Source organism: Hemicordylus capensis, chromosome 3 (assembly GCF_027244095.1).
Source record: "Hemicordylus capensis ecotype Gifberg chromosome 3, rHemCap1.1.pri, whole genome shotgun sequence".
Lineage (NCBI taxonomy): Eukaryota > Metazoa > Chordata > Lepidosauria > Squamata > Cordylidae > Hemicordylus > Hemicordylus capensis.
The window spans coordinates 175,789,125-175,933,303 of record NC_069659.1 but is presented as its reverse complement, the minus strand read 5'-3'; the positions used below and the strand labels follow the sequence as shown (position 1 = coordinate 175,933,303).

Sequence of the window (144,179 nt, the reverse complement as noted above, 5' to 3'; positions counted from 1 at the left end):
CTAGGACTTGTGACCAGTCAGAACATTTGGCCTCCAGGCAGACTTGAATACAGGCACCTACCTTTCCAGAAAACAGCCACTTGCCCTCCGACAAGGATGAACGAGAAACTGATGTTTCTCTTCTTATTCCCAATAAGTGCATGAACTTGATTTCTCTGACATAAGAGATCATTTGTTGCTGGCTTCTAACATGGTGAAATTGTCTCAGTAAGAATGTTTGTTGCTGGCTGTCCTTCAGATCTTGAAAGTCCAGAGCTGTGGAGGGCACCAATGAGTGCACACAAGGGCATGCAGACTTGTTACAAAAGGCGACACACCAAGAAATTGGTATCAAAAACATGACAGTCCTTGAGGACAGTCAAGGGATCATAATAACAAAAATAGCACTGTTCTTGACAATATTTCTTTTCCTGTGCCTTGGGCTGAATAATTTTGTAGCTGATGTGCACTGCAAAAGATACAATAAGATTTCCAAGAGTTTTCGCTTGGTGCCAGCTCATTCCTGCCAGAGATATTCAGATACTGTACATAGAGTATTCTTTTGCCCTTTAATACAGTCCAAAATTAATGTTGGTCTATCTCCCCCTTTCCTAAGAATTGATATTTAACATATCTCTCATAATAACTTTTCATGCCTCTGCAAGACACTCTGCTATCCAAGGTAAGAGTGAGTTTGGACAAGACAGCCTCTGGTACACACAGTCAGGAAAGGGATATGCTGAGAGTGCATCCATCAGGATGTCCATATTTGGAGCAAGTGCACAGGGGCCATTCAGATAAATCGGGCCCCTTTGTGATAAAGGAATGTGCTGGGAGGGCAATGGAATGTCCATGGAAGACCTCCTGATGGAGTGTGCCAGCCTTGTCCAAATGGACTCATGGCCAAAAATACCCAAAGACTGTTGACATCCCTTATGGTGTTTATGTGGAGAAGGAAACACATCAATGTATTTGCTCCCTAACTTTAAGTAAAGCAATTTTAAGGTTTGTTGAAAGGTAACATTGCCTGATGTGATGCCCAAGTCTAATGGGGATGGAAGACAATGGTGCTGCTGCTGTGGACATGGAAGCAGTGGTGGTGCTGTTTCCCACCGACAGTTGCACAAGCAGCATCCCCACAATTTCTCCCATTGTGGCACATGGGAGAAACCTCAGGGATGTTGCTTGTGCAACTATAGGTTGGAAACAGGGACACTGCTGCTTCTGTGTCCACAGCAGTGGTGGCACCAATGTCTTCCATTAGATGTGTATGCATCATATTAGTTGTAGCCAATTCATTTATTATTTTATTTATACTGGAAGGGTGAGCTATTTGTTTTTTTTCACCATAGGCACTAAAATGTCCTGGGATCATCCCTGTCTGTCCCTAGAGCTTACACACATATAAATACCCTTCCCCATCTCCTCATCCCATCTCCCCATCTCTTACGATTTTTAAAAGGTCAGTCAAGACGCATTTGTTCACTCAGGCTTTTAATTAGATACTGTTTTAATTGTGTTTTAATAGTTTTAACTTTTTAATTTTAATTGTTGAAATGTTGTTGAAATGTTTTAATCTTTTATTGGCTGTTTTTATTGTCCTGTAAACCGCCCAGAGAACTTGCATTTTGGGCAGTATATAAATGTATTAAATAAAAATAAATAATAAATACATGTCATCTCTATCACCCTTATATTCCACAGAGATTCCAGTGATATTCTAGTTGGAAAGAGCTCTATTCAAGTAGGCATGTCTGTCTTCCACCCAGTTCAATGGATTCAAACAGTTATTTGGCTTTTGAGCAATGTTGAAATATAGATAATATATCTTCCTAAATTAACTAGGGCCATAATCTAATACAATTTAGCTCAGAGTTAGATGTGGCAAAGCCCACTGAAATCAATTGGATTAAGCACACCTAACTCTCTGTTGGATTGTGGCCTAGATTTGGGAAGATTTTAAACTGATACAGTATATGGAGTGACAAAGTATATCAACAGCTTAATGACTGAACACAAGATATTAGGTCATTGATTCCATTCCACTAGATGGGAAGTGGAATATGATCTCTGCCATTAAATTAGCACCTCTGGGATAATAGTTTACCTTATGCCATATTAATGAAGTGGTGTATATATATTTTATTGTATTTTATATACACCATGACAGCATCTTTACAAAGTGAATTTATTGATTTGGATAAATAATGGAAGTCAGCAAGCATCCAGCTTACCTTTCATAAAGTTTCATGCAGTTAGAATACTTTTTTTCATAATGAAGAAAAGGTTAAGGAAAAAACTAAACTTTTAATAGAGTTAGGAAATTGTGCCAAATAGATGTATGGGGAAGATGTTGAGAGTATAATGCAAGCTATGTAGCAATTAATATACTTATAGGGTTGAATCTCCCTTAAGGATGCCTACAGGGATAATTAATTTCATGTAAGAAGACTACTGACGAACCCGATTATATAAGATTTTAATATACTAAACAGACAGATTCAAAAATGACCAGTGGGGAAGATCTTCAGCAGTTTATCTCTCTCCAGTGATCATGGAAATGTCAATTTGCTATCCAATGGGTATGCTAATTTCTAATGCTTCCCACACATAGAGTGATTAAGTAGCTTGTGAAGTTTTCACTCACTCAGGGTTTCTCTCAATACCTCTCTTAACCACCACATATATTTGCTTTCTATGCATTAACTTTTGGAAAATACATCTGATCAAACGTTAGTGACAGAACACAGTTGATTTTGATTACAACCAGTAGCTTAGTTGGGCAGCGCTACAGTGGTAAAGGAGGAGGAGGAGGAGGAGGAGGTGGTGGTTCCAGACTATAGAGTCGACCAATACTGGGGCAGGGAGAGTGGGCAGGGGGAAGGCAGGGTTCAACCTACCTTCCCCGGATGATCAATCTTCATTTATTTGGTGCATGAGCTACACGCCCACAGAACATGGAGCAGCATGGATCAACAGAGGCACATTTTCCTGGCCTCCAGATATCCCACAAGGCACTGTGTGATGAGCACAGTACTTTGGTGGATTCCCCCATCGGATGGGCATGCAGCTCAAGAAGACACATGATCCTGGCAGCCAGGTTAAGGGCATGCTCACACCTTTAACCTTGGCTAAGAGCCAGGCTAAGGATGGCATTAGGCTGGGTGGGAGGCTGCCCTAGCCTAGGATTGACACCTTGTGAGAACAGCCCCTTTGGCCACATTTGGATGTAACGTGAAATCGGAGTTAAATGGGGCAGAGGTTGGAACTCCATTATGTCCTAATGTGGGCAACCACGTTTCTGCATATAAAGTGACCTGCAATTTGCCTCAACAAACTCCAATTTGATCCTTCAGTTTGTGATGACATCCCCCTTCTTCCACGGACCACTCTCTCACGAGAGTATCAGGCTATGAGGGCCAGATGGCAGATGCTGCCCAGACAGGTATCCCACAAACTGCTCTCCATGTCTTGGTGATTGCCACTCAGAAGCTGTCAAAGCATGCCCTCTGCCAGCCCATTCACCCATTTGGACATGTCCACCCTTGCTTGTGACCCTAAATGGCAACCCCACTCTCCTAGGGTCAGTGGAAACTAGGGCACTCCCTCCCACTATTCCCCACGGCAGCAGATCTGCATATGGCACAATGCCAGTCAGAACCTGGGAATTTTGAAAGGGAATAAAGATCCATCCTCTTACCTGGTGTTTACCCTGTCTGCACATGGGGCAAGGCTTTGACACATTGGCATCAAAATGTCCTTTGGGTCTGTTCAAAGTTTCTGTGGGGAGGAGGGGGTTGCTGTTGTTATTCTCATTAACCAGAGAGAAGGCGGGGGGGGGGGCTCAGACAGGCAAGGCTCTCTTTGTTGTGTTCGCTCAACTCATGAGTGCGCAGTCTACCAGAAGACTGTTTTACCTAAAGTCATCACCAGCCATCTCATGAGAGTGCAAATCTGCTGGCAGCAAGCCATCAGGGGAAGTGTGGTTTGGTCTGCATAGACTGCTTTGCCAGGGTGAGCTCTCACAGGAGCATCCAAGGTCACAGCGGGCCAGACCTCAGAACCCTTTGCCCTTCCTCGGATACATATTCCCTCCTAGGAAGTCATATTGCACCCTTCCCTTTCCTGAGTAACAGGGAAATAGTACTCTCCCAAGATCCCCCCCCTCCAAAAACAGTTCATGCTTGTGCCGCACAGTTTTATTTTGGGGTTCTTAAGAAGGCGGTGGTGATATCTCTGTCAAAAGCAGCGCTGTCATGGCATGGCATTTAAAGGGATTTGAATACCCCTTCCATCCTGACCACTCTGAAAAGGCACAATCACACAACACACCCCACAAGAACATGAGAACATAAGAACAGCCCAGCTGGATCAGACCCAAGGCCTGTCTTGTACAGCATCCTGTTTCACACAGCGGCCCGTCAGATGCCTCTGAGAAGCCCACAGGCAAGTAGCAAGGGCATGCCTTCTCTCTTGCCGTTTCCCCCCTGCAACTGGTATTCAGAGGCATCTTGCCTCTGAGGCTGGAGGTGGCCCATAGACACCAGACAAGTAGCCATTGACAGACCTGTCCTCCATGAATTTGTCTAAGCCCCTTTTAAATCCGTCCAGTCTGGTGGCTGTCACCACATCTTGTGGCAGAGAATTCCATAGGTTAACTATGTGCCGTAAGAAAAAGTACTTCCTTGTGTCAGTCCTACATTTCCTGAACTTCAGTTTCATGAGATGAGCCGTGGTTCTAGTGTTGTGAGAGAGGGGGGAAATTCCTCTCTGTCCACTCTTTACTCCATGCATAATTTTATACACCTCTATCATGTCTCTCCGTAGTCGCCTCTTTTTCCAAACTAAATAGCCCCAGATGCTGTAGCTTTGCTTCAGGTGCTCCATGCCCCTGATCATCTTGGTTTCCCTCTTCTGCCCCCTTTCCAGTTCTACAATGTATTCCTTAAGATACATTGACCAGAACTGCACACAGTACTCCAGATGTGGCCACACCATAGATTAGTGTAAGGGCATAATGATATTAGCATTTTTATTTACTTCCTAATGATCCCTAGCATGGAATCGGCCTTCTTCACAGTGGCTGCACAGGGGTAGCTTTTCCTCCTACCTTGCTTCCACACAATCATTTCTACCCAGGTTTTCCTCTTACTTTGCTTCCACACATTCAAACACTGGGAGCACACACAGCTCTCAAACAGTTTTTGATTGTGTGAATGACCTCATAAGCTCATAAGAACAGGAAACACAGGGCCAGATTGACCAATGATGAGGCAGTTTCACAAGAAAAGCAGTGCTCTTGAATAAACTGCTATGTCATTTCGCATTTTTAGGAGGTTGGTGTTTCTGAAAGTTTTGTGGGAAGCAGATTACAAGTGATTGCAAGTGTCCTTTCCCCTTCTTTTAAAAAATGTGTTATTCTGCTCCTGTGTATCTTCTTTAAAGGTTTATGCTTTGCATTTGCAGGCAGCACTAGAAGCAGCACTGGAAGTGCTAGACAACTTACAGGCAGTTGTCTTCATCCAGCAGTATGTGTTTGTCCCCCCACCCCCCCGGCCCCCTGAAGTCTCCTTGGGACATAGCCAGCCAGCATGTTTTTACTGGATTGTTTTTACTGTTTACATCTGCAGGCACCCACATCAGAAATGCATGTGAAAATAAAGCCTTGTGATGAATCCCCAATCACAACATTATACGATGGTTTCCTAACCATTACTAGGCAAGGTACAGTAAGTTATGGGGCTGTAGATCAATGGTTTTGCATGGAGAAGGCCCTAGGTGCAGTCCCTGGAATCTCCAGGTAGGGTTGGGAAAGACCTCCCCTGCCCCGCATCTGAAACCCTGCAGACCCACAGCCACTCAGTGTACTGTAGACAGTACTGATCTAGATTAAGCAATTGTCTGACTCAGTATAAAACAGCTTCATGTGGCATGTTCAAATTTCTCTCTGCTGCCCTAAAGGCTAGATACTTATTCTAAGAGTATTATATTTATTATTATTATTATTTTATTATTTCTTGTTTACACAGTCAGACAGGTGTTATCTACTGGTTTGTTTTATCCAGACATCGAGTCCTTCCCAAGGACCTGGGATGGCTGAAGTTGATGATGTTGATGATGATGATGATGATGATGATGATGATGATGATGATTTTATTCGATTTCTATACCGCCCTTCCAAAAATGGCTCAGGGCGGTTTACACAGAGAAATAAAAAATAAATAAGATGGCTCCCTGTCCCTAAAGGGCTCATAATCTAAAAAGAAGCATAAGATAGACACCAGCAACAGTCACTGGAGGTACTGTTCTGGGGGTGGACAGGGCCAGTTACTCTCCCCCTGCTAAATAAAGAGAATCCCCACCTTAAAAGGTGCCTCTTTGCCAAGTTAGCAGGGGTTCTTTAAAAAAATATTGAGGGAGTCACATATTGAACTAAATTCTATACTATAAGCTAAAGCTACACATAAAAGATACAAAATATAAACAGTGTTGCCAACAGAACAGAACTGATCTTCTTTTACGCAGTTATTCCTAACATGCTTTCTCAGCTCAAGAGAAGAAAACAATATTTTGCTGCCTGTTCCATCTGCCATAGCAAAACACCCTCTCTCAATCTCATTTTCATCACTGTGGTACCCCTCTTGCTCCTGGACAAGTCACTGTGCATGACAGGTCATTAACACACCCAACTTAATCTACACATGACCGGCTGGCCTTATCTACACGGCCAAATTGATTAGTTGCAGATGATGGCTGATGGCAATCAGTCAAACTAAATTAGTGCTGGAAAACAGCTTAACACCTGCTGGGGATGTGATGGCGAAAAGATGAGATGGCGGAAAGCTGAGTCCAGCATCCATGCAGCAGAAAGTGTTTCTCAAAGAAGTCCTTGCTCTTTGTGTATCCTTGGGAAATTACCTTTACTGAAAATAGCTCTGAGAAAAAGAACCCCTTGAACAGGTGCTGGAAAAGGACAAAAGCCCCTATGAGAAACTTTAATGAAAGTTCTCTTGAAATAGGATCCCATCCGATTCCAAAGATGCTTTCAGCCCTTTAGTGTGGACAATATGTTTAAAATCTATAAGGTTTGCTCTCTGTGATGAATTCCAGTGCACATCAGAGATGCCTTCAGATTACAGCCTCTTTTAGTCTTTAAAAATAGTAGTTTGGTCTTTATAAAAATGCCTAAACTTCTGTTAACCCTGTTCAACCTTGGCAACTAGAGTTGTGCACTAGATTTCCCTCTTCAGCTTGTGACCCACCAAGCTGAACAATGTCTTGCAGGCTGCCATGGGTTGAATAAACCTCCAGGTGTTTCTGCCTGTCTCTGAAAAAGAGGGAGTGGCCAAACATATGGCAGGCCACAATACATGCCTGACAGACTGGATTTTGCTTAGTCAATCATAAGTCACTCAGGAGAAATTTGCAGTGCATTTGGAGTAAAGATGTTGCAATTTTTCAAAAGGGAAGGCTCAAAAATACATGCAGACTTGCCCAGTCAGGAAAAAGTTGGTGATCCATTTCAAGTTGACCCAGACCCATGTGCATGTAAGTGAGCAAAATGGAAATAAAATATTCTGTCAGTTTCCTATAAGAACAGGAGGCCCAAAGCCCATCTAGTCCAGCATCCTGTTTCACACAGTGGCCCACCAGATGCCATTGGAAGCCTACAGGCAGCCGTTGAGGGCATGCCCTCTCTCCTGCTGTTACTCTCCTGCAACTGGTAACTGATAGCTGTTACTATCCTGCTTCTGAGGCTGGAGGTGGCCTATAGCCCTCCGACTAGTAGCTGTTGATAGACTTTGCCTCCATGAAACTATCCAAACCCCTCTTAAAGCCATCCAGGTTGTTGGCTGTCACTACATCTTGTGGCAGAGAATTCCACAAGTTGATTAAGCATTGTGTGAAAAAGTATTTCCATTTGTTGGTCCTAAATTTCCTGGCAATCAGTTTCATGGGATGACCTTATGATCTTATGACCCCTGGTTCTAGTCTTATGTGAGAGGGAGAAAAACTTCTCTCTATCCACTTTCTCCACACCATGCATGATTTTATAAACCTCTACCATGTTTCCCACAGTCAGCTTTTTTCTAATCTAAAAAGCCCCAGGTGTTGGTTACCATAGTGAGGAAGGAAAGAGGAGCAGAAAATAAACCATCTTAAAAGCCAAGCAAGTATTTTATACTCCCACCTCCTCCTGTCTGGCTGCTAATGTAGAAATGACATGATTTGGAGACTTTTGGAGACTTCAGCACCAAAGTTCAAAAGCGTCAATGCTTTTTATGTCCTGCTTCTTCAAAGTCCAGCTTTCGCATCCATAGAGTGTCATGGGGAAAACTATTGTACAAACTATTCTAATCTTTGTAGGTATAGACACGTAAGGGCATCTAAATATCCTTTCCAAGGCTTTCATTGCTACCCTACCAAGTGCTAGTCTGCAGTGTATTTCTTGACTGCTGGATCCTTTACTGTTGACAGTCGATCCTAAAAGGCAGAAGCTACCCACCACTTCAATGTCTTCATTGTCAATCCTGAGGCTGGTTACTGTGCCCGTTGTCATTAGTTTACTCTACTTTACATTTAGTCGTAGTCCTTTTTTTTCACTGTGCTGCTTGACTTTCATTACTAGAGCTTGCAGATCATTCGCATTCTCATCTATCAGAGTGGTGTCATCAGCATAGCGCAGGTTATTGATGTTTCTCCCTCCAACTTTAAAACCACGCTCATCTTCTTCCAATCCAGCACAGTTCACTATCTAAAAACACACCAATTAAAACATTAACACAATTAACAATTCATGTCCCTCTTCAGACATTATAAGCAGAGATGCTGTACAGTGCTTCAAAGTAGGTCAAAGTAGGTCCAGAAGTCCCACCTGTCAATCCATCCAGGTAGCATGCTGGTTACAGTAGTGTTTGTCTGCAGAAAGGCATGCTGCAGCCGCAAGGGCTGCTGTTTTCGTGATCAAAATTGATTGACTAAGAATGCGGTTAACTGAGCTGAGAATGCGGTGAGACTGAGTTGAGGCTGAGCTGAGAATTGACTGAGCTGAGAATGTGGATGATCTGCAAGCTCTAGTAACAAAAGTCAAGGAGCACAGTGAAAAAATGGGACTACAACTAAATGTAAAGAAGACTAAATGAATGACAATGGATACAGCAACAAGCCTCAGAATTGATAATGAATACATTGAAGTGGTCAACCAGCCTCAGAATTTATAATGAAGACCTTGAAGTGGTGGATTGCTTCTGCCTTTTAGGATTGATCGTCAACAGTAAAGGATCCAGCAGTCAAGAAATACACTGCAGACTAGCACTTGGTAGGTTGTAGTGAAGACCTTGGAAAGGATATTAGATGCCGTGACGTGTCTACACCTACAAAGATTAGAACCGTTCAGACAATGGTTTTGCCCATGACACTCTATGGATGTGAAAGCTGGACTTTGAAGAAGCAGGACAGAAAAAGTATTGACGCTTTTGAACTTTGGTGCTGGAAAAGACTTTTGAGGATACCATGGACAGCCAGGAAAACAAACAAATGGATCATAGAACAAATCACTCCAGAATTTTCACTCAAGGCACAAATGACCAAGCTCAAACTATCATACTTCAGACAGATTATACAAAGATCCATCTCCCTTGAGAAGTCTATAAAGCTGGGGAAAGCTAAGAAGAAGAGGATGACCAGCAGCAAGGTGGATGGACTCAATTACGACAGGAATGAATGCACCACTGAGAGCACCTTAAAGGCCAAGTTGAAGACAGATCGTCCTGGAGAGAATCTATCTATGTGGTTGCCAAGAGTTGACACCGACTTGATGGCACTTAATCAAACAATCAATTGATTGACAGATGGGCAGGACTTCTGGACCTTTGTGAAACATTGTACTTGAGTTTCCTGCTAACTGAACAAAAGATGCACCTTTTTAAAGTGGTGATTCTCTTTATTTAGCAGAGGGAGAGCAACTAGCCCTAACCATCCCCAGCACAGCATCCCTCCAGATGCTCTTACTGATGTTTGTCTTATGTTTCTTTTTTTAGATTGTGAGCCCTTTGGGGTCTGGGAGCCATTTTATTTATTTATTTATTTATTTATTTATTTATTTATTTATTTATATCTAAGTAAGCTGCTTTAGGAACTTTTGTTGAAAAGCGGTATATAAATATTCATTGTATTCATATTCGTACATCATCTCTGCTAATGATGACTGAAGAGGGCTATTGCCAAATCTGGCCACTTAGCACTGTGACTAGATGGTCCCTGTTCGTCTGGAGAGCATCCATGTGATTATTTGCTAAAAGAAGACTCCTCTAAAATGACACTGAAATACCAAAGTGAATGGGCAGCAAACAAATTAACATTTGGAGCCTGTGCTTCATGCTGCATAACATATATGGAGAATTTGGGGATTTTAATCCCTATATATGTATGTTAGGCTTACACTGGGGAGATCCAAGGTTAACCATTTATTATATACCCTGGTGGAGCCCCTGGTGGCGCAGTGGTAAAACTGCCGCCCTGTAACCAGAAGGTTACAAGTTCGATCCTGACCAGGGGCTCAAGGTTGACTCAGCCTTCCATCCTTCCGAGGTCGGTAAAATGAGTACCCAGAATGTTGGGGGCAATATGCTGAAATCATTGTAAACCGCTTAGAGAGCTCCGGCTATAGAGCGGTATATAAATGTAAGTGCTATTGCTATTGCTATATACCCCTTTGGGGGTTAATTGAGCTTCCCAAGGTCTTAATACATTGGATCAGCTTATTATATCTGATTTTGTTTTTAAATCTTTTGATAGTTTGAAGATTGAATTTGAATTACCACAGGCAGCTAATTTGTAGTTGGTTCAGCTTAAGCATTTGTTAAGCGAGCTTTTTGGACCACATACAATTGCTCCCCTCAAACTCCATCCTTATTACCAGATTTGGAACATTCAGAACTTTTGTTTCATATTTAATGTGGTGTCTCTGTTTAGGGAAGAGGAATTCCCCAATTAACCTTCACGCCCTCTTACACTAAATTACAGGCACGGGCATTGCCTCAGAGTTGGGGAGGGGGGAAGTATATTCACACCACTCCTTCACCTATCAGTGGGAATAAAGATTCGTGCTCCTCCCAGGGAACCAACCGGACCAACAACCTCCATCCCTGCTGATCATCTCATCTTTGGCAGCCCCTGCCTTAAATGAAGCCCTACATTTAGGACACCCCTTCCCCCGTACCAGCTTGCTCCTTCTCCCTTGGCCAGACAGGTGGATTGGTCACCCAATCTCTGGCCTCCCAAGGGGCCTTTTCCTCCAACTCCATCCTCCCTAGCTAGCATTTCCACACAGGGCTGCAGCTGTGGGGCAGACTTCATCATTATTCCATCTCCACCACTCTGCTGCCTCTTGGGCTGCACCAGCCCATCCCCCAGCAGCCATCGCCCATGTCTCCAAGCCCTTCCTATCTTCTGGGAGGGAATTGCTGGGGTTGTCTCAGCAACCGGAGCCTCCTGCCTCTCTCTGCACATCACCGTTTGACCAGGTAAACAAGCCTGTTTCATGGAGGAGGATGGGGAAGCCCGACAAATGGACACTACAAATGACATTCATGAAAGATTGGTTGCAAACTCATAAATGCTGGTGATTAGCCTGGTTTGGGTGGTCCAAGTTCAAACCAGACTAGCCCCCAGTTCTAAGAACCAGTTCGCAGACTGGTTTGGGTATATTTGTAAAGGGGAATCCAGTGAGGATTCCCCTTCAGAAGTAAAGGGGGATCCCCGAACATAAGATGGGGTGGCAAGCAAAAGTACCTTTAATTTAAAGCCCATGGCAGCAAATCTCTAGAGGTGGGGGGGCTCCTCCAAGTCCCCCACTGGCCTCCTGAATGACAGCTTGAGCCAGATGTGGCCTGGATTGGGCATCTGTGCACATGCAGAGTCCATTTTCATGACCTCCATGCATGCGCAGAGGCCATTTGAATCACCACAACTTTCCGCCACCATTGCAGGCATTAAATTAAAGGTACTTTTGCTCTTTCCCCCTCACCTTATGTTAGAGAATCCACCTTTACTTGTGAAGGAGAATCCTTGCCAGATTCCCCTTTACAAGTATACCCCTGAACTGGCCTGTGAACCAGTTCAGCCCAGGTTAATAGCCGAACCAGACCACACCTGGTTCATCTGAGCCCAAAGCCAGATTGGACTGGGTCTGTTCGAACCTGGTCTGGATTCGAACCAAACCAGACAAACCGGTTCTGTGCACATCCCTACTGATGATGCAATTTAGAGAAGAGCACACTCAAACATATGGTTTGGGTTTGTCCTGTTACTGTATTGTTTTGGTTGGAAATTAATACAATTGTTAACATGATTGTACAGTGATGTTTGGTAGTTAAAGACGTTCATGTTTTGGGAGGGTATATCCCCAAAGTATAGAACTTAACTATGTATCAAGAACAATGGATTCTTCGAGCATGGGGAATTGCTAAAAGGATTGTTATACAACATTGGAAGGACAAATTTACTCCTGATATACAGCTGTGGATTATGGACATGTGCTCCTTAGCACAGTTTGAAGAAAGTTTTTTTTTTCCAACATCCCCCCCCCAAAAAAAATTTGGTCTTACTTTAATGAATTATATGGATTTTGAAGATTATATTTTTAAAAGAATCGTGTTTTTTTAACCTTTCCCCGCTTTGCTCCCCTCATTATCCCTATACTGAGATAGTCTATTTTAAATCTGGATTAGGAAGGAAGGGTTGTCTCTGTGTGTGCTTTCTGTTTTTATTTTTCTTTCTTTTTTTGAAAGAAAATTGATTATATATATGAAATTTTGTTTTATTACTGTATTATTTATTTGAAATAAAGGAAAAGTTAAAAACGTTTGGAGCCTAAGAAGCAGTTTCAGCAAATATTGCATGGCCCCCGTTAGAAAGCAAATCTTTGGGCCCTTTGCCATGACCCTTTGTCATCATGTGATGGGAGGGGGAGGAAAACAAAACATTTTTTCCCCAAGCCCTCTTCTTGCTCCATTCTTCTTATGACCTTCCTCACTGCCACAACTTGGAAGACACCCTCCCTCCCCCACAGCGTGTGTGTGTGTGTGTGTGTGTGTGTGTGTATCTATATCTATATCTATATCTATATCTATATCTATATCTATATCTATATCTATATAACTCACTTGCTGTCTCCACCAAACATCCTTCTATCACTTCAGTCTCTGAGAATTATTTTATAACTCCGCCAATTTACTTGTAAAAAGTAGAGCAAGATGGCAGCAAGACATGGGATGGCAAAGTTTCAGATACCAAGTTAAAGAAATAATGTTACGTTCTTACAAAAGGCTATGAAAAACATTAGTAAAGAGATGTGCACAATGAGAAAATCCTAAAGCATCTTGTACAGTGTCTCTAAGAGCAGTCGGAGTAAAATGATAATGGAGAAACACATCCAACTAAGCCTATCTATAGCCTACTTCAGCCAGGTTCTAAATGCAAATAATTTTTTCCCCAAATCATGAGTGTTCCTTTTCAGCCTGGCTGCTTGACTTTATTAAGCAGCTTTTTCTTCAGCACTCTACACTGGCTCTTTTTCTTCTGTCTTTTTTTCTTACTCACTCAGGATTAAAAAGTCTGACTCAGAGCCCTCCCCCCTCCCCCGCCCAGCACCTTCCAAGACTTTGACCAATCCAGGGAGCAGTAGCTTAAGTTTATGTTTCCCCAGTATCTTAACCTTTTGTACCCCAGGTTGACATTTTGAATCTCTTAAGGGAAATTACCTTTTGAACCTCCTGGAGGATGAAAACTTCTGAAGCTCCTGCAGGAACTGTCCTTTTCTGAACTTCCTAGTGATGAACTGCAAATGACCCTTTGGGGTTAAAATGGACTAACTCCATTAACTAGACAAGGTAACTCAGAGTCCCCCCACCCCAGATTACCATTTCACATCACTGTACCATGCTGAATATAACAAAACAATTACAAAATGGTGGTAACAGCTCAGTTCCTTCGCACCCTCAAAATGAAATAAGCAGTTATTTGGTGCAGCCCTTGTTTTTCCAGTGCTTAAGGAATTAAATGAACCAAGGTTGTCTGACAGACTACTGGTAAACTAGTCTTCTACAGCTTGTCCATTACACACTGAACTCCAGGAAAGAAGATAGCTCTATTTGAGTCACACCACAGCAAAAGTCAATATGCACAAAGGAAACACTTAATCTTTCCTGCAGCTGCGTGGTCATCATTAGCTTTTCCAAGGAGCCACTTTGAAGATGGAGTGGGGAGGCAAGGCCCACAACATTTTCTTTCATCCCTTGTTGGCATGTTCTATTACCACAACTTTCTCTCCTCCATAGCCCTATTCAGATATTAATGTAAAGATGCATCTCAAACAGGGTTGGAAGTCACGCCCCGACGGCATCATTCACCTCCTCAGCCTGTTGCTCATGATTACAGCGGCATTCATCTGAAGAGGTGAACACCACTTCCATGATGGCAGGCACTTCCATAAGCAGGAAGCTGCAGCATCGCAGCCTTCTGATCGTGAAAGCACCTGCCATCACACAAGTGGCATTTGCCTCTTCAGACAAAGAGGCCTCTGTAATCATGAGCAGTGGACCTGAGCAGGAACATGGCAGGAACAGAACAGGACTTCTGGCCCCATTTGATACTCCTGAGCATCTTTAAATTAGTGTCTGAATAGGGCTCATGTTTTTCTATTGCCCCATTAGCAGACCCCTGCTAACTGGGCAAAGAGTCACCTTCTTAAACGTGGTGATTCTCTTTATTAAGCAGGGGGGGAGTAACTGGCCCTCTCCACTACCAGCACAGTACTTCCAGTGACTGTTGCTGGTGTCTATCTTACATTTCTTTTAGACTGTGAGCCCTTTGGGGACAGGGAGCCATCTTATTTATTTATTCTTTCTCTGTGTAAACTTTTGTTGAAAAGTGGTATATAAATTGTTGTTGTTGTTGTTGTTGTTTTATCTGTGGGTTGGTAAGTGTGGGTGAAACAGCACCTTTAGGTGGGCATATTTAGTCCAGGACACAGCAACTGCTGATAATTACTACAATTCCTTTCAATTTTTGCTGCAAAAGTCAATTAGAACCTCATTTCAAAGCAGTAATTACTAAAGCAGGCTTGTAGAAGTTGTGACCAGCCATGAATTGTGGCTGCCAGCTGCCTGGCAACTAGGGATGTGCAAGCTTTTGTTCTGATTTATTACTCCAGTCAATTTTTTAAATTACAAACATGGTTTGTTTAGTTATTGTTTATTATTGCCATCGTTAGTTTCATAACATATGGCAGCCATTTCTGTTACCCAGTTCATTTTCATAAGGGAAGGGGGGGTATTTATAGTGTGGTAGAACAAGAGACCTCTGTTCTTTCTCCCTTGGGTAGCCACCTCTGATTGTAGCCATTCCCCCCTACGGTATCCTGGGCATTGTATTGTTCTAAGGGGGGAAAGACCTGTTATAAAAACATGGCAGTTCCCATCAGTAGTAGCCATTTGTCTCCATCATTACCTGTCCTGGAATAATGCAAAATTTGGGACATTGTAGAGGTGAAATGACCAGCACTTAAGGCAGTCACCCAAAGAGGTTCCACTGCACCTTTTCAACTTCAAATAGTTAAAAAGCAGGGGAAGCCTGCTACACTACAAGGTGAGCCATTTCCCATTACGAAAGCAAATGAGTTCCTGAATGAACCAAATAGTATCTACAGCATGCCATTCAATTCATTCAAGAATGTTCCCCATTCATTTCATAATGCATAGGGGGAAAATCTGAATGGACCTCATTCTGACACATTTTTCATTTGTCCTGAAACAAATGCACACCCATATCTACAAGCCTGCTGTGTTTGCAATGCCAAACGGACAACACAAACCAGGGAGTTTACTGAACCCCTTGTGCATCTCCAAACATGCATTATGCACCTGGCTTGACTTGGTTTCATAGGTCACATCTTGTGCAGTACAGAACCAGCCAGGAAGTGGGGGGCAGTATCGAAAAATGTAGAGCAAAAATGGAGTAACATTTTTGTACCAGATCTTGTGCAGGCCAGATCTACAAACTATATTCAGAGGCTATTCACACAGGCAGCAGAAACCAGGCTAAGGGAGCCGAACCTGGTTACTGCGGTGTGTGAGAACCACCGGCAGCCACGTGGCTCCCACCGGCAGCACAGCAGTGCACCCTCTTAAATAGCCCACCGCTTAATTGAAGCTTTGGGTGTGAGCTCGCCTAATAACTGGGCTCCATGATTGTGTGTTTGCTGTGGCTGCAAGCAGCCACAGCAGACACAATCGGGCAGAGGGGTACTCCCAGTAATGCATCGCAACCGACCTCCGAAGCACCCAAGTGAGGTGCGGGCAGCCCACAGGAGAGATGCTGCTTGTCTGGGCAGCCATCCATCTGCCCAGAGACAGGTGAGTGCTTATCTCTGGAGCAAGTCGGGCAAGCCCGCTCTCCACGCAGACCACCGAGAAGCTCTTCTCACCAATTGTGAGGAGAGCTTCTCAATGTTTTCTCTTATTTTTTCCACAATTCTTGGATACATACAGGGGAAAATAAGTTTAATATTTAACATTTACATGAGCAGTATTTCATGGTAGTGATGGGTATTCTCTATTCTGCCTTTCAACACTTTTCACCTTTTTCCCCAACAAGGGGAAAAAAATATTGTGCTGTTTTTTCTTTTATGTCCATTTTTAAAATGGAATTATTTTTCTTGTTTTAGGATTCTCTTTGCTCACCCATTAAATATTTGATTTCCTTTTCTTTTCTACTGACTGACAAAGCAAAGACATGATAGTGAGTGTAAAAAGAAAATAGAGAAATCCAGCAAAAGTAGCATGTCATAGAATACAAGTTAGTTTCTTGTACTGCAGGATTAGCTTGCCTTAGCCACAGTGAAAATCCTTCACATTTCCTTTGTTTATATTCAAAATAAATCACTACATTTTAGCTTGCAGTAAAAATAGTGACAAGAATGTGCACACACATACACAAGCACACACACTTTTTTGTTAACAGAAATGTTTTTGAGCTTTTTTCATCTTTAAAATAGTTGCATATATATTTAGTTAAACAATATATTAATATCTACTTCTATTCCACTCTGGGCCTTCTTATCACTTTCTCAGAAATCCCGCCCCCATTTCCATCCTCAATGGGCCTATCTAGTTATAGATATGGGCCTATCTAGTCAGATAGGCCCATAGCATGATTACAGAGGCCTCTTTATCTGAAGACATGAATGCCACTTCTGTGATGGCAGGTGCTCTCATGATCAGAAGGCTGTGATGCTGCAGATTCCTGATCATGGGCCTATCTAGTTGTTTGTTTGTTGTTTGGTGGTGGACTAAACTAAACTTTAACTAAAGGGCCACAAATTAGAGATGTTTCAGAAAGCAGCCAAGTGTAAAAGTGAAATATTCATCTTTCCATAAATCTATGGTGTGGCCATATGTGTACAGTTCTGTGTACAGTTCTAGTTGCCAAACTGGAAAAGGACATTGCAGAGCTAGAAAAAAAATGAAGAGGGCAACCAAAATGATCAGAGGAATATACTATTTTCCTTACGAGGAAAGACTACAACATTTGGGGCTTTTTCGTTTAGTTTTAGAGCAAAGAGACCCCTCACAAAATGGATCTCTTTTATTTTTCTTGCATTATATCTCTCTCTATTTCTCTTAGGTGTATCTGTCGCTAATCCCATGCGTGGCAGCTCTCACAAGAGTTCAGGAGCAGCTGCCAGATAGCGATGGGGATGGGTGGGAGGGAAGAAAATGGTGGCGGCGGCGGCAGCAGCTGGGCCAGGGGATTGGCTGGGGGGAAAGACAGCGATAAATGACGGCAGCAGACGGGCAGCTGGCCGGCAGGTGGGGGGGGATGATGGTGATGGGCGGGGGAAGTTGTGGCAGGTGGGGGAAGACGTTGCAGGTGGGGGGTGGCTGCAAGTTTGGAGGTGGGGGAGCAATGGCAAACTAGAGGCACAGATGCTCTACGCCCGGCCCAGCTAGTTCTCTTATATTATTCTTGCAAAATGGTTCTCATATATTTAGCAGGGGGAGTGCTACTGACATATCCAGCTCCAGCAAAGCATCCCTCCAGTGGCTGCAGGTGGTGTCTACATCATCAGTCAATCAATCATCATCATCAGCCTATTTTCCAGTAGGCTTATGAGATCACCCAGCATTCTGTGTATGTGTCCGTGTATCCGTGCGTCCCCCCATCAACTTTGCAAAGCCTGGACCAATATGAACCAAAGCAGGTACAGTTGTAGGAACTTATAAAGATACCTCAGTGGCATAGTTTGTGATGACATCATCCACCCTGATTCAAGATGGTGGATGCATAAACCTTTGAGGTGCAATTGGGCTAACTTGTGAACCACCTAACCGATTTAAACCAAATTTGCTCCAGCTGTAGGGGCACATAGCAATGCCCAAATGGTGTGGTATGTGATGATGCCATCCACTCCAATTCAAGATGGTGGCTGCATGAACATCTGTGGTGCAAGTGGGCTAACTTGTGGACCTTCTAACCAATTTGAACCAAATTAGGTACAGTTGCAGTGAGTGACACCTGAGGGACACCTCAGTGGTGTAGCTTGTGGTGATGTCATCCACCCTGATCCAAGATGGTAGACATATGAATTTTTGAGGTGCAGATGCACTAACCTGAGGACTGCCTAACCGATTTGGACCAAATTTGGTACAGTTGTAGTGAGTGACACACAGGAACACTTCAATGGTGCAATTTGTAATAATGTCATCCACCCCGATCCAAGATGGTGGATGTGTGAACATTTGAGGTGCAAGAGATGATCTAATTTGTGGACCACAATTTGAACCAAATTTAGTCTACTTGTAGAGACAGAGAAAGGAAGTACGGTGATTAGTTCTTACTAGAAGAACTTATTATTATTAGATTGTGAGCCCTTTGAGGACAGGAGACCATATTATTTATGTATTTATTTTTATATATGGATCATTTTGAGAACTTGGTTGAAGAGCAGTATATAAATATTTGTAGTAGTAGTAGTAGTAGTAGTAGTAGTAGTAAAAAGTCAGCAAAGGGAAGGCATGACAATTATGCATCTTGTAGGAAATTGATAGGGAGAAGCTTCTTGCCCCTCTCACAACATTAGAACCAGGGGTGATCCAGTTAAACTGATTGGCAAGAAGTTCAAGATGGAAAAAAGCAAGTACTTCTTCACATAGCATATACTTGATTGATGAAATTCACTGCTGCTAGAGAGGGCAATGGCCACTAGCTTAAGTGCCTTTAAAAGGGGATTAGACAAATCCATGGAGGACAAGTCAGTCAAAGGCTACATAATACCTCCCAGTTCAGGTGATATGCCTCTGAATATCACTTGAAGGTGAGCAAAAATGGAAGGATGTTGGACTACACAAGCCTTTGGCCTTATCCAGCATGAGGGCACTTCTTGAGGCTCTACACACGATTGGTGTGTAGAGCCTTACCAAGCTCTGCGGGGAGAGCAGGCTTAGCCCACTCTCCCCACAGACAAGCAGGGAGCCATCCCAGGGTGGCCGGATTGGCCACCCACATGACTACTGCCTCCATCACAGAGCTGGTAGGGGCAGTGGGGTTCGGGGGCTGCCCGGCCCCCGGAAGTCCCAGGATGCCCTATGTGAGTGTGTGGGGCATCCTGGGGTGACCCCCGAGACTGGGAGTCTTGTTGTAGCCTCCTGGTTGGGGGTCTGTTCATGTGTTGCCACAGCGTGGAGCCATGCTGTGTTGGCACACAATCAGTAAAACGCAGTTAGCGGAGCATTTGCTCCGCTAACCCCGTTTTAGGGGAGGGTTCTTAGGTGGGCTATGTATGTATGTATGTATTTATTTATTGAATTTATATACCGCCTAATATAAAATCACTAGGCAGTGTACAGCCCAGCCACCGTTGAAACCGGTGGTTCTCACGATGGGAGGAAACCAGGCTAGGCTCCTTTAGCCCAGTTTCTCTCCATCGTGAAGATCGCCTCCTTGTGTGCTTATGTGCCTGTCAGTATTGTCATGTTCACCAGCCTCGTATGTATGTGTATGGATGTGCTTGCTAATGTGTCCAAAATTGTTCATTTGTTTCATATATTTGGCAATGGTGCCCTCATAAATCCAGTCACAACATTCTCTTTCTAGTGAAACAATATGAGCATGCTGAATTTATCAAAAGGATCTAATTGCTTTTTATTTTGTAACCAGGAGAAACATGTGCAAATTTTGTAGACAGTTTCATTACATTCTTTTTTAAAGAAAAGAACTGAGTGTAGAATACACCTGAGTAATGCTGTCCTTCAGATTAAAAAAACAGAGTCTATTTTCTATCGTATACACGTACAAGGGTATGTATAACATGGTCTACATGGCTGACGAGTACCCCAGAGGTTGTTAATTTTGATTCAGCAGCTACTGCTTCAGTGATACATCCATATTAATTTCAACATGCTGTTGTGGGGTTTAGAAATTAAGTGTAAATTGCCAAATAGAAAATGAGTGTTAGGTATTAGATTTATGGGAGACCCCGATGAATATGGGTTAGGAAATTAGTGGCAAAATATGTCCTCAAAAGCAGGATACATTTGCGTACTTTATTGTAGATGCTTGGTTACAAAGGTTGCCACCCAGGCAGAAATGTATTGACCCAGTCAGAATTATTTCCTCTTGACTAACTGTAGCATTGGAAGGTGCAGAGGTAGATAATATTCCAAGGAAGGAAGCAGGAATGGTGCAGTCGCAGTTTATTCAAGAGTAGATGCTGACGCATTTCAAGTAAAGACTCTTCTTCAGGAAAAGTGGTTTACAAAGCAGAATACTCAACTTGCACGCAGCTTAGCTTATTTTGCTTTATAACCACTTCCCCTGAAGAAGAGTTTTTGCTCAAAATGCATCAGGATCTACTCTTTAATAAACTGTGACTGCACATTCCTGCTTCCTTCCTTCCTACTTGTGAGTGTGGTGTTTCTCTGTCCTTTGTGTTTCTAGATGATATCCTAGACAACCCATTCTTTTTATAAGTGCCTGTGTGCGTGCCCGGTGTTCATGCACTAAGGCCTCACATGTTTGGAGCAGCTATATTTGCACAACCATGTGAAGGTTGTGCATTGTGCAATAACATAAGAAAAGCCTTGCTGGATCAGGCCCAAAGCCTATCTAGTCCAGCATCCTGTTTCACACAGTGGCCCACTAGATGCCTCTGAGAAGCCCACAGTTGCTCCCCTGCAACTGGTATTGAGAGGTATCTTGCCTCTGAGGCTGGAGGTAGTCTATAGCCACTAGACTAGACATTGATAGATCTGTCCTCCAAGCCCCTTTTAAAGCCATCCAAACTAGTGGCCATCACCACATCATGTATGTAATCATGCACAGAGTGCAGACATATGGAACTCCACCCCTAAGTGGATTGTGAAGGTGGCTGATTTGAATTTATGGTTGCTACTTACATTCACTATTCTAGGCAAGATTAAAAAAAACATTTAAAAATTCAAAAATATAATAATCCAAATACTTGGTTGCTATTGCAGATGTGGCAAAAGCTCAGACAGCTTTGGCTGCAATTCTGCATAAACTTACCTGACAGTAAATGCTTTTTGGTACGATGGGACGTACTTCCAAGTTAACACATATGAGGAGCTCTGATGCTCCTTCTACATGCTAAAAATAGATCAAGAAAAGGGGGAAATATTAGCAGAACTGATCAGAATAAAAGGGTCTTTGGTAAGAGCTTTCTTCATTATAGAAGCTCCAACTGAAATTGGAGGATACATTTTCCTTTCTATTGAAAAATTGCTGATTTTGATCAGTATTCTTTGGAAGGTATTGTAATATCTTAAGCCTTGTTTGATAGGCGTTATTACCCATTTACCTCCAGATTAATAGCATTACAGACCTCAATAACTAGGCTGAGTACAGAATTGATCTTCAAACTCACAGGATATCACCCCCACTTTAGTAGCACAAATCTCTATTTCTTTTTGACCACATATGGTTAAGGGATATTTTAAGTCTGCACACTTAACAACCCTCCACTCAGCCCAATAGAGCAATCAGGATCCAAACTGTAAAGTTTTCAAAGTTGTGTTTTGATTGAAGTTCTATAAATTACCTACCAAATAATATAATCATGTGAGCTCAAACCACAAGGTTGAACTTCCTGATGCTGAAGTTACCAAAAAATTTGTAACACCTTCAGCTAAGATAAATTTACTCTTCCCACTCCCAAAAAACACAATTAAATGAAATTAGTAGATTCAGTAATGGTGGCATGTTGGGAAATGAAGATTTTTTCAGAGGCTGTTGCAGTAGCTTTGGCTTGATTCTACCCCATCAAATCAGGCTGAAATGAATTTATCCCCTCCTCCGAACCAAAAAATTGAATTGGGGGCTTCTCTGAAGCACGGAGGCAGCTACCCAATCAAAGCAATGTGATTCACACTGCCATACAGGCGACTAACATGGCAGTCTCCTGAAAAGTATCTCTGCAGCTGTGTTACTACTGTTTCCTTTTCAATTGATGAGAGAATAGCTTAACCTCTGGGAAAGTGGTTCAATATTCTGCCTTATCTTTTCCAGGATTCCTTTATGCCAAGCTCAGTCACAGATTTTAATTGAAAGGAAATAAGCGTCCTCAGCCCTTGTGTCATATGGTGGGATTTTGTATGACTGAATCTCCATTCTGGTTTCATTGGGATCTGCCAGATATCCCTGAACTGCCAAGTGTCGTCTCCTCGTTACTCTTCTTTCCACGGGCAGCATTGTTTGCCTCCCTCTCCCCCCGCCGCCACTTTGGTCTCTTCTCTGATTAAATTGACATCATTTTCCTTTCTCTGATTCCCGTGTCATTTTCTGTTGACAGCATCAGGTGATGGTAACGAAACAGTGTCCTTGCGGAAGGGGGCAGCTGCCATTGATTGGCTGGCGGTATTAATGCAGGCCCTTTAAATGTCATGCAAGCATGGCTCTGTGCTAAGTGGCAGCTGAATGGGTGCCAGTTAGAGATGTTATAAATCACAGAAAACAGGCAGCACCCTTTGTGCACTGCCAATGTCACTTTGCTCCCTCTGAGGAGCACTGGGGGAGAAGAATCCATTGAAGCAATTAGTTTTTCCTGCCATTCCACAGAGGTTGTTTCAAGCACGGCAACTGAAGTCTCAAGCTCGGTGTGCTTACCTGATGCAGAGGTTCCACGCCGTTTCAAGGAAGCTGGAGCCCTTTTCTGTAATACCACACAATGTGACTGGAGTCTCTGTGGGACTATCGGAGAGATTTCCCAGTGACACGCATGGTTAGATTATATTTATCATCCACATGGGTTTTATATTTTCCTTCTCCCAAAGAAAACAGATGATTAAAAATGGCCATAACAGCGCTGGGATTTACAGCTCCAATATCTGTCACTAGCAGAAGAGGAGGCATATATTAAATCTACTACAGCAATGCAAACTGGAGTGGCAAATGCTGACACATCCCACAGGGAAAGCTTTAAGGTCACAGCACTGCCTGATGACAGACGTTACGATGAAGTTGTGAATTAAGCTTCGTAGGCCCCAGCAGCCATCACTTATTGATCAATGGAGGGGTCAATGTTTTTCCAACCAAAATAGACACACTGATGGTGATGTAAGACCCTAATTTAAGAACACCCAGCACAAAAGAGGGTAAAACAAAAAGCACACTTAAGAAATCAAATACTGTATAAAAGAATTAATTCAAGCAGTTATGTTTACAAAGCACAAGAATCAAGGACATAATGACATGATCGTACTAGCTTCTAAAATGGCATTTCTCAAAGCACGAGCCATGCGTCCTTCCACATGGTATTTATTTATTTATTTATTTATTAAAAATTGTATTCCACCCACTATCAAGCCTCCAGGCAGTTTACAGCACAAAACAAACCAAGGTTTTAAAAACAGATCAAATTAAAATACCCATTAAAACACACCAACAAACTAAAAAGCTTGACTGAAGAGATCTGTCTTTAGTTGTTTCCTAAAAGCCAACAGGGATGGAGCAGCTGTAATCTCAGCAGGAAGTGCATTCCACAGCCCTGGGGCAACTACTGGGAAGGCTCACCTTTGAGTTGTCACCAGACGAGCCGGAGACACCCTCAGATGAACATCCCCGAAGATCTTAATAGGCGGTGACCTATTGCTAGCCAGTGGAGATCTTTTAGAACTGGAGAAATATGGTCTTTAGCCACCTTAAGTGGTGCAGTGGGGAAATGTTTGATTAACAAGCAGAAGGTTGCCAGTTTGAATCCCGCTGATGCTATATCAGGCAGCAGTGATATAGGAAGATGCTGAAAGGCATTATCTCATACTGCATGGGAGGAGGCAATGGTAAACCCCTCCTGTATTATACCAAAGAGAACCACAGGGCTCTGTGTGCGCCACGAGTCGAAATCGACTTGACGGCACTCTTTACCTTTAATATGGTCTTTATGGGACATCCAGAAGACCAGTCTGGCAGCAGCACTCTGCATCAATTGCAGCTTCCAGATTACGTACAAAGGCGGTCCCACATCAAGTGCATTGTAGTAGGCAAGCCTGGAGGTTACCAACATGTTCACCACTGGCTAAAGGACGCTTACTTCCAGGAAAGGGGGAAATCACTGTCTGGGGAAATCATTGTCTGTAGCTTACAATCATATAGTTAAGCCCAGTGATGACAGTCTGAGAGAAAAACAATAAGAAAAAATAAGGTTTGTTGAAAAGCAGTAAAAATAATATTTATATGAATATATAAATATTCAGAAGGTGTAGTAGTAATAGTAGTAGTAGTAGTAGTAAGAATAAGAATAAGAATAAGAATACAATACTTCTTGATACCATCTACCCCAATTCAAGATGGCAGACACATAAACTTTTGAGGCACAAGTGGGCTAACTTGTGAACCACCTAACCGATTTAAACCAAATTTGCTCCAGCTGTAGGGGCACATAGCAATGCCCAAATGGTGTGGTGTGTGATGATGCCATCTACTCCAATTCAAGATGCTGGCTGCATGAACATCTGAGGTGCAAGTGGGCTAATTTGTGTACTGTCTAACCAATTTGAACCAAATTAGGTACAGCTGCAGTGAGTGACACACAGGGACACCTCAATGGCATAGCCTGTGATTATGTCATCCACCCTGATTCAAGATGACATAGACCGAAACTTTTGAGGCACAAGTGAGCTAACTTGTGAACTGCTTGACCAATTTAAACCAAATTTGCTGCAGCTGTATGAATACATAGGGATTCCCTAATGGTGTAGTTTGTGATGTGTCATCCACCCTGATCCAAGATGGCAGACACATGAACATTTGAGGAGCAAGTGCACTAATGTGAGGACTATCTAACTGATTTGAACCAAATTTGGTACAGTTGTAGTGAATGACACACAGGGTCACCTCAGTGATGTAGTTTGTAATGATGTCATCCGCCCTGATCCAAGATGGTGGATGCATGAACATTTGAAGTGCAAGAGATCTAACTTGTGGACCTCGATTTGAACCAAATTTAGACCAGTTGTAGACGTAGTGAAAGGAAAGCCAGCCGATTAGTTCTTACTAGAACAACTTGTTCTTTAAAAAAATTCTCCATGATTTTTTGCGAAAAAATGGAATAATTGGGCCTTTTGGGGAGTATCATTGGACATCAGGGGCCTGCAGAGCACAGTAAAGCACTTTGTGCTATTTTGACCATTTTTGGCATTATTTTGACCTTCCCCCCGTCCAGAAACCTAACCCCCTGAGCCGCATTGACTCAATGCCTTGGTATCTGTGGTTCCATTATATGTTGTTGTAGCAGAGAAAAGAACCCCCATGGATACTGAGGTTCTCCGGTATACTGTTTTCCTGCATAAATACTTAGTGTAGAATAAAACTAAATAAAAACATTAAAACACAATCAAAATACAATTGCTTACACACACCGCAGCACACCACCCGTCCTAGAGCAGAGCATGTGCAATAGTTCTGTGACTCCCTAAACCACATCAAACCTGCTAACAAGCTTGTAGACATTCCATCACTACAAATAATTGCATCATGACTGTAATGATGAGCCTCCCATTTGGAATGATGGGAGATGTCACCATTTATTTGTTTGTTTGTTTGTTTGTTTGAAATATTTATATCCCGCCCCTCCAGTACACTGCTGCTCAGGGTGGCTCACAACATCAACCAAACATTGTAACAAAACAGATACAATGTAAAGTAAAAGATTAATAGGGTTAAAGTTAAAAGACCAGGCTAAAACCACACTTAAAATTACAAATAACAAGTTTCAAATAAAAAGTTATTTGAAGCTAAAAAGTGAGTAGGGATGTGCCCGGACCGGTCCGGAAGCCGTTGTAAAGGCCTCCGAACCGGTCCGGTCTGGTCCGGTCCTGGGCGGTTCGGTTCGGGTGGGGGGGGTTGCTTTAAGAGCGGGGGAGGGTTTACTTACCCCTCCCGCCGCTTTCCCGCTCTGGCCCCCGTAATTGTAGTAGTAATCGGAGTGGCAGGATACCTCCCTGCTGCCCCTTCGCCCATCCACTCTTCAAAAGCAAGCAGGAGTCCTGTGCATGCGTGCGCACTTCACAGAGACCTCCCTGCCGCCCCTTCGCCCTTTCGCTATTCAAAGCTCCCTAGCTTTGAATAGAGGAAGGGGCGGCAGGGAGGTCTCTGTGAAGTGCGCACACACGCACAGGACTCCTGCTTGGTTTGAAGAGCGAAAGGGGCGAAGGGGCGGCAGGGAGGTATCCGGCCGCCCCGATTACTACTACAATTACGGAGGCTAGAGCGGGAAAGCAGCAGGAGGGGTAAGTAAACCCTCCCCCGGTCTTAAAGCAACTGGCACCCCAGTGCCGGACCGCAGTTAGGCGGTTCCGTGCACACCCCTAAAAGTGAGAGCTAACTCCCCCCCCCCCAAAAAAACCCTACCGGATATAAGCAGCAGATATTTAAAAGCCTCTTTAAAAAGATGTGTTTTTAATTGGTTTTTTAAAAAAAAAAAACTTGAAAGGAGGAAGCATGGCAAAGCTCTTCAGGAAGGGCATTCCAAAGCCACAAACGAAAAGGCTCTGTCTCTAGTTATGTATGTGCATGGAACCAGCGGTTTGGTCTGAATTTGGATTGGATTCAGACCAGACCACAGTCCATGAACTCATTTGGTCAAACTGACTGGGTCAAAGAGAACGTTCAAACCAAACAGGTTTAACTGGTTCAGTGGTTCGAGGGGCAATGCTTGTAAAGGGGAATCCAGTGAGTATGCCCCTATACAAGCAAAGGGTAGGTTCACAAAAGACTTCTAAAGGGAGGTAGTTGCACGGCAAGTGGAAACTAACAACAGTAGATATAGTTGAGAAGGTTCTTACTGGCACAGGGGCAGCCACAGTACCACAACTGCCCCCCACACTCACTGCTGCTCTGGAGCAGTAGCACATGCTCCCTCCCTCCAGCAGCCCGAAGCACATGGACTGCATGACCCAGCCTTCTATTATTGTTGTTGTTGTTGTTGTTGTTTTATTAGGAGGCACTCTTGCACAAGAGCCCCATTCTGGCAAAACTAGGATGGTGATCTTATGCAAGAGCAACATTCTAGTTTTGTCAGAACAGGGCTCTTGTGCAGGAGTCCCTCAAAATAAAACAAAAATAAAATTTAAAGGTGGGACACATCGGCCCATGCACTGCAGGCTGCTGGAACACACGTCGCTTCTCCACAGCGGCAGCGAGTATGAGGGACATCCAGCCAGCAGGGAGTGGTCCTGTGGCTGCAGGGAGTGGGACTGCAGTACTGTGGGAGTGGTACTGCACTGCTACGGACCTTCTCATCTACACCTACTGTGGTTAGTTGCCTCATGTCACTCCCGTCTCCCTTACAAGCCTTTTGTGAATGCTTCCCCTTTGCTTGTAAAGTGGAATCCTCACCAGATTCCCCTAAACAAGCATTGCCCCTCAAAATGCTGAATCAGTCCTCCACATACCGGGCTTGGTCTGGTACATTCATGAACCAGCCAGCCTTCTTGAAGGCCAGTCCAGTTCACAATTGAACTGTTTGAACTGGTCCAGTTCATGTTGAACCGGTTTCTGTCAAACCACTTCATGTACACCCCTATCTCTAGTCCCCACCAACTGGATCTCTGCCAGTGGGAGCGGGGGCATGAGCAGGGCCTGAGGTGCCAAGTGGAGGGCCCTGGCAGGTTCATATGGGTGAAAGCAGTCTGACATGTATCCCGGCCCCAAACCATGTAGAGCTTTAAAGGTCAAGACCAGCACCTTGAATCTAGCCCAGAAGAGATATCTAGCACTACAGTAATGATGCAATTGTTCATAGCAGCAGAGCCTCTGTGAGCTTGTTAGCAGTGTAGATGTGGTTCGGAGAAGCATGAAACAAGTGCATGTGTCCCACTCTTGGATCAGCAGCGTGCTGCACTGTGCATAAGCCAATATAAATATATCAAAGATAATGTATAACCAGCAGAACAGCAATCATCTGTTAACTAAAAATGAACTGATTTTTAGTTAAATGCCTGCTTGGGCCAAGGTTTAAAAGATGGCCAATGAAGGGGCCTCCGAGGCTTGCAGAGAGTTGGTGTTCCTCAGTCTGGGTGCCACCATTGAAAAGGCCTGGTCTTGGGTCACCACAAATCATATCTCTGATAGATGCAGGACCTGGAGCACAGAAACGCGCCCCCCCCACACACACACCACCACCACCACCAATGATCTTTGAATGGGTTCACTTCATATGGCAGGGAATGGCACTTTAGGTACTTGGTCCCAAACCATTAAGAGCTATATAAAACACATTCAAACAATGCCTGAACAAGAGAACTTGTGCACACCTTCTAATCAAGTATCCTAAAGCTGCATAGGGAAAGGGAAATGTATCATAACCAGTGACTATGAACATTCCCTATGAACATTCTACGCAACTTCTTAAACAGCTTATGTACATATTTGTACATGTGACTGGGGAGTCTGTAAAAAGCATCATCCTACATGCACAGAATCTCCATGCATAAGAACTTATTTATATGTAATGTTCAACTATGTATGATCTTTGTACCCTGTACGCATATACAAATTGTACAGCTACCACTTGTTAGGTTGAATGTACATACAGCAATCTACTTCTTATCTGTTTGAGATGGTCTGTACCAGGTTTACCTTTAAAATGAATGGATGTACAATCATTCACACTAACATGTGTACCCTCATTTGAATGCATGTACACTGTTATGGCTGACTATGTCTGACTATTTTCAAGGTGCGAGCAGGACCACAGACTGAATGGAGAAGCCCTCCTTGCAGCCAAACATACAGTCATCTGAGGGCATGGCCAGATAATTTGTTGGTATTCGGGATGGGAGCTTGAGTGCAGTTCTGCTTGCCCGCCTCCACCTTGTTTACTGAACGTATGGAGGATTTCTTATGAGAAGCTTGTTGGTCCTTTCAGAAGTTATGTTGAATGTGCCAAGGAAAGAAAGAGACCTCCCCCCGCCCCGCCACACATCCACATTCAGTATACACAGTCAGGATATATGCACAGTCCTACGAAATCTAAAATACATTCTGTAAGCATAGAGTACTTCAGTGTTAAGGTTGCCAGTTCTGACTGAAACAGAACTGTTTCTGGAGAGTGTTTCTCCCATTTTGTTCACAAGATCAAGCCATTAAAATCTCCAGGATTGTTCTTTAATCTTTCCTGGAGATTTATGCCAATTCCTGGAGTCTCCAGGTCAGTTCTGGAGGACTAGCCACCATATTCACCACTAAAAAAAAGAAAGAAATTGACTACCACAGATTTAAATGGAACAGGAACCTTATTTCATTATTTCTACTTTCCTAATAAATATTTTTCCACTTCTTGAGAGAACAATTATGTTTGTGAAGCTGTGTATGATGCATTTTGATGGTGTAATTAAACTTGCAAGCCATCTGTGCACTAGATTTCAGATTTTTTAAAAAGTGCAATATTTGTCTCATTCCATTTGGCATTTAAAGGGCTGAAGTTTTATGAAACTAGCAAGCCAAACATTATCCAGAAAATTGCCTGCCAGAACTAAAAGTATACATGTGGCTTTTAGTGAAGAACGTCCATCTTTCCTTTATCAGACCTGTGCTGTGACTCAACTGCTGCTTGTTAAACGAAAGCAAGAAGCTGATTTCATTCAAATGGCTTTTGTTATTAGGGTTGCTAGATGCCCATGGTTGGCCTGGACAGTACAAGAATTCACTGACGTATCCATGGCAACCATAATACAGGATGTATAAGTTTCTAACTTTCAGTTCTAAACAGCAGGAAGTGCTGCTTCTAGTCCACAGGGTTAAGAGAATACCCTGTCCCCCAGCCCTTCCCCACTGACTCTCTGTCTTTTCTTGTTCTCCCATGCTCTGTTGGATTCTTGGCTTTGGCATGAAAGGACTCTGCAGATAACATGTCTTCAGCATGTTTAGGTAGAAAAACAGGATCAATAATAGATCAGAGTCTTAGAGAGGCTTCGGATGTTACAAGCGCTGCACTGCCATCTTCCATGCCATCTCCTCCACAGAGAGCTAGCTGAGCTTGCTTGTAATGTCAAAAGACGATCTTGTATAGGAAAATTGTGCTCCCTGTATTGTTAGGCTGAAAGGTAATGAATGGTCCATAGTTACTGAACAGAGGGGCTATAGATCAGTGGTGGAGTACATGCTTTGCATGTAGAATAGTCCCAGGTTCTGTTTTCCCCATCTCCAATTAGAAGACTCTCAGGAAGCTGGGATGGAATTCCTGAATTCTTAGAGAGTTGACAACAGTCAGAGTAGGCAATACTGAATGTTAGGGGTGTGCAATTTGGGAATTCGGTGATTCGGTTTGGGACCCGAACCGAATCACCCCTGTTCTGTTTTGTTGCCCGAATATGAGCCACCCGAATCACCCTTGATTCGGTTCGGATTTGGATTTAATCTGAATCCGAATCTGAATCGATTTGGGGGGTAAAAAAGGGGCCCAGGGGCAAAATTTTGGGGTGGGGTGGTAGTGCCCAATGGGTGGAGTCTACCACCCCAATTTCAGGGGAATTGAGCAAAGGGCTGATTTTGGGGGAATTTTTGAAATTTTAGTGACTTTGGGGCAGTTTGGGGGCATAGCATGGGATCTGGGCAAAAGGAGTGGGGTGGGGTGGTAGTACCTAATAGGTGCAGGCTATCACCCCAATTTCAGGGGGATTGGGCAAAGGGCTGATTTTTGGAGAATTTCTGAAGTTTTCATGTCTTTGGGGCAGATTTGGGCAGAAAGTGGGGCCTGGGGCAGAATAGTGGGGTGGGGTGGTAGTGCCTAATGAGTGGAGGCTACCACCCCAATTTCAGGAGGATTGGACAAAGGGCTGATTTTTTGAGAATTTTTGAAGTTTTAGTGTCTTTGGGGTAGATTGGGGACAGAAAGTGGATCTGCCCCAAAAGAGTGGGGTGTGGTGGTAGTGCCTAATGGGTGGAGGCTACCACCCCAATTTCAGGGGGATTGGGCAGAGGCCTGATTTTTTGGGAATATTTGAAGTTTTGGTGTCTTTAGGGCAGATTGGGGACAGAAAGTGGATCTGCCCCAAAGGAGTGGGGTGGGCTGGTAGATAGTGCCTAATGGGTGGAGGCTACCACCTGTCCCCAATTTCAGAGTGATTGGGCAGAGGGGTGAATTTTGGTGAATTCTGAGGTTTGTTTTCATAAGGTGAAGTGTGCTAAATTGATTACTTCCTCATATTCATAGTAAGTGTGAAAAAGTGAAAGTGGGGTCATGAGAGTTGTCTAATTGAAAAAAATCTCATTTGCTATGATAGAATGAGAATTCACACCTCAGAATTCACACTCTGAAACTGCCCCAAAGTCACTAAAACTTCAAAAAAAATCCCCCCAAATCAACCATGAACCGAATCACCCAAATTTTTCGTGCCCGAAAATATCGGGGGACATCGGGGCACAGACATTGCTCATTTCGGGCACAGATCGTTCTGTGCCCGAAATTTTTTGCACATCCCTACTGAATGTGCTTACCTAATCGTCTGACTTGATAGGAGCAAACTCCATAGGTTCACCCAATGAACTCCATGGCTGAGCAGCAAGTAGATCCTTTAATCTCCTTTTCCCAACTCAAACGTAGGGATCTCCATGTCAAACACCCAATGCAATCCATTACACCACATTAAGTCTCTGTTGTGGATCTACATGCCAGGGATGCCATTTCATGAAGTGAGGCGAGGCAATCACCTCTGGCAGCATTTTATTGGGGTGACAGCAGGGCAGCCATCAGAGCAGTTCTTCAGAACCGCTTTGCAATGAGCGCCTCTCCTCAAAACTTTGCGAAGTTCAGAAGAAGCATAAGGAGAGGAGAGCTGGTCTTGTGGGAGCAAGCATGCATTGTCCCCTTAGCTAAGCATGGACCACCCTGGTTGCATATGAATCGGAGACTGTGTGAGCACTGTAAGATATTCTCCTCCTTAAGGGATGGAGCCACTCTGGGAAGAGCATCTAGGTTCCAAGTTCCCTCCCTGGCTTCTCCAAGATAGGGCTGAGAGAGATTCCTGCCTGCAACCTTGGGGAAGCCACTGCCAGTCTATGTAGACAATACTGAGCTAGATGGACCAATGGTCTGACTCAGTACATGGCAGCTTCCCAGTGGAGGCTCTTCACTTAGGGCAGGGTGGGCAACGCCCACCCACTCCAAAAGGCCAAAATGTCCAAAGAAACTAATGAAAATGGTCCAAAACAATAATAATTGTCAGCCATTCTGTCCTCTGCCACATTTTTAGGTCTGACTGACTCAGTCACTGCAGCCCTGCACTTCCTTGCCTGTAGCTTGCAAGCAGGCTGCAGTGTTGACATATAGTGGGCATTGGTAGTAAAATTCCTTAAACACCTATAAGAGCCCACGAAACAGTTTCACATAACAGTGTTCATAAGGCAGGAGCCAATCCAATGGCTTGCCTTTGTTGTCAAAAGATGGGCTGAATTCAAATAGCCCTATCAGGAAGACATCATACTGATTGACAGCTCCCTCTGCCTCTGACTAGCAATCAGTGTGGCCGGGGGCAGTCCTAGTCTTCTGAAGGAAGAGAGCGGCAATCGCCATTTTGTTCACTCTTGGACAGTGTGCTGACAGAAGAGCTTGCTGAGAGACCATTTATTTTGTTTATTTAGCCTCAGATTATGTGAGTTAAGTTTATGTAATTGTCAGATTATGTGCGTTTGGGCACCTTTGAGGAACAAATTGACACAAAACAAAATGTGCAGGTAGCCCCCTACCCCTCTCCTCAGGTCTGTACCTGAAGCAATCACTTTGCCCTACCACATGAAAGGGCCACCCCTGCTCAATGCATGCTTAATTTGCACTTTTATTATCATGAACTTGCAATAATTACTAATTTCCTGCCAGGTCTGCCATGATTAAAAAACCATCATTTCACAAATTGGGAATCTAATCTTCCCATAGTTGTAGTCTGCAGATATTTCCTATCATCATTTGGGCAGTTTTATTTATAAAACAGGAGGGGTAGATTAGAAGCTTTTTACACGCGCCTCCCTAGTTATGCACTCTGGGGCCCTGCCAAGCCACATCCTCCCCCCCACCCCGCCGCCTTCTCTGCATTCACTCAGCCCACCAATTTCTTCGCGCGGGACAGCGGAATAGGCATGGCCCCTCCCGCCCCTGGAAAGAGCAAGCTGCAAATGTGAGATATAATTATAAGCCCCTCGTGCTAGTACTATGTGGAAATAACAACTTGACAATTTGTGGAGGGTTTTGGTGGGTTGTTTGTTTGTTTGTTTGTTTTTAGCATTTTTAAATACACCAAAGATGGAGAGCCAGACAGATGGTTTTCTAGGCATTCAGGGTTACAAGTAAAAAGAGAGAGGGAAATGATCAATAAATATTTTAAAGCTCTCTGTTAGGCATTTCTGAAATAGTAAAAAGTGGCAGGTGGGCCAAGCGTCCAGAGAGGCCTATGCATAGGCCTTGCAGAAGCTCTCCAGGCAGGCCTTGGAGCAGACAGTCAAGAAAGGGTTAACTTTTCTCCCAGCCCGATTGGTTCTCCTGGAGTCTTGTGCTCTTCCCCTGCTTGGAATTTGTATGGAACTGCAGAGCCCAGGTAGCTGGCTGTTGGACTGAGGGTCTCCCTCCAACCAAGAAGGGAAGTAAAACATTTGCTGTTTGAAAGTAAACCCTTTGCTGTTTGTTGTGTGCGTGTGCGATTTGTTCGCCTTGGTCAAGCGACCATGCTGCTTGCTCTCGCCCTCCCCCCACTCCCATGAATCGTGTGTGTGTTGCACATGGGAGAGAGATCTCATCCTGCATGTGTGTGAGAGAGAGAATTCTTAAGCTTTCAAAAACAACCAACAAAACATTTCAAAGTATGTCAAAATGTGTACTCACGGCATGTTTTTATAACTGTCTGAAAATGGGTGTCCTTGAGTGCAGAGGCTATTACAGGCAGGAACATAGCAAGGTTGGAGTGGGCCCAGAGACAAGATTTTAAAATGCGCCCCCCTCACTGAAGCTCAGCTGATGAAGTAAAGAAATCTTAAATGAGACTGAATAGTGGTAACAAAAAACATAGTAAAATTTGTGTGTGTGTGTGTGTGTGTGTGTGTATATATAGATATATAAAATGTGAATTTGGTTCGTCCCTGGGTCTGCCTTTTAGCCAATCAAACAGACTCAGTGGAAATCATTTAGAGGCTTTTATTGCTACTGCAGTTAGCAAGGTATTCAACGGGCTGATTGCTCTACATTGAATATGAATTGGTTACAGCTGAGGTTCTCTTTTATACAATAAACAAAATGGATGCTGAGGCTCCCAGCCCAATACACATAACAAACTGGTGATCTAACCCTTTCAAATGCACATGCATAACTTGACTCTATTGTCCATCAGGTGATTCCCCCTTATTTGGTTAGATCCTGTTTTCTTAACTGTCAGCAAAGAACAGTGAGAACCTTGTGAAAACCAAGTTTCTTAGATACAATTTAGTGGAGAGAGATAACGACGTTGATCATGAGAGGCCGTGATGTCCCTGAGCTGGGCTGGGGTTACTTTGAGTTAGAATGTGGTATGCTGGGCAAACATGGATGCACATACACATATACATACACATATATACACACAATAGAACATCATCCTAAATTATTTTTTAAAAGGTTTTGTAAATTGTGGACGATGCAAGTCATTTAATGGGACTAGAGAAAGACATGCTGTTCTGGTAGCTCCAGGTCTTAACATTCACATCAGTTTCAGAGGATGAATACAACCGAAGGAAGCCCAGGCAGGTGCGCAGCTGGGGGAGTCAGTCATGTGACTTGCCTCTCCCCCCCCCAGGCAGTGGGCCCCCAGACAACTGTCTCACCTTGCCCTATTATAGTTACGCCCCTGTTTACAGGTATGTTCCTTGGAATGGCATAGCCACCTAATGGTGCAGTGGGGAAGTAACTTGCCTAGGGAGCAAGAGGTTGCTGGTTCAAATCCCCACTGCTATGTTTCTCAGACTCCTATTCGGGCAGCAGTGATATAGGAAGATGCTGAAAGGCATCATCTCATACTGCGTGGGAGGAGGCAATGGTAATCCCCTCCTGTATTCTATCAAAGAAAACCACAGGGCTCTGTGATCACCAGGAGTAGACACCAACTCGATGGCACAACTTTACCTTTTACTTCCTATATGCCCACAGGAGTTAGTGTTGTTTTGTTTTGTTTTGTTTTTGTGCTCCACCCCTGAGCCACCCCACTTTGGCTCTGCCCACCTGCCTGGCGCCCACCCAGTCCCAGGAGTCACCAGCTGCCACTGCAGCTTCCTATGTCCCTATGAGAGAAGAGAAAACTGCTGACAAGCTTCCCACTGCCCCAAGCCACTTTCCAAACTTCCATGGGACAATTTTGAAAGCAGAGTGCCCTCCACCAGGGGAATGGGGCAATGCAGCATTTAGCACTTTGCTTTGGGGCCACTCTGTCTACATAGCAGCAAGAATTGTGTTTGACTATAAAGGACCAATTACATTGAACTTCCTCATATGGACAAAAAATACAGAATGTTGCATGTGATGGTCAGAGATAAATTGCTGAGCAGAGCCAACTAATTCAGACAATTGCTAGTCCACCAAATAATTTATTCATTCTGTTTTACCTTTTTCTCCCCTTCCCCACAAGACTCACTAGTTTCATCATATTAGCTCTGACAAGATTTGCCTCATATTCAGGTCATGATTCATTCAGACAACATTTTCTTGTAATAAATAAATATGTTCACGGAGGAGATGAACTGGGAGGAAAGTTTAGCATAGCCAGCTTCTAATGGCTGCACTTTGGAATTCACTGGGTCACATCACAGTCTGAGGAGAGATAAGAGAGCAAGCTGAGAAATTACACTGAAGGCACAATAGAAGTGTTTAGCATAGAGTTAAGTGCCTACCTCCCCTAGACAGTTGGGAAACTGCATGCTGTATATTTATCAAGGGTCACCAAGTTGGATGCATGTTTCAGACATTCTGAGGGAAAATCAGTTAATGTATACAGAGTATGGGGATGCATGTGAAGGGCACACTTCCGGAAATTGCTACATGAAATATAGATGAGGAGAAGAGCATGATATATAGATGTTCAGGCGAGAGATGAGGCGAAGGTCCCAGGGTGATGCATTGCTGCCTCCAAATGTGGGTAGTGAGCCTGCATCACAGATGATAGGACTGAGAAGTTAAGAGTCAGGCAGGAAAAGATTATAGAATGGAAACCATGACTGTAGTGATAGACAATCCCTGTGAGCCAGTTCAGATATTGAAAAGCTGAGCAATAGCCTACATGAAGTAGGTCTCTTAGGATGCTCATGTGATCTGGACATACACATATTCAGTACAATTTCTGCAATTCTTCCTCCTCGGCAACATAATGAAAGGAGAGCGGATATCAGTCATATCCCACTGCATCTAGGCCATATTATTTGCTTCTTATGTGTGATGGCGGTGGTGATTATGCATTAGGGGTGTGCACGAAATGATTTTTTGTGATTCGATCTGTACCCAAATCAAAACACCCCCGTTTCGATTTGTGTCCGAATCTGACCCATCCGAATCAGCCCAGATTCGATTTGGATCCAAATTTATCCGAATCCGAATAGATTTGGATCGGAAAAATGAGTCGTGGGGTCAAAAGAGTGGGGTGGGGTAGTAGTGCCTAATGGGTGGAGGCTACCACCCCAAAAGAGCCCCTGGTGGCGCAGTGGTAAAACTGCCGCCCTGTAACCAGAAGGTTACAAGTTCGATCCTGACCAGGGGCTCAAGGTTGACTCAGCCTTCCATCCTTCCGAGGTCGGTAAAATGAGTACCCAGAATGTTGGAGGCAATATGTTAAAATCATTGTAAACTGCTTAGAGAGCTCCGGCTATAGAGCGGTAAATAAATGTAAGTGCTATTGCTATTGCTATTGCTAATTTTTAAAAAAAATGGGCAAAGGGTTGATTTAAATTTTTTTTGAAGTTTATGTGTCTTTAAGATTTTTTTTTTTTTTTTTTTTGCTAGTAGCAGTAGCAAATGAGAGTGGGTTCATGGTTTCTCATTGAAAATCTCATATGCAACCAGAGAATCTACACTCAGAACACTTCCAAAACAACAGAACCCAGTACACCATGGGTTATCAAGCCATGGGGGTGGTTGGCACACTATGTTCACTATGCCACCACTCTCTCTGGGCCATCCAAGTGCCCCACATGTGCAATTCTGGGGCTGCTGAAACCTCCATTCTTCACTATGGGGGAAAAGAGTAAACTTGGCTTCAAAAATCAAATAATATTGAGCCCTTTGCCCAATCACTCTGAAACCTAGGTGGTAGCAGGCACCCATTGGGGCACTACCACCCAACCCACTCTCCCCCCCCCAAAAAAAAATAACAGCAACATCACACATCTACAACACCCGCAGAGCTTTGCAAAGAACAAGTTTTGGTCACGCACATTCACATCCCCCCCAGAAATGCAATTTATCCACACACAAGAGTGTGAAACAACAACTAACAACAAACACCACACATAAATTTTTAAATTCAATTGCTCCAACCCCAAAGCCCATGCTCCACTGCTGCAACCCCAAAGCCCATGCTCCACTGCTGCAACCCCAAAGCCCATGCTCCACTGCTGCAACCCCAGACCCTGTGCTCCACTGCTGCAACCCCAAAGCCCTGCGCTCCCCTGCTGTCACCCCAGACCCCGCGCTGCGCTCCCCAACCCCAGACCCCGCGCTCCCCTGCTGGCCAATCTGCAGGCTGGAAGGGCCGGAAATTCAAACAGATGTCAAAACTCAAAATGGAGACTGAAGGAGAAAGATTTTTTGTGATTGCAAAATGGAGTTCCAAAACAGCCGAAACAACAAAACGTTTTGTATCTGAAACAGGGACGTTTTTTTTGGCTACAACATTTTCTGTTTTAAGCATTGGGTGTTTTGTTTTGGCCACAAAACAGCTGAAACGGCCTGTTTTGTGCACAAAACGTTTTGTATCTGAAACGAAACGCACATCCCTATTATGCATAGTTTCAAGACCCACATCTGGGCCCCACCATGTAGGCTTTATCAGGATGCTCACTGTTGGAACCAAGCCATGGAAGTACTAGGTCAGACTCTGTGTTGGCTCAGAGAATGCATAGCCAAATGACTGATAGTTATGATCCCAGATGTCACTGCAGCCTATGCTGTTGTTCAGCAGCCTGAACAGCAATAGAGAATGAGCCTTCTTTGTGCAGTAACAGACCTAAAGCAAGAATACTCCATTCCTCTAGGCCTACATCACACATCTGTTTTCTTTTAAAAATACACCTAGGACATTTTAACCAGACACCTAAAAATGTCAAGTGTATACGCAACAAGCACATGTTTGCAAACGTGTTTATTATGCACACTCCTCAGGGGCCTGTAATCAGCTGCTGCTTAGGGATGTGCAAACAGGTTCTATGTCGAACAGTTTTGACATCAAACTTGTTTGGTTTGGTGGTCCTATATCGAACCGAATCCACTCTGGTTCAGTATCAGACCAACACCAAGACCACCAACACCCCCAGCCATTGGGCGGCAGGCGGGGGGAGTCACAAGTTTGTTTGTTTTTTTAAAAAAAATTAGTTAACAAAAATAAATTTCTCTCAATGCCACCTGGTCCGGGGGCTTAGATTCGGCCAGTGGGTGGGTGGGGTGTCTCTAGAAGTCTCTCCCCCCCGCTGGCCTCCATTATGTGTCCAATTGCATGGTTCAGGAGGTCTTTGGCCCATTCCAGGCCTCAACCCATGTTGGTGGCCATTTTGGAGGCCGTCGCACATGCCCAATGGGCCTCTATGTGGAACATCTGGATACGCCCCCCACCCCAATGGCCGAATCTAAGCCTCCAGACTGGGTGGCAGTGAGATAAAATTATTTTTGTTAACTAAAAAACAATTTAAAACTAAGGTTTTTAAAACAAAAAACAAACAAACAAACAAACTCATGAAACACCCCCCCCCCAAAAAAAATACCTGAACTGAACATGGGGGGAGGTTTGGTGGGGTTGGCAAAACCAAACACGCCTGGTCCAGTTCGAGTCTGGTCTGCACTCGAACTGAACCAGGCTACCCGGTTTTGTGCACACCCCTACTGCAGCTACTTGTACAGAAACCTGGGTTTGCTCACATAATGTGTGAAAAGTAGATTAAAATTAGCATACATTTGTAGTGCTGCAGGGTTAGCATACAATGCATGAAGGAAGGAAGGAAGGAAGGAAGGAAGGAAGGAAGGAAGGGACGGCCTGTTCTGGATGAGGTTACACTCTCTCTGAAAGTTCAGGTATGTAGTTTGGGAGTCTTTTGGAACCAAAGCTCTCCCTGGCTTCTCAGGTTGAGGTGGTGGCCAGGAGTAGTGTTCCCTCCAAGGTGTCCGCACATGCCTTACAATTTTTTTTAGTCCGCTCAGTTAATTTTAGATCCCGCTCAGGATGAATCAGGAAGGGCCCATTCTGAATGCATATGTACACACACTTCCTTGATATTCCCACTCAGAACAAAACTCATCCCGCATACAGATAAAAAAAATTAGAGAGAACATTGGCCAGGAGTGCTTTTTAACAGCTTTGGCTGATATGTTAGCTATGTCCATTTCTAGTGGCAAATGACCTTAAAACAGTGGTACGTATGCTGGTAACCTCCAGGCTTGACTACTGTAATGTGTTCTACATCGGGCTGCCTGTGTACATAGTTCGGAAACTACAGTTGGTACAGAATGCGGCTGCCAGATTGGTCTTTGGGACTACATGAAGGGACCACATAACATTGGTTTTGAAAGAACTGCACTGGCTGCCAATATGCTACTGGGTGAAATACAAAGTGCTGGTTCTTACCTATAAAGCCCTTAATGGCTTAGGTCCAGGCTATTTAAGAGAGCACCTCCTTTGTCATAAACCTTGCTGCCTGTTACAATCTTCTGGAGAGGTCTGGTTATGAATGCCACTGGTGGCAACCCATGACCGGGTTTTCTCTGTGGCTGCCCCTTTCTGGGCTTTGGAATATGCTTCCTGCTTAAATAAGAGCATCTCCTTCTTTGTTTGTTTTCAGGAAGAACCTCAAGACTCTCCTGTTTTCTCAGGCTTTTAATTAGAATTAATTTTAAGAATTTAAAAAACTTGTTTTAATAACTATTTTATTCTGTTGTTTTTATTGTCATTTATTTTTATCTGTAACTTTTAAAATTTTAAATTTTGTACACCAGCTAGAGATGTACGTATCAGGCGGAATAGAAATATGATAGATAGACAGATAGATAGATAGGTGACTCCCTAGCAGGCATGTAGCTTTTACATGCTGGGAATTGCTGCAACATCACAGCTGGTACATCTGGGTGATTGCAGTGTCTCCAGAGTTAACTAGACTCTTGTTCTTCATAGGTGTGAAGAGAGAGAAATGTGCTCTATTGGCTCAGATGCCACTTGACTAGTACTTGAATTAGTGGGGGGCCAAAGGAGACCTGCATCTCTCAGCATTTTCCATTCCCCCCAACTACTGCTGCTTTTGGAAGGCTACAAACAGGGACATGCTTTGATAAATGGCGGTGGTGGTGGTTAGGAGCCAGGGCTTGTAGAGTCCATTAAGGGCCTCCGTGTGTCCCCCCCTAATCTGAGCATTGCATTTGGCTGGGATGTTCCTTCCTGCCCTCCCCGCAACCAGTGACCTCTGCATGTACTTGCTTCCTCCACCTCTTTTCACACTTGACTATCTCCATCTCCATTACCACTCCCAACTACATCCCTGGCCAAGGAATACCTGAAGTACCAACAGGCACATTGTAGGTAGGAGAAGGCCCACAGCTCAGTTGTAGAATTAATGTAGGCAGAAGTTTCCAGGTTTGATCCCTGACATGTTCAGTGGAGAAAGAAGAAAGAAAAATTAAATTTTAGAGTTGGAAGAGACCCTGGAGGTCTTCTTGTCCAACCCTCTGGTCAATGTCGGAATCTGCTGACACATCCTTGGCAGATGTTCAGCCTCTGTTCAGATGTCCAGCCTGTGTTTGAGAACCCCCAGCAAAGGAAAGCCCACCACTGCAGGAAGCACGCTATTCCACTGTTGAACAGCTCTTATACTTTGGAAATGCCTCCTACTATCTAGTCTGAATCTGCTTCCTTGTAATTTCAACCAATTGGTTCTAGTCCTGCCCTCAGGAATAACGCATCAGCTTGGCTAGGGAAGCCCTGTCCCTGAGACCATGGTTCTCTGCTGCCGACTGGAGTAAACAAAATGGGGCTTACTGGACCAATGGTTTGATTTGATATAATATAATATAGCTCCATATGATTTTTCTTCTTCCTTTTTCTTACCAGGCCAGGTCAGAAATCTTGCTTGGGTCAGAACAGACAGATTAACCAATTGTAAAGTTTTCTGGAAATTTGTACTATACAATATTTAGTAAAAGAGTTTACTCATAGGTGTCAATTTAATAATTCAGTAGAATCAGTGCTACAGTTTACAGAGAACAATTTGTTATGGGGCAGCCAACAAAGTTTATTATTCATTCATTCCTGAACTGGAACATTTCAAGCTGCAGGTGTGTGTGTGTGTGTGCACGTGTGTAAAAGTTCAAATGCTCTTCCATTAAGTAAAACTCCTTCTGCATAGAATACTAAAATCTCAGGAAGAAAGGTGTGGCCTAGCTTTTCCAGAAATGCTATTTTTGTATCGGCAGAAAGGGATTTTCTTATGGAAAGGCACTAAAGGTTCAAAACCCACCTGTGTGGCTGTCCTGGAAGACAACTCTATGCAGAATGCCATTGTTGACACCTGACAGATATTGGGATATGAGTACACACTCTGTACTGTGGTTCTGTGGCAACTGCACTGCACTGCCTGTTGGCTTTTGGATGTTGGTATTTACTTTAAGCCCATCAGCCTCAGACCTATGTCTCTTAGAGACCATCTCCCCTGAAACAAACCCACACACCGTCTGTGTTCTGTAGATTATGTCAGCTCTGAATTCCCTAAATATGTAAGTAATGGAATCAACACCGAGAGCAGCTCCTGCACCATAGCTTCCTGGATGGTGAAGGGTGAGTTATCCAAGGCTCAATTTGGAATGGGCTAAATTAAAATGAATTATTTTGCCCCAAAATAAAATGAAATTGTTATCAGGACCATTCTGATGTTCACAGTCCCAATGATGTCACTGAAAGTGTGATAAGCCTAGAAGCCTTTTTACCTATCTTCCTCTCACAAGTTCCCCCCATTTCCTTTCCCCAAAAAAATAATTTTCAGTGCATGAGCAGTACTATGCTTCCTATGTGCACATGCCTTTGAGGGAGCCTGTACCTTGGATCATTCATTCATTCATTCAATTTCTATACCGCCCTTCCAAAAAATGGCTCAGGGCAGTTTACATAGAGACATAATAAATAAATAAGATGGATCCCTGTCCCCAAAGGGCTTACAATCTAAAAAGAAACATAAGATAGACACCAGCAACAGTCACTGGAGGTACTGTGCTGGGGGTGGATAGGGCCAGTTACTCTCCCCCTGCTAAATAAAGAGAATCACCATGTTAAAAGGTGCCTCTTTGCCAAGTTAGTAGTTTTTAAATGAACACATGCAGAGTCATTTACACACAAACATGTACATCTGTACAGAGATCTACACATACAATGTGTACAATGGAGCTGTAGCCTCATAACAAGCCCATCATAGGAAAGCAGCTGTGCATTGGCAATCTGGCCACAAGTGACTTGTTTCAAGTAAGAAAATCAGTTTATTTCATAATAAACTAATTTATGATTAAAATCAGTATTTAAAAAGAATATAAGATAAATATGAATTAAAATGGGAATGACAGAAAATTAAATGAATGAAAATCAAAATGATTTTCAAAATGAAAGCAAGACCAATTAAAAAAAAAGAAAATAAAACGTTGGTTTTTTCCTTGCATGCCCTGTGGTGGCCAGTAGTGTGTGGGCACAGGCATGGCTTGTTTCCACTCTTCTCACCCTATGCCAGCTGCCTCTCTCTCTCTCTCTCTCTCTCTCTCTCTCTCTCTCTCTCTCTCTCTCACCTTGCCCTACTATGGCCTTAACCCCAGGTGTGCAGGCTGGTAATATGCTGGGTTCCCCAACCCAGTGAATGACCAGCCCATGCGCCTGGGATTAACACTGTGGCAGGGTAACACAGAGAGAGGCTATAGGGTAACTTGAGGGTATGAGAAGAACGTGACACACCTGCAGCTTATTCTCCACGTCTCCTGCCCTACCCCTACTGACTCTCACTGCGTATGCCTAGTCTATACTACAAATTTATACCAGATTAATTTTCATGGCTTCCACCAAACAAACATAGGAATTGTAATATAGTATAGCGAGGGTGCTGAGAATTCTCCTCTAGGGCAGCGATTCTCAATGTGTGGGTCCTCAGTTGTAATTGGACTTCAGATCCCATAATTCCTAACCAAAGGCCACTGGGGCTGAGGATTATGGGAGTTGAAGTCCAATAACTTCTGGGGACCCACACGTTGAGAAACCCTTGCTCTAGAGTCTATAGATCTCTAACAGAGAATTCATAGCATGCTCACTAGACTACCATCCCCAAGGCTGTTTGGTGAAAGCATACAAGTTAATCACAGACCTACAACTTACAGAACTACAATTTTCAGCTCAAGTGAGGGAATGACAATGAAACCCATTTAAATCTGTGGTGCATTTGTCCACTTATTGTAATGTTCGGGTGCCTAGTTACATCCTAGGTTCCAAACCAATTCTAACAGCATATTCATCCTACAAGTTTTTGTTTGTTTTCTACCAGTTTTATTGTTTGGCTTCCCACAAGGAATCCTGGGAATTGTAGCATGGTGTAGAAAGCTCTTGCTCCCCTCACAGGACTAAAACTCTCAGGGTTCCCTGAGGAGAGTGAGTGACCATTAAACTAGTTTAAGCCTGCAGTATAGGTATACCTTAACACTCTTAACTTTTCTGAACTACAGAAATGTCCTTGTCACAAAATAGTTTCTTTCTGCAAGAGTCCAAACCTCTCACTCATGTGTTTCTTTTTCTTTTTTTCTCTCTATTGCTCTCTCCTTATGGGATTCTCTACTCAGTCACCATATTTCCACTTTCCTTCACTCATAAATCCATATGATCACAGAGATCATCTGGGTGCGTCGGGAAGTCTGATAGTGCATAAATTGGTTTAGTCTGCTTTACCTAGGGTGTTATAAAATTGATGTGAAGCCTGCTGAAGTCTATCATGAGATAATTCCTGGCAGTTTCAATATCCTTAGCTTGCAATCAGTTAGCCAGTTTAAAGGCTGCCGTTAAAAACATTCGTAGGATTCAATATTTTTTTTTAAACCAATAGCTTCGTTCATATGTGTCTGGATTTCAGGCTTGTCAGGCGAGCCTAGTGAAATATGGTGGTTTGAAATGGGCTAGCCTGCAGCCAAGTATCAAATTATTACTCTCAAATCGAAAGCGCAAGATGGCATTTTCATAGATAAAGGAGGCTGGGCCAATATCCAGGCTACAGTTTGGTACCACATAATGATTAAAATGTGTGCTAAGAGGAACTGAGTGCTTCTCATCACATTGCCAGCTTCAGAGTTCATGCTGTTACATTAGGATAGAGGTTCTCAAATCTCACTACTAAACTGATCACTGCCAACCTTTATGTTTTGAATGGACAACCACCTGTTCCTTGCCAGCAGCATTCAGTGTCCCAGTTCGGAGGGAATCTAAGTCAACAAAGGCAATCTTCTCCTCTGATTGTTCTTCTATGAGTACCAAGGAAACTTCAGGGATGCATTCCCTCATGGATGTTTTGATAGCTTAGCTGTGCATGGAGTATCAGTGGCTCTGCATTCCTTCCTCCAAAGGAGGCACAGAAAGCAAACTCTGAGGTACAGGACGAAGGCTGCCTATAGAAGCTAGGTGAATGGGCTTATAAATGGGCTTATATATCTGTGTAAACTGCCCTGAGCCATTTTTGGAAGGGCGGTATAGAAATCGAATTATTAATAATAATAATGATGATGATGATGATGATGATGATGAAAGAAATAATAATAAAGAAAGAAAGCAGGCCTACAAGAAAGAACAAGTCAAGAACTGAGCAGAAAAATGGAAAAATAAGCCCCTGCATGGTCAATATTTGCACAATACAAGTGGAAAATCAGACATCACCAAGACCTGGCAATGGCTTAAGGATGACAACTTGAAGAAAGAAATAGAGGGTTTAATACTGGCTGCACAAGAACAAATGCAATTAGAGCCAAAGTAGAAAAATCCACAACAAACAGCAAGTGCCACCTTTGTAAAGAAGCAGATGAAACAGTGGAACAAAACAAAACAGGCCTCGGATACCAAACATCTAAAACATCCAGTAAAATCAACCATCTGCTGTACATGGACGATCTGAAGTTGTATGGAAAGTCCCAGTCAGAAATCGAATCACTGCTAAACACTGTCCGTATATTCAGTAGCGATATAGCAATGGAGTTTGGACTAGACAAGTGTGCTGCATTAATAATGAACAGAGGGAAAATATGAAAAACAGAATGAATAGAACTACCCAATGGAAGCAACATCAAGAACTTGGAAGAGAAAGAATATTACAAATACTTGGGTATTCTCCAGGCTGATAACATTGCACACACTGAAGTTAAAAGAAAAATTGGAAGTGAATACATCAGGAGAGTTAGAAAAATCCTCAAGTCCAAACTCAATGGCGGGAACACCATACAAGCCATAAACACCTGGGCTATACCTGTTATCAGATACACTGCAGGAATAATACACTGGACCCAGGCAGAGCTAGAGATGCTAGATCGTAAGACCAGGAAAATAATGACCATCAATCATTCTCTGCACCCCTGCTGTGATGTCGATAGGCTATACCTCCCTCACAGCTCAGGTGGAAGAGGAATGCTGCAAGTCTATCAAACAGTAGAGGAGGAGAAAAGAGGCCTTGAAGAATATATAAAGGACAGTGAAGAAGATGCACTTCAAATGGTCAATAATGCGAAACTATTCAACACCAATGAAACAAAGCAGGCCTACAAGAAAGAACAAGTCAAGAACCGAGCAGAAAAATGGAAAAATAAGCCCCTGCATGGTCAATATTTGCACAATATAAGTGGAAAATCAGACATCACCAAGACCTGGCAATGGCTTAAGGATGGCAACTTGAAGAAAGGAACAGAGGGTTTAATACTGGCTGCACAAGAACAGGCACTAAGAACGAATGCAATAAGAGCAAAAGTTGAAAAATCAACCACAAACAGCAAGTGCCGCCTTTGTAAAGAAGCAGATGAAACCACGGACCACCTAATCAGCTGTTGTAAAAAGATCGCACAGACTGACTACAAACAAAGGCATGACAAAGTAGCAGGGATGATACACTGGAACATCTGCAAAAAATACAAGCTACCTGTAGCCAAAAATTGGTGGGGCCGTACAATTGAAAAAGTTGTAGAAAATGAAGATGCAAAAATATTATGGGACTTCCGACTACAAACAGACAAACATCTGCCACACAATACACCAGATATAACTGTAGTCGAGAAGAAAGAAAAACAAGTCAAAATAATCGACATAGCAATACCAGGGGATAGCAGAATAGAAGAAAAAGAAATAGAAAAAAAAATCACCAAATACAAAGATCTACAAATTGAAATTGAAAGGCTGTGGCAGAAAAAGACCAAAATAATCCAAGTGGTAATTGGCGCCCGGCGTGCAGTTCCAAAAGACCTTGAAGAGCACCTCAACACCACAGGGGCCACAGAAATCACCATCAGCCAATTACAAAAAGCAGCTTTACTGGGAACAGCCTATATTCTGCGACGATATCTATAACAACAGCAACAACACTGACAATAAAATTCAGCCATCTCAGGTCCTTGGGAAGAACCTGATACCTGGATAAAACAAACCGGTCAATAACACCTGTCTGACTGTGTAAACAAGAAATAAAGGCTGCATTCACACATAATGCGGAACTTCGGGTCCATTCCACTCCCACGCCACTCTCCTGTCTGAATTTGGACATAACAGAGAGCAGGGATCCTACAGTCATTACAACTGCAGAGAGGAGGAGGATCTGGCTGTGCAGGTTTCCTTCTTTCATGAAGGACAGCCCATGCAGGCAATGACAGCTGGAGAGAGGGAGGGAGGAGCTTCCTCCCTCAACTCCTGTTTGAGGGAATTCAGCCTGTGCTTCTGAATTCAGATGTAACGCAGATTGCATTACATCTCAGGTTGGAGCGGCAAAACTCACTACAGCCCGAGGGTACAAATTGGAGTTTGGAGAGTGGAACCTTGGGTCTCTCTCCATGCAGAACGAGGGTTCCGAGGGGCTGTCTTACATTCAGATGTAACAGTCTGGCAGCTTCTGGCCCCTTCAACTCTGGTTCCGCATTACATGCAGATGTGGCCAGAGTATTCTTGACATGTTTGGCAGGAGTTGCATTCCACCCATTTTTCCCCGGTGGTAGGAGATCCTCAGACAGGGTTATGAAGTGCGCATGCCCGAGACAGAACTGGACCATCTGACTCTTTGTAGGCGTAGCAGCCCCAGTTCCAGTTCTGTCTCGCTCGGGACTAGACGGCTATTGAGAGAGCGCTTACATTTTGAGAGAATCTTCCTTCTGTCTCAATTTGGTTGAGTGTTTTCAAACTTTCGACAGACTTTCGATTTAATCGCGGTCGCGCTACGCACTCCGTTTTTCTCCTTCCCTATTCTAATTGTGTGAGGGGGGGAAGAGAGTCCATTCTGTTTTCGGCACCAAACTTGACTTGACTAAATTTACTATTTTTTATTTCGATTACTAACGATTTGGCATCCAAAATATTGAACATTTATATTATTTTGTGCGTTTTCAATCGACCTCATGGACATTTTCCATGCCAAGGAACTCCTACAGGGGTCCTTGTCGGAGGCTTCGCAGTTGCCGCAGTACCTGGGCAACGCGCGGGAAAACCTCTCCGCTCCCAATCTCTGTCGAAATGGCGGTGGATTGTCTGGCTCCCATTTCTGCTGCACCGGAGGTGCTGGCTGGGGAAGCACTGACTACAGGGCAGGCTCCGCCCAAAGCCCTGAAGAAAGTGAAACAACTAGGGGAGCAGGGAACCAAAAAGAAAAAGAAACGAAAAGAGTCCCTCACGAAGGCGGAGGGACACAAGCGCCTTAGCGAATGGCTGCTAATTCAAGCGGTTTGCCGGCGCTCAAAGACAAAATTGGCGGGAAATGGCGCTAAAACAAAGGAACTCCATAAAAAGCATTCTAAGAATGAAAAGAATGGCCGGTGCCCAGTGGGCAATGTACCGGCAGATACAGAAAAACAAGTTGTTATGCCACTTGGGGAAGCCTCAGCACAGCCTGGGTCCTCTATGCCTGCTGTTCCTGCCCATAGCCGGGTTCCTTCTCCAATGGCTCAAGGGTTAACTGTAAGTAAGGACCCCTTTTCTCCAGCAGCCACTCAGTGGCTTAAGGAGTTTTTCATGAGAGAATTTGGGTCTATGCAACCTAGGGCGCAGCTGCCTAATGAAACTGCAGGTCAGCCAGTATACCCACCTGTGACAGAACATGTGCCCCTACCTGCTCCTAGGTTAGGTCGCAGGCGGCAGCCCAACAGGCGCGGTTCAGAAAGACTGTCTTCCTCTTTGCCAGATTCCAGCCCTAGGTGTACAGCCATACCTCCTTCAGAGATTGGTTCCTTCCTCCCCAGATTTTTACCACAAAGACCTAGGAAAAGGCACAGACACTCTCCTTCCTCTTCTTCTGTCTCAAGTGGGACAAAGAAATTTAAGAAACATAGACAGCCTGTTCCAGTGATCCCTACATTACCATTACCTGCACAACCTGTTCCGGTAGTCCCAACTCTAACTCCACCTGTACAGCCCATGGCTCCTGTTAACCCCAATCCAATTACCCTACCCAGGCAGCCTACCTCTCCGTTAGGTTCTCGTTCCTCATCAGGGGAACTCTCACCACAGATGCCCATAGATCCTGAGTCTGATAAAGAAGAAGGGGAACTGTCGGAGGAGGAGGTCGCTCCCCCCATTCCCAATAATGCTAGACTCTTTGCCTCACCAGATTTTGAAATTCTACTTACAAAAGTGAAACGCATTATTAATGATGTCTCTCCTCCAGAACAGGAGGGCACTGCACCCACGTTGGATCAACAGGTTTTTCCGGCATCGGAGGCGGTGGGTCCGGTGGTCCCTTTCCCGCCATTGTTTAAAAGGGTGTTATGCGCCGAATGGCAATGCCCTACAGTGGCCAAGCCTATAGGCAATATACCAAAAAAGCATTACATGGTGTCTAATGATATAGCCAAGCTCCTTGCGACCCCCAAAGTCGACCCACCGGTGGCACGACTGGTGTCGGGGGCAATTGTTCAAGCGGAGGGGCAGGAACAATTACAACAAACATGTAAACAAAACAAAACTAGAGAGAGGGAGGGTTCCACAGAATGGAGAAGCCTGATAAAATTGTACAGGAAGCTACCTGTAGATCCACCCCTCAAGAGAGCAGCTGGCCATTTCCGGCACTCAATTAATAGAGAGGTTGTATCCCCACCCCACCCCCAGCAGCAGTGGACAGGATTCTGATGCTTTTTAAAATCTATCTATCTATCCTCTCTAATAAAACGCTTGGTGTCCGTCCATGGATGGACACCAAGCGTGTTTTCGTGCCTCGCCTGTTCTGGGCATGCGCAGAGCGCATGCCCAGAACAGAGCCAGGGAGGCACAAACACCAGGACCCGGCGACCATCTTGGGTGGCCAGAAACGGCCACCCCGAAGAAGCCGGGACTGCGGAGGAGGGGGAGATTGGCCGAGGCGGCGGCAGAGCCGCCGCCTCGGCCATTAGTGGCAGCAACAACCAAACGAGTGCCAGCACACGCCAAGCAGCTGGGGCAGCCAGAAACAGCCGCTCCAAAGAAAACGACAATGCGGGGGAGGGGGAGACTGGCTGAGACGGCGGCGGCCATTAGCGGCGGCCGGAGAAGACACGGCCGCCAGAGACAACCAGAGCCGGCCGCCCCGAAAGAGCCAGGGGCAATGGCGGCAGCCAACAAACAGGACAGAGGCCGGAGAACCCTCAAAGATGCAAGCTATCAACGTCCCCTCATTCCCCCCCAAAAAATAAAGAAAACACCCTTCCTCATTGCGCCGCCACCGCCTATCACCCTCCCACCCAACCTGCAAGCATCCAAGATCCCTCCAAAAAAAAAAAAAAAAAAAAACCACCCAAAAATGCAGAGCTTACCAAAACAGCTCCTCCCTGTGGTAAGCCTCTGCCTAGACTGCCAGCATGGACGTGAGGAACGCCTATTGCGTCACTTGCGTCCATTAAAGCAGTCTAGGAAGCAGCCTAGCATAGAGAGGAGCTGTTTTGGTAAGCTCTGCATTTTTGGATTTCGTGTTTTTTTTAGGGTTCTTGGATAAGGGTTCTTGGAGAGAGAGAGAGAGAGACAAGGGAAAAAATAAAAACAAAACCCCAAGGGACACAAAGAAACACACAAAAAACAAAACAAAAAAAAAAGGGAAAAGGGAAAGCTAGCGCCCGTTATTATAACGGGCTTTAAAATACTAGTCTATTATATTTCTATACTACTTTTACCAAAAAAAAAACCAAACAAAAAAATTCCAGCCTGAGTTAGACTGCTTGTGTGCAGCACCAGGATCTGTGCGGATCCTGGCACTTCCCGGCCACCTAATCCTGCTTTCAACCCTTGTCTTTAGCCAGGGTTAAGGGTGCAAGTGAACTCTTAACCCTGGTACTGGATTGGTGTGCAGCAGCCCGAAAGCTCGCAGAGTTGGTCTCCTAGAGTGTTTGATTCATGGGTGTATCCCCAAATGCACCGTGCTTATCATGCACTGCATTGTGGGATATCCGCATCCCAAGCTCTGGAGATCCATGCTGCCAGGAGCAGCAACATGCACCAAAGACTGGACCAGCTATTATCTGGGAGAAGGTAGGTTTGGCCCTGCCTTCACCCCACTCGTGTCGTCCTGCCCAATCATGTGCATAGGCTTAATGTGTCTAAAACCAGACAACAGAACATTATTGCCTACAAATCAGTGTTCGGCTCCCCATAGGCTTCCCCAAACTGCGGCCCTCCAGATGTTGCTGAACTACAACCCCCAGCATACCCAGCCACAATAAATTGTGGCTCAGGATGCTGGGAGTTGTAGTTCAGAAACATCTGGAGGGCCGCAGTTTGGGGAAGCCAGGGTAAGAACATCGTTGCTCATGAAGTGAAATATTTTGGAATACCACACAGTGCAGTCCCAACACATTTCAAATTTATGCCATTTCTTTTGAAGAACAAAAAAGAAGCAGATAAAAAATGTAAGCGCCACTGCCATTATATGATGCTATTTTTCAGGGTATTTTTTTGGTTTTGTTTTTGATCAAAAATGTACTTATGAAAGAATGATCAGACAATAGAGTTTGCTGAATTTTATATTCAAGGATACGTTTAGAACAATCGTACAAAACCTCGTTGGCTGCTGAATCACATAGGTGGGTTAAAAAAAAAATCTGTAAGGAGAAATGCAGGGGTATCTGGGCAAGGTTGATATAATCTAAGATTATTGTTATAGGCCCTGCAAAAAGAGACCAGAAGTAGCTTTGGGTCTTGTGCTTCAAAAGTCTGTTGTGTGTGCATGAAAGAAAAACCAGCATCCATTTTAGATTAGGCTTGCCACAGAATTATTTCAAAGATAAAAGTTTATGAGGTAGGTGAAGAATGTCTTCACACTGGGCAAAGTTGATAAGCTTGAGATGAGCATCACCACAAAATTTCACCCACAGTAATTTTTTTGAGGCATTTAAGGGAAGTCATAGGAGTTCAATAAGACAGTACCGGTGAGGGGTGGGAGGTGGAGAGAAAGGAAGGGAAATTGTGTTCATCTGGCCAGACCCTGAGAATTTGTTTCTGTCTCACCCTTTACTCAGGTACAAATCAGCTTGGTGTGAGCCAAAGGGTAAGAAGACAAGGGCTCTCACCATTTGGCTCTCAGCCTGTGGATCGGAAGCCTGTAAAACACATTGCACAGGGCTGGGTAAACTTGCCCCTCCAGATGTTTTTGAACTACAACTCCCATCATCTCCAGCCACAATAAACTGTCACTGGGGATGTTGGGAGTTGTCGTTCAAAAACATTTGGAGGGGCAAGTTCACCCAGCCCTGCATTAGAAGCTGAAGACATCATTTCGCTTTTCCATGTCAGTCTATTTTAAAATATTTTTGGTGATTGTTGCTTTGATATTTTAATTTCATGGACACACTTGTTTAATGGTCTAGAGGGCAGATTACCCCCCCCCCTTTACCTGTGTTATGGTGGGGACAAGGTCTCAGAAAGGCTGCTATAAAGAAAATGCAGTTCCAGAAATCGGTTTTAGAATTTCTGAGGCATTTAAGTTCTATAAGACAGTACAGGGCGGGGGTGGGGGGTGGCCTTAAACTAGAAATGAGTTTTAGAATTTTGCTGTCCTGTGGGGAACAAGGGTAAATGGGTAGGTTTTTTGTTGTTTTTTTTAAACCCACCCTCCTACAAGTACTGACTGCAGCTCTCCCCTAATAATCCCCTTCCCCACCATGTGGCAGATAAGAATGGTACTAGAAATCTGCACCTGGAAGATTTTGCTGATTATTTTTATTTTATTTTATTTATTTACATTTTATATCTCACTCTTCCTCCAAGGAGCCCAGAATGGTGTACTACATACTTAAGTTTCTCCTCACAACGACCCTGTGAAGTAGATTAGGCTGAGAGAGCAGTGACTGGCCCAGAGTCACCCAAAACAATGAGAAAACTGGTAAGTGGTCACTTGATCCTGAAATGTTAGGCAGTGTTCTGTTCTGTCCCCTGCTAACTGAGCAAAGAGGCACTTTTTTAAAGTAGTGGTTCTCTTTATTTAGCGGTGGGGGGAGTAACTGGCCATATCTGTCCCCAGCACAGCATCCCTCTGGTGGCTGTTGCTGGTGTCCGTCTTATGTTTCCTTTTTAGATTGTGAGCCCTTTAGGGACAGGGAGCCATTTTATTTATTTATTTATTTATTTATTTAAACCACTTTGGGAACTTTTGTTGAAAAGCGGTATATAAATATTTGTCATATTTGTATTTGCATTCTCTTATATGAACATTGCATTCCACAGCTCTCCTTACAGTGCAGTGAATCAGCCAACCAAGAGTAGACCTGGACTTCTCCACTCACCTGAATGAATGCCTGCTCTCTCATCTTAGGTCACTTCTCATAAACTTTCAAAGCATCTGGTTTTCTGGCCCACCCTTTCCTGTCTGGGATTTTCCTCTGGACTCCTTAGAAGGCTGTATTGTTCAGCCTTGTACACTCCCACCACTTCCTTCTCCTTCTACGATCCCATTGTATCCCAATAGCATCAGAACCTCCATCTTTGCTATTTTTAAATAACAGAGACATGTACACCATGTTGGAGCTAAAAAGACAAAGTAGCTTGCATCTGCTGCTGCAGGGGGTGGGGTGTGTGTGGGGGAATCCTGTAGGAAATCACCTTGCAGTACCTAAATGGCTGGGCTGGGCTGAATTGGCACCTGAGGCCTTCTCCTAACTGACTGCAAAATATATCAGTCCAGCCTGATCTGCTTCTATGCAAAGAATTCCCTCTTTTTAGAATATGTGCACCTGAGTTTATACTGCATTTTGCCTTCAAAAGCAAACAAGGAGGAAAAAAGGAGTCCAAATCAAGAGAAAATTAAAGAGGTGCAATTGGAAGCTGTTTCGAATGATTCAATATTAGATGCACAATTTCTGTTTGCAGATAATCATTTGTAATGAATGGAGGATGTCAGCTGCTTCTACAAATAAGCAGCTGTCACAGAGGGAAAAAGAGTTCTGGCAGCCGCATGAGCATATAACAAACACTGAAGGGAGATAGAGATGCTTTGGTATAAATGAGGACCCAGATAACCATAATCCCGAGGATCAAACAGACAAGATCAAATTCTCTGTCGTCAAATTCAGGCACAGACTAATAGGTGTCAGAAACAGATTGGAATTTTACATCCTTAATGGTTTTATTTGAAGAAAAATCACGTCAAGCCTACAGCTAAAGAAAATAGCATGAATTTTGGCAGTTTGCATGGCCATACAGCTTCATCCTGAGTCGAGCTCAATACTGTGCAGGCCACCCACCTTTTTGGCATTTGGTTAAGAGTGTAAGAATTGCCTTGCATTAAAAAAGAGTGCATCTAGTTCTTTTCCCAACAGCAGCTAAAGAGGTACTTCTAAATATTCTCAAGCAGCACAAGGAAAAAGGAATCTGTCCTGTTTGTCCCCAGCATTTGTTGTCCAAGGATATACTACTATAATAATATGTATATATAAGTTCTCAAAGCAGTTTACATAGAAAAATAAATAATACATCAAGAAGATGGCTCCCTGTCCCCAAAGGGCTCACAAGCTAAAAAGAAACATAAGGCAGATAACAGCAACAGCTACTGGAGGGATGCTGTGCTGGGGGTGGATAGGGCCAGTTGCTCTCCCCCTAAGAGAACCACCACTAGATGCCTCTTTGCTTAGCCTCTTTGCATGATTTCTCAGAAGTAACTCCTACTGAGTTCCATGAGGCTTACTTCCAAGTAAGTGTGTACAGCATGTTAGTCTTAATCACAGAGAGCTAAACATGTTGCTAGCTCAGAGCCACAGTTATCCCCAGGAGGGTGCAAGAAGGGCTGCTCCCCTCTCAAATATTACATTTAAATAAAACTGGTGTGTAGAAATGAAGGCACTCTAGTGCCCAAGGACAGCCCAATACATGTTTCTCCCTGAGGCAAAGCACTGTATGAACCCCCCAGACTGTGAGTGGATGAGGAGCATTCCCAGGCCTTGCGGCCGAAGGAGTGGTGGCAGCATGTGAGCCATCTCAGGCTGCATTTGGACATCACACAAAACCAGAGTTACACGTGGCTGGAGTTCATGTTACTGTGTGTCTGAATGCATGAAACCACAGTTTGTACCCTAACTCAATCTGAGGGTTCACTCACCAAACTCCAATTTGCACCCTTAGTTTGAAGTGAGGTTTGTTGCTCGGGCCTCCGGTTTGCAACTTACGTCTGAATGCAGAACTGGAGGCAGCCTTCCCTGGGGAAGTTGAGGGAAGGATGCTTCTCCCTCTCTCCATCCATCAAAGACAGGTAAGCACATGGAGGGGTGGAGTGGAAACGGGGGCCCCAGTTCTGTGTTATGTCTGAATTCAGCTTCAGACTGTGCACCAAGCCAGGCATTAGTGGTGGCAGCACTCCTAAATCACATTAGGTGTGGAGAGAGGACGAAGAAGAGATATGCCTCAGTGGGGCAAGGGGAAATAAGAAGGCCCAGTGGAGTGGGAAGGAAGGTGGCAGCAGTCAACGGAAGGCCCATGGGAACAAATTAAAGCTCTATATCTGTCTAGAGACCTTCTTTGAATTGCTGTGAAATAAGCAAACTGAAGCTATTTGTTACAGGTTGCTTCTGAAATGCAGATGAAATTAACTGAGGACAACTGGTGCAACCCTGAGCTATCTTTCTTTATACCAAGTTTTTGGGAGTGACTGGAACTCTCTGTGGTGCAAGCCACTGTTTTTGCAATAGCTGCAAAATAGCTGGGTACCTTTAAAATTAACAATTTCCAACCACAGAGGAGCAGCTTCGGAGGGAGGAAGTATTTGGAAATAAAGGTCTCCTAAAATAAAGGAGAAACTCCTCAAATGCTTCACGGGGGGGGGGGGGGTGGGAGCAGGAGAGATCTGCAACCCTGTACAACAATTTATCTCCAGAACTAGACAGCCAGTTATGCCAATGCTTTTATTTTACCTTTTCTTCAATAAAGTTGCTCTGGTCAGCATCCTTTTTGTACATCTCTCTTCAAAGGAATAGTCTTAAGAGAAGAGCTGCAATGGATCTTTGGAATCTGTCTGTAAGATTCTTTTCAGCATTTCTCTGATTAGTGTCTCACTAGCAAAATGCCCATGACAGCTGGTGTGTGTGTGTTTAAGTAGGGCTTGTATGTTGAAAATGGGAGGTGATGTAGTGTTGCCAACAGTCCCTTATTATACGGGAAGTCCTGTATCTGAAGCAAAAATCACTTGCCCCTTACGATGCTGTTTCCCCCATATTATTTGCAGAACCTGGGGTTCTCCCTCACCCCTCAAGGTATTTGCATTCAGCCCTTTGAGGTCTGGGTGAAATCCATATTATAATGTGAAAGAAACAACAAAGCTCACAAAAGAAGCCTCAATTGCTCTGCAAACTTACAGGAGCAATTTACTGAGTTTATGTCATGCTAATTGTTTTCTTGTCAAATGTAAATAGACCCACAGATTCCTGCTAACTGACTCACTACTTCTTGCAGATAAAGCAGCCTTTTAGTGAGGCTTTCAGTTATAGCCAGGGCAAGATGGAGTGGAGATATACGTGTGTGTGTGTGTGTGTGTAAATCTGGGGGATTCTCTTAATTTTTCACCTGGCACTTGCTTCATGTCTAACTGGGATGGTCTAACTGTGAAAAAGAAGCTCTGTGAAATCACGGGGCTTGTGCTGTTTTGTTTTTACAAATGCATTGCTGCTCAAGCTTCAGATTACTCAAGAGATGACCCCACTCCCAAGACACCACGCCCACACACACCCCCAACTTGTGTTCCTTATTCAGGCACTAGAATGTTGTTGTTGTTGTTGTTGTTTATTCGATTTCTATAATGCCTTTCCAAAAATGGCTCAGGGCAGTTTACATAGAGAAATAACAAATAAATAAATAAGATGGATGGATCCCTGTCTCCAAAGGGCTCACAATCGAAAAAGAAACCTAAGATAGACACCAGCAACAGTCACTGGAGGTACTGTGCTGGGGGTGGAGAGGGCCAGTTACTCTCCCCCTGCTAAATAAAGAGAATCACCACATTAAAATGTGCCTCTTTGCCAAGTTAGCAGGGGAGCATGTTGTCAACCCTAGAGGTGAGATACGAGTTGCGAAGCCCCTCAGTAAGGAATTGAGTCATTTAGTGTCCATAGTATAGAACAGGTTTTGTCCTCATTGCAACAGTGGCCCATTTACTGCTCTGTCCCAAGGGCAGTTTCTGCACTACCCATGCTGCTGCATGCAAGTAAAAAAAAGTTTGGCAAGAGCAGCTGCACAAATTGATGGAGTTGTGCAGTTCCACACCTGCCAAAAATTGTGCAAACAGTTGTACAACACTAGGGTCAGTATTTCAAATGGCTGACGTATTGTGCAATGTTATGCATGCAGTGGAACAACATCATTTGCATGATTGCTCAAGAGCGCTGTGGTGCAAGCACAAAGTTTGCACAGAGCCGCATGACAGTGCACCCATTATCTATAATGGCTGCACTCTCATGCAACTCTGTGCAATTTGGGGGCTTGTACCACAGTGGTCTTGTGCAGCTGTATAAGCAGTACGTTCCACCACGTTGATAATGTTGTGCAGTATATCAGTCAATGGCCATAATGTCATGCTATGACAACGAAACTGCTTGTGCAATTTTAGGCATTTGCCGAACTATGTTCTTGTGCAACTGCTGCTGCTTAAAAAAAAAAGCATGCAGCAGCATGCACAATGAAGAAACTGCCCATGGAACACTACAGCATATGTCAGCCATTCTTCCCAGCACAGTACAATGAGGTGCAACAGAGGGGAGGCTCAATCTTTTATTCCTATCCCTGGTCACTTCAGCCATTGATATCGACTATCTTAATAAACGTGTCCATTCATCTGTTTAGCTTCATCCTGGATCCTGTTTCTTGGACATGCAAGAGTGTAATGGAATGTTGGGAACTGGTTCTTTTTAATACAGAGAGGCTGAAAAATATCACCACAATTTCAGATGGCTTTTCACATAGCTCCTGCTTCTTGTTATGCAAGTGTGTCCCAATGAAAACACAGATTGGTTATTATAAGCAAAATTATCAACCCATTTTCTCTGGTGCCAAAAATTATATTGGGCCTGGCTCGTGGTATCTGAACCCCCCTGGGCTTGGCAGTATACTGGTTTCTAGCTTCCAGAATAAGAGAGTTTGTTCTGATTTCCTCTGTTTTGTCTAATCCAGTCTGTCCACCCATCTGCCCAGCCAGCTATCTGTCTGGAGTCATATGTTGTGTTCTTGGCTGTCTGTTTATTTAAATATGTAATGAGCAAACTAATCAAATCAGCCATGTAAATTCACCTGGACTGCAAGAATATTAGTCATATTTTCTCTTTCCCCCCTTCAGCTGTTTGTGATGTTATAATGGGAATTAAATGTCCATCATCCATGGAGAAAAGTATGTAGCACAAATGAAATGCAGCTTCTTTTCTACTTGGCTTAAAAATAGTCACAATTTACACCAAATCATGAAAACAGTGCTGCAAGGGATAATACACACAGAACAGTGCTGCCATAACTGGTACAACTCCGCTGAAATCCAGCACTTGAAATCCAAAGAGAAGTGTGAGATAGATAGATAGATAGATAGATAGATAGATAGATAGATTAAAGGGACAATGGAGTCCCTTTAGATAAGGCAAGTAGCAAATAAAAAATAAAAAGAAAGAAAAAGGTTCCACCATTATATGCCTCAAAATTCTACTGTTTATCAATATGGCAACTGTTGGGCTAATAACTTTAAACTTACATTGCCGGATTTACTTCACCAAGTCTACAAATGTGTCTAATTTCAAAGAGATCTGATAACCATTGCCACAACCACAACAAGTTAAAAAGTGCTGAAAACTGGCATATGGCTCTCTTTTGCCCAAATTTTATCCAGGTGTATCATACTGTATATGTAATGTTACAAATTATTTGCTCGTTTAGAACTTGCTCTCCATGCACTCACATGGACAACGTGGGGCATCTTTGCTAGTCAAGAAAAAAAGTGGGGATGGTGGGGTGGAAATGCCAAAGATGCCATGTAACTAATGGTCAGTTCTTTATTTATTCATAGAACCTCTGGCCTGATGCATTTCGAGCTTAGGAGAGCTCTTCATTGGAGGTAACTGTATAATATGATATCTTTCTTTGGCGATTATATCCCACACCAGCAGGAATATCTCAGAAGTGCTCTTCACATCAGGCAAGAGGTTTTATGATTGCACAAAAACTGATTATTAGTTACATGGCATCTTTGGTATTTCCCCCTTTTCTCTCTTGGTTTTTTGGTGCTGCATTGTTCCTCTCTACCATCCCCTCCCATTTTTACAGCAATTTTGCTGGTGCCAAGCACTCCATCCTCCCAGTCTTGAATTGGGCCTCAAAAACCAAGAAAAAAGTGTGAATGCAGGGAGGGCAAGTTCTAAGCAAGCACAATTTGTGACATTGCATAACATCATTACTGTCATTCAACGTCTGTTAAAGCATCAGCCCCAGGTTCCAGTTTCTCAGCTTTGTGGAACTTGAGCCAACAGGAGGCAACCTTAACTCTAGTCTTAAACCAGTAGGATTTTAAACCACTAAATAGACAGACAGACAGCTTAGCCCCTGCTGACCCAGCTTTGCTCATTCCATCCCTAGACATGCATTAATAGGCCTATTAGTGATGCCAGAGAGGCTAAGCACCCTCCCAGACAAGCAGCTAACTCTCTGCTGCTCCCCCTGTTACCAGACCTCTGTGATAACTTGAGGGAAAGGCATATTTTACATACCAGAGTGCTTCTTTTTATTATCATCAGTCAATGTGCCCCTTACATCTGTCTGTTGATACCAGTGAAGGAGTATTGAAAGCTGATGCTCAAAAGTCTGCTTCTACTCACATCAGGTAATTGAACAGGATCTTAGATCTGCACCAAGTATGGACTACTGCATTCTCAGAGGTTACTCCACAAACTTGACTTGCCCTCCCATGAGATGTTCAGAAAAGCTATAACCAGAGGTGCACCTAGACCATTTTGGAGCCTGGACCTAAAGGCTTTTGGACACCCTCCTGCTGCAAGTTAAGCATCATTTTTTAACACGTAGGTTCTTGAGGGCACAAACCACGCCCCCCAGAACAGACTAAAGAAGATTTGGGGGGGCCCAGGGTGTGTGGAGGCCCTGGACTTTGGCCCCAAAGTCCAGGGGTAAGAGCACCTCTGGCTATAACCACTTTGTTTATCTCTTCTTCCAGGATTTAAACTGAGGAATGCAGATGAGTAGATCTCCAAATGTTGCTTCATTCCCCGCCCCACACCGCTGCTTCTGCTGCTTTGATGGCTTTACGTCTTGTGTTTCCCTAATTTTATTGATTGTTTTAATTGTTTCCAATGTGTTCACCACCATGTGACATGGGCGGAGAAAGCTATAGCCATATCCATAATACAGCACAGCGCTGCAAGGCACCATGGCTGACATCCTAACAAACATTCATGCTTCGAGGGACTGTGGGGATGCAACTGAAGCACAGTTGCACAGAGGTTTTAGCCCTCAGAGCACTCCTCATGCTCTTGAAGGGTTCTGCAAAAGCAGTAACACACTGCTGAGGGCCAGTGACATCTTTCCACTGTCGCAGAGCCTTTCCAGAGTATGGGGAGTGCTCTGGAGCCTAAAGTATCCTGTGGAACTGCACTGGCATGGGGAGATAGAGGGAGTTGCACAAGGAGTCCCATTGAACCCGTGCATGAGTGCTTCATTAGTGCTTAGATGTCAGCCAGTGCCACTAACCCTGAAGCCGGAAGTGGCAACAATGAGCACAATGGTGGCAGCTGCTTGAGAGCTGGTGTAGCATAGAAGCTGAAGAACAGCTGTGAGTCAGGATTTCACCAGTGTAAGTGTTGCTTCTGCTATAAATTCACAAGGTGGCCTTAGGTAAGCCACTCCCTGAAAGGTGAGGATAATAATACTTTCTTTATAGGGCTTTGTAAGGATTATATCAATAATACACATGAAGTCCTTTGCACTCTCAAAAAGCACTATACAAATATTAAGTATTTTTATTAGCGGTTGAGCAGTTTAGCATACCTGATTGTAATATTACTTTAGAACCCCAGTATGAAAATGACCACAAAAAGTAGAGAGACCTGCTTCAGAGTATTACAGAGGGAGATCAGTCTTAAAACTATCTAAGGATGCAAGAAATTTCTGTTGCTCCTATCGCAATGAGAAAATAGCATAGTTGTTGATGAGTGTCACAAACAACAGAAGGTTTGTGGATATTATTCCAGAGTTACAAAACCAGAATAGGCCAATTCACACGTTATGCTATAGCCACCCTGAGCAGTAGTAGTGTACTGGAGGGGTGGGGTATAAATATTTTATGTCCAATATTAGTATTAAAAGTTTACAGTGTACCCAGGTACAGATCTGTAGACAGGTAAGTTATTTATATGTTATGTGGCACACAGGTACAGAAGTACGCTTCCTATCTGTACATTCACCTGAAGGGCCTGTATCCAGATTCACTTTTAAAATTAACGCAGTAAGTTATTCACACAAACACACGTACACACAGACATCTGTACACTTTTACAGCATAATGTCTGAATTGGGCTAATGTACTGGGTGCATAAAATTAAACCAATTAAGTTAATTAAGCACAGGTCATACAGAGTGATTTAGATCCGCATTGCAAAAACTGTTTGTCTGTTTTTGAGGATAACTGTCCCAATCGTCAAAAGTACCAGAGTGTGGGAAGGTGGATGTATCCACAGAAGTAAAGGGAAGGCGTTGTATATTCCTAGTTGTACCCTGTCCAAAGTGGAAGAATTGGCAAGCCCAAATCATGTACGAGGTGTCCATCATTTCACTCAAAAGAAAATATCTTTATATCTATTTCAGTACATCAAGAATAATATTGCCAATCTACTTTGACAGATGGCAGATTATTTTTCCAACAGACTTTTCACTCACGTCCTCGCCAGTGCAGATAGAAGTCTTCTACAGACAACTGGCCTGAGGGTATAAATTAAAACGTAAACCTGAAAAATATCAATAAAGCTGTCAAAAATTGTATATTTCTCCGAGGAGATATATATATATATATATATATATATATATATATATATATATATATATATATATTTGCTTTGGGGTATAGCTTTTGCCTAAAGGCTCACTGATACTATCACCATTCATTGTGATATTATTATAAATCTGTACCTGTTGAAAGGGGTTTTCTGAGACTTTGCAGGGGTTTGAACATGAGTTGTTGAGGTGGGTTCACATTTTAACTGTTGCAGCTGGTGCTTTACTCTTATGATCCCAAGCCAAAAGAATGATGGTATCTTTTTTGCTCCTTCTCACTTTGGCTACCATGAGTGTCAAATCAGCTGCTTCAACCAAGCCAAAGAGAATGCTAATTAAAAGGGCAGGATGTGTTCCAGTTGTTCTAATCAAAGGGAGCTTAATCCCTTCATAAGCTGTTTGGCTTTGTTGGAGAAAAGTCTGAACAACCTTGTTACTTTTGATAACTGTAAGCCACTGACTCATGGCCCCCTGACAGCTAGCTGAGCATGTAATAACATTCCTCTTATTTGGGGACTGGCTTAGCTGGCTTTATAACAGATTATTGAGGATGTTAAAGTGAAATGTTAGTCTTTCTTTAAAGCCCTGTATTTTCCCTAGTAATTAAGGTGTGTGTGTGTGTGTGTGTGTGTGTGTGTGTGTGTACACACACACACACACACACATACACACAGAGTAGCACCCAACACAGTACAACGTCAAGGTCATGCAACACAGATAGAAGTCTTCAGTTCAGAGGTATTTGCTGTAGTCTTGTTCTGTAGTGTTAATGAGAAGAAAGGGAGTTTTCTATTATGAGTACATCATGATTTCACTGAACATTAATTTTTAAAGAACAAACAAGTACTTTTCATGTTAGAATGGTTGTTTATAAAAATAAAAGTAGTATTTTTTAAAAAATGGAATAGGGAGGGATGAGAAAAGGAAGGCATGATGTAACAGGCCTAAATACAGGTGAAACTCGGAAAATTAGAATATCGTGCAAAAGTCCATTAATTTCAGTAATGCAAATTAAAAGGTGAAACTGATATATGAGACAGACGCATTACATGCAAAGCGAGATAAGTCAAGCCTTAATTTGTTATAATTGTGATGATCATGCTGTACAGCTCATGAAAACCCCAAATCCACAATCCCAGAAAATTAGAATATTACATGGAACCAAGAAGACAAGGATTGTAGAATAGAACAATATCGGACCTCTGAAAAGTATAAGCATGCATATGTATTCAGTACTTGGTTTGGGCCCCTTTTGCAGCAATTACTGCCTCAATGCGGCGTGGCATGGATGCTATCAGCCTGTGGCACTGATGAGGTGTTATGGAAGACCAGGATGCTGCATTAGCGGCCTTCAGCTCTTCTGCATTGTTTGGTCTCATGTCTCTCATCCTTCTCTTGGCAATGCCCCATAGATTCTCTATGGGGTCAGGTCAGGCGAGTTTGCTGGCCAATCAAGCACAGTACACTGTATACTTTTCGGAGATCTGATATTGTTCTATTCTACAATCCTTGTCTTCTTGGTTCCATGTAATATTCTAATTTTCTGGGATTGTGGATTTGGGGTTTTCATGAGCTGTACGCCATGATCATCACAATGATAACAAATTAAGGCTTGACTTATCTCGCTTTGCATGTAATGCGTCTGTCTCATATATCAGTTTCACCTTTTAATTTGCATTACTGAAATTAATGGACTTTTGCACGATATTCTAATTTTCCGAGTTTCACCTGTATATGTCCAGAAGCTTCCATTTAAATGTAGCCACCATTGGTTCTGATAGGTCCTGCAATGGAGAGCCTCACTCTAGCTCCTCTTTCAGAGCTGCCAGCACTTGCCTGCCTATTCACGCATCACCTTCCACAGTGTGAGGAATCTTTTCACAGCACCAAAGAGACAAAGGAGAGTCACCAGATACAGCAACTTTGGCATTCATCTCTGCTTCTGGAAGAAGAATCATGTACTTCTAGAGGTGGGCAGTGGTGGTAAAGAGAGGGGTCTGGGATTAGAGCTCTCTGGTTGACATCTACCTTTGCCAATATGGGTACAACTCCATAGCTATTCCTGTGCTGGTTTAGGAATATGTGTAGTAATTTACACAACTCCAGGCAGACACAGAGCTCTTAGCAAAGCATTTTCATTGAACAACACACATGCTAAGTAAAGCTAGCAGATACAACAACATGGCAGATTCAACATACTACAGTACAGAGTGAAACCTAACTGCAGCTTCACTAAACAATTCAAAGTATCTAACGATCTTTCCCCTCAAGAATGCCTATACTAGACAAAAGTATATACAAGGTAGTGATGAAGCACCAGGAGGGTGTCCAATCACAAGTCGAGTCTCACAGGTGATTTGCCTCTCTGTTCAGGATAGCACTGGCCCCTTTCCTTCACACAACTGTTGGAGACAGCAAGTTCAGCACAGCTGACCATCTGTGAGGCTTCAGAAACAACCATGTGTTCTCCATGATCAGTTTCTGGTGCAGCTGTAGTGGATCCAGCCTCCTCCTGCTGCGCTGCTGATAGAAACGGAAAAGGTTCTGAGCACATTGGTTAAGCAACCCATGTTGGTGTCACCGCAGAGTCACACAGCTCATCAATGTGGTGGTGCCAGATCACACCTGGAGATACTTGGACAGTATATGCCGAGGGACCTGTTTGGTTATGGATAACATTTGGTTACGGACACCATTTGTTAGGTCCCCTGTAGTCAGGTGCCATCACAGCCTGGCCCTCTCACAACTGATGAGGCACACCACACCACTTTTGCAGCTGCTTGACTCAGGCTGTTGATTCTTGACAGGTTTGTGCAAATCAGGTTTCAACATCTCTCATCAGGTCTATTGCTTGTGTGGTATGTAAAATGAGTGTCAGGATGAACCTTGTGGGCAGAAGTCCTTACCTATTTACATACTTAACTGGAGCTTAATGCTTCTCTGATAGCTTCATGCTTTGCTTTTGTTTGTTCTATGTGAATAGTTCCACCTAGAGGGCAATGTCCACAGCATTAACAGTTTTTGTTTTAATGAACTATAGAAGTACAGAAAATAAAAGGAAAATATTAATTTCAACAGGAAGTCTCCTTTTTGCACATTCAGAAACCCATGGCTCAGGACACTGAAGGAGCAGCCAGAGAAACTAAAAACTGTCACAGAAATGCTACATAAAGCAAAATGTTAAATAAATGTTGGGGGGGTGGTTTCATGTTACCTAACATATCTGAGGAAATTTGAATGAAGCCCAACAATTTATATATGATTAGCAATATTTCTCAAGAGGCTCCACACATCCCCTCTCACCAGTCATTAATTGTCACCAATTTTCACAAATTTGGGTTTTCTCCTCAGGCTGAGTAGAATTTCAAGAGAACATCTCAGGAACTTCAGGAGAAGCTAAAAGATTTCCAGAAAAAATAGCCAAATCCTCCTGATTCACCCAAGATGAAATAATTGATTGTTAATATCCACATGCAAGAAAATACAGGTGGCCCTAGTTATTGGCAGTTCCAGCAATCGTGGTTTTGTGTATCTGCAATGAAGTCCTAGAGACCTACTTTCCAGATCTGCGACTGCAAAAATAGACAATTCTCGCCTATCCACAAGAAACTATTCTGGTTTCAGGGCTACCCGAAATGACTTCTGGAGTCATTTCCATTCTGAAGGCAACGTGGAGACATTTTGTGATGCTTTAAAAAAAAAATCCCATGATGTTTTGCTAAAAAAAGGCAGAGTACTTTATTTCTCTTAAACCCCTCCCCCCTTAGCCTTTTTCTTGCGTGTAGGAACCTAACACCTAGATTTCCATAGGAGTAAGGTTTCATTATTCACAGTTCCCGTATTTGCACCTATCTGTGAGAATGGAACCTCCACAAATAACGAGGGCCACCTGTATGGTACTTGTGACCGCTACATGAACATCTCTATTTAAAAAGCTTTCAGAGAAAGGACCACTTCCTTAGCTGATACGCATCAGTACCTCTTCTCATAAATTATTAATCTAAAGTAGCTTTGGAAAATTATGCTAAAATCTGTTCATAATATATTCAAAATTTTCAGCTTTTTGATATTTCATTTGGAATAAAAGCATTAAATCAGATTTACTAATAAAACACATTTGTTGAGATAATGTAATGTTCACTCTAAGGAGTTAATGGAGAATTAAATGAACCACTTCTCAGCTAATAGTTATCTATGAAAATCCATATCTTATATTTATGACTGGAGTATTCTTATTAGCTGGTTAATAATGACTTTTTTTACTACAGAAATTTAACCAGAGAAGAAAGCATACAGGAAAATGGTACTGAAAAATTTAGGTGGGTTTTAATATTCCTGAAGGCTAAAATAGCAAGTTAAGTAAATTATAAATTAGCTCTGTCAATGATGTCTGCAGCCTACTTCTCTGGATAAATTTTAAAACCAAGAATGCACTCTCCAGACATATCTGAAAATATGCCCAAAGGCAATGTAGAAACAGCACCAGCTAGTTTGGAAGGACAACTTTGGAAAAGCACACAGATTTGCAGCATATGAAGCCCTGGATCATTGACAATTCAATGGCTCCTCTAAGAAAGTATTAGTCTTGTTACAAGCATTTGAAAAAGACTTGCATTGTCCCTGTGAATGTCGTTTTAGGTGGTTGACGTGCTCAGGAATGGGGCTTTGCTCTTCAACCAAAATGAGTAGGGGAGTGACGCAGGTCATTTCCTGCGCCTGATGTCCATGTTTTTTGCTGCTATTAAGTGGTTCCCCACCCCACTCCGCAGCCCAATTTTGATGTCAGAAGTGAGCCAGGCAGGGAGAAAATTGGTTACAGTTACAAACTTCATTGGGGTAAGCTGACAGAGGAGATCGGATTTCACTTCCCTCCCTTTCACACTCCTGTTTCTTTGAAAAGTAGACCTGCCACCAACACAGTTGCATAAGTGAATTGGGCAAACACATGCAAGGCCGACCCTAGGGCTTTTGGCACCCTAGGCTGACTTTGGCACCCCCCACAATTTGTTAAATTATATTCTATTCCATACAAAATATAATTTTAACTGTGGAGAAACATCAACGTTATACTTGGAGGCTAGCACTGGCTGGGGCAGGGAACATAGGAAGCTGCCATACACTGAGTCAGACCATTGGTCCATCTAGCTCAGTATTGTCTACACAGACTGGCAGTGGCTTCGCCAAGGTTGCAGGCAGGAATCTCTCTCAGCCCTACTTTGGAGAAGCTAGGGAGGGAACTTGGAACCTTCTGCTTGTCCCAGAGCGGCTCCCAGAGCAATGCAGAAACAGATTATACCTTTTAAAAGTTGCAAGATGTCCCCCTGCTGCTGTCCTGCACTGCAGACCAGCTCCACATTGAGTCCACCCCACTGTGTGCCTGCGGCTACTCAGCTGGCTAGAGCTCACTCACAGTGGCCATTTGAGGGGTCAGTCTGGCAAAGATTTATCCAATTTGCCCCTCAAATGGACACCATGCAAGCACATCAATCAGCTGGTGTGGGGGGACTCTGCGTGAAGAGTGTCAGTGTGGTGTTGGGTGGCAGGGATTGGACATTTTATACAGTTCTAAAGGTATAATCTGCTTCCTAACCTACCCCCTGCCCCAGCTGCCATTGGGAGGTGTTGCTATTCTTGGTGGGAGCATCTACACTCATACACCCTCCTCCCAAGATTTGGTTTGCTAGATGACTGCCTAGGTCCACCTAATGCATGGGTCAGCCCTGAACACATGCTTAACATACAATAATTGCTCTCCCCCTGCTAAATGGAAGAGATCCGCCACTTTGAAAGGTGTCTGTTTTCCCATTTAGCAAGGTTAACACCACTTTAGGAGGTGCTTTGCATTAAGGAATTGGGACAATTCATCCCCTCTCCCCCACTCTCAATGGCTGCTTTTAGAGAAAATAAAATATGCTGGCTGACAGCCAGACTAGCACTGCACTGACATCCAGATGAACATTGTGCTGTCAAGAGAATGAGTGGTTTTCTCTGATCTCCCTTTCCCTCTGTGACTCCCAAAAATATGTCCCAGGGGTGACCCAGCCCCTAAGGGAGGCCAGTGAAAAGCACTTCTCCCCACTCACATGGCAGCACAGTGCTAGTCTGGATTCATTCATTCATTCACTGTTGCGCCAGTGCAGTACTATATGGATGTCAGCTATCTGATCGTGGATCTGCAGCATCATGTGCAGTTTCAGTCCTGAAAAATAGTATAGTGGTAATGAGAGGAATTCTATTGTGTTGTGTCAGTTGAAGAACTGATTGGCACTTTGAATGTAACCAACAGAGAAAGAGGCTGTGCTGATCCAAAAGGTGTGTGAAGAAATATCAAAATATCCAACCAACTAGATCTGAGCCTCACAGACTTTGGGAAATGCTAAACCGTTTTTGTGGTGGTGGGGGGACCTGTTATTCTTCCAGTTCCAGCCTGCTGAATGCTGCTCAAGCCAGCAAAGGAATCCCTGCATGCACATTGTCCAGAATTTTACCTAGTAAAATTCAAGCAAATTTGGTGGCTTCAGTGTGAGCAAAATATTTGAAGGGTTTTGCTGGAAACTAAATAGTGCAACAAGACTAGCCACATTTCTTGAGGGAGTTTCACACAGCCCTAGGTGGCCATTGAAACTCAGCTTCAAATGAAATTTGAAGCATATTTGTAGCAAAATCCTCTGAAGAATTTCATGGAAAGCTAAAATAAGCTAAAATGTGATGGCGTGGGGCATGTGGGGGGCACTTATGCATATTTCTACCCACTATTTTTTACTTCAATATGTCATCACTGTCACTTGACTATGATGGTTCTTTAAAACAACCAAAAAGAAAAGGAAGGATTTCTATGTTAAAACTCATTTCTTTTCCAATAATATGATTGAAAAGAGTGTCATTATTAACATAAATTGGGAATGGAGCTCTTGAGCTGAGAGGGGCAATCAGTAACAAAGAGCAGTAATAAGATAACAATCATGTTATCATCAGATGATGACTCCTTGATTGTGATGGATTAAACAATTGCAACATTTTATTACTTCCCTCCACTTCCCTCCTGCAGAAATATCACAGCGGCAATCATGTCAATTTTTCCCCATATAAATTTGGCTCCCACTGACTGCAGATCATTTATACAGTGTTGTTAAACCAGCATCTTAATGCAGGTGCTCCATGGCCATTAACATACTTAATGACCACAAAAGGAATATAGAGCTGGATCAATTAAAAGAGGGAGTTAGCCCACCCACAGCTTGCCGTCGTATGTGGGCCACCACTAATGAAATGGAGTTCTCTTGGGTCCTTGTTCTGAAGATCAAATATGCCAGACAGTTAATCAATTGAGATAGATATCAATTGGAGCTTGCACTCAGCTGGTTTTCACTGCATCTCTCTTTCTTGGAAAGGCAAGGAAGAAGGGAGGGGGGTGTAATCCAAGGAATGAAGGATAAAAGGGACCAATCACCAGCAGTAATTAAGGCCATTTTTTATTATTAGCAACACTTTTTATTGGATACATTGATTACTGAACAAATGATAAGAATGGCTGAAGAGGGAGGGAGATTTCTCTTTGCTCCCAGGGGTCACACAAATCCATTACACACCGAGCAGCTTGCCTTCTTTCCAAAATATCCATTATCCCTTCCTGCCAACCAAGCCAAGCAACTTTCCTAAATCCAGCCTACAATGGCATGTTTTCTTTTCCCATTTTGGAGCCTACTGATACGGCAACATTAGAACAGGAGCACAAGATATGTAGAATTTGAATCATCTACAAGCTAACTCAGACCAACAAATAAAAGATCTGGAGCCTAAAACACAATAGTGTTTTAGTCTGCAATATATACAATCAATATAAAGTTTTAGTATAGCTTTGTCTGTTTCTGCACCCTTTGGTGTCATCCTGATACAGTTGGATTTAAGCATGCTTACAAGGAATGACATCCGGGTCACAGCATTCACAGCTCTAGCCCACTAAACAGTTCAGAACTGAGGTGGAAAGAAGACAAAATATCAGAAAGGAACTCAGAGAAGACAGGAGACAACCTGCATCATACCAAGGTCCAGGGAGCATAGAGTGGCTCCTCTTTTCCTTTCCTCTCACATCTCAGCAAACAGCCTGAGGGAACATCAGTATAGAGAATCCGCCTATTCACCTGTATTCCTGAAGTTAGCAGTACAGAATGGGGTAAGTTCTGTCAGTGATGAAGGAGCCAAATACTTCCTCAGGGGCTGATAACCCAAATAGTTGAATGTCCCATGAGGCATTCTTGAAAGTGGAGATACTTTCCAAATTTATTTCAGAATGCCTCCCAAGCACCATTTTCTGAAGAATTTTCTCAAGTGGTTCCTCCACATCCCTGCCTTGGGACCTTAATTCTGGTGATATCTCAGTGGGTATGACACTACAATCTACCAAAACTGAATGTTGACATTCCCTATGCATGTATTACATAGATTTCTGTCCTGTGAACCAGATTTGTTCTAGATTATTCTCCTTTGCTCAGTTAGATGTGCACTTGAATGACATATCTGAAGGGCCATCGATGCACATCTATTGCACAACAAGTTCTCACATTCCCCATGTTTGCATACTGTCTGTTCTACAAGTCCACATATGCAATTAATGGCCGGATTCAAATTAAGTTGGTTAGACACATTTATTTCAATTATGCTTACCCATTACTATCTTAGTCTAGATCCAAGACATGTATCAGCACAGCATGAGCTAAGAAACGAGCCACGAGCAATGTAGTATGTTTAAAGGAACATATAAAGGCTATGGATACGAGCAGCACTACCCAGGTCAGTGAAGTCCTACCTGAGTAGGGCTGCTCATGTGCAGTGCTGGGATCAAAGCCAATGCCGGTGCTCCCTTCCCTGCAAGCCCGATTTTTGTACATGGGTGCTTACCTGGGTTAAAGGGTGTGAGCATGCCCTTTACCCCAGGTACAGGGTCATGTGTATGCAGCCCGAGGATACACAGAATCAGGTGCCAAAAGCACCCGACTCCCGGGAGAATCCCCCAATGTACCACACTCATCATGTGGTGCATTGTGGGATTCCTGGAGGTCAGGACAATGAGTCCTGGTCTCTAGAGATCTGCATTGCATGGAGCAGCATGGATTGTCCAGGCATGCACTACAGAGGACTTCATCGGGGGGAAGGTAGGTTCCATCCTGCCTGCCCACCTGGTCATGAGAATAGGCTTATTCTATTTCTCTTGTTGGTAGCAAGACTTAGAAGGGTATCCACAGTCACAGCCTAACCCAAGCTAGTGCAGACCAGCTCGAGGTCACTCCCGGCTCTACCACCACACCAAGCCCCACTATTTATTCCAGTGTTTAGCCAAGGTTAAGCAAGCCTGTGGTTCTCTTAATCTTAGCTGGCAATAGTCTGGGCAATCGCTGCCAGGTTAAACAGCTTCCCCCTGGCCTGCCACCATTTCCAGCAGTGAGCTGGGCAGGGGGAGAAGTGGCCATGCCAAGCTTGACAGCTGCTCTAATGAGAGCAGCCACTGTGCTCATGCCCCAGGGCACTCTGGGATATGGGAGGTGGAAGACCTCCCACTCCCAGCATTTTCCTTCACCACACTATTGCTCCTGTGGGCACGTGGTGTGTCAGAGGGGAGGACGGCAGCCACACATCTTCTAGGGAAGCCACGCAACCCTCCCCAGTGAGGTCATTTGAAAGACTTCTAGATGCAGCACAGTAGCAGAAAAGTCAGGATTCCCCCATATTAGAGCATGTGTGGTCCTTAGCACTGATGCAAAAATTAACAAATGTGTGCCTGTAATACGCCAGATCATTCAGACCATTTTATGAATGCTCGTATCTATTCATCTCATTTATAAATAATGAACTATTAGTTAAATGTTTTTCTGAAAGACACATGTCATTTCGGTCAGACATAATTACAACATAGTATTCTTTGTTAGTGCTGTATGACAGAGTTTTAAGCCAAGTTCCATTATTGAAATACACGGAAGTCATCCACACGACCTTGCTGGGGAGGGCAGGTGGGCTGTGGGGACAGACAAGCAGCCACCTTCTTCCCCTAAGCCACACCGCATGCCCACATGGCTGAGATGCTGGAAGCAGGAGGACCTCCCCCCGCCCGCATCCCAGGGTGCTGCAGGGCATGCGTGTGGCAGCTCTTCTTGTTAGAGCAGCTGCCATGCTTGGCATAGCCACTCCTTCCCCCTGGCTTGCAGCCAGAAATGGCAGCAGGCTGGGGTGAAGCCATTTAACCCAGCAGTGGTTGCCCCAATGATCGGACCTCGGCTAAATGCCAGGTTTAAAATTCAGGCTTGGTGCAGGGGCATTGCCAGGATTGGGCTCAATCCCGGTGCTTCATGTGCACAGCCTGGGTGATGTTGCATGTGTGAATACCCTTACTAATTCAGTATATGAAAGTTCTAGTACATGAAAGTTGAGCTCAGTATCCCAAGGCAGGTAGGCAAGGATTAATTTATTAGTTCTGCACAGACAGTATATGCCAGAAGTGCCATTATAAGTCAGAAACTTTCTAATCTCCTTTGGAAATTGTCTCTGGAAGCCCAATCTCTTAGTAGTTGTCTATTCTGGCCAAAGTAACTAGGACAGAAAAGTAAGATGTACAGAATGGCAAGAAAAGTGTGAACTATACAGTATGTGGATGCTTAAACTATACAGTATGTGGATAGTACAGAACTATACACTGTATAGGATGTATAGATCCTATAACTGTACAGGATGTACAGAACTATACAGTATGTGGATGCTTAAACCCATTAAAGATCAAGAACTGTGTTTTACACACACATTCAGAACCAGTGTGGTACAGTGGATTGAGCACTGGACTATAAGGAGGGCTGGGTTCAGTTCTCTATTCAGCCTTGATCACTGGGTGACTTGGTTCAGTCATTCTATCCCAACCTAACATACTTCACAAGGTGGTTATGAGGATAAAATATGGAAAGAACATGCAGGAAAAAATGTAAAGTAAATATGCCTGGGACTTTCTCTCAAGTCCCATTCAGACATTAAATTAAAGATGCTGGACTCACCCACAGTGTCTGAAATGTTCCAGCTGAGGCTGGAAGTCCCACATCAGCCCCATCACTAACCCCATGGATACGCCAGGGTTTGTCTGAAGAGACAAACGTTATATAAGGGAGTGTGGGAGTTTCCATGATTGGGAGGATGGGGGCATCTTGGCCTCCCAATCATGGAAATAAGCATAATCATGCTTACATCATTTGTGTCTTCAGATGAATACTCCAGTAAGCATGAAGAGCAGTGTCAGGAGAATGCGTGCCAGACCAGGGGGAGGAATTTCAACTAGGGATGTGTGAACCGGCTAGAGGTGTGCACAAAACGATTTTTTGTGATTCGATTTGTACCCAAATCAAAACACTCCCGTTTCTATTTGTGTCTGAATCTGACCCATCCGAATCAGCCCAGATTCAATTTGGATCCAAATTTATCTGAATCTGAATCCAAATCGATTTGGATCGGAAAAATGGGTCGTGGGGTCAAAAGAGTGGGGTGGGATGGTAGTGCCTAATGGGTGGAGGCTACGACCCCAATTTAAAAAAAAAATGGGCAAAGGGTTGATTTAATTTTTTTTTGAAGTTTATGTGTCTTTAAGATTTTTTTTTTTTTTTTGCTAGTAGCAGTAGCAAATGAGAGTGGAGTCATGGTTTCTCAATGAAAATCTCATATGCAACTAGAGAATCTACACTCAGAACACCTCCAAAACAACAGAACCTAGTACACCATGGGTTATCAAGCCATGGGGGTGGTTGTCACACTATGTTCACTATGCCACCACTCTCTCTGGGCCATCCAAGTGCCACACATGTGCAATTCTGGGGCTGCTGAAACCTCCATTCTTCACTATGGGGGGAAAGAGTAAACTTCACTTCAAAAATCAAATAATATTGAGCCCTTTGCCCAATCACTCTGAAACCTAGGTGGTAGCAGGCACCCATTGGGGCATTACCACCCAACCCACTCTCCCCCCCCCAAATAACATCAACATCACACATCTACAACACCCACAGAGCTTTGCAAAGAACAAGTTTTGGTCACGCACATTCACATCCCCCCCAGAAATGCAATTTATCCACACACAAGAGTGTGAAACAACAACTAACAACAAATACTACACATAATTTTTTAAATTCAATTGCTGCAACTCCAAAGCCCATGCTCCACTGCTGCAACCCCAAAGCCTATCCTCCACTGCTGCAACCCTAAAGCCCATGCTCCACTGCTGCAACCCCAGACCCTGTGCTCCACTGCTGCAACCCCAAAGCCCCACGCTCCCCTGCTGCCACCCCAGACCACACGCTGCACTCCCCAACCCAAGAGCCCGTGCTGCGCTCCCCAACCCCAGACCCCGCGCTCCCCTGCTGGCCAATCTGCAGGCTGGAAGGGCCGGAAATTCAAACAGATGTCAAAACTCAAAATGGAGACTGAAGGAGAAAGATTTTTTGTGATTGCAAAATGGAGTTCCAAAACAGCCGAAACAACAAAACGTTTTGTATCCGAAACAGGGACATTTTGTTTTGGCTACAAAATTTTCTGTTTTAAGCATTGGGTGTTTTGTTTTGGCTACAAAACAGCCAAAACGGACTGTTTTGTGCACAAAACATTTTGTATCTGAAACGAAATGCACATCTCTAGAACCGGCTTGAAGTCGAGCTGGTTCGCCATTGAACAGGACCTGTTTAGTGGCTCCTTCTTGTGCCAAACTGGGCCCAGTTCAACCTCGAGCCGAATTCCCTGGGCTGGCTCATTACCTGGGCATGCAAATGGCCAGTGTGCATGTGTGGCGGCCTTCAAAATGGCTGCCTCGAGCAGGCAGAGGGCCAAAAAGACCCGTAAGCAGGCCAAACCAACCCTAAAATGTCCATGGCAGCAGCAGGGGGAGCAAGGACTGTTGGAGACCTCCCCGTGGCCATGGCAACAGCCCCTGTAGGCCACTGGACTAGGCGGTAAGATTTGTTTTTTTCAAAAATTGGGTTTTGTTTTGGATCACCCCCCGCCACCCTGCTTTAAGGCCCAAACCAGTTCGATCTCAAGCCAAAATTGGGACCAGCTTAACATGCTCAGCACTGAACTGAGCCTGGTTTGGATCGAGTCCAGTTCAATTTGAACTGAACTGGACTTCCCGGTTCTGTGCACATCCCTGCTTCCAACCCACTTCCAGCGCTGTAAGCATGTACAGTGGTGATCTACTGAATGCCTGAACAGGGCTTAAATAATCTTCCAATCTGTTCCATGTCATCTTACATGCAGAATGGAAATAGTGGATTTTCTTCTTCTGATGTTTTCTGGATTTTTCTGAAGATCCACAGTCATGGGTGTATGTTTTTGGCTGGGGTGGTAGTGATGGTTGAATTTAAAAGCAACTCTGGTGCTCCAAATGAAAGCTTTCAGAGGACAATACTGCTGTATTATTACATATTAATACTTACATTATTGTTGTTGTTATTATCATTATTATTCAGGATCCTTAATTCCCTTAAGGCAGCCCCAACACTGTGGAGAAGGGGTGGTTGCGCAAGAAGCACTGCTGTAGTTTCTCCCATTCACAGCAAGGAGAGAAACTGGAAGTGCTGCTTGCACAATCATCCATCCTCTACAGTGCCATGGCTGCTTTCTGAATCCACAGCAGCTCCAACACAGTGCATAGCAGCTCTGTACCATTATGCATCATGGCAGCCATACTTGTTGTCCTTTGCTCTTTGAACAACATGAGTTAGCCATTTCAGCTAAATGCTTATTGCCAATAGGGATTGATCTTTGGAGAGGCACCAAAACACTTTGGCTCACAGGCACCGAAACATTTCGGCGTGGGGCACGGGGTTCTCTTAAGAGAAGGTGGGCACAGCCTACCTGCCTGTCCGAGTCCCCGCCAGCCTGCCACAGAGCTATTGCTACTGAAAGACTTCTGTGCAAGCGGTTGTGCTGCTTGCCCCTCTAAAATGCTGTGCCGTGGTGATGGGGTGTTCCCCAGCATCTTTCATGTGGTGTCAGCACATAAATGGCGCCATTTATGTGCTGATGCCACACGATGCCGCACTAGGGTGCCATGGTGTGACATTTTGGAGGGGCAAGTGGCACAAGCTGCTGCAAAACCTATGTGCAAATAAGTTCAGTCCGACCTTGGACCAAACTCTCCCCTCCCCCAGCCATTCGAGTGGCTCACAGATTTTTTAATTAAAAAAGAAAAGAATTTACCCCCTCTGGAGGACTTGCTGTAGGTCGCAGTAGGTTCCGCAGGGGTTCCACCTCCCCCCGCTGGCCTCCTTGCCTCCCAAATCAACCTGTTCAGCTGGCTCTTTGGCCTATTTGGGCCTTCTCCTTCCGGCGCAGTGACTATTTTGGAGGCTGCCACACCTGCGCGATCGGCCTCTGTGTGGCCTGGGTCCTACCCAGGTCCTACCCCTCACTGCCTTAGGATGTGCACCAAAGCAATTCAGTGCACATCCCTAATTGCCAAAAAGATGACCTTTTGACAGCACAGCATTGATCAGATCTAAGACAAATTGCCCCATTATATTTTTTTGTTTCTAAAAACTGAGAACTTGTATGGAGGGTTTCCATCTCTGCTCAGCTTTTGAAACAGTTATGAAACCAAGTAGAACAGTAATTTATATCTGCGTTATCATGTTTCAATCTGAGTGTAAAACATGATGTGTTTTAAGTCTACTGTGTATATAAGGTGCCAAGATTATTCAGATTGTCATAATAATTAAGAATATTATAGTGGTGTCTGTACTTTTGGGTAGGAATATGATACAGAACTCAGCCTATTGTGAATAACACTAACAGGCATGCAAAGTGAAGCACTGTTTCAGATTCATTTCACAAAAATTGAATACCTGCTTTTGTGGATAAGTGTCCCAAAGAGGTGGTGCCAATGCAGAGGAAGATGGGAGGAAAAAATCCATGAACATCAAAGTTTTACTCATCGCTACCTGGTCTGAGGATTAATAATTGTTTACTTTGAAAGTTTTTCATTTGACTTTTCCTCAGAAAGTCATCCTCTTGTATTCGAATCACGTCCTCCCTTCACGCTTCTTCTTTGTATTGGCTTAACCTAATTAGCGTTCACAGTTAATGCAATAGCCATTGGTGGTGATGGGCTGTGAGCCCCCTGGAAAAATCTCCTGCCGTCTAATCTCATCAATGTCCGCTATCAATCCAGCTGTGTATGGCAATCATTGCCGAAAGGTCATAGAAACCCTTCACTGCAGTTTGCCCATTTTGCGAGGAACTTCTTTTCCAATTGCCTTCCCTGGCTAGCATCTTCTGGAATCTAAACCTGCATGCAGAGCATGAGAGGCTGAGATAGGAACCAGAGGCAGTTTATTTTTAAAACAGTATTATTGCATGACGATGGGAGTAAATCATCTGATAAGAGTTACAAACACTCTGCCAACACGATTTCTTTCCTGCTCTTCTAACCTGCAGTTGAAAAAGGGAGCCCAGCATATACAAACAGCCATTGTAGAAGCAGAAATAGTCTCTCACTCAGGGACATTTGAAGGTCACAGACAAGATAATGAAGAAGAGATGCCTAACAGGTGCCAACTGGAGAGCCATGATTAAGAAAGGACAAGGTCTCCAAATGACAGTCGTGCGGCAGAAAAGATTTCTCCCTCAAGCACTGAGAAGTGTTTAAAAAAAACCCCATTAAATATTTTAAATAAGCAGAAGTGACTTATTGATGAGATACTGTTCTGCACTGGAACCCAAAAGAAGTTTTGAACTCTCATTTATGCATTCGGCAGCCTAGTACACCATCCACTCTGACAAGTGATTAAGTGTGGCTGCTTGTGCCCCAAAGATATGCAATTAAGCACAAATGTATGCCACATTTTAAAGATATACATTTTAATGCCTTTCTATATATTGGACAGTAATGGTGTGTATGAGTTAATTCAAAATTTCTTGCAAACAGCATGGATAGCCATAGCACAACAGGTAAATGGAACATCCTCAGAAACAGATTAAAGATGTGTTTTCCAGATGCCAAGTTTCATTCCAATGCTGTTTATTCATTATGGGTGGTGTGTGCGTAAGTTCAGACTGGGTGGTCACACTGTGGAGGGCAGACTTTTATATTGCAAAGATACCTGGGAGAAAGCAGTGTATCACTGCATGATCTGTTCACAATGGCACACTGCAACTTTTATGGCACAGGTCCCCAGATGTTATTGGACTACAACTCCCATCACCCCTATGATGACAGGAGCTGTAGTCCAACAACACCTATGAACAGTAGCCGGGCAAAATTGGGATTTCTGTCAATGAGACCCAGGCCACTGTTTGTTTTATCTGCCTGTGTAGTGATCAGCCTCCCCTCCCTCCAAAGAATTAACCGGAAGTGAACCCTTGTCTTGAATGACAGGCTGGTGAACTCCAGGGCTCAGCCAATCAGCATACCAGGTGGGTGGGACCTGGAGAGCTGTTGCCAGGAAGAAGGGAGTTCTTTGTTAGAAGAAGCTAGGTTGGAAGTGCACAGGAGGACATGTGGCCATGGAGGTTGGCTGCAGGAGAATTGAGCATTGCAAAAGACTCTATAAACATTTAAGCGTGCATTAACCCTACTAAGCATTCTTAACAGTATCTCAAAGCTGAGAAAACCTCAGACGGAAGCAGTCTGTAGTAATTTATTTTTAAAAAATTAGTTCTTTTCTTTTTACAAGCTTCTCCAAGTTGGTTTTTAACTCAGGAAAAGGGGGAGGAGGGAGATTTCTATGATGAAAACATGACCTCAAACATTCAGCAACTATCCGTTTTCTCACCACATGTAGGATTGCACATGGAAGATTTTTAGACTTATAGCAAAATAAATAGAGTTTCCCTGGGATTCCACCCCAAGTCCAGGGAGGTTCAAGCTCTATCGATAAGATAGAGGTGGTGGCAGCATTTTGAACCTAATGATAATACAGAATAGTTTTAGGAGAAGCCTAGCCAGGCAGCTTGGCAGGGATGATTCTGCATTTCTTTTCCTCATGTGAGCTTGCTCTGAGACAAAGGCTGTAATCCACTACAGTCTGAAGGAAATGAAGCAGGGGCACACAAGGAGTCCAATACAGCTCTGCCAACCACCCAAAAATGAAACTGGGTAATATTCAGCACAGCCTGAATAAAAATTGTTGAAATGAGCATTGGAAATCTGCACACTTGTTAGGATGCCATGGCCTACCAATACTTTCCAAAACTGTGATGAAGATATGTAAGTCAGGAACATGATCATTTCCAGGGTGGGGAAGGTGGATGGGTGGGAGGAAGGCAGGGATGAACCAATCTTCCCCCCAGACAATTGACGATTTCCTCTTCAGTCTGCTGCAGTACACCTATACGATCCATGCTGCTAATTGCAGGATGAATCTCTTGAGGCCAGGACTCATTTTCCCAGCCTCCAGGAATCCTGCAATGTGCCATACAATGAGCACAGTGCATTGGGGGATTCCCCCAGGAGTCAGGAACTCTGGGCATATGACTCTGTGTATGCTCAGGCTATGTGCAGCCTAAGCATACACACGACCCTGTACCTGGGGTAAAGGGCAATCACACTCTTTAACCCAGGTAAAAGCCTAAGTTAAAAAACTTGGGCTACCAAGGGAGGCAGTGCCGGGACCTGCCTCAATCTCAATGCCGCACACGAGTAGCCCTACCCAGGTAGGGCTGCACTCACCTGGGTAGGGCTGCTTGTGTGCACAGCCTCATAATCTTGCAATATGACTGACTGACCAAACTGACTGATGCACACACCAGCATGCACAGATCTAAATCATGAGCTTGTTTGGATTCCAAGAGAATTTTCAGCTTTCTCACATAAAAGGAAGGGCCTGATCCAGCCAGTGTTAAAGGCTTCCATGTCGTACAAAATTCAGTGGAACATAGTTAAGTCTCCTTAACACTCTCATGGAAATCAATGGGGCTTAAATGTGCTTAACTTTAACTTGGCTCATACCATATCTATCTACTGAACAGCACATATTCAAATACTGCTGCACTGTACTGTAAATTACAATTATTCAGCCTGTCATATAAAATACTATTCAAGCCATCATATTACCGTTGTATGCTTGTGCACAACTATAATCAACCAAAATTAAAATGTGACAAAGCTGTAAAATGTCTAAAGTCATTTTGGGAACTCATGCCTCATTTCACAGTAATACTTGATGGATTGTACAGCAAAACAAGAGAAATTTCCATATAAAACTTGACAATAGAAGCAGATTTTACCTGAAGGGTTCTAAAATGCTCCAGCAAATCATATTTTTCAGCTGCCTGCACTGTAATTCTCTTCTGATGTTTGCTTCCACAAATTCTCCATCTGTGGGACCAACTTAGAAGACCAGACCACAATCAGACCTACTCAGTGAGATCATTCACACAGTCAAAAACTGTGTTCTACCCGGTTTGGGAACTGTGTGTGCTCCCAATTTTTGGCTGTGTGGAAGCAAGGTAAGGGGAAAACCTAGGGAGAAGTGACTGTATCAAAGCAAGGAAGGAGGAAAAGATATCCAGGTTTTTGGGAGCACAGACAGCTCCCAAACCCAGGTAGAACACAGTTTTTGACTGTGTGAATGACCTCACTGTTTTTGATTGTGTGAATGACCTCAATATGTGACCCACCAAGCCAAATACCAGCTACCACAAATATTATAGCCATGAGACTATTCCCACAATCCATGGAAAGCGGACTAAGCTCCCTTAGCCTGCTTTCCATGGATCGTGGGAACCACTGGGCTCGCGGGCAAGTCTGGTGCTCCCAAGGTGGCTAGCCCGCCGAAAGCACCCTCCTCTTAAATGAGGTTAACGGAGAGAGGTCTCCGTTAACCTCATTTCATTGCTTGTTTGTTGCCGTGGCACACAGTGACACAAGAATAGACCCCTACAAGCAGCCTCCTGGGCTCGGAGGTCTCTCTAGGTTGCCCTGCATGCTCACGCAGGGCATCCTGGAACTTCTGGGGACTGCACAGCTCCCAGTCCCCGCAGCCCTCACTGGCTCTGTGCCAGAGCCGGCAGCCGTGTGGGCAGCCAATCCAGCAGCCCAGAGAGGAGGCAGTGATCATCTGCGAGGAGGTAAGCACTTTAGGGCTTCCTCCCCACAGAAGGCAGTAGCCTCCTGCCGCGATTGTGAGAATCGCTTCCATGTATTGCAGTGCTAAACTGGTAGCAAAAACAGAAGATATATCGAGCCTCACATAGACTTCCATACACAGCTTGACTATCTTTGGCTGGGTGGGACACAAGTTCTAGTTTACAAAACTGGAACAAATCAAATGCAGTTCACACACGCTATTTTCCACAGCAAATGAATGCAAGATTAAGTGATGACTCGCAGTACTGAAAGTGCCATCGGAGATCAGATACCAGAGGAAGGTACTTCATATTATTTCAAACACAATATTATTCAACTTACACTTCCATCTGTTGTGCCATGAATTGAGATATCAGCTGATGAGAGACCAAGTGATGTACACGAACGTGTTAATCAGCCCAACTATAGCTTCATTCAAAACATAGATCCGAAAGAACTCTTTAGAAGGTAATGAGAAACCTTGGGTAACTGTTGGAAAATGCTCCCCATTTTTTTCTCTATGGTGGATTGAGTTGGTGATGGTCAGAAAGCAGAAGAAAAGAAGAACTATTTAGGAGGTAATGAAGAACTATTTAGACGGTAATGAGAAACCTTGGGTAACTGTTGGGAAATGCTCCCCATTTTTTTCTCCATGGTGGGTTGAGTTGGTGATGGTCAGAAAGCAGAAGAAAACAGGGCCTTCAAGAAAATAGGTCACACCTTGATCTGCTGGTTCGGAAGAGGAAGTAACAGTCCAACATGAGGTGGGAGTAGAAGGGAGAGGATAACATACACTCCTTCTTGGGAATGGGGATATAGGAACCAGGTGATTTAGATCAGTGACTGACAGGATGAGTAAAATTTCTCAAAGTAGTTCCAATGTAATTAAAAGGACAAGTTAGTTAAATAGGACAACTTTGAGTAATTCTCCTCATCATGTCAGCCATTGTTTATTGCCAAATATCAGTTTTGAACATGCCATTATTAGACACCAATATCTTGTGTGAAAGTGTGAGTTGGTACCACAAGAGATGAACGGAAGTTCTGATGAATGTGGCTTCATTATAGAGCAATCTTCATGTGTTTCCCATACAAAAAATTGCATTTGCCATTATATAATCACTAGGATGACACACAAGAGATCTTCTAGATGTGAAAACAGAAGAGTGAACTTTAGCCATGCTTAAATAACCAGTGACACATTGGTACTCTGATCACTTGTCAGGTACAGAAGTTTTCTTTCTTTTAAATAGAAATATTATTATTATTCCATCTTGTATGCCAAAGGCCTGGTATAAATACCTATAATAAACAAAGGGGTTATTCATAGGGATGGGCCCGGACTGGTCCGGAGGCCATTAAAAAAGCCTCCAGACCAGTCCGGACCTGGGCGGTCCGGTTCGGGTGTGTGTGGGGGGGGTACCTTTAAGAGTGGCGGGAGGGTTTACTTACCCCTCCCGCCGCTTTCCCGCTCTGGCGCACATAATCCTTAGAGTAATTGGGGCAGCAGGACACCTCCCTGCCGCCCCTTCTCCGACGTTGCTTGTAAAAATTCCCAGGAGTCCTTTGCGCGTGCGCACGCTCATCTCTGTGACGTGCGCATGTGCAAAGGACTCCTGGGAGTTTTTACAAGCAACATTGGGGAAGGGGCGGCAGGGAGGTGTCCTGCCACCCCAATTACTCTAAAGATTATGGGCGCCAGAGCGGGAAAGCGGCGGGAGGGGTAAGTAAACCCGCCCACCACTCTTAAAGGTACCCCCCCACCCCAGTGCCAGACCGCAGTTGGCGGTTCTGTGCACACCCCTAGTTATTCACACAACCACACGGGCAGGAGGGAAGGCAGGGTTCAACCTACCTTCCCCCAGACATCTGCTCTGAGCCCCTGTGGTGCACAAGCCACGTGCCCACATGACCAATGCTGCCAGGAGCAGCATCGATGACTCCCGGCAGCGCAGGTAAACAGAGGCCAGGATTCGTCCCCACCTCCGAGAATCCCACAGTGCACCACATACCAAGCACAGTGATGGATCCCCAGTATGTGGATCCCCCAGCGGACAGGTGCTCTAGGCATCTGTCTCTGTGTCAGCATGAGCTGCAAGCAGCTTGCACTGACACACAATCCTGGGAGCCGTGTTAAGGAGGCATTTGCGCCCTTAAACCCGGCTAAGAGTCAGCCTTCAGCACTGGGTTTAGCACCGCAGCACTGCTGGCATCCACGTGGATCCCGGCGGTTCTCATGGACAGCCAAGCCCAGGCTTCATTGCTTAAGCCTGGGCTTGGGCTTAGCTGCTCATGAGAACAGCCACAAAGAGTCAGTTCAGACACGAGTGACACCTTCTGTGTAGCCCAAGGTGGACTCTCCGTGAGCCTTGGAGGCAGCCGCTTCACAATCACAGTTATGTAATAAAATATGAAACTTCATAACGCAGGCATCCAGGTGTCTACAGCAGGGCTGCACCACTGCAGCCCTCCTGAATATGCTGGACTGCAACTGCCATCGTCCCTGACTATTGGCCACTGTAGCTGTGGATGATGGGAGTTCTGGTCCAACAATAGCTAGAGAGCAGAAGTTGGACAGCCCTGGTCTAGAACAAGAGTAGAGTGTAGGTTTCCTGTTTTAGGATGCTGCATTGATGTAACTGTTGGTATTAGGTTGCTTAGCATTTGGCACAAAGCACCACTGTTATCAGATGTTATATGTAGGTGCAGATGCATACTAGAAAGGGGCTTAAGAACTGGGGAAAATTATATATATATATATATATCCTAAAAACATCTTCTGTGAACATTTTATTCTGCAAAAGCATCCCCTATAATGTTGATAATTTTTGAAACAATGAGGGGCATCTTCCAGAGGTTCAATGAATTGTTCACATTCCAGATGTACTTCCTCCACGTATCACTAGATTCCCAATGTCATGCTGCCAAATTCAGAAAGGTTGTGCTGGAATTAAATATTCTTGCTGAAACAGAACATAGGAGAAAGAGCTGATCTAATCTGACAGTCCCAAGAAATAATCTTCCTGACTTGTCTAAGATGATGCATGCCATGACCCTTTTGTTTTTCAAAGTGAATGCAACTAAAAAAGTGAGAAAGAAATCTTAGAAATCCCTAAAAAAAAATTAAAGAAGTCAAAATCAAAATCCCCATGGGTAAAAGGGGTATAACCCAGAAAGCAAATGGAAAGAACCATCTGTACTGCATTGCACTTGTGGTAATTAAACCTCTGACAGTGATTGTCTGAGTGTGATGTGATGTGATGTGATGGCATGGAAGATCATTTCAATTGCTCACAGTATGATGCTCTCAATAGACAAATGTTCACAGTCTAGTTTTTGTGAGGGAAGGGAATGTTAGTTTGACTGAAACTGAACCTAGGTCAGAAGGTCCTTAGTCTATGAGGGAGATTATTAGGTGAATGAAAGATCTGTGATATAGAATCTCCTGGCACCTTTTTCTTTTACTAAAAGTAGGTGTGAAGTTGGGAGAACTTTTTTGGGGGGAAAAAAAAAGTTCATACCACAGGGCCATACCTGGGGTTAGCTGAAAAGTCCCTCTCAAAAAGAAATTCAGCTGCATCATGGGTGCTGCCCCAAATAAGGCAGGGGGCCCGATGTGCAATTCTTGTACGCAGGTCCCTTCTAAGCTTGTTATGCAACCCCGCCCCCAATATTATTCTGCCTGTTCATTAAGCTCAATAAGGAAAGGGAGGCATACTGATGTGCCAATTCCATCTGAGGTCAAATTAGTGGGAACAAGGGATGGGGCCTTCTCAGTGGTGGCACCTAGGATCTTAAATGCTCAACCCCAGGAGGTTAACTTAACCTCATCTCTTTCAGCCTCTAGAAGTGTTGTAAAATCAGTCCCTTTTATAAGAGTCTTTAATAATCCCTTGTCCCTTGTTGATAAGGGGCTTATTATGTTCTCTAGTTGCTGCTGCCTTTTCCAACTGGAGTTCATAATGTTCCAATTGTTGTGAAAGTTTTTTTGGAAAAAAATGTAAGTCTCTTGTAGGGGGATCACTGTTTTACTGAAGAATGGCATATAACTGTGGGTGAGGTAAATTAATTGTGGATCCTTTCCATGGGAATATCACCTTTCCCGAGAGCAGGAAATCACTTACAGGTATATAGGAAGGAATGAGCCATACCGTTTATCTTTGGCCACAGGGTTTCTTTACCCCTATATTACTGCCGTAGTGAGAGAAGAAACCACTTGGAAGTTGCTCTCTTAATGCATGCATTAAGTTTAAAGCATAGAGATTCCAGCTGCAAGTTCAAAAAGGAATAGAGCAATTGGTGGCAAAACTAGAGACATGAGATTTTGGGAACTGAAAAGTGCTTGCTGTAGGAGAGTGATGTCTGAAAAAGAACAGGGGAGAAGGGATAGAGAGATCTGAAAGACAGAAGAGGGTGGGATTGAGAGAGGACAATCGTTGGTCAAGATTCAAGAATGTTAGCTTATGCTCATTAGCTAATGGGCTAATGAGCTTCAACATACAACAAAGGAAAGGAAATGTGCCGTTGAGTCGGTTTCAACTCCTGGCGACCACAGAGCCATGTGGTTTTCTTGGCAGAATACAGGAGTGGTTTACCATTGCCTTCTCCCACACAGTATGAGATGATGCCTTTCAGCACCTTCCTATATTGCTGCTGCCTGATATAGGAGTTTCCCATATTCTGGGAAACACACCGGCAGGTATTCAAACCACCAGCCTCCTGCTCTCTAGGTAGGTTGCTTCCCCAATGCACCATTAGGTGGCTACAATGTACAATACCTGACACAATAAAAAGCAGATGAAGCATGCAGTTGAACAAAGGCAGAGATGGGCTAGAAAACACACAGAATTGAGAGGGAAGAAGAGATGGGCTGTTAGGCCAAATCTATAATGAACCCTAAGAGCTGTATGGAAAAGAAAATTCTAGCAGAACAAAACTCCTCACATCAAGGAAGAACCATGAAAGGGGAAGCAACACTCAAAAACATCTTCCTTTTATGCATTTATACAGAGAGAATAAATGGCTGCCTTCAGACATCATGCGAAACCTGAAGCTAACTTACTTCAAGTTGCCCCCTGTGACGTCTGAGTTATTGGAACCTGTGTTCCCAGACCCAGCCACAGCTCTGATTTCTCCCTGCAATCTCTGGTTGAACCCTTGGTTTGTAGTATGGTAAACTCACCAAACCGAGGATTTGGAGCTGGGGCTTGTTGTCTGGTCGGGCAGATGGCCCAAACCAAGAAGCTCCTCCCGCTGCTTGAAATCTATTGGCTGGTGTGGCTCTCCTTCTAGGCTTGGAGGAAGCCCACACAGCCAATTCCCGCCCCTTTGCAGTCTCCCAGACTGCAGAACTTAATCGTCTGGGAGCACGCTGGGGGATTCTGAGGCAAACTGTGGGTCCATTGGACCCTCAGTTACAGGTATGCCCGAAGGCAGCCTATGTCTCTCTGCAGATATTGCATTCCTAAGTAGGCAGCAAGACCGAGGTCTCTGGATAGGATACAAGTCACAAATTGGTTCGAAACAATCGAATAAATTAACTGTGGCTGGAGGGAGGAAAAAAATAGACTGGACCATTCTGGAAAGGCCCATAACAAGGAACCATTTGCTCAAAAATGGTTTTATCAGAGCTAGAATACGACTTCAGAGTTAGCAGACTGAAAACTTTGTCCTCTGACCAAAGGTAAAATCTAAACATTACCATTTTACTTCTTTTCCATGGTGACTTGAAGGTGAAATCCCTAAAATGAACCAATTTATATGAAAACATGTTTCCCCATAGCTTCATGTTTTCCTGCTGAGGCTGTTGTTTTAAATTCTAAACATACATTTTATTACATTTTTCATAGGGATACTATGAAATTCAGCTATCAAAGGCGATCTCTTGATATCTCTGTTATATGCAAGATGCTATATTCTTATTTTCTTCTCAGTGGCAAGTGTGTGTGTGTGTGTACTTTGTACACACATCTACATATACCAGGATCAAAACCCCTTCAGTTTAAGATAAGAGTTCAGGCATTTACAAATTCATTCATTCACCACAAAGCATTAAGTAAGTTCGGTTGCCCACTTCACCTTCCACTCCATGTAAGCAACAAACACATTCTATAATTTCATATATTGTGCTCACTTACAGTTTAGTAACTCAGCCACATTTTCCCTTCATCCCAGCTTCTGCATGTTGGAATGATATTAGCCCTCTTCAGATGTTGTAAATTGTAACTATGAGCGCTGCTCACAAGGGGCAAAGCAGAGAGGACGTCTCTCTCACACACATACCCACTGTCACTCACCCCCCCCATGCCCAATGTCCACACTTATAGCACTGTTTGTCTACTCAGGGTGGCGCTGTAAGCATGATAGCCAGCAATACCATGAGCTGCAACCTTGATCAATCAAGACCAGAAGGCACTTACTTTAGGGTAAACTTGGACAGGACCACAAAGGGGTCATCCAAAAGTTTGCCATATTCAAATCATGTTACATTATAGAATATTTACAGTACAGAATAACTGAGCATGTTTAGCAGGTGAAAAGTCAGATGATAGCTTGTTTAGTGGCTTAAAGGGAGCAGCTATGGATGTGCGAACCGGCTCGTGGTTGAGCTGGTTCACCATTGAACTGGGCTGGTTCAATGGCTTGCCCTCGAGCCAAACTGGGCCTGCTTCAGTTTGGCTTGACTTTGGCCCATTTTCAAGCCTTTTTGGCCCTCTCCCTGCTCGCAGTGGCCATTTTGAAAGCTGCCGTACGTGTGCACTGGCAATTTGTGTGCTTGGGTCATGACCCCAAATGGGCTGAAACAGCCCTAAAAAGACTGTGGAGAGGCTGGCAGAGGGAGCGGGAACCATTGGAGATACACACACACACATGCCCATGGCAGCACCCCCAGGAGGCCGGTGGGCCCAGCGGTAAGTTTCCTTCCTTCCTTCTAGAACACCCCCCCTTCGTGCCAGGCCCAAACCGGTTTGGCCACAAGCCAAACTGGGGCCCGGCTCGATGTACACAGAACTGAACTAGGCATGGTTCAGTTCAAGTCCGGTTCAATTTGAACCAAACCGGGCTTCTCTGTTCCATGCACAGCTCTAGGAGCTGCAGGCCAGCAGAGTGGCAGCACTGGTGTTTTTAATTTGTCTTGTAGCTGCAGTCCAATAAATATGAAAGATGAGAAATAATGTTATTGTGATATTGGATACCAGCACTACTAGGTGGTGGTGGTTGTTTCAGCAAACAGTTTCAAGGAAAAGCAGACTACCCGAGTAGTGAGAACTCTGAATTTTAGAACCAATGATCCTTAAAGGTGCCACAAAAGGGGTAAAGAATTAGAAGCCTGCCCTGGATATAGGTTGTGAATAGCAAAGGAGGATTGAGCTCTACATGGCTTTTGGAATTCAGAGACTCAGTTGCAGAATCATTATGTTTTGATTCTCATAACCATAAGGTAAAACATCATTATGAGGTCATTCACACAATCAAAAACAGGCTCTCCACACAAGGCTCTCCATACTCAGCCCGAGGATCCACATGATACCCAGTAGCCGGGCAAAGGATGTGAATGCACCCTGAGCCTCACAGCTAATAGCTGGGTTAGTTGAGAGGGTTAGGTAGGCAGGGAGCAGAGGGATCCATGAGGATCCTGCCACTTCTCATGACCAGCCTGGTCATGAGAACAGACACACACACACACACACACACACACACACACACACACACACACACACACTTGTGCTATATCCAAAGAGCATTCACTGGCTGACCTCCTGACTAAATTACTTGATGACAGTCCTCTTGAAGTTAAGCAATCCTTTAGAATAACTCCTGAGTAGTACTAGTGCGTAACTTAGTTTGGGTGACAATGATTAAAAACAAACAAACACTGATCTGTAGAGATGTTTGTACTTTTCTCCATTGGGTTGGCAAGTTATCTTATTAACTTGCCCTATTCAGATGTTTCTCTCCAAAGCCTCCCAACATGATTAAAGCACCAAACTGGTTGGAAGTCCCACCTCAGCGGGACTCATCCCCTCAGGCTCATCGCTCACAGTTACAGCAGTGCTTGTCTGCATAGGGAGACACTGTAACTGTTATGGAAGTCGCTTTCATGATTGGCAGCCTGGATTCAGACTGTATGTACTTGGTGTATGTACTTGGCTGCAAATCCAAGGAGGCGAAGGTTCCATTGTAGAATTGTGGTTGTTTGAAAACTGATTTTAGTGTTTTAATTCCTATTTTAATTCATTTTATATTTGTTTAAACTGCCCAGAGATGCAAGTTTAGGGCAGTATACAAATATACTAAACAGAATAAAATAATTTTAAAAATACCACCTTCGGGATAATGATGATGTAAGTGACTCACTGGGTTCGGACTTCTGACGGCATTGCATATACGACACATTTGATTAGGAGATATATGTGCCTGCTGAGAACTTTATCTCAACTTAAGTTTGACCAACTTAAACCTGTGGTATTAGGCTAGGCTCATCCAAGGATAGATCAGACAAGTAAAAGAAGATGGGATTAGTTTCTCCTCTAAAGTCTCTTTATTTGTCAGTTAACAAACAAAATAAATGTTGGCATTAGGTCAAAGCACATTACTTAAAGAAAAGTACAAAACTCAAGCATTGACATGGTGTCAAGGTATGTAGCTTCATGAAGAGGTTTTCTCTTCCAAAAAGCAAGAGCAGAAATCAAAAGATCCCCAAAAGCAAACTTCAGAATAAAAATCTCTCTCTCTTGGAGGGCTTGCTAGAAAACACTTTCAAAGCTCATTTCTCCATCCCAGATATCTTCAAGCCTGCTTCAGTATCCACTCAAGGTGTTTCCCTTCGGTGACTTGCTCACTGTTTTAGGCCTTAGTTAAAGGATTTCTTACTCTCTTCCACCCTTCCAATTCAAAACTAAAGTCCGGTGCAGATGATTTCATTGTTTTGAATAGGAGGGCACAAGCGAAGGCCACGCACAGTGCAAAACAGCAAGTGCTGCTCTCAGAAAAAATAAGAATGCATAAATATCCTTAGGTTTGCTTCTAACTTCCTATAGTCTTTAGAAAGCAATCCACCAAATACACCTGAAATATGGACATGATACGTGACATCAGCACTTTAACTAGGTTGGGAGGCTTTGAAGGTAAATGTCTGAATGGGGCTACTGTATCCTGCATTTCCTGTATCCAGGTTCACTTTTAAAATGAACACAAGTACAATTACTCATACAAAAACATGTATGAGTGTACCGATATCTTATACATCCATACAAAATAATGTATGAATAAGACTAAGAAGTTCAATGAAAATGAATGTGTGGAGAAAAGCGTAGGATTCTGCCTGTTGTCGCCATGCCTGGTTTCGACGCATTCACATTACCTCTTTGTGCTTGATATATGAGGTTCGAGTGCATATAGGCCCTTTGTGTGAACTCTACATTTTTGCTCACTGCTGTATGTGTGGAGTTTGAGGGCAGGGACAGCATGCATAATCCCACTTGGGAATGTGTGTAGAATGAATCCCATCTATTATTTGTAATGTACACACATTCTGAACGTATGAAAAGGGCTACTGTCACATTGGTACGCATTGCAGAATGTGATTCTTTATCTGCTTTTCCCTTCCATACTCTTAACTTTCCCTCTGTCTGCTTTTCCCTTCCCTCACTCTATCTGCTTTTACTGTCCAGCCCCTTGAGGAGCCGGACAAGAGCATTAATGTGTTTCTATTCGTTTTAAAGGGGCTTGTACATGAGAACCTTCCAGCGAACTTTGTGCTCTGGAAGGAGAAAGAGAGGTTGTTGACCTGTTTAAATCTCCATTTTTATCCCTAAGTAGCATGAAAGGGAATGAGAATCCACTTTGGGCCAGACTAGAGATCAAGGACTTAAAATGAACATAAACTGTATTAGAGATTTGGATTTTGATAATTGCAGCCTTTCTACCATGACCCACAGCATGCTGCTATCTTTGGTCATGTCCATAAGGTCTAAGAGTCTGTAGATCTTGCATATTCGATAGATTCTTGCTGAACTGAAGTGAAGAATATTCATTAATTAGATGGCCTGATGCACACAGATGTACACTTAAGGGAAGGAAGAACAGCAGGTCAAAAATTGGATTTTTAAAAAAAACCTAGGAGAGGCTAAAATGGTCTATCATTTTAATCAAGAGAGAAAAAGCTATGAATATCTGCTTCCTCTCTCTTAGACAAAACATATGGATTCTTAGTTCAGAGATGAGTGTTAGAAGGAATGTTCTTCCCTAATATTCTCAATTCTTGCCCTATTAAGTCCAGCCTACACACAAATGAAAATGTTATAATTCTATATTAGTTGCTGTTAAAGGGTTGTAGTTACTATTTCAACTGGCAAGTTAAAAACACACACACACGAGTTTTACGTATACCACACACACTGCAATCCCATCCCGCATTGTACTGGAAGAATTGCCAAACTGGGCCTGCTTTGGTTTGGCTTGACTTTGGCCCATTTTCAAGCCGTTTTGGCCCTCTCCCTGCTCGCAGTGGCCATTTTGAAGGCTGCCGTACGTGTGCACTGGCAATTTGTGTGCTTGGGTCATGACCCAGAATAGGCTGAAACAGCCCTAAAAAAACTGTGGAGAGGCTGGCGGAGGGAGCGGGAACCATTGGAGACACCCTACACACACACACATGCCCATGGCAGCACCCCCAGGAGGCCAGTGGGCCCAGCAGTAAGCTTTCTTTCTTTCTTTCTTTCTTTCTTTCTTTCTTTCTTTCTTTCTTTCTTTCTTTCTTTCAATCTCCATTTTTATCCCTAAACAGCATGAAAGGGAATGAGAATCCACTTCGGGCCAGACTAGAGATCAAGGACTTAAAATGAACATAAACTGTATTAGAGATTTGGATTTTGATAATTGCAGCCTTTCCCAATCCCATCCCACACTATACTGGAAGAATTCAGGGTCTGTCAAGCATTGTGGGGCTTGAACCAAGAGACCTGTGGGTCAGGTACAACTTCCCTGCTCAATGCAGCATCAGCACTACTGGCTGGAAGACACAACTTTCAAGCTGTCAGTTCAAACTGGGAAACTAGCACCAGCACATGGGGAATCAGATGGTTCCAAAGAGCCAATCCAATGCTACTGCTTGTCGTAAAGGTCCCAAAGTCTCATCTGGCCAATTCATTGCTAGGGGAGGGGGCACCAGGCTTATTCACTGACTGGTCCTCCTAATAATATGTTTATCTGCTCCAGATCTTTGCCAAGCCTTGAACCTGAATGCCTGACAGGGTGTCCACCCTAGAAACTGATTTGTAGTAGAGTCTGGACACACAAAAGAAAGTACTTCTCTCATAGTTCCCCTGCTAACTTGGCAAAGAGGCACCTTTTAATGTGGTGATTCTCTTTATTTAGCAGGGGGAGAGTCACTGGCCCTATCTACCCCCAGCACAGTACTTCCAGTGACTGTTGCTGGTGTCTCTCTTATTTTTCTTTTTAGATTGTGAGCCCTTTGGGGACAGGGATCCATTTTGTTTCTTATTTATTTGTTTATTATTTCTCTGTGTGAACCACCCTAAGCCATTTTTGGAAGGGCGGTATAGAAATTGAATGAATGAATGAATGAATGAATAGTTCCTAACTAACTTACATGAGCTGTGATGAAGGCCACCAAATTAGATAACTTTAAAAATGGAATGAGACAAATTCACAGAAGACAATCTATCTACAGCTATGATAGTAAAGTGAAACCTCCATATTAGTGGAATCAATGCCTTTGAGTACCAGATGCTGGAGGGAAGCCACAGGGACGCACCATGCCATGTTTCTGAGCTTCCAAAAGTATCTGGCTGCTTGATATTGGAAAGAAAGCTGGACTGAGATAGATCCATTTTCAAAGCATTTGTTTTGTCCTTATGTTAAGATGGATACAGGCGAGAAAGTGGCCCAGCACAAAGTTATTTTTGCTGCTCAATCCATGGTGTTGTCAAGGTGGAACTGAGCCACTTTAGATTTAATATTGTTCCGTACCATGACCTCCATCCTTTTCTAAACAGCACATTAGGCTTTCAAAGTAGTGACAATAATACAGTATATAATGAATGCAAAGAATACAGTATCATCTGAACATCATAAATATAGAATGCATACATTACCACTACCCACTCACCCCTGATGGTCTCCTTCAAATATATATGCGTGTGTGTGTGTGTGTGTGTGTGTGTGTGTGTATGTGTATATATATATAGAGAGAGAGAGAGAGAGAGAGAGAGAGAGAGAGAGAGAGATCACACACACATCAAAGCAAAACAAACTAAATCAAAATCTTCAAATAGATCAGAACCAGCTATAAGCTATATATGTGGCCACTACACTTTGCAAGTTTGAAAGCGCTGGGGTGAATAGAAAGGACCATTTCCCAAGTGGTAACTAACTTCATTGCATACATGTAACCAGGTGGCCATCTGCATTGCTCTGCCAAAGACTGAGAGATATCTTACATTATTTTCGCCCTTTGAGTTCTATCAAGAGAAAAAGAAGAGTACAGGTGGACCTCGTTTATCATGGGGGTTCCGTTCCTGCCAATTTCCACAGATAACAAAACCGTGAATAAAGAAACCTTAACTCTAAGAGGATTGGGGGTTTAGGTTCATAAGCACATTGAAGTGTGCTGAGAATCACAAGAAAAAGCAGGAGGAAGCAGAAATAAGCACAGTACCTTGCTCTCCAGCAATGCTCCCTAAACTCCCAAACATTCATTCACTTGGCAAGAGTGAGGGAAGATTACACAAGATGCCCAAGTGAAATCACTTGTAAGTGATTTGAAACCACATCTCTTTCACACAAAAAAAGGAACTGATTTATGTTACTTTTTGAGGTTTGTTATTGTTGTTGTTTGCAGAAAAGAGCCACAAAATGGCTCAGCACTGCAAAATGGCAGCAGGGAATTACATCAGAAGTCATTTCAGACCACTCAAGAACAGTGGATAGGCGAAAAGAACCCTATTTCACCCCACAAATAAAGAAACTGGGTTGCTATGACCCAGCTGCAGATATGCAAAACTGCAAGTGCTGGGACCATGGGAATGAGGGCCACCTGTAGTAACAACAGCAACAACAAATATTTATATACTGCTTTTTAACAAAAGTGTCCAAAGTGGTTTACAGTCCCACAAGAAACACAAGATACACACCAGCAACCACCACTGGAGGTACTGTGCTGGGGGTGGATCGGGCCAGTTGCTTTCCCTCTGTTAAATAAAGAGAATCACCATGTTAAAAGGTGCCTCTTTGCCTAGTTAGCAGGGTGCCTCTTTGCCTACTTCCTCACCACTTGGCAGCTTACTAAGTGATCAATTTCACATCATGCCAAGCTGCCACTTAGCAAATGGTTGCCTAGATTCAGGCGTGGTGACTTGGGCTTACAAAGAACCATTTATTTATTATGTTTTGTTCTGCTCTCCCTCCAAGAATAGTGGTCTATTTGGTCTCCACATCCCTATGGATGTGGATTCTCATAACAACCCTAGGTTCATAACAACCCTAAAGGGCTCTTCAATTATAAATCTAATGTCAGTTTGATAGGAATATGAGATCCTAGCCCCCACACACTCTCACAGAGCACATAATGTGAACCCAGATTTTTTCCAGTACTCTCTAGTTAGCAATGCACCAACTTGACATATAGCCAAGATCTGTAATCTAGGTCAGCTTGTTGATCTTGGATCTTGATCTCAGTTGCCATCCAGAGATTGCCGAAAAAGCCTAGGTTCACACAACATGTTCTGCAGGAGTGCGCATGTGGCAAGGATCTCAGATTCTCACTGAACTGACCATAGATTGGTTGTGTGAAGATGCCCTATGAGGTACATAGTGTATTTCCTGGCTGAGTAGAAGTGCTCTGCCCATTCAATCACACTGGCTCTTACACCAGTCTCACAAGAATCTCTTTAAAATGTGATAATTTTTGTCCTGTATGGAGAGAAGTCTTTTCTCTTCAGAATACATACATATTGTACATGGGAAAGAGATGTTTGAAATCACCTCTGAATATTACGAGGCATCTTGTATCCTCTTTCCTCATTCCTGCCAACTGAATGATTGTTTTCACACATGGGCTGCTTCAGAAGCGTCAAAATTCTTCATGTGACATGCCCCATAGACATAGGGTTGCAGATAGAGTAACATCTGACCCAGCACGACCAGTCAGATGTTCCTTCTTTTCAGTGAATTGCATGCGTGTGTTAGCATACTCTTCAACCATAATACTCCTGTGAATCCTAGCGTAGAAGCAACACCTGTAAAAGTGGCTCTGTTGAATGAGATTTCTCCATACAGCTACATCCACAAGTTATTTTTATTTATTTATTTATTTATTTGGCATATTTGTATACTGCCCACTACCAAAGTCTCTAGGTGGTTTACAACATTAAAACAATTTAAAACATATAAAAGTTCAAATTAAAATAGCTGAAATCCACTAAATAGCTAAAAAACTTGGCTGAAGAGATGTTTCTTCAGTTGTTTCCTAAAAATCAACAGGGATGGAACAGTTCTAATCTCAGTAGGAAGTGTGTTCCACAGCTCTGGGGCAACTGCAGAGAAGGCTCGCCTCTAAGTCATCTAAGTGGCACCTTCTGAATATCTTAAAAGAAGTTGGGGTTCATAACAAAGAAGGCGTTCTCTTAAATACCCTGGGCCCAAGCCGTTAAGGGCTTTATAGGGAATAACCAACACTTCGTATTTTGCCCAGAAACCTATTGGTAGCCAGTGTAGTTCTTTTAAAACTGGAGTAATATGGTCTCTTTGGGACGACCCAGAGACCAATCTGGCAGCAGCATTCTACACCAACTGCAGTTTCCGGACTACGTACCAAGGCATCCCCATGTACAGTGCTTCACAGAGCATTACATAGTGTCTGACTGACTAGTAATAGTCATCCAACCCCACAGTCTGTTGATAGTGAGGGACTTCAAAGTTCACTTTGGGGCCAGCTTTGTCCAGAGAGGCCCAGGAGCTCATAGCGGCCATGACCGGGTGACCAAGTGGTCTCAGGCCTGACACATGATGCTGTCACATGCTTGATTTGGTCTTTTGCTCTGATCAGGGTGGTGTTCCATGGGAGGGGACTTCTCTTATTTCCCCATTGTCATGGAAGGACCACCATCTGGTTAAGGTAGGATTTGCAGCCGCAACACACCATTTCAGGATGAAGGGACTACTGGGTTGTTCCTCCTGAGAAGGTTATTGGATCCAATAGGATTCCAAGAAGCCTTGGAAGGGTTTCGGGTTGTTTCTACCAATGATTCTGCTGATGCTCAGGTGGAAACATGGAATAACGAACTTACTAGCATATTTGACACAATCACTCCTAAGCATCCTCTCCAGCCTGCTTTGAAAACAGCACCACAGTATTCGGAAGAAATAAAGGAGCTGAAGCAGCAAGGTGTATTACGAGAATGCAAGCAGAGGAAGACTCAACGTGAATGTGCTCTGTGAATAACACAGAGCACATTTGAAGATCTATGTTCTGGCAATATCAGTGGTAAAGAAGCAGTTTTTTCCTGCTTCCACAAGTTCACATTCAACAGAGTTATCTAGGGTTGTGAGAGGGCTAGTATGTGCCCCTCCCCCTTGAACTTGAATTTTGAACCCTTGATCACCTGCTGTGACTTTTAGAATTAATTTTCTGCAGATAAAATCGCTCATATTCAGGCTGAACTGTATTCCACATTTATTGCCATATATTGGGGGGTGTCTAGCAATTACTCTTATGGCATCAGAATGGATCACTTTCAGTTTATGACTCCTGAGGAGTGGACAAGCTGCTTCAGACTGTACATCCTATGACCTGTTATCTTGACCCTTGCCCAACTGGGCTCATTTCATCTGCCAATAGTAGTATCAGAGAGGGTCTGGTACATATTACAAATGCTTTTCTTAAGGAGGGCAGGACACCTCCTTGCCTTAAGCAATTATAGACCTGTTAGCCAATTACAGACCTCCTCCAGTCTTCCATGGTTGGGCAAGGTTATTGAGAGAGTGGTGGTCTCTCAGCCCTAGGCAATCTTGACAGAAACAGATTATCTAGACCCATTTCAAATTGGTTCTAGGGCAGGCTATGGAGCTGAGACAGCAGTGGATGGTCTCCTGTTGGATATTGAGAGAAAGACCGTGACTCTGTTGTTCCTTTTGAATCTCTCAGCTGATACATCAGCTATATCCATTTCTGGAGGTAAATTACCTTAAAACAGTGGTACATATTCTGGTAACCTCCAGGCTTGACTACTGTAATTCACTCTACGTGGGGCTGCCTTTGTACATATTCCAGAAGCTACAGCTGGTGCAGAATGTGGCAGCCAGACTGGTCTCTGGGATAACCCAAAGAGATCATATAACACCGATCTTAAAAGAACTGCACTGGCTGCCAATATGTTTCCAAGCAAAATACAAAGGGCTGGTTATTACCTATATAAAGCCTTGAATGGCCTGGGTCCAGTGTATTTAAGAGAATGCCTCCTTTATTGTGAACCCTCCTGCCTTTTAAGATCATCCAGGGAGGTCTGGTTATGGCTACCACTGGCTCATTGGGTGGCTACTTAGGACCAGGCCTTCTCTGGGGCTGTCCCGGGACTCTGGAATGCACTCCCTGTTAAAACCAGCATTTCTCCATCTTTGGCTGTTTTTAAAAAGACCCTTAAGATGCACTTGTTTTTTCTGGCTTTAAATTAATTTTAATTGGTTTTATATCATAATTTCTTGAATCATTTTATCTTGTTCTTATATTTGTTATATTTTAGCTTATGTGTACCACCTAGAGCTGCACGTGTCAGGCCGTATAGAAATGTGATAGATAAATAAATAAATGCATAAATAAATACATAAATAAATAATACATAAATAACAGAAACCATTTGGCAAATGCTACATCAAAACCGTAACGCAAGTTCTCCAAAGAAGAAACTACTAAAGACCTCTTCATTGGGAGCTTCAATGCCACTACATGTCCTAGACACCACCACATGTAAGGGAATCAATTATATTGATAATGCTCACTGTCTAATGTATCTCATGTTTTCTATACTTCTTGTTTAACTATCTTGTTCAGTTTGAAATCCATTGCAGTTTGCAGTAACGTGGGAAAGAAGCTCAGCATGATGGTAGCAGTAGGCTATAAAAATAGTTAGAATGACGTTGACTCAAGTTATTTAGTTGACTGCTAATATTTTGCTTTTAGTGACTCCCAGTGCTAAACATTATTTAGATAAGTATGATGAAACCAATAAAAAAAACCAGGGGAAATGTCTGGGACTCACATAGCTGTTATCTGCAGTTATGCATCATATTGGCATTTAGTGTGCTCAAATATTCCATTGCATAGCAATATAAATGTTCAGTGGTGTTGATACTCTATCAAACCTCTAGTGCAAGACTAATAATATATAATGAGATTAGCAGCTGTTATGTCATTACAGTTTGCTAATGCAACTTGATTACAGTTATACAGGACTGGGTTTATTTCACAGATATTCAGACCTTCTTATTTATGTATTATTTATTTTTCTATGTAAATTGCTTTGAGAACTTTGGTTGAAAAGCGGTATATAAATATTCATAGTAGTATTAGAAGAAGCAGCAGCATGGAAGAGATCCAACAGATAGTCTAGTGCAAATCCCCTCTTCTCACTACCCTATACTATAAGTGTAGGGTATAGTTCACATTCATAATTCTAGGATCCACATTCAAAAATCTTCCTATGACCAAGACATACATACAAACACGTGTGTGCGCACACACACACACACACACACACACACACACATTTCTATACTCATTTCATTTTATATGCCATATCTTCTTTGTCATGATCCCTGACGCCTGTTACGATCTTCTGTAGAGGTCCAATTACAGTTGCCGCCAACTCGTTTGGTGGCGACTCCGGACCAGGCTTTCTTTGTGGCTGCCCCGGGGCTTTGGAATATGCTCCCTGCTGAAATAACAGCATCTCCTTCCCTGTTTTCAGAAAGACCCTTAAGAACCACCTGTTCTCGCAGGCATTTAATTAGAATAAATTTTACTAATTTGTTTTAATAACTGTTTTATGCGATTGTTTTTATTGTGTTTCATGGATTTTAATCTGTGTTGACTTTTTAAATATTTTTTTTTTACACCGCCTAGAGATATACATATCAGGTGGTATACAAATATGATAGATAAATAAATAAATATCTGTTCGAATAGTTGCACATCAAGACTGAACAGTTAACTTTCAAAATCAGGAAATATTCTTACAAAATATTTTTGTACTTGTACAGTATCAAATGCTTATCTTTCCAGTTGTTGTATATATTTCAAATAAGCATCCACAATGATTATCTGGATCTGCAGCAATTCAAACCATTGCACAAATATTCACGGATATCATGAAAAGCAGCATGAGATTAGACAGAAATATCCATGGAAATAAAAGGCAGGATATCACATAGTCGACTCCCAACATCTAAATAGCCTTTTCTACAATCAACAACAAATGTGTACCCACTTTGACTGCAGCGAAAAGAGTTAAAATATGGTGGTGATGTTTCTTAAAGGAGCAAAGCACAAAAGGGAGCCTGATATGGACTTCCTGGTGGCCAGGGATTCCATGCCTTCTCACTTTTTCTTAGCACCTATTCGCTATGCTCCCATTTAAGTCTCTGCTACCTTCTGGGACATTTCCCTGTGATTTGCCTTTTAGCACAGCCCACGTGTATCCCACATCTAGCAAAGCCTTGTTGTCAGCCTGCTGGTTTGCATATGTGTGTTAATCAATTCATGACTTTTGCAGCACGTGGTGAATTGTATGTTTGAATGAGGCATTGTGATCAAACCACACAGACGGAATTCTCTGAAACAGAGGTTCCCAACCTTGAGTCCCCAGACACTGTTGGGCTACAATCCCATCAACAAAAGACATTGTTGGACTACAAATCCCAATAGTGACTTTTGGCTTTGGATAATGGTAGCCATACCATTGTGTCCATATGGCTGGGAATCCATGCTCTTAAACATCACCTCAAATACACTTCTCTTCCATGGATCAGTCCACACGTTCAATTGTCACTCATCAAGCAATTAACAATCAAATGATGAGTCATGACATACAGGCATGTCTATTTCCACATACATATATAATTATTTAAATATCTCTTTTCAAAAAGTTTCAAAGTGGTTTGCACAGGGGAGAGGAGTAGGTTTCCTTATTTATATACCACAAGGGGCTCATTATCCAAAAAGAAACACAAAATAGATCCCATTAACAGCCACGGGATGTATGCAGGGCTGCCCTGCCCATTAAAGCTGGCTAAGCACCTGCTTAGGGCAAAAAGATGGCGAGGGTGGCGACCCCAGATCTCACATGACCCAGGCTGTTGCCACCCTTGCCATCTTTTTGCCCTAAGCAGGTGCTTAGCCAGCTTTAATGGGCAGGGCAGCCTTGCATACATGGCAAGGGTGGCAACAGCCTCGTTCATGTGAGATCTGGGGTCGCCACCCTCTGCTCCCTCCCAATGGCTGCCAGTGGCTGGGCGAGCGATGTGGAACACCTGCCCACTTGCCTGCCCTCCTCACTGCGGCCACCTCCACCTGCCGCTTTTGCAGCAAGTGGAAGTGGCAGCATTGAGGAGGGCAGGAGAGTGAGTAGGTATTCCACATCACCCTCCCTGCCACCCTTCTCGCTTCTGCCACTGCTGCAAAAGTGGAGGGTGGAGGTGGCAGTGCCAGCAGAGAGGATAGCAGGTAAGTGGATGGGTCCCATCACCTGCCCACCTGTTTACTGCAGGTAGTGCTGGTGGCAAGGAGGGCAGGTGTACACACCCCATCACCAGAACAGGCAATGGCGACACCTGAGTGGGCTTTGCCTGGGGCACCCCTGACCCTTTGGCTGCCCTGAGATGTATTATGTTCTAGGTCTGAACAAGGTCAGTTGCTCTCCTCCTGCTAAATATAAAGAGAACCACCCAACTGAAAGATTCTCAGTTACAGGGGTTAACATCCAGAGACACATATTAATCAGGATGAGTTACATAGAGCCGGTTCACAAGTACAGTTTAACTGTATTTAGCGCTAACTGGAGTTAAAATCCCTAACTCCAATTCACACCACAGATGTACAGCTAACAGCTGTTAGCCTAACTGGAGTGGAGGGAGAGGAGAGCCCCTCCCTGCCACTTGGCCTCCCAGCCTGATCCCAGCCAGTTCTATGGCCAGACTGTGGGCAAAGCATCAGCACATCAGCGGCTTGGCTACGATTGGATGTGATTGGACTCCAGCGGGGTGTGCCTTGTGAGATCAGAGCACTCTTTAAATGCCAATAAATGCCAGCGCAGCTTCTGCCAGCCATGGCACCCCCCACAAGTGGCACCCCGAAAGCACCACTCATTCTCCCATCCCCAGGGGGAGGGGGCCCAGGGAGGATGGACTCCCGCTTTCTCTGCAGGATGGGAGGGGATAACACACATTTGCCAGAATGGGAAATGCAGGTGAAGCAAAGCAAAGGATGTTGGGGGTCTGCCCCATCATGACTAGGGAAGATGTCCCGAGGAGAGACCTCACCAGAGCACTCCAGCCAGAGCCAACTAAAAGCCACTGCAAGCAGCTTGCTGCCCATACTTTCATGAGAGGGCCAGTCTACTGAGAATATGCCTGTGCCTGTTAAGGCGCTATTCCCACCCACAGACTATGAACTCATGAGTTCAACCGGCCGCTTAACCACCAGGGAAACCAAGGGGGTCCTCCTCTAGTGGGGTCCCCAACTATATTTGTTTTAAAATGGGGGGACTCCCCTCTTGCCTCATTCTTACCCTGCATTGTGTTCACTTAGGAGGACATCCCACACCCCACCATCAACAGCCTGGCCGCATGCATGGCCGTGGGATGGTTCCATGGGACAGCACATCCTCTAGAGCCGGGATTCTCAGTGTTGGGTCCCCAGATGTTATTGGACTTCAACTCCCATAATCCCCAGCCCCAGTGGTCTTTGGTTAGGGATTAGGAGAGTTGAAGTCTAATAACATCTGAGGACCCAACGCTGAGAATCCCTGCTCTATAGTTTTAAAGTTCCCTGGTCTGGTCCATCTCTGTGCCACATGTGGATGAGCTGGTGCTGGGAATCTAGTGAGAGGGCACTTTCCTTGGCTTCCTTGAGCCCAGGTCAGCTTGGTTGAGCACAGAGCTGCTGACGATGGCACACGGGTGCACAGGTGTGTGAGAGCAGGGCACTGGCTTCCCTGGCACCTTAGCCGCCATCACTGGGAGCAGGAAAGCAGTTGTGAGGACACCCCAACCCACCGGATCCCAACACAGCTCAGCTTAAAGCACTCGTGAACTGCCTCTCTTGTGAGCAGGCATAGTCCATGTGGGCAATGCCATACTCCTCATATTTTTCCTGTTTCTGAGTATACCTTGCCTTATTAATGAGTGATGGGGGACCATGTCCCCCCGGGTAAGTGGCTGGGCCCCACTTCCCCACTGTTTCTTTGTCAAAAAATAGAGTGGATCCCCGCAAGCTTCCACACACTCTTCCTATGTGTGTGCCTGGAAGCTCCAAGAGGACATCTAGACAGCCTCTTCCCTCTCATTCTGATGCATGTGTGCAGCTGCTTTAGGGCTGAGCATGGCCACACACCTGTCCACCTATCCTGGGCTCCCGCTTACCAGCCAGCCCACCCACCATATTTAGATTCACAGGCATGGGGATGGTTGGGAGAGGGGAGCAGGGAGCACACACGCTCTCTGGACACCACCAGGGAGCAGGGCTGCTACTTTGTAGCACTGGAAAGGGCACCCATTGTCACCCAGACAAGGAAATGTGTTCCCCAGGACAGCCCTCCCAGCTCCCGTGAGCCGCAACCCATCCTAGCTCTATCCAGAGCACCCATGGCTTAATGCCCTCATGAGGAAGGTGTTAGGTGAAGAAGGGGATATTTTGCCATCTGCTATCATGGGAGATTTGTCCAGGCAACTCTCCTCTCCACTCTGACAGTCCCTCTCATGAACTGTCTGGGGGTGTCCCCATGTCCTGTCACTCTCATGCCCAACCACAGAGTCTGGTTGAATGAAGGTTTCCTTGAAAAAGGATCCCAGCTGATCCAAGACTGTCTTCAGTGACCTGTCTGCTCAAGAGCCAGCCTCTGTGGTCATCCACCTGCAAAAGGGGAAGGGACTCATCCCCCTTCCCCACCCTTATTTGTTGAAAAATAGTACTTGCATGCTCTGGAATCCCTTTGGGGGTCTGGCGTTCAGGCCCCAGCAATAGCATCCCAATACAAACCATTTGTGTGGATGATGTGGGTCGCGGGCTGTGGAGCAGAATCTTCAAGATGTTCAAAACTCCTGGGCCAAGGCCAGCATTGCAGCATATGTAGATCTGAAGGCGTGATGATTCCTGGGAGTAGAGAGCCCCGGTCACTGGTGACCCCAGTATGGCTGATTCACACATTGGGGGTAAGGGTGCACATCTCTACATTGGTGGGTGGGATGGCATGACGTGTGGTTTGGCATTGGCTTTGCAGTGGTCACCATGATGGGAAAAGCACTGGCATGAGTGCCCATCCCTGCAGCTTGCTGACATGGAGCATCCTCCCTCACTCCCCTTAGTCTGCCACTCTTCTGAGAGCACAGACCAGGGGGCTTTGCCCTGGCATGGTTACCAAATCCATGATTGGCAGCTTCTTTTCCAGCAGCAGCACTTCCTTGCAGAGTTTGTACTAGTTCCCCACAGAAGCAAAACCTAGGGAGCAAACAACCCCCCGGGTTGGGCCCCACTTCTTCGCCTGTACCTGGTTAAAAATAGAACGTGGCTGCTCTGGAATTCCTTCCAGGGTATGCCTTTCAAACCCATTCCATTGCATGCCCAGAAGAAGATTTTGGCATGGACGGTGAGGGCAGTGGGCTGCAGAGTGAGCCCTTCCAACTATTTGAAATTCTTTCATCATAGCATATGTAGATCTGCAGGTGGGGAGATTCCTGGTAGTGGACAGCCCCAGTTTCAAACCCAGTTTCAAACTGCCCCAGGATGACTGCTTTGCACACTGGGGGCCACGGATAGGGGTGCACATCTCTACATTAGCAGTTGGAATGGCAGAGCACAGGGGTTGACAGCAGCTTGACTGTGGTCGCCAAGACCAAGAAAGCACTTGCCCGTGTGCCCGTCCCCACAGCTTTCCTGCATGGAGCATCTCCCCTAACTTCCCTTAGACTGGCACCTACACAAGATTGCAATCTATAGAGTCATGGGCTGGCAATTCAGCCAATGACAAGAATACCATTGTGTAAATTTGGAATTTGTGACCCACAGATGGTTCTCTTCATAAGTAAGACGTAGTGAGCAAACACCCATCCGAAGTGGATGGGCCCCCTTCCCCACCCTTACTTGATGAAAATTAGAACTTGGCTGCTCTGAAATCCCTTCAGGGGGTCTACCTTTCAGACCCTGGCAATTACACCCCCACACAAACCATTTGCAGGAATAGTGCAGGCACTAGGTTGCAGAACAGCAATTCAATTCAACAGCAATTATTTCCGGCAATTCAAAATTCCCGGGACAGGGCCATCATTGCAGTGTAAGTAGATGAGACACTGCAGGGCACCCTGGGTGAGGGTAGATGGCATTTCAAGCGATCCGTACTAAGCAGCCTGGGCATGGTGGGCAGAGAAACCCAGGCATATGTGCTGTGGGGTGACCTGGCTGCCAGGTGAGTGATTGTGATCCTGCTGTCCACCATCCCCCAAGACCAGGAAAGGTGTTGCTGAGGTACCCTTCCCCGGGGCTCGCAGGGACATAGTATCTCAGCTGGGCATCTGCAACCCTCCAGCCTGCATGTGTGCCTCCATTCTGATAACTTCCCTGGATGGTTCTTCTCATGAGTAAGAATTAGGGAGAAAAATCCGCCCCTCCCCCCGTGGAAGGGACTGGACTCCATTTCCCCACCCTTTCCTTATGAACAACAGTACTTGGCTGCTCCAGCTGTCCTGCTTGGATCTGCCTTAGAGCTTCCCCCTCCTGGCACCATGATGGGGTGCCCTGCTTGTGCTTCCACTTGGGGTGTTTGTGCTTGTGGACACATGTGCCTGTTGCCTCCCAGCCGGCTGAGTGGCTTGACAGGCTAGACTGTCCAGGATGGGTTATGTTGGTGTGTCCCTGTAGCCTGGCAAATCCATAGCTGCTTGGCTGGCAGGAGAGGCAGGGCTGGTTTCCCAAGCAGCTGCCAGCGAGAACTGCCGAAAGCCTGGAGCAGCCGTGTCTTCTGGTGGGTCTGCGCCACCAGCTCTATGATTGGAGTTAGGAACTGGACGCTTAACTGTGGTTAGAGACGGGTCAGGGTTCGGGTGTAAGGCTTCAGCAGCATAACCGCAGTGATCAGCGGCAAACCATTAGGAGAAACTCAGGTTCAAATTGGAGTTAGTCGGGACAGACTGGAATTAATTTTTTAGGCTTAACTGGGATTTTCCACGTTTGGGTGTGCTGCAGTTACAAACACTGTTGGCTTTAACGGCAGTTAAACTGTACGTCCAAACCACATTAACTTGCATCATTTCATCTAATTGTGCTGACAATGTGGAATAGTTTTAGATTTACAATGTTCTGTGAGCATTGGCAATAGAAAGTAACACAAAACTACAGAATACTTCTAAAGTGAGGTTGAAGACAAATGTAGCATTTTCAAGCGATGAGCCCAGCAGTTTTTTCATACATAGAGTGAATCCAGCTTTGCAACTTGTATTAGACATGCATATCAGCATTACAGACACTGGATCAGTGAGCAGCTTCACATCCCAGGGAAGTTAGGAGCCCATAACTTTTCCCCACCTCTTGTACATTAGGTTGTGTGGCTGTTCCCCCCACCCGCTTCCCTTTTCTTTCAAGCATTATACCACTACTATGACTATATCTATATCTATCTATATCTATATCTATATCTATATCTACACACACACACACACACACACCGCTTTTCAACAAAAGTTCCCTAGTAGTTTACATAGAGAAAAAAAGATAGATAGATAGATAGATAGATAGATAGATAGATAGATAGATAGATAGATAGATAGATAGATAGATAGATATGGCTCCTTGTCCCCAAAGGGCTGACAATCTAAAAAGAAACAGATGATAGACACCAGCAACAGCCACTGGAGGGATGTTGTGCTGTGGTTGGATAGGGCCAGTTGCTCTCCCCCTGCTCAATAAATAAAATTACCGCCTTTAAAAGGCGCCGCTTTGATCAGTTAGCAGGGATGATACACTGCTTAAAACTCTCTTTGTTTCTCTTTCTCGTGTATGTGCTAGTCTTCATCCTGTACCTTTCTGGGTAAGATGGTGGCACACGGGGGGCGGGGAGGTTCATCCTACACCAAAAGAAGTTCACAAGTGTTTTTTTAAAAAATATGTGTAACAGTTATCCAGGAATTAGGGCAGTAGATATGGTTGTGATGTTACAGCATTAGACAAGAGTTGGTCACCTTAACTGGCTTTCTTTGGTTCAAATCCTGCAGAATAAGTTTGGGTGGGTTGGTTTGTTTCCCTGAAGCTACACCAGAACATAATATTGTGCATGTGTTTGGAGGGAACTGTGGCTAATGAACCACTTTCACCACCCTTAAAGTGTTACATTTGTCTTCATGCTGATAGAAAGGCAACACAGTTGTGAAGCACGTGGTCCATTAACTTCACCATTTTTTCTATAGCTGCCATCTTCAAAATGTGTGCCAGCATGATGAATGGAGTTAACTGTATCTAGAAAATAATGATAACTAATGGTTGGAAGTGCCTGGGGACTTTTGTCTGTGACATGACGTCTCCAGGGTGAAAAGACAAGGGTTTGTATAAGACACAAAGTGGAATTTTTGGATCTGTGATGGATGCATTAGCACTTTTAATGGCTTCATTGCTTGCAGTGGTTCTGAGGCTTGTCAGAATTGACACACAGCCTCCTTCACCAGAGGTGTGCAGAGGCAATTTAATGAAGTCAGCACATGCATGCTGTATCTGGATGAGGGGGTGTTTGGGTTTGGGTTATTTCTTCTTCTTTTGCTATTGCTGCCAAAAAGATACAATGCTCTAAATTTCCCATTAAACAATGTCAGCCGTTCAAAGCAACACAGCAACTAGAAAAATCAACATCTGCTTCGTACTGACTTTTCTTTTTAATCAGTTCAGCAAATCTTTTCCAAACATTTGCAGAGCGTGCCATCAAAATGTCACTCAGGGGTGGAACAGAGTGTCACTTTATAAGCAAATGTCACTTTAAAAGCAAATACCATCAAGAAGGAAAAGACGATGCTGATGGAAGCAAGTTGGTGGCTAAATTGTTGGCTACGTGGAGAATATATAAGAATAGGCAGAGGAGTACACTCAAAACATGGAGGATGTTTTCATATATATCCACTGAAGCCTGGTGAGCAACACAAAGCCAGTGAAGTGTAATGGAGAGCCAATATGGTGGTTTATGTAGAGTTCAGGCTTCAAATTTTCACTCAGCAATGAAGGTCAACAAGTAACCTTGGGCTAGCTATCCTTTCTCAAATTAATCTGCCTCACAGGGCTTTTGTAAAGATGCAATGAGAGATGGTTGAGTATGTACGCTGCCCTGAACTCCTTGGAGCAGAATTAAAATGAATTAATGAATATAGCAGGGGGTGGGACAAAGCTTGGAACAGGAGCTGAATGATTCTCATTATCCCGAATTAGCTAGAAACAGCATACCAGAAGATCATCATCAGTGCTTTGGTTAACCAAGATCAGCTGAATCCTCATTCAAGAGTGCATATGATATATTCCTTCTCCACCAGCATTCCACTGAACTAGACATGGATGAGAATATTCTTCAACCACTGTTTTAATTTCCTTTGCTGAGGAGTGGGGTGGAAGGATGCTTAGGAGCATTTATCTCCTATTCACCATTTCTCACCTCTCAAATTTTCACACACAGGCATTCACATATCCATAGATGACTCCTTGAGAGTATGGTTAACAAAGGAAGCAGATGTCCAGAATATCTTAAGAAGCATACTCATGGTGGTAGGGAGCCTTTAAGAAGGTTGCACACACGGCTGATAATTTTATTTTGATACCAAGTTTACGAATGGAATACATTTTTTCAAGATCAGAAAAACAAAGTCCTTCATGGTCTGGACAAATGTTTCTTTCTGTAGGTGAAAGTCACAAAACATCAATTTGCAGTTCTATAGTGTTGTTCCAAATACCTGAAACTCTGGTTTTGCACAAAGGGGATTGTTAATAGTTATTCAGTACCTCCTTGCCTCTCCTGTGTCCCTTCCTTCATTCAGTACTGCCTGCTACTGTATTTATGTTCCCGAGCATTTGCAGAGCGCCCTCACAGGCACATCTATGTCCATGCACAGGAATGAGTGAGAAGTGTGGTGTAGTAGCTAGGGAACTGAACCCCTCATACAACTGATGTAGAGCAGAAAATACAGAGCTACTCGAATTCATCATTACTTATTCTTCTCTCAGAGTCTGAATGCATGATTATCAAAGACTGCCTGCCTTAATTATAAACATTAACAAAGCAAAACTTGGTGGTGCTTTTTTTGGTGGGTGTGAGATCGATGTCACCAAGCCCAGTTGTCTTCCCATACTAAAAACACAAAACTTCTTGTCTTCCATTTTACAGTGCTGGAGTTATTTGCTCTCCCACCAATCTAGATTCTAAACTATGAAAGTTTCATGGGAACAGATAGCAATGAGAGTCATGCTGGGGGCAGGGGTGGGTGAAGTATTTCTGGAAAGCCAGCTGCTGTGCTGAAGAAAAATCTCCTCATAAGAATTTTAGAGAAAATTCAGTAGAAATTCATCAGAATTTCCCCTTTATTGTCCCACTGAGAAATTTTGGAGAATATTGGTGGGGGGAATTCTTCTCAAGTCTGCTCCAAACTCAGTCATTTTAGCCTACTTTCCAGAAGGCTTATGAGATCACCCAGTATTCTCTGTGTGTGTCCATTCATGTGTGTGTGTGTGTGTGTGTCCCACTATCAACTTTGCAATGCCTGGACCACTCTGAACTAAATTGAATACAGTTGTAGGGACAATTAGGGGTACCTCAGTAACATAGTTTGTGATGATGTCATCCACCCCAATTCAAGATGGCAGATCTGTAAATGTGTGAGGTGCAAGTGGACTAACTTGTGAACCACCTAGCTGTTTTGAACCAAATTTCCTACAGCTGTTGTGACACATAGGGATGGCTCAATAGTGTATTTTGTGAGGATGTCATCCACTGCGTTTGAGGTGCAGGTGGGCTAACTTGTGAACTGCCTAACTGATTTGAACAAAATTTTGTACAGTTGTAACGAGTGACACATAGGGACACCTCAACTGTGCAGTTTGTAATTATGTCATCCACCCCAATTCAAGATGGTGGGCATGTGAATGTTTGAGGCACAAGAGTACTAACTTGTGGACTGCCTATCCAATATGAACCAAATTTGGTACAGTTGTAGTGACTGGCACCCAGGGACACATCAATGGCATGGTTTGTGATGATGCCATGCACCCCAATTCAAAATGGCAGACGCATGAACATTTAAAGCATAATTGGGCTAATTTATGGACCACCTAACTTATTTGAACCAGCTGTGCAGTGTGGGGAAATATAGGGATGGCTGAAAGGTGTAGTTTGTAATGATGTCATCCACCCTGATTCAAGATGGTGGACACATGAACATATGAGGTGTAAGTGGGAACTGATTTGGATGAAAGTTGTTACAGTTTTAGGGACACCACAAACACATAGTTTGTGATGATGTCATCCACCCCAATTCAAGAAGGTAGATGCATAAATATATGAGGAGCAAGTAGGCTAATTTATGAACTGCCTAACTGATTTGGACCAAATTTAGTCAAGTTGTAGGGATAGTGAAAGGAAAGTAGGCAGATTAGTTTTTATCAGAACAACATGTTTCCTAGTGTAGAAACAGCCTCCAGCACACCACCCACTCCTTGTTCTTGTACTTTTTGTAATCAAAAGGTAAAGAACAGGAAAGAAGGAAGAGAATATGAAAATTTTGTCTTTCTGTGCTTGTATTGCTCTGTAATTGCTGTATATTATTTCTTGTTTACACAGTCAGACAGGTGTTATTGACTGGTTTGTTTTATCCAGACATCGGGTCCTTCTCAAGGACCTGGGATGGCTGAATTTTATCATCAATACTGTTGGTTATTATAGATATTGTCACAAAATATAGGCTGTTCCCAGTAAAGTTGTTTTTTGTAATTGGCTGATGGTTATTTCTGTGGCCCCTATGGTGTTGAGGTGCTCTTCAAGTTGTTTTGGAATTGCACCTAGGGTGCCAGTTACCACTGGGATTACTTTGGTCTTTTTCTGCCACAGCCTTTCAATTTCAATTTGTAGATCTTTGTATTTGGTGATTTTTTTTCTATTTCTTTTTCTTCTATTCTGCTATCCCCTGGTATTGCTATGCCGATTATTTTGACTTGTTTTTCTTTCTTCTCGACTACAGTGATATCTGGTGTATTGTGTTTGTCTGTTTGTAGTCGGAAGTCCCATAATATTTTTACATCTTCATTTTCTACAACTTTTTCAATTTTATGGCCCCACCAATTTTTGGCTACAGGTAGCTTGTATTTTTTGCAGATGTTCCAGTGTATCATCCCTGCTACCTTGTCATTCCTTTGTTTGTAGTCAGTCTGTGCGATCTTTTTACAACAGCTGAATAGGTGGTCCATGGTTTCATCTGCTTCTTTACAAAGGCAGCACTAGCTGTTTGTTGTTGACTTTTCTACTTTTGCTCTTATTGCATTTGTTCTTAGTGCCTGTTCTTGTGCAGCCAGTATTAAACCCTCTGTTTCTTTCTTCAAGTTGCCATTCTTAAGCCATTGTCAGGTCTTGGTGATGTCTGATTTTCCGCTTATATTGTGCAAATATTGACCATGCAGTGGCTTATTTTTCCATTTTTCTGCTTGGTTCTTGACTTGTTCTTTTTTGTAGGCGTGCTTTCTTTCATTGGTGTTGAATAGTTTCTCATTATTGACCATTTGAAGTGCATCTTCTTCACTGTCCTTTATATATTCTGCAATGCCTCTTTATATTATTATTATTATTATTATTATTATTATTATTATTTATTCAATTTCTATACCGCCCTTCCAAAAATGGCACAGAGAAATACACAGAGAAATAACAAATAAATAAGATAGATCCCAGTCCCCAAAGGGCTCACAATCTAAAAGAAACAAGATAGACACCAGCAACTGTTACTGGAGTACTGATGGTGGATAGGGCCAGTTACTCGCCCCCTGCTAAATAAAGAGAATCACCACATAAAGAGATATATCCACATATCCTTTTAAAGAAGAGCTCAATATCCTCTATAATAAAACCCTTGAGTGTGATCCCGTGCTGCCCGTGTCTTTCTCGGCAGTTTTGGGCATGCGCGGAGCGCATGCCCAGAACCGCCGAGAAAGATACGGCTGTCCAGACACGAGCGGCCATGTTGGCCAAATTGTCCGAATTGCCCCAAATGATTCCCGCCGCCGCCGCCCACCCGCCCACCCTCCCAGCTGCCCAAGTCCTCCTCTCCCAGCCCCACGGACGGCCATGTTGGCCAAATTGCTGTCCCAATCGTCCCAAACAATTGCTGCCGCCGCCGCCGCCAACTGCCCGCCCACCCGCTCTCCCAGCTGCCCGAGTCCTCCTTACCCGTTTAAGCCCGCGTCAGTCGGGTGATGAAAGTCCATATTTTGAGAAGGAGAGAGGAGCTTGCAAACAGAGCTCCTCTCTGTTCAAAGCCTCTGCCCAAACTGGCGCTATGGACGCAAAGGACGCAATAGGCATCCATTGAACCCATAGCGCCCATAGCTCCAGTTCGGGAAGAGGCTTTTCAGAGAGAGGAGCTCTGCTTGCGAGCTCCTCTCTCCTTCTCTGAATATGGTTTTAGATCGCCCGACTGACACGGGCTGGGGCTGAGGAGAACTCGGCAGCTGGGAGGGTGGGTGGGCGGTCGGCGGCCTGTGGCCGCGGCGGCAATTTGCATGGGCCGATTCAGCCCTTAATCATGTGGGGGGGGGGTGGGAGAGGAGGAATCAGACAGCTGGAAGGGCAGGCGGGTGGTCAGCGGCGGCCGTGGAAGCAATTGCATGGGCCGATTCAGCCCTTAATCATGTGGGGGGGCAGGAGGGGTGGACTTGGGCGGGTGCTTGGTGGCGGCAGCCGTGGCGGGAATTGTTTTGGACAATTTGGCCCTTAAACAGGTGAGGTGGGGGGCCAGGACGAAGGCATAAAGTGGAAAAAAAAAAAACCCTAGCACCCGTCATTATAACGGGCTGAAAAATACTAGTGAGTCAATAAATGCCTTTGACTAGCCAAGTAATTAGACCCATAATATCCTATTAGTATAAGCTTATGAAGACTGAAAGGAAGCAGAATTTTTCTTCACTTCTTATTTCTTCATATCTTTTTTCTTTTTCTCATCTTCTCCTCTTAAAGGAACAGCCTAGTTTCTATTCAATTTCATATGCGTAACTGCACAAAAGGTTATTTCTCACACTGCACAGCTTTTTTTTTTTTTGGACACTGTACAAAATGTGTCTAGGTGCACATTAGAATAACTCATTAATTGAGTGATCTATGTTAGGTCAGAAGAACATAAGAAAAGCCCTGCTGGATCAGACCAAAGGGTCCATCTGGTCCAGTAGCCCATTTCTAATAGTGCCCAGCTAGAGGAAGCCCACAAGCAGGAGATGAAGGCAACATCTCCTGCCCTTCTATTTGTCCCCCATATCGAGGATGCATGACTCTGAACATAGAGACTCCATTTAGTTAATATAGCTAATAGCTGCTGATGGACCTATGCAGTAATCATAGCAATATTTTTATTTTACCATGGTAAATTCAAAGAATTAGATTCAAGTTATTTATTTACATAAAAACATCATTAGATTTTTTAAAAAATAAAATAAAATATGTTCTTCTAAAATGGGTGATTATTTATCTGAACACTATTTAGTAGGAATTTCCTCCTTTGAGCAGAGGGTTACACTAGAAGTTGGCCAAACAGAAAAAAAGATGTGCAGATTTAACTTTAGTAAGCCAAAAGAGGAAGACAACTCTAGAATTGTGGCGTATCTATGAAAACAGATCTCTCTGAAGCCCAGTGTAGATGACATCTTATGTAGTATCAACATATGTGTAGAGGTCAGAATCCCACTCCTGACCACCCCCCCACACACATCTGGTTTGTACACATGCTGTGCATGTAGGAACAGTGCAGAAAACCTAATCAAAGTGTGGAGCTCAGGAGGAGAGTCAGTAGCACACTCCCACTTCTCCCCATCTAGGTGATAATTGTTTATGGCATGTCATCTGCACAGGACATAAGTCTCTGTTATTTATCCTCAGCACATTAGGAAGCTGTTCTATATTGAGTCAGACCACTGGTCCATCTTGCTCAGTAATGTCTACACTGACTGGCAGTGGCTTCTCCGGGGTTTCAGGCAGGAGTCTTTTCCAGCCCTACCTGGAGATGCTGCCAGGGATTGAACCTGGGACTATCTGCATGCAAAGCAGATGCTCTACCATTGAGTGATGGCCCCATTCCCAAAGGTGGCATGAAACCTTGAGCGAAAACAATCATGATGGCTTGAAACATTTTCATGATGATCGTGAACATCACAGTTGCTGTTTTTACAACCTGCACAAGGAAGTGGCAGTACATAAGATGGTGCCTCTGTATAAGCTTGGCTAGGTCCCAATCCCACCACTGGCTCGTTCAGGCAATCTGGGATCCACTGTGCATCTGAACCAGGAATATACAGTATGTGCATTAAGACACACAAGGAGTTTGGATTAGAGTCATCACACATTGGGATATCTCCTGAATTTTTTTCTTCCACATAGATACTGTACATTTACCGTAATTTCAAAATGGTAAGGTCTTCCAAAAATGAAGATAATGCCATGCTCTACACAGCATTGGATGGGGGACAAATTTGCCAGTTTCCCCTTCTCCCAGAAGTGCCTCCGACTGCTGATCACAGAAGCACCTGCCCATCATGGTTGCATCTTTCCCCCTGCAGATTACCACTACCATAACCATGGCAGTGACACAAAGGGGTGAGTGACATGCCAGGGCGGGACTTCTGACCAGCTTTTGGTGCTTTTAGGTGTATATAGGGCTATTTTTTAAACATCCGAATAGGGCTTTAGAGTTCATTCAAAGATGGCTAAGATATTTAAGAAAATATTTAAAAGAAAGATACAATACATTCAAAGATAAGCCCTTTAAAAACCAGTTAAAGCATGTTAAACAGTTAAGTGGACAGTTTAAAAGATATTAATTTTAGCTGGATTGTACCCACAAAGAACAATGCACCCCAATAAAACTGAAATATTGGCTCAATTGCCAGATCAGACTTCAGTGAGTTTAGATTTCATACATGCTGCCCATCGTATTGCATTTCCCCCTTTCCCTTTCTAATATAAATTTACAGCAAGCAATTATTTCCTGATAGTTGATTTGATTTCACTATAATTTTCAGTTGAGCAGCCAAAAGATAATGAAATCCAGAAACCTGCCCAAAAGTCACAAATTACTCAGTTATCACCAAACATCATTCTCACTTTCAACTCCATAACCCATTTCATTTTTAGGACTATTCAATTAAGAAAGGTAAACATTTAAACCACATCAGGTGACAGGAGATGTTAACAATGGGGATTTTGCTTCCATATTATTAAACCTTTTACAATATAAGGTACAGAATATTCTGTCAAGTTTTCTTCTAGATTTTTGTAAAAATAATAAAAACTATTATATTTATTATTATAGATATTATATTATTATTATTCATTTATTATAATTTTAAAAATTATAAGGTATTATCATGTTTGCCTTGAAAAATCCCCCTCCTGCTCTTAGCTGATGATGCTTGCTAAGTGTACAATGAAGAAGAGATCCTTTACATACCAACCTAAGAACATTCAGAGCCAGATGGAATTTGTTACTGCTTCCATCTTATCTGAGGATTATATCATCTGAAGCCCAGTCTACTACACAGCCAGCAACAGAGCTAACAAAGCTGTTCCTGGATTGTACAATTTCAGACTAGAGGTGAGTGAATTGTATGGTTGCATGTTCATAGATGTTGTTTTAAGCAGAATTAAACGTAAATTGAGGGGGAAAGGGTCTTCCTCAGGTAAAACATCCAAGGCTTGTTTGAAAAATGAGACCAGGTGGTCCAAAATTTCTGATCCATGTGACATGCCACATGGCTTACTTGACAGGTCCTTGGGCCTTTAGTTGCTTGGCTCTGATTTATCATACAGGATATTTGGAGCTTCCAAAATATCTCAGTGAGAAAAGAAGAAGCAAAGAAACTGCTGCAATGCAAAACCATTGATAAAAGGAGCAGAGCCAGCACCTAACATGATGCTAATTGGCCCAGATGGAGCACTTTAGACAAGATTGATCAAGTTGTGTCAAAGGCTTAGAATATTGTTGCAGAAGTCAGGTTGACCTTTAGATGTATCTGATGACAAATGTAATTTTAATTCATTTGCCTAGAACATGCTTCTGCTGCAGGACATTTTCTTTCAAAAGCTACTTTATAGTATATAAATAAACTAGATATATTATTATTATTATTATTATTATTATTATTATTATTATTATTATTATTAATTCAATTTTTATACCGCCCTTCCAAAAATGGCTCAGGGCAGTTTACACAGAGAAATAATAAATAAATAAGATGGATCCCTGTCCCCAACGGGCTCCCAATCTAAAAAGAAACATAAGATAGACACCAGCAACAGTCACTGGAAGTACTGTGCTGGGGGTGGATAGGGCCAGTTACTTTCCCCCTGCTAAATAAAGAGAATCACCCTGGTAAAAGGTGCCTCTTTGCCCAGTTAACAGGGTGCAATTTCTCAGGGTGAGAATATGAGGAGTAAAATTCTGAGGAATTTTTACTGAACTTTCAAATATTCATTGAAATTTAATTGATATAATAGTTCAGTGCCAAGAAGCAATAATGACATCTCCTAAAATGATTCCAACATATCCCAATACATATTATTTTAACCTCCCATTCTCCAAAGAAGTAGGAAACTTTAGGGCAGCTTTTTACAAGATCAGTTCCCTCGTGAGGAGAGAAATTTCAAACCCAGACTTCTTTGTGTCAGCCAGTTACAAAATACAGGGTTCTGTCTCATTCACTCACTAGTTTCCAAACTGCAAAATTGTTTCCTTCAGCCCATGCATGAACATATTTACAACTAGAAGTCACTAGTTATCAAAAGTCATCAGTGCTTTAGGTAAGCATCTTTTACCTTTCTTCAATCTTCTTTAGCACCATTATTTCCTGAGAAAGTTGCAGTTTTCCATTGGTGGCTGCTTCTTCCTTCTTCCTAGATTTGTCCTATGTGTAATCCTAGCCAATCAGGAAATGAGAATGTAGGAAACAGAATGATATCTCAGTGCTATGAGGCTAATGATATTTTACTAAGTGATGATATCTGTGAAGGCATGAGATGTCAATGGAAAGTCACATAAAGAGAAGACAATGTAAACAGACAGATGAACAACATCACAAGGGCTGAAATATCATTAAAAGTGAAATATTTTTAATGCTGCCTATGATGTTTGTGGGGGAAACCCTGTGAGTAGCTTTAGCTTAACCTTGTTTATTACCCCATCCTTTAGACTTGGGGAAAATATGCCCCCCAGCTATTCCCTGAAATTTCTCAGGGTGAGAATATGAGGAGGAAAATTCTGAGGAATTTTTACTGAACTTTCAAATATTCATTGAAATTTGCATAAGGGTCTTTTTTTCTTCCACACAGCAGCTGACTTTCTACAAATGGCATTTTGTTCCACAACATGATTCTCATTCAGGATAAGAAAATAAAGAGAGAGAGAAAAAGCAGCCAGCCACCATTGAGGAGACAGAAACAATTGAGCCTTCTTGGACTGTTGTTTGATTTCCATAAAAGGGGAAGAGAATTGCTCCACAACTGGCTGATAGAATCTATATATTTTGTGAATCTAGCCTGCAAAAAGAAATATCCATCCAGAAAATGAGGGACTTTTTTCCTCATACACACACACACACACACACACACACACACACACACACACAAACTTGTGTCACACCTCCCCTGGCAGCTGGGTTGCACATATGAGGGTGTTGGGTTGGTCATCTGGGTCTCAAGTTGCTTGTCGGCTGGGTGCTCCTGCCTCTGGAATGGGACTATTTTATGTATCGGGTCGAGGGGGGGTTGCTTTGCCCACGATCACACTCAGAGTCACAGTGGCTCATGCCATCTGGATCCCTCCTCAAGAACTAGCCCCTCATCATTGGCTGGCTGCCTTTGATACATGTTTTGGCATTCAGAGCACTTCTCAGGAGATTTCGGCCAAATCTGAGATCTCAGACCCAAATCTCATGAAACTTCACCTATTTCTCGCTCCTGAAGCCTCTCGGAGACATGCTGGGGATGAGTCCTGGCTCACCGTTTCCCTGTGCATTGGGCATGGGAGGTGGGAGCATCACCAACACCACCCCTCACAGGTAGGTAGCACCACAAAGCAATTCCCACTATGGGCCACAGCCCAATCCTTGGGTTTCCCTTCCCCTGTACCCGTCATTCCCTCACAACTTGGGTATAAAGTTAAATAGATTCTATAAGCCACTCATGCAGCCTTTTAAAAACAAAGACAAAGTAGTCTCAATTCATTGGCGTTTTTTCTGAGTATGTTCCTTAAATTATTCTGGAGGTCAGCTTCCATTAGCCATGCCCCAAAGGAGCTATCTATGGATGTGCACATTATTCCAGTGTGAAAAAATCCATTAGGTGAGAATATGAGAATCAGAGAATAATTCTCTTAAGCATTCTCTTCCCCTCCAGGTTAAAAACAATGATTTGATGATGTTCTTGTCCGTATCTATTGGAAACCTCCTCCTGCATCAAGTGTGCACAGTTTTATCTCTTCTAGTTTTGCAAAACAACTTGGATATGTCACAGAAGTCATTCTTTTGATTTTAAAAATTGTTTGGTGACATAACACAAAACCTTACACACCATAGAACAGACTAATTAAGTTCAAACAGAAGTAGAAAACAAGTGTAATTTTTTCTAGTTACAAGCTTTCCCCCCTCATATCTACAGATGTGGAATCTTTCAAACGTGTCTTGGAAAAATATTTGATTTAGTTGACATCTACAAACAATGAGCTCAGACTACAAAGGATATGATTTTTGTAGCAGAGCAAAGCACTCACCTGTCAGTTACACTTTCTGCAATATGGTACTGTACTATCTGTCATTGTCATCGTCATGAAGTAAGCTATTAATATGAACAACCAATAAAAAGCAGCATCTTATCAAATTAATTATTCACTAAATGCAATACACTCCACAGAATATCTTTTAGATTAGTAAATCCATAAAAGGAACACATCATCTGTGTACCTAATTAAAACATTTACAGTTATAAAAGAGAGAGCTCTTTAGCAAAAAACAAACAGCAGAAAGAAAGACTGTCACCACCTTGAAATATATGCTTCGAAATCAGTTTTGCTGTACAAAGTCTTTCTGCTTCCTTCTAAAAATAGGGCAACATTAAAACACTACTTTAGGAGCCATTTAAAATGTGTAAATGGAAACACAGCTTGCTGCAAATCAGTTGTGTTCATTTTCTCTGATGGTGATCCAGACAAGTACCTAGATGTGTCACTGAATCTTACCTGAAACAAACCTCCATGTTTACTTCAAGGGTCCTCTTCAGCTGACATTAGGAATTTTGAGAGAAGGGAGAAGATGTTCAAGAAGGCTAGCACATTTTTAAAGAAAACAACACACAGCAAATAAGGTTATTTAAAACAGAATTCAAGGCAAATTTGGATGATCTTCTTCAAATCTAATGTCTGTAAAAAGGTCCCTGAAAAGCTAAAAGACATTCAGTGAGATTGGCAAAAATTCCTCAGAGGGGCTCCACACATCCCTACATCTATCACACCAACATTCTCTGTTTGCATTAATTAGGGCAAGTGACATGTCACAATGCCAGATAACGACTTCTGGAAGTCTCTTTGAATTGTGATTGTTCCACATATCAGCCATCATGGCTTGCTGTGATTGTGTTCAGCCACTGGAAAACAATGCCAATATGTCCAGCAGAGCTGGAGAGAGACTCTCCAGATGATGAGAATAATGCACCGAATGAGCTGCTCTTTAAGCTACAGTCGTGTGAAATAGCGGCAAGAAGAAATCTAAGAGCTGGTTCAGCTATGCTGCTCATTGCTTGATAAACTGTGTATATGTGTGATTTCTAGAAGAATACAAACTTTTTAAACTCCCCCCCCCCATTTTCCTGTATTCATTTTGAGTACAGAAAGCAGCTGGCCCCCATTTTTGTTTTTCTTTGCATTTTGCATTTCTTATAGCAGACTTGTTCTCTCAACTTTTTGGTTTTTGTTGGGTTTTTTTTTTTTTTTTTACTCTTGAAATACACCATGCATTTTGCAACTTTTATGACCCCGTGGAGTTACACTGCTGAACTGGCTTTCAACAATAATGAGACTGCTTCGGTTCTTTCTGTATCCCTCCTGGTCTTCGTACTGTTGTGTGTGCTGGACTGAAAACACTAATTTGGGTACTTTACACAGGCTAGGCTGCTAAGGATCTCACGTAAATCAAGATCATGTTCTCACTGAAGTGGTGAACCTGTGGCTGGGCTGTTGAACTTCAAACTATAAGTGGAAACACTTCCATTAAAAAAGGAAGGAAAAAATCCTCCACATAGCTGGTGCCAGGAAGAAGAATTCTAGCCTTGCTTTCTCTCCAACATGCTAATGCTTTTTATCCACACAGAGATTCTTTGGTGTCAGCTCCCACCTGCAGTTGGAGTGGATTGACAGAACTTCATGATCACCACATCCTATAATCCATTTGCGCTCAAAGGCTTTCCTGATTTTGGCCATTGCCTAGTGCTCATGGTAGAAGTGGAACAATATTATTTCTTTTTTGTTTTCCTGTTATTCAGTGAGTGCCAGCCATTTAATAAATTCTATGTCAGACCTGTTCTGGTGTCTTAGTGATTTCTCAGTGCATAATGGACAGCCTAAAAAAACTCATGCATATCCATTGGCTTGTTAAACTCAGACGCTTCTTCATATGATACTTCTTCATTCTTTTCTGTTCTTTTTTTAGTTTTCTGTCCCAAGTCCATTGTAAAAGAAATAGTTTTTATTGCTTTAACTCATATGTATAGGCTAGTCTGAGTGATGTAGTATTAAAAGAGCTGGTGACCATCCATTATAACACCCCACATTATCTTATTTATTCCTTTGTTGCATTTTCCTACCACTTCTCTCCCTTTCCCAAGGCACCTGAAGCAGTTTACAATATGAACAGGTTGTTCTAGTAAGAACTAATTAACCTACTTTCCTTTCACTGTCTCTACAACTGGACTAAATTTGGTTCAAATCGAGGTTCACAAGTTAGATCTCTTGCACATGAAATGTTCATGCATCCACCATTTTGGATCAGGGTGGATGACTTTATTACAAACTATACCATTGAGGTGTCCCTGTGTGTCAACTGTATCAAATTTGGTTCAAATGGGTTAGACAGCCCTCAGGTTAGTGCTCTTGTGCCTCAAAAGTTCAGACGTCCACCATCTTGGATCAAGGTGGATGACATCATAACAAACTACACCATTGGGACATCCTTATCTGTCCCTACAGCTGTAGCAAATTTAGTTCAAATTGGTTAAGCGGGTCACAAGTTAGCCCACTCGTACCTCAAAAATTTACATGTCCACCATCTTGGACTGGGGTAAATGACATCATCACAAACTATGTCATTGAGGTGTCCCTATGTGTCCCAACAGCTGTAGCAAATTTGGTTCAAATCAGTTATGTGTTTCACAAGTTAGCCCACTTGCGCCTTCAAAGTTTATGCATCTGCCATATTGAATCAGGGTGGGTGACATCATCACAAACTATGCTGTTGAGGTGTCCTTGTGAGTCATTCACTGCAACTGTACCTAATTTGGTTTAAATCGGTTAGACAGTCCACAAATTAGCCCGCTTGTGCCTCAGATGTGCACATGGATGCCATCTTGAATTGGAGTGGATGACATCATCACACACCATGCAGTTTGAGCACCCCTATGTGTCCCTACAGCTGTAGCAAATTTGGTTCAAATCAGTTATGTTTCGCAAGTTATATTTATTTATTTATTTATTTATCTATTTATCTATTTATTTTCACAAGTTTTATTTATTTATTTATTTGTTTGTTTGTTTGATTGATTGATTTTTATGCCACCCTTCCGAAAAGGCTCAGGGCGGTTTACAATTAAGAACAGAAACCATTAAAACCAATAACAATTAAAACAGAGATATAAATATTAACACCAATTAAAAAACATCTTACAAAACAATTAAACTAGCATAACAATTAAAATCCTGAAAATCAGGTTGGCATTAAAACAATTAAAACTAATTAAAATACCCTGAAAGGCCAGGCCAAACAGATGGGTTTTTAGGGCTCTCTTGAAGGTCAGTAAGGAATTAAGATTACGAATTTCTGCTGGGAGTGCATTCCACAGCCCGGGAGCAGCCACAGAGAAGGCCCACCTCTGAGTCACCACCAAACGAACCAGTGGTAACTAGAGACAGACCTCTTCAGATGACCTTAACGTGTGGTGGGGATCATGTAAAAGAAGTTTCCGGACTACATACAAAGGCAGCCCCATGTAGAGCACATTGCAATAGTCACGCTGGGAGGTTACCAGCTGATGCACCACTGTTTTGAGGTTATCCTCTTCAAGGAATGGGCGCAGCTGTCAAATCAGCCGAAGCTGATAGAAAGCACTCCTGGCCATGGCCTCCACCTGAGATACCAGGGTGAGTCCTGGGTCCAGGAGTACTCCCAAGCTGCGCACCTGCTCCTTCTGGGGGAGTGTAACCCCAGCCAGCACAGGAAGATCTAACTCACCCCTCATATTCTGAGCCCCCACAATGAGCACCTCCACCTTGCTTGGATTCAGCTTCAATTTCAAGTTAGCTCACTTGTGCCTCAAAATTTTACACATCCGCCATCTTGGATTAGGGTGGATGACATCATCACAAATTACACCGTTGAGGTGTCCCTATGTGTCCTTACAATTGTACCCGATTTGGTTCATATTGTCCTAAATCTGTTGGCACAGCTGACCAGACAGGATTTACAATCCCTTCAGCTCTACTTCTGTGAGTTAAATAGAAAGTCTGGGGATAAGTGTAGCAACTTAGCTGCATGAACGAAAGCAAAAAAATGTCTCACAAAGAAAATTTAGTATAAACCAAATTAAAGTCCCTTGAACTAAACTAGGTACCCCCACTGCGATAACTGAGTAATAACTGAAAATAAAGAAGCAAGGAATGAACAGAACAAGGACAGGCTGAAACAAGAAAGGTTGAATAATTCTAAGTACAAAGAACACTGTCTGCGGTAGGCAACATTGCTGATGACAGTAACTGTCCCAAGAACAGCGTTTGCTTAATATAGGGCTCAAGATAACCAGCAGCCAATCAGGCTTTCCTGACTCAGCACTTCTATTTCCTCTCCTGTGAGATCTTGCACCTGCCTGTCTCCCACTGAGCCTTTCTCTTGAGACGTCTTCTTAACACAGGTGAAATTCCAGCTTCCTCCTGATCAGTCTCCTCAGCCCTCATCTCTGCCAGCTGTCCAGATTCCCCTGTCTGTTGCCGACCCCGCTTAGCTTCAGCGTTTGTTCCCACAGCCAAATCCTCCTGCTGTGCTTCTGAGCCTGCTCTCCCAACCATGTCCTCCCACTCCTCTTCTGACTCAGAGGTCTGGGCCATGACACATATGGGTCCAGGCGTTGCGAAGTTGAAGTGGGGGGCACACGGACACACATACAGAATGCTGGGTGATCTCATAAGAGTACTGGAAAATAGGCTAAAAAGAAACAAATTACATAAGATATACAAAGAATTGTTATTGCAGGCCATTGATGGTCTTTTCAGGAGCTGAGGACAAGATCTCTAAGACCTGGGCATTTTCTTTCTTGCCATTATGCAAACTGGAACAGAGAGAGATCTGCAGTGTGGGCATAATACTGATTGAAAAACCTTTTGCAGTCCCAGCAGGGCAGGCAATACCTGCCCTTCTGAGAACTTCTTTCATTTTCTTGGTTGTGCGCTGTGTTTCCACACCAAGAACTCAGTGACAATTACAGGAAATGTAAAGGTATGAAGACTCTACCCAGACATCTGTCTCTGTCTCTGTCTCTGTCTCTGTCTCTGTCTCCATCCTGAAACCAGAATAATAATAATAATAATAATAATAATAATAATAATAATAAAAATAAAAATAAAAAATAAAAACATATTTCAATCATTTATATTAGGAAACACATTACCCTCCTGTGTTATACTAACTGTACCATAAACACTCCTTGAGACATAAAATATAATTAACCTAAGCACTGCAGTAAATGCTTAAGAAAAAATTTCAGTGTGTGCCATGAGAGTTCAGAGGAAGGCAGCCATTAGTAGGGATGTGCAAATCAGTCCGGCGGTTCAGGGGTTGGGGGTTCAGTTTGGGGGTTTGGTTTGGGGGTTTGGAGTAGAACTGACCCCCCCCCCCATTCCATCCGAACTGGTACCAAACCCCACTGGCCGGTTCACAGATTTTTTTAAATAAATAAATAAATTTAATTACCTTATGCCCCTTAAAGAAACTTACTATAGCCTGGGGATGGTGGTCCACAAATGTTCCCCTGCCCTCCACCATCCTCTAAATCATCACAGCCCACCAGACTGTTATTTTTTGGCCTGTTCAGGCCTCTATAAATCATCATGGTGGCATGGCCCAGGTCCTCACAGACACCATTTGCACATGCATGGCGGCCATTTGTTTTGGCAGCCATTTTTAAAAAATTTGCACATGTGCAAAAAACCCCTGTCTGGCAGGCCACAGCAGTCATTTTAGAGGTTGGCGGGGGGCAGGGGAACATTTGTGCACCCCCCCTGCAAAGGTAATTATATTTATTTTAATTTTTTAAAAAGAATTTGCACTCCCCAACTGAACCGGATGAGGGCGGGGCTTAGATGGGGTGCTGGAATGAACTGGCCCAGTCAGGTTTGAGTCCGGTCCAGACTCAAACCGAACCGGCCCAGCCGGTTCTGTGCACACCCCTAGCCATTAGAGGATAAGACTTCTTTATTATGTTACCAGGAAGAGCTGGGTTCAACAAGAAGTACAGGCAGGAAGTAGGAAGGGACTCTGCCTCCAATTAAGATCACTACTAGCAAATGCTAGTGCCACCTACTGGCTGGACATATTACAATAACATTTCCACACAGTGTGTACACTGATGTTCCACAAAATATATTCTCCTTCCATGCTTCTTGCTACTATAAAAGTAGCTAATAGCTTGTTGCTAGATATATGGGAACATTTTGATGGTCTACAAAGGTCATGCTTATGTATTGCCCAATAGGTATCCTCCTTGAATTTCATACAATTGCTACCTTTTTGAGCATGTATTTCTTTTCTTTTTTTTCTTTTTTTTACTGCTACAGATGAGGTTTACCAGCACAAAGATGGCAAGGAAGGAGTAAGGGTAAAAATGTTCATGACTGCATGGTAGGGGTGATTTTGAAAATCTATTTCTTCTGTCAGTACACACCACCAATTGTCGTAATTGATGTTTCAGCCATTACACCACCAGCTTTCACAGACAATGTAGATAATTAGCCATGCTCCACTTTTGGATGATTATTTCTATCCTCCAAGGATCTTGACGGTATAATGGACAAAATGTCAAGAATAATTAGGAATAATAATGGTGGCAGATATGCTGCTAGACCTAAAAGAGAGTTTTACCTTGTCTTGGGTGGTGGGCAGCATGGCTCGGGGATATTAAAATTCAATTCTGTGGTTTATGTGCTCCTTGGGAGATTGTTAACATTTTTCAGAAAACACAAAGTGGAAATGACCGTGCTCGTAACACATATCAAAATATCCCTGAATGAGATTAGTCAAACAACTTATGCATAAGTCTTTAAATTACTGAAAAAGTCCTGTTACTCTATTGTTTTTTACACAAACCTAACATCTCTGGCCATGCTATCTTATTAATACATTATTTATACAGCACACATACATAGGTCATTTTGCAACATTTTGCATTAAAGTTTAAACCTTCCTTCTGTTGCAAATCCAAGAAAATATCATTTTGCTTTTATGGGATGCTATACAATGAATTTATTCAGTCACCATGTGAATTAGGCCTGTGATAGGCATTGCTAACTGACTGGCTATCTGCAGCCTGTCCTTTGAGCTCCAACAAGAGAATTGCATCTGTTCAGGGCAGGCTTCTAGCCACTTAAATGTACTTGCTACTTTTGAGAAGGCTCTCCTGTGTAGTGATCCACATCTTTCTTTGCCCAGATGGTAAGAAATCAAGTTGATGAATATCACATCATGTTGTTAGCTACTTTAATTCTTTCACGTAGATTACAGTAAAAATAGCTCTTGCCAACGTACATGCAGTTTTGATAAAAATGTGGAGATGATAGTTCACCATCACTAGGTTTCTAAACAGTGTTCACTTTATACCAATGCTCTATTGGCCATAGTATCTTCTAACTTCAATTTAAGGTGCTGGTGATGATCAAGTCCAAAGACGCTGAACTCAGGATATCTAAGAGACTGTCTCCCCTTATGACATTTTACAGTAGACTAGAATCTCTCTCTCTTAGCTTTTTGCAGTAAGTCAGGATTAGAGATGTGCAAATTGATTTGAACTCAAAACAGGCCATTTTGAGTGTTTAGAGCCTAAAACAAAATATCCTTAAAATAAAGTGCCTGTTTCAAGCTTGAAACGAAACAGCCCCATTTCGACTTCATACATTTCAAATGTTTCAAGCACCATTTTGAGGCCTTTTTTTCTGGGGAGAGCTGGTCTACCAATTGGGGTTGGCAGGCAGACCAATCCTCTGCTCCAGACTTAGCCACTGCCTCAGAGGACTGGTCTACAACCAGTTTTCTGAGGCGGGCTGACATGCCAAGTCCAGGGTGAAGGGCTGGTCTTCCCGCCACATAAGGCAGGTTGAGCAGGCCTCTACCCTGGACTTAGTTGGATTGCCTGCCTCGGAGGACTGGTCTACCCGCCTACCCCGATTGGTAGGCCAGGGGCTTAGCGAGGTTCCCAGTGGCCGAGGGACAAAGTTAGGAAGGGGACTCCATCATCTGCACAAAGCACATGCATGCCTCAGAGGCCTAAGCCACACCCCCTGTGTCAGATGTCAGATCCAAGGGGGTGGGGCAACCTTATCCCCCCCCCCACAGCCTTCCACTTCCTATCTCTTGATCTCACCATTCAGTGAGTCTTTCAGGAGGAGGGTGGTTGCAGCAGCGCCGTTTCAACAGTGTGGATTGGGACTGGGTGTGGGGGCCACTGTCCTCTGCCTGGGGGAGAGATTGGGGCTGCACAGCCCCTCCTCTGGCAGCTCCTGCATGGCCGCCAGGCAAGGGGGTGGAGCAGTGGCAAGAGGCTGGGAGGACAAAGCCGGGGGAAAGCATGGGGAGAATGCCACATGCACATACCCCAGCAGCACCCAGCTGGTGGCAGCCTTGTGGAACCCCCTGACCCTACAGGGTGGAGGAGCAGCAAGTGGCTGTATGAAAAGGAAGCATGGGGGGAAGCCGGGGGAAGCACTGCATGCCCCAGCAGCACTCGGCAGCAGCCTTGTGAGCCCTTTGTGGGCCCTCTGACCCTCCAGGCAGGGGGACATTTGTCGCCGCCTTGCCCAATAGATGCTACACCCATGTGGTAGACCAGCTTTTCCCAGATCAGCTCTCCCAGCAGCATGGATCAACAAAGGCCAGGGCCCATTTTCCTGGTGCCTTGGGGTGGCTTGGGGGATTACTCCATCAGATGGATGCTCTGGGCTCCCATCTCTGTGTCTCCTAGGGCTCCGTGCAGCCTGAAGAGACACACAATTCTTGCAGTTGAGTTAAAGGGAGTGCTTGCTCCCTCAACCTCGGATAAGAACTGGGCTTGGGAGCAGGGTTAGGCTGGGTGGGAGTTCCAGCTCGTGCTCCACATGAACCGCCTAGCCCAGGCTAGTGAGAACAGCCTCAGTGCAGATTAGCCTCTGTGTAATTGTGAGAACAGCCTCAGACTAACAGCCTTGTGAGAACAGCCTCAGTGTAATTTGACTTTGTTTTTAAATACAAACTGGCTTTTGGTGGCCAGAAATATGAGGGGATAGAATAGGTCAAATGACATATTGGGACCTGCTGCAGGACTTGATTTGTACCAAACAAGAGTGATCTGTAGTCTTATGTAGGATAAAAATGCGATAGGAACTGCAAGTTTTGGTGTATCAGAAACCACATATACTGCAAAAGGGTGCAGATTATTTTCCTGTCAGAACCCTGCCAAAAGAAGCTTCAACTGATGAGGAAGAGGAGCCAATTCCTACAGCGGTGCCTGAAAGCGACCCTGCAGAAACTATGGTTTTGGAGTAACAGTCAAAGCCAGCTCTGCAGGAAAAACCTGAGATGTTGAGATTCCAGTGCCTCTCCACTAGTGGTATGCACAACACTGGATTTGCCAGTTTGATTCGGTTTTGGCTTGGTCAAGCTGGACCCAATTCAAGTTCAAACTGAGCCGTCTCGACCGGCTTGAAGCTATACTGGTAGAGGGGGATCTGGTGAGTAACCCAGGCTGGCAGTAGCCCAGTTTGGGCCTCTGTGCACACGCGGGGCATCATTTGCGCATGCACGGTGGCCATTTCTTTTTTAAAATGGCCACCAAAACAAAAATGGCCACCATTAATGCACAAATGGCCTCTGTGAGGCTGTGGATCATCACACAGGCCTTTTGCACATGTGCAGCAGCTGCCATTTTGGCCACAGCACCATTTTTAGCAAGGCCCGAACGGCCTAAAAACAGGCCTAAAAGGCCTGAGGGGTGCATTTTGAAAGCCAGAGTGGGGAGGGGGAACCTACACACACACACGCACACACACACACACACACACACACACACACACACACACACACACACACCCTGCTACCTTGATGATCATTGTAAAGGTAATAAAAATATTTTAAAGTACTTAAAATTCGTGAACCCCCCCGGACCGGACCAGACGGGGGGGGGGGCGTTCAAGGGGTCCCGGACCAGTCCGGCCTCAAACCAAACCAGGCCAGGCAGTTCCCTGCACATCCCTACGTGGCTCCAATCAAGCTGGTTTGCACATCCTTACTCCCCACCTGGTCCTCTCCAATCACCTCCAGAACCTCCATATTAATGCCAACTCTGGATCTAGGCCAAAATTCATAATGAGCATACGTATGCCCTTCTGGCTGCCTACGGTGAGCCTGTTCAAGAGATGCAGGAAGGAAGTGCAGGCACAGACCTTGGATTCAGCCCAAGCTCATTCCAGGAAGGGGAGGAACTTCCTGCTTCAATGTAAACCCATCACTTGCTTCCATATCTTCACCGATATAACAGCTCCTTGGAAAAGTCTGCTCCAATCTTATCCTCTGGTTCTTGACTCCAGCCTTGCTCCAGTTTCTAGTCCTACTCTCCAGTAACCCTCTTTGCCATCTCATTGCCCCTGCTCTAGCCTCTGCAATCAGCCTCATCACCAACCCAGCAATTCCACTTTGTATCTTGTGCGGCCCTTCTTGCCAAGGCTATGGATGTTGGCATCCCCCTATGCAAAAGTAATTAGTGTGGTCCAAGCTCACAGTCCAAACTAATGATACTGTGTCTATAGTTAGCAGGAAAGCTCACAGCAATGGTCAATATTTTAGAGCTGGCAAAAGAGGTGCATGATAGGGTGAAATCTTCCTACCAATTCATAAGTAATAAATATACATATTACAAAAACCTCAGTTAATTAAGTTTGAGATAAGCTTACAATTTAACAAAAAGTGGCACATATTTTTGATGTAGGGATGTATGATACTCCCCGTAGACATTTTATTATACCAGACTAAAAGTATTACAGTTTTTCTTAATATTCCTTTTATGTTTTGCTGAGCAGCAACCTTCAAATTTGCTTCAGCCCTGCTTTTTCCAAATCTCTACTAGTCTATCTATAATGATTTCCATCATTTTACTTTGGTGAGAAGTTAGGACAAGAAGTCTATATAATTTCATGAATCTTTGCTTTAGAAAACTAGTTTTAAACTGGCTACCATACAATCGTCTGGGAAGTATGATTTAAGTTGCATAAGTTAATTAAAATATTAACTATGAAACTTTGAGAATATCATCTGGCCCTGGGTAACAAGTTACCCATTTGTCAGTCCCAAAACATCATATTTTGTCTCTCAGGGAAAACCAAGTTCTAATCCCCATTCAGTGATGAAACTCACTGGGTGACTTCGGGCCAGTCACTTATCTCTCTGCCTAACCTACCTCACAGGGTTGCTGTGAGGATAAGCATAACCATGTACACTGTCCTATGTTCCTTGGAGGAAGAGCAGGATAGAAATGTAAAGATTGATTACATTTAAATTAATTACAGATTAACAACTGGAAAGCAATGACTGAGATGTAAGTCTCCCTCCGATATAGAGATGTAAAGAAATGATTTAGCTTCTCTGCAGTTTCACCATCTTCTTGCTGTACTCCTTTCAACAGGAGTATTGCCAAAAAGGCATTGCTGATGTGGTCGTGACAAGGTACTTTTTCATCAATCATTGCACCTGATCCTAAGCACCTGTTCTCTAGTTCAGTTGACCATAGATTCAGTACCAGTGTGAGCAACACAAGTCCTGTGAAGCTGTTGTTGCAAAGGTAAGAGGCTCTTCGGATAATTCTGCTTTCTTTTTCATTTGAATAATCTCAATCATTGTTTTGAAAACTTGTCGTTTTTAAAGACCCATAATCTCATTTAGTGATTAATAACTATCTACTTAACTATAAAGAGGATATCTGCAGCTATCCAGATGCTACAGTTGGCTTTGTTAATAATTCACATGGTGCTTTGTAGTCTAATGTTTGTAACTTGATTTCTGTTAACTGCTTGAGGGCTGGCAGTCTTTTGTCATATCTTAAATAAATAAAATAAAAGAATCCCAGATGACAATAGCCTTCCTATTGAGAGAGGAAACACACAGCATCAACCGCTTGAGGGTTGCCATCCTTTTGTTGTGCCTCCAATAAGGGGGGCAGGGAGTCCAGATGACAATATACTTCCTACTGAGAAACACAACGGATCAAAACTGTATTTCATCACGACTGTGAGGAAATGTAATCCACAAAGCTCTAGCCCAACTCAATATACGTTAGGGTTTTGTCTCTTTCTGATCATCGCAGTACATCCTGCCTCTCTCATTAACATCTTCAGCCTCTTCAAATTACCTCTTGGAAAGAAAATACTGTGACTCACATACATGGCAACACCAGCATAAGAAAGCTAGTGCAAGCAACTCAGCCACAGTGCCACTGCAGCCCCCTCAGTGCCACTGCCATGCCACTCTCTCAATCAGAGGCGCTCCTCTTACCCCTGGACTTCAGGGCCAAAGTTGCAGGGGAGTGGGACCTCCAAAGGCCTTTAGGTCCAGGCTCCAAAATTACTTAGGTGCACCTTTGCTCTCAGTGCCACTGCAGCCCTGAGCCTGCCAAAAAGACATTGTCAGGAATGAGCCATGTGATGAAGGCAGAAGGGGAACGCCTGCAAAATAGCCAGAGGACACCTTCCTCTAGCAGAGCTCTGCCAACTTTCTGGGTTCTCCCCTCTTCCTGCAGCCAGCCATGATGCAGCCCACATCCCACATTGTGGCTGAGGATCCCTCAACAGTGCTGACTTGGCAGACTCAGAGGGACTTCAGCAGCAGCAAGAATTGCTTTCACCTGCTTGCTTCTTCGACTGGGATCGCTGAATATGTGTGCCTCTACTTGTATCACTGGCTTCCTGTACTGGAATTCTACTGCTTCTATCAACAGAATCCTCTGTCCAAAGGCACAACAAGGAATTTCATTTGCATAGGCACTGAGGCCCTAGCTATGGAACCTATTCTGCCCTGAGTTTCCATCTTCCCTTCTCTCACCATGACATCCTGGTGCTCTGAGTTCTTCTGTTTCCACAACCAACAGCCAATGAAGTTGAGTAGGGGCAGGTAAAACGCACAGTTAGATGTCACATTATGTGAAGGCAGGATACCGCTGTTGTTGAGAGCAGTAGAGATACTAGCAGCAGCCATGCATGCTCTGTAATGTTTAGTTCTGGTCTAGGGCTGGCTCATCTTTGCATCTGTATCAGTGGTAGATGACTCACAACTGAAGATACTAACTTATGTAATTGAAACATGTCCTGCATGAGGTGATATAAATGATCTCAGTGGTGCTTCTGCTAGATTAAATGCCCTCAAAAGGAGGGCCAAAAGAAACTGCAGATCATCAGAAGGGTTGCTTCCATGGATTATCGTCAGCCACTCCCTGAGTCCAAAAGCAGCTCTTATACCCCTCACATTATCAATGATTAAGGGCCATAAGACGGGCACCTATACAGCCAGCCAGCCCCTAAATTCACCAGCAGTTTTATATATACTTGAAATCTTCATCCACTGGTAATGACCAATGTTACGGGAGTCCCATGCTTTAAAAATTACACATTACATCACTTCTCATATTCTGTTCACTTTTGGTTCCTCTCTGCCACCTTCCCACCTATATCTTGTCTTTTAAGTAAAGGCATAATCCAAGTAGTGATTCTTTGGGCATGGATTGATCTTTTATTATACAATAAGCACCTAATAAGCACCGCCAACATGTTTGGTGGCTATACAGAGACGGGCCTTCTTGGTCGCTGCCCTGAGATTGTGGAATGCGCTCCCTGCTGAGATACGATCCTCCCCATCTCTGGCAATTTAAAAAAACACCCTGAAAACCCATCTTTTCGCCCAAGCTTTCTCAGCTTTTAAAAATTGTCTGTTTTAATTTTATGGTTGATTTTAAACTGTTGATTTGTTTTAACTTTTATATGTTTTTAAATTATTTTATGTTAAACGCCCAGAGACGAAAGTTTGGGTGGTATATAAGTTTGATGAATGAATGAATGAATCATTTGAAACACCATACACATGGTTAATAATAGTAATAGTAATAGCTGAGTATACAATTGCCACAGCATGCAACTAGCTATATATAGCTTAATATGTGTTGTAATGTATTAAGCTATATTTATATGCAAATGTATAGCTTAATGTGTGGCCAGTGTGGTGTTGTGGTTAGAGTGTTGGACTAGGACCGGGAAGACCTGATTGATCAGGAAGACCTGATCAAATCCCCATTCAGCCATGAAACTCACTGGGTGACTCTGGGCCAGTTGTATATCCCTCAGCCTAACCTAGCTAACAGGGTTGTTGTGAGGACAAACATAACCATGTACACCGCCCTGGGCACCTTGGAGGAAGAGCAGAATATAAATGTGAATGAATGAATGAATGAATAAATAAATAAATAATGTGTATATCTTAACTATCTGTCACCTGAAGTTCTGGTTGTTACACTGATGAGTCATTTTCCAATGCTTTTCTAATATCAGCTATGATTTCCCCATGCCAGAGTGTTTCAAAGTCCAGCTGGTTGCTTTAATGACCCAGAGCACACACTCCCAATAAAAGCTTGTATGTGCAATGGGAAGCACACCTGGAAGGGAGGGAGGGAGGAAATCTAGAGCATTGCAATTTTTTTCCAGCACCATCTTATTTTATACAAAGTTATCATTAAAACTTTATTCTATTATCAATACTTTTTATTGCCTGTGGGATTAACATCTGCACAGGTTATTAATTGTTATTTCTCATTTCTGGGAATGCCCTTGGCAAAAAACCAACCTATTATGACCATATTATAAGTGTGTTTGAATGGCTATGTGGAATAAAAGAGTGGCTTCTGAGCTAATGTTACCATAGGTTAACTTGATTGAAATGCTGACAGAGTTGCCAGCAAAAATGCCGGTTCCAGAATTATGAGACAGTTCAATCACCCACTAATCCATTTCATATTCTAACTCTGCTCTATCTGTGGCCTGGTCAAGTGAGATCCCAAACAGATCCAGATCATGGATGCACAATGACATCATGTCTGTGCAGAAGCTGGAGCTCAAGACTCTACTGCAGACTTCAGGTGGTGAATGGGACCCTGCACATCCCTTTTGCATCACTTGCCAAAGCAGGCGAGAACAGGAAGAGTACCATTCATGGACTCAAAGTCACAACAAGGTGTGTGTGTGTGTGTGTGTGTGTGTGTGTGTGTGTGTGTTGCAGTGGTAGAGATGAGAAGGATAGGGTTCCACTGAAGTCCTCCAAAACATGGAACCAGCATTGTTGAAGACTGCTAGTATCAGTGGCAGAGGAATCCAGTGGTGAGCCCTGTTCCTCCCGCCATGGCCTGCCCCCTAGCCACGCCCCCTGCATCTGATGTCATATGTCATATCTGACGGTTTTGCTCACAAACGGTGCTGCATGCCCCATTTGGGAGCAAATTCTGGCCAGTGCTGCATCCAACGTCAGATGCAGGGGCACAGTTTCACTCACAAACAAGGCTGCACACACATACACACACACAAACACACACACACCCTGCTTAGGAGCATATTCCGGCCAGCGCTGCAGTCACAATGCGGCCAGGAATGCTGTCCCTGCCTTTAAAGTCAGGGAGAGCTGCTCCCGGCCAAGCTGCAAATGCAGCGCTGGCCGAAATTTGCTCCCAAATGGGGCATGCGGCCCCATTTGCCAGTGAGATTGTGCCTCTGGCATCTGACATCTGATGCAGGGTGTGTGGCTGGGGTGCAAGGCGTGGCCCCTGAGGGGAGGTGGCCTGGTTCTGAATGGGAGACTTGATGTGTGAGCACTGCAAGATCTTCCCCTCAGGGGATGAAGCCGCTCTGGGAAGAGCAGAAGGTTTCAAGTTCCCTCCCTGGCTTCTCCAAGATAGGGCTGAGAGAGATTCCTGCCTGCAACCTTGGAGAAGCTGCTGCCAGTCTGTGAAGACAATACTGAGCTAGATAGACCAATGGTCTGACTTAGTAGATGGCAGTTTCCTATATTCCTATGTTCTTTGAACCTGTTAGCGCAATGGTGACTCTGCCCCTGGCTAGTATAAGTCAGCTTCATATATTCATTTGCTGTCTTGTTCCTTTGCACATTTCAACCCCGCTAAGTGAACAAAGAGGCACCTTTTAAAATCGGGATTCTCTTTATATTTAGCAATGGAAGAACAACTGGCCCTATCCATCCCCAGCACAACATCCTTCCAGTGGCTGTTGCTGGTTTCTACCTTGTTTCTTTTTTAAATTGTGAGCCGTTTTGGGACAGGGAGCCATGTTATTTCTTTATTTTTCTATATCAATCACTTTGAGCACTTCTGTGGAAATCAGTATATAGATATTTGTAGTAGTGGTAGCAGCAGCAGCAGTGATGAGGTGGCTCTGTACACACTCACTGAGAGACCCACAAATTCATCATTCACACATGAGAGGGCTCCAGATCGAGGCTATTCACACGAGCATGCAAAACCGGGCTAAGGGAGCCCAGCCCAGTTTTGCACACTCATGTGAACTGCTGGGATTGGACCCAATCCCAGTGGCAACATGGTGGCAAACCTGCCTAAGTAGCCTCCCAGTTAAATGAGATTAAGGGAGTGAGTGCTCCCTTACCCTCGTTTTTATGACCGTGTGTCAGCCATGGTTGCTTGCAGTGGAGGTTGGCAAAATCAGGGGGGAGGGGGGATCCCAGTAATGCATTGCGCATGTGCGGTGCATTATTGGGGCTCTGGGGGGTGGGGCAGTGTTCAGCGGTGTGTCCCAGCACCCCAGTGCCGGGATCTGCCAGGACAGCCTCCAGTTGTCTGGGTGGACGATCCACCCACCCAGGGAAGCCACAGAGATCATCTGCGGGGAGGGTAAGTTAAACCTTCCTTCCCCACAGACCACCCCAGAGCACTTCTAACAGATTGTGAGAAGAGCTCTATCGTATTTTTCTCTTCTCTGAAAAATATTTGTAGGACAATACAGCAATATGCACAAGGTAATACTGTTTTATCGTTTGAAAAATGAGGGAGTTGCTGATTAACATAATTGTGTTATTCACTACACATTTGCATGGCCCCCAAGTGCTCATTCCAAGTGCTGATTCAGAGATGTCATCAGTATTGTTACAGATCAAAGAACTGTGCCAGAGAGAGAAAATATTTAATGTCTCATTTTCCTGCAAATTAATCTAAAAAAAAAAAAAACCCTACAAAAAACCTTGGGTAATTATTACTCTTCTCCTTTGACTTTCTGTTCACAGGAACAGTCAGAGATGATAATGAGCAGAGATTAATTAAAGTAATCAGAAAGACTGACTTCTGCTAGAAGCTGTTGGGATTTAAAATATACTGTGTGTGATTGTAAATCAGACCCAAGGATTTTGTGGTCAAGGTGTGTCACTGGTCTTGGTTTGAACATGCCAGATCAAATGAATGAAAACAGAAGCTGAACTTAAAAATGAAAATCTTTCTTTTCATTCTTAAATCAGATTTAGCCACTCATTTTTCTTATAATTTTTAAAAAACACTTAATGCAATTTTGATTTGTTTCCACTCTAGCAGTTGTAATTTCTACAGAAGGGAAGATTTCAAATCTGTATTCTTCCTACTCTGAGAGACTCAGGCCCACTTCAGACGTACACTTTAACAGCAGTTAACACTAACTGGAGTTAAAATTCCAAACTCCAATTCATGCTGCAGACATACAACTAACAAAACTCCAGTTCCAGGACATCCCAGCAAACTCTGCAGACCAGTTATGGGCAAAGCATCAAAATATCAGCAAAGTGGCTGCGATTGGCCATGATCTCAAAGTGGGGGTGTCCTTCATGCTCCTCTAGCTTCCTTGGGCAGATGGCAGCTTAACCCTTTCCTCACTCTGCTCCTACCTATGTTATCCTAATTTTTAAAAAAAGTTACTGTCTTTTGACATTATGTATTTTACAAACATCTTTCTCAGTTCCCCCCATTCCTTCCCCCTGCCCCGCTCCCAAGCCCGGCCTTTCCTCCCCAAGCTAGCCTTTGTGCACTGTGCTGGCTGGCGGGGCGGGGGGGTTGAGAAAAAAAGGAGAGATAGAGGGAAAGAGAAAGAGGGAGAAGGGGAGCAGAACAGGAGGGAGGGAAGAAGAGAAGGAATATACACCGTTGCACCAATAGATGTGGGTAAGTCAAAAGGGTTTTTATACGGTGCTGGGGCAGATCACACATGAGTGCGGGTCTGCTTCCTCCATGAAGTGCAGAGGGTTAGGGTGGGTTTGAACACAGTATGCAAACTCGCCTCCTTATTCTCCACAAAGCAGTTAACCTTTCCTCTCTGCTTTCCCCCATCTTCCTCTTTCTTAAGGAGACATAGCAGCATAGCAGCAGAGAGAGCTGTTCAATGTAGTCCTTCCCCCACCCCCTTGGTGTTCTCCTCTCCCCTTTTGAGCAAGAAAGCAATAGAGCAGTCGAGGGCAGGGAGAGAGAACTGTGCCTCTTACTTAAGAGGATGTCCATTGAACTAAATCATTTATTTCTGAGTAATCCCAGAAAGCCTGCAAGATTGCTGGGATTACTCAGAAGTAAATGATTTAGTTCAATGGGCTTCTTCTTAAGCAAGAGTGCATAGGATTGCAGCTGTAGAGGTGTGCCTTGCTTTTAGAGGTTGTGTGTTGTGTGTGTTCCACACTTCTAATTGAAAGAAACACAATGGATCTTAAAAGAATGATTTTACTTTACTGGGAAACAAAAGACTTTACAGTACCTTGCAGCAGGAATTAGTTTGTGTCTCTTTAAATGTCTGGACAGAACAGGGAAGAGAGGGAAGGATGTGGAGGGGGTGCTGAATCTCTGAGAGGTGATTACTGTCAGACAGAAATGCTTACACACAGTTATGGGCAAGTGAGCGTTCGGGCGTAACTCTTCTGTGGCAAAACCACAGTTACCTGCAGTGAACCATTGAGAAAACCTCAGATCCCAATCGGAGTTTGTCAGGGCAGACTGGAGTTAACTTTTGAGGCTTTACAAGATTTTTGTGCGTTTGGACATGCTAGAGTTAAAAGCTCTGGCAACTTTAACTGCAGTTAATGTGTACGTGTGAACTGGTCCTCAGAATCAAATTAAGAAAAATGTCTGGGATTTGCGCTATAGCTAAAGAAGTTTCTAGCTTTTGTTAGCTACATTGACTCTTATGTGGGCTATAAATTTTGAAAGAAAAAAGATAGATAGATGAGAGAGACAGACAGACAGAGACAGAGAGAGCGTCAGTCATGATCCTCTGAATGACCCCTGCAGAAAGTGATGAGTAAAAAATGGGATAGTTAAGAATTTATTATTATGTATTTATATTTGGAGCTCAAATCACGTTTTGTGCTCATCCCTAACAAGAGTACTTGTGCTAAATTTCCAGATGCTCAGTGTTCATATAGATTGAAAAAATGACTCTCTTTTTCAGCACTCTACTGAAGCATTTGGCATTTCAGTCATGTTTGGAATAGATGTTTCTCTAAGAAGCATTCAAGTTGCTCCCTAAAGAACCCATTCTACAGGTACTGCAGTCTTGGATCCCCTGGGTATATGCATCCAGTCAGATGGGCTGGCTCTCCATTACATTCCTTCTTTGACAGTACTAATACAAGGAATGTTACCAAATGCTTCTCCTACCAAAATTTGCAAGATACATGATTTGTGAGCCCCTCCATTCCCCAAATAGATTGAGGGTCTAACAAAATATTCTCTTTATATTCTTTATATTTTTCTATAATTGTTTAAAAAATATTAAAATACATGTTTTTGAAACATATTATCATGCCTTCAATAAGAAATGTGAAAAAGCTTGAAAAACTTTATGAAGTCATTCGCACAATCAAAAGCAGTGTTCTACCTGGGTTTGGAAGCTGTGTGTCCTCCCAAATCTTGGTAGCAAGGTAGAAGGAAAACCTGGCTAGAAGTAATTTTGTAGAAGCAAGATAGGAGGGAAACCTGGGGAGCTTTTCCTCCTACCTTGCTTCTACACAATCACTTCTATCCAGGTTTTCCTCTTACCTTACTTCCACGCAACCAAAAACTGGGAGCAGACACAACTCCCAAACCTGGGTAGAACACAGTTTTTGATTGTGTGAATGACCTCATAATGTATCCTGGTTGATTAACTTGGAGTGGTTTGACCAAGATTGCCATGAAATTCGGGATTATCACAGTCAACTCCACAGGGTTCACTAATTCAGATTAATCCTTGGGTTTGGGATTGTGTGGATCCAGCCTATAAAATGCTCCAAAGACAGATATTGCAAGTGATTACTATCTGCCAAAAAATACTTCTCTCTCTCTCTCTTTCTATCTATCTTTCTATCTATATACATTTTAAAAAATGCTTGAAAATGTGAATTTGCTGTCGTCTCTGTCTAGGAATGTAATTCTGGAACTGTGGAAGAAAGCATACTGAAAATGCCAACTAAGTGTGATACAGCAGTAAAAAGGTAAAGTCAGTGTTAGAAAATATCAGGGAGAGGGTGAGAATAAAACTATAGGCATCACAAAGTCATTATGTAAATCTATAGTGGCTGCAGCTCCAGAGGATATCCCAAAGCTGTAAAAGATACAGCAAGGGGGAAATTGCAGGTCAATCATTTGCAGCGTTAGGAGCATCTAACACTGCATGGGACTGGGCTGTTAAATGGTCAAAGGATTTGACTGTCTTCCCACTAGGAATAACTAAAGGATTTGGGGCTTTTTAGTTTATGAAAAAGACAACTAGGGGAACATGATACAGGTTTCTAAAAGTATGAGTGATATGGAAATAACTGAGAGCAATCTTTCACTGTCTCACATAATTTTGTAACTCAATGAATTTGGCTGGCAGCAGGTTCAAAACAGTTAAAAGGAAATTGTTGGAATTAACTACCACAAGACACAGTGATGGCCGGTAACAGGTGGCTTTTTATAAAAGATGAGATGAACTTTATGGCCATTAGCCAATCCCTGATAATTAAATAAAGCTTCCATGTTCAGAGGCATTATACCTCAGATGCCAAGGAATGCCTTCACATTCATGCCCTGCTAATGAGCTGCCAGCAGAATCTGATCACCTGTTCTTGGAAACAGAATGCAGGACTAGATGGCTCTTTACTGCTTTGGTCCAGAAAGTAATGTCTTACATTCTGACATTTTACATGCGGGTGGGATTGAATAAGGTGGGAATCTTTCACAGATCCAACTGCACAACTTCTGTGTGCAGTTTTACATATAAATAAGAAAAGCATATTTCAGGCCAAGTCTGCATCACACTTAAGTTTTTTAGATATTCTATTAGTGTCCTTTTTTAAGAGTGATTTTTAAAAATTCCAAGTGGTCAAGAATGTTATCCTGCCGGCATTTGTTAGTGCTGCAACTGCAAGGCCCTTGTTAGCCAAATTAACCACCCACTCCATGGACAAGATCAATAGCTGCTGGTTCTATTCACTAAGAAAAGTCCTTAGTGACATCAGGTTTCAGGCAAATAATTAAGTGAAGAGGTTTGGAAGGAAATCTAATTACCTACCCTAGGAACAACATGGAAATCATTTGTGTAACTTTAAGGTCAGAGAACTGGAATTGCTTATCTTGGTTTTCAGTTTAGTTTTTGGACCAATAATTGCAGTATTCTCTATAACTGAAGCCCAAGGAAAGCACGTACATAGATGTTTCTAACAATAACCTTCAATTAGTAAAAGATTCTTCCTTCACCACAAGTGTATTACAGAAACATTGCTCCTGGGTATATCAAAATCAATCATATATGAAGTGAAATCACAGTCAAGGGCAAAAATTATTATTATTCCTTATTATTTATTTGATTTCTATACTGCCCTTCCAAAAATGGCTCAGGGCAGTTTACACAGAGAAATTACAAACAAATAAATAAGATGGAACCCTGTCCCCAAAGGGCTCACAGTCTAAAAAGAAACCTAAGATAGACACCAGCAACAGTCACTGGAGGTACAGTGCTGGGGGTGGATAGGGTCAGTTACTCTCCCGCTGCAAAATAAAGAGAATCACCATATTAAAAGGTGCCTCTTTGCTAAGTTAGCAGGGGTAAGATAATAATGCAAGACATTTCCTTGTGAGTGGTGGAGCAACAGTGGGTAGTGAGAGTCTTCAGTTTTGATATACATTCTCATTATGCAGCTCCTGAGAGACTGTGCCATTTCCAACTGCAGGCAGGGGCTGTTGCATGTTTATATGTTCTCCCTTAAAAAATAACAACAGAGACACACCTTGAGTAGAGCTTATATAAGTGATTCCTTTGCCTTTAACTCAAGCAAATAAACACACTCTTCAGCAGTCTACACAAGAAGACATCACAAACAAAAATTATTTCTGGAATATGCCACTGCAGAAAAACAAGAGGGAAGTTCATGTTTAAATACACATACCCTGTGAAGGAATGAAGCCTGAACCTCCTCTTTTTGTGTTACAGATTTCTGGTTTGTTTGATTGGTTTGTTTATAAAAAAATTGGAGGGAAAGAAGTGAATAAACGGAGGCTTGCCTGCAGCAGAAAGTTAAGCCAAGGACTCCAGTTGAAAAGCTGGAGAGTTGAAGTGCGTGCAAGTTCCATCTGAAGTTCAAGTGAAGGAGTTCAAATAGTACAAGTTCCAGTTGGAGTTGAAGCTACAGTCTTGGAGAGCCAGGAGAGGAGAACTGAGAAGAGCTGCTGAAATCAGAGCTGAGAAATCACTGGGGGAGTTGAGCTGAAACTCTCTGAAGAACTGAATCACTCTCAAAGCAGCTGAAAGAACCATCTGGAATTAAACAGCCAGAACTGGATAGAAAGAGCAAGACCTGAGACTGCAAAAGCCAGGGTCGCTGCAGAAGTTGACTAGAGGTTATTATAAGAAAACTCCTGATAAGGACACCAAGATAGGGTACACTATTAGGTGCAGGTTAGATTGGATGTGTTTTTATTCTATTTTATTTGGTCCTTATGCTCATATTGTTGCTGTTTCTTTGTACTAAATTTTCCAAAAGAACTACTATTTTGAACTAAACTATTTTAAAGAAAAGTGTTCTTGTTTTGAATTTAAAGATTTGTAGCTTCAATCTGTTTTCCCACACTTAGAAGTCCCCACCCTTAGAAGTCTTTCCACCGTGCCTAACTTTGAGAGAAACAGAGGCTTGGAAGGCTGCTTCAGTAGACAAAGCAGGGCGGGGGGAGGGGAGCAAAAGTCTGCTTGGTGGTAGCGATGAATCTCCTTGGTGGCAGTGGTAAAGCTTAAGATAACAGGATTTATCCACCAATCCACCAAGTAGATTTTTGCATTTTGAGATTGGGCCGTGAGACTGGTCTATGACACACCCCAATAGCACTCATCTCTGCACAATGAAAATGCATTTTGAGATTGGGCCGTGAGACTGGTCTATGACACACCCCAATAGCACTCATCTCTGCACAATGAAAATGGGTATGTCAAGAAGAAGTCTAGACTAGAACCCTTTCCCCCCATGTAATAGTCTATAAGTTTGGAGTGGTGTTTTGTTCTGTTTATATGTACAGGGCAGGGAGCATCCCACCTATAGCTGAACAATATAATTATCCTGAAAGTCTGACTGGAAATGTTCAAGGGTACTTTCCGCAGTAGTATTGACCTGATTTAAATGGTAAACAAGCCTGTCTCCTGAACCCTGACTGAACCACTGGCAAACTGCAGTACTTTTCAACACCTTCCACCAGGGCTTGAAGTGTACGAATTGGCCTAAATTTAATCACTAAATTTTCTCCTAAAGGAAATTTTGAACCAAATTTGGAAAACTCCTCTTCAAGAGGAAACACCTGAGCACAAACGCATACTGTCAGCAGAACAGGGTGGTAAACCATTTACTGCACAGTGTTCCATCTTTCAGACCGAAGATGGAAGGTCAAATGTTTGAATACTGTCCCACAAAAACAAGCCTTGCAAATGAGCATGTTGGTATGAAGAGCTTAGTTCATATCTCTCTCTCAGTCATACTGATGTTCAGGGATATGTTTCATGGAGGAACACTGAAACAGGGAGAACAGTCCAGGAAACATTTTACAATTATTCAGGGCCAATTCAAGTGCACAACAGGCACTATGTGTGAGGAGGACAGGGTTGTGCTGTGTTCACACCCACCCTGACATCATGAAAGGACATGCCAATATGGTCTTGGCATGTTCTCTACTCACGTGAGAGGGCTGATCATCCAAATCACCCCTCTACACACACTGAAAAACTCTGCCTGCAACGGTCCCAGGGTGGAATGTTATGGAGATGATAACACCACTTATTCTTAACAAAGAGTGAGCAGCCCAGTACCTACAGAGTATGCAAATTACCATCAGGATGCCTGAAAAAATTATCTAAAATGTTTTCTTGGAAGGAACTCTGAAATTTGAAGATAAGTTCAGTATCCCCTTGGGAAGAACCCTGGGAAGGCGTTTCTCATTCTGGAGAAACTTCTCCAAATCTCCACATCCCTACTCAGTATCTCACAGAAAGCCTCTTGATATTATAAGTATCCCATGAATCTATGCACTGGGAAAATGAAATAGAAACAATGATGCATCTAATTTAGCAATAAAACTATCGCATTTGTGTTTGAGGTATGCAAGAGTCAGAATCTTTCAGCCATAGCAAAGACTTCAACTTTGCCTCCTCTGTTTGTTTTTAACTAAAACCTGGGGATCATGACTATATTTAGGATTTGTTAAAGTATAAATCATCTGTGTGAGGATATACTTTTGTTTGATAGCATAAGAAGTGCTCTACTGGGTCAGGTCAAAAGTCTAACATTCTTTGCAAGAAAACTAGCAGGCACAAGGTGGTCCACCAGAACTTGGCTTGTTGCCCACTGGTAGACCATGGTCTCCTTTTTGCCCAGCCCTGGTCTGTTGTGCCTCTATTTTCTGCCACCCTTGACTTCCTGGAGCTCTTGCCACAATAATAAAAACCAAGCCTAACACTTTAGTATTGTTATGAGAACATATACAATTGCCTCTGTATACAATTATCACAAACCTTTCCATATACCGTATTTTAAAAGTGTCATAATAGCATATGTACACTGACAAAAAGGACAAATTACTGTGGATGAATTGTTCACACATTCTTTCTCCCCTTTAAAGATAAAGCTGTAAAATCTCCATGATTCTATCAAAGGAATGTTCAAACAGCATAATATGGAAAATTCCATTAATGTGTCCTTAGTGATCACCTCAGAGAGAACAGGTGATAGCGAAGAAGTTTTTCAGAGTGCCTTCTCTATAGTTGCTGACTGCCCTCAGTGATAATTGATTCATCATTTCAAGATAGCCTCTCTTTCCACTGCCATTATACATTAAAGCCTCCTCTATTGAAAATGACCAAGAAAAAAAGTTTAGTTTGTTCAAAAGTTGCCTTTGTGAGCATTGGGGGGAAAGCACTGATTAATACAAAAATATCTGGGACCCAACTGGAAATTATTTTTGTAGTCTGTGCTTACTGAATATCCTTGACATTAGTGAAATCTGTTTCTTTGGCAGAGGGAAAACGGATGGAATTTATATCCTACATCACCATTTAAAGTCCCATAAGGTACCCCCCCCACACACACACCATGGTTTTGTCCCATGGTAGCATTTGAAAGCCGGTCATCATGCTGGTGAGGCTAT

General features: G+C 43.5%; 2 long non-coding RNA genes across 6 annotated transcripts; both read left to right on the top strand.

Annotated features, from left to right (window-relative positions):
* Nucleotides 1-33,029: 33,029 nt before the first annotated feature.
* LOC128352332 (uncharacterized) lies at nucleotides 33,030-66,510 on the top strand. Of its 5 annotated transcripts, none has more exons than XR_008320330.1 (6): nucleotides 33,030-33,143; nucleotides 53,160-53,274; nucleotides 55,506-55,632; nucleotides 60,226-62,339; nucleotides 64,226-64,375; nucleotides 65,757-66,510. It is a non-coding gene; the product is annotated as an uncharacterized LOC128352332 (long non-coding RNA). The 5 variants fall into 5 exon arrangements; XR_008320329.1 differs by lacking the exon at nucleotides 65,757-66,510 and having other exon boundaries at nucleotides 60,226-60,399; nucleotides 60,574-62,339; nucleotides 64,226-65,480; XR_008320327.1 differs by lacking the exon at nucleotides 65,757-66,510 and having other exon boundaries at nucleotides 60,226-60,421; nucleotides 60,574-62,339; nucleotides 64,226-65,480.
* A 63,752-nt stretch (nucleotides 66,511-130,262) lies between these two features.
* On the top strand, nucleotides 130,263-141,563 carry LOC128352476 (uncharacterized). The gene is made up of 4 exons (XR_008320436.1): nucleotides 130,263-130,313; nucleotides 137,986-138,079; nucleotides 138,939-139,009; nucleotides 140,989-141,563. It is a non-coding gene; the product is annotated as an uncharacterized LOC128352476 (long non-coding RNA).
* Nucleotides 141,564-144,179: the final 2,616 nt, after the last annotated feature.